Source organism: Musa acuminata, chromosome BXJ2-6, assembly GCF_036884655.1.
Source record: "Musa acuminata AAA Group cultivar baxijiao chromosome BXJ2-6, Cavendish_Baxijiao_AAA, whole genome shotgun sequence".
NCBI classification, from domain to species: Eukaryota; Viridiplantae; Streptophyta; class Magnoliopsida; order Zingiberales; family Musaceae; genus Musa; species Musa acuminata.
This window is the reverse complement of record NC_088343.1, coordinates 1,308,164-1,442,559: the sequence shown is the minus strand read 5'-3', so window position 1 is coordinate 1,442,559 and position 134,396 is coordinate 1,308,164. Positions and strand designations below refer to the sequence as shown.

The window sequence follows — 134,396 nt, the reverse complement described above, 5'->3', positions numbered from 1 at the left end:
ACCCGCCTTTGGTCCTTATGATTAAGAAAATATTTCGAATGACTATTAAATAGTCAAATAATATTTTTTTATATACTAATTTTGCTAGTATATTTGTTAATGACATGACTATCAAATGTTGAGCTTCTACAAATCAGGACAAATATTCACTATATCAATGATTATGTCATTCCAAATAACATTATCGTTAGCATTTTAAAGATCAAAATAAATCAAAAACTAATCATTTTTCATAACCAATAGAGACGAATATTCTCTATATCAATGATTGTGCTATTACAAATAACATTATCGTTACCATTTTAAAGATCCAAGCAAGTCAGAAACTAATCATTTTTCATGAGCAATAGAGACGAATATTCTCTATATCAATGATTGTGTCATTCCAAATGATATTATCGTTAGCATTTTAAAGATCAAAGTAAGTCAGAAACTAATCATTTTTCATGAGCAATAGGGACAAATATTCTCTATATCAATGATTGTGCCATTCCAAATAACATTATTGTTAGCATTTTAAGGATCAAAGTAAGTCAGAAACTAATCATTTTTCACGAGCAATATGAACAAATATTCTCTATATCAATGATTGTGTCATTCCAAATAACATTATCCTTAGCATTTTAAAGATCAAAGTAAGTCAGAAACTAATCATTTTTCATGAGCAATAGGAACGAATATTCTCTATATCAATGATTGTGTCATTCCAAATAACATTATCGTTAGCATTTTAAAGATCAAAGTAATTCAGAAACTAATCATTTTTCATGAGCAATAGGAACGAATTTTCTCTATATCAATGATTGTCCAATTCCAAATAACATTATCGTTACCATTTTAAAAATCAAAGTAAGTCAGAAACTAATCATTTTTCATGAGCAATAGAGACGAATATTCTCTATATCAATGATTGTGTCATTCCAAATAACATTATCGTTAGCATTTTAAAGATCAAAGTAAGTCAGAAACTAATCATTTTTCATGAGCAATAGGGACGAATATTCTCTATATCAATGATTGTGCCATTCCAAATAATATTATCATTAGCATTTTAAAGATCAAAGTAAGTCAGAAACTAATCATTTTTCATGAGCAATAGGGATGAATATTCTCTATATCAATGATTGTGTCATTCCAAATAACATTATCGTTAGCATTTTAAAGATCAAAATAATTTCGCTGTCCACTTAAAAAGCTGATTTCATCTTCTTTTTTTTTTTAAAGGCGAGTCAGAAATTAATCATTTTTCATGAGCAATAAGAAAAATATAAGGATTTTAAGACTGCACCAGCAAAAATATTTCACATATATATATATATATATATATATATATATATATATATATATATATATATATATATATATATATATATATATATATATATATATATTCAAATAGGGTCTTCTCTTGTGTTGGATGCCAAAGGATGAGTGACAACATTTGAACTCATGATTACAATATTATCTTCTTAATTTTTTGAGAAAAAATTAGGATAACACAATATTGCATTCCTTAGAAAAGAAAAGGTAAAGGATTGCATGTGCAACATCTTTGGCATAATACTAAACACTTGAATGCAGAGATTTGGCTTGCTTTACAAATCAATCATCTAAAAAAATTACTGTCAGCTGATGAGGATGGCATTCTTGTCCGGAGTTACTTCGACATAAGCTTTCCTCGTTGGAATGTTGCGTGTGTAAATGGATCACCCCATTGTCAAAAAAGCAGTATTATCTCTTCTTCGACTTGTCGTCTCTTATTTTGCTCTCCTTTTCGTTATTCTTTCTTTCGTTTTCGTCTCTTGATTCGACTCTTTCAATCTTCTCCTCTATTTATTTCATTTTAGTGTCTCTTTTTCACTTCCCTAAAGATTCTCCTCTTTCTAATTCTTTATTTCATTTTAATTGTCTCTTTTGGAACTTTGGATAAAGAAAGGTTGGATCTTTCTGAGCTTTTCTACCAGCGTCCATCATGACTTCCATCAATATTTTTTGGGTGAGCTTATCGAACAGTTTCAGAATGACTTTCTTTCTATTTAAATCATTGTTTAGCCTCGGTGAAGGTTGTCGTTTTTGTTGGCTGATCGCTTTGACCGAAGATTCTTTCTTTTTCTGAATTGCAATTGGTATTACAGATTTGATGATTTCAAGTTCGATTAGTAAATGATACGATAGCTGCCGGTGCTTTCTGATGTTATTAGTTAATGCCACCGAGTGAATAGTTTATCTATCCACTCTCGGAACTAAGGAAGGCAAAAGCAACGAAGAGAGGGCTCTCTCCTCTCTTATGATATCTCGGATATTATTGTTGGGGATAGAAGAGCAAAGAAACGATAAAAACTGAATATTATGATGCAATTAAAAAGAATTATTTTCATCAACAAAATTAATATAATATTTAAACAAAAGAAAAAAAAAATAAGTTATACTTGATACTATTTATAAAACCTAGTGGTAATTATCTCACTCCTCACGTATGATTGAATTAAGTATATGAACTATCCTATAACTTCTAGATCATGGGTCACTTCTTAAAATATGTCTATAACTATCTATAACATAGTAACTATCGATAATTACTATGAATCAATTCTCAACAATTATATTATTCGTATTTTCTCTTATAACATTATAAATCGGGAGGGAAGTCTCTCCGGACATCACATCCCAAACAAAATCCACCCCTTATGGCTACAAAAGTAATGTTCGACCTGCGAACATAAATATCAAAACTGTGTTGACCTCCGAAGCCATCCTTTTATCCTTTGGATTTCAAGTACCGAAGAGGCCACGAAATAACAAGGAATCCATTGACCATTTTCACTCGATCTTGGGAGTTGGAGTGCATGCACAAGTTGGTAGAATTCCTGCCTTTGCCATGGTCATGGTCGAGATCCCAAGGCCAACGATCCTTGCTGCCCATTCTTCAGCGCAAGAAACCGGAAACCTCATCATAAGATCTATCACATTCAAGTACGAAGCATCCCCGGCATTCCAAGTTGCCAACTGTTTGATCATTAGCAGCAGCCATCTTGCAGATCCATTAACTATGCTATGGAGTGCGTTGAAAAGGCTTACAACACAAGCACGAAGAGGCCCGGGCCCAATTGATGCATGTCCAAGTACCTTAATTTTGATCTCTTTCTTTCCTGTGATAATATAATATAGCCTAATTACTGTCAACAGTAGAGCATTTCGCTTCAAACATTGTTAACCTATGTATTAGCATCCCACAAAAACTATCTAGTAGATTGCGGCTAGCGTAAACGTCGATTCTCTCATCATCTTGTGATCCATCTGATGAAAGAGATGAAACTATGGCCGTAAACAGTGCAATTGCTTGTGCGCGTGAGTGCGGTTGAGTTCCAGACTACAGTTCTCCGTTGACTTACTTGCGAGGGTCAGAGATGCCACTATCGATCTCTCTCGAATGACGAGTCATGGGGGGTGCGGGGGGTCGTCGGAGACAGTCCTCTCCTCAAAAAGAGGGTCGGCTCAAGTCGTGGACAAAAGAGAACGAAGCCAAAGTGCAAAGATGACACACAGCTCAGCGAATGAGATCTTGTTGCATGAGCAGAACGATCTCATCTCCTTTCTCCACTCACCCCCAAGTCAAAATTGATCCGAAAGCACAATCTACGGCGCCAGCCCGTTTGGTCCACTCCTTTTCCTCCTCCTCCTCCTACCTCTGTCGATCTTAAAGCAAGCTCACACCACTGTCGATCTATGTACACAACTCTGCTGCGCCAAGTCTTGCATGCATGTGCTGTGCTGTGCTGGTCACATTAATGTCTTTGTCGGATGTGCTCCCGTCCGCAAAACCCGAAGAGGAGCTCTGCTTGGGGACAGCCAAACCCACCTTTGGATTGACTTGGTAACTCTTCCTTCGGTCTATCCTCCTGTACTGCTTTGACTACGGCATACCACGTATTAGCCATGGGATTGGGGTATAGGGTTGAAGAGAGAGGGAGGGGAGGGATGGATTCCGTGTAGCTCGTTGTCATCGCCTTCGAGTCTTGTCATCACTACTACTCCTACAGTCAATTGCGGATCAACCTTATCCGACTCCTTCACCCTGCACAATCGATGCTCCCGGTGTGGTGCAACTGGTAACTCCCCATGCGTTGAAGACGCCAAGATGGCTTCCAATGCCCACCTCGCCAAGTGTGGCGATTGATTCCTCGTGGGTACCAGCGTTTGAATTTTGTGGTGATGCTAATCTGACGATTGATGTGGACGGCTACAGAGTCAAAACATCTGCTTTTTCAACGGCGGAGGGGAGGACATGTTTTCATCTCTTCTGCTACTGCAGAAGAAACTATGCAACCTGATCGTACCATGAATTGTCCGGCCACATGTTTGAATGGACGGGCAAGAATCAAAAGGTAATAGATAACTGGGTATCATTGGATGGCAACAGTGAGTGGATTGGATGTGATATCATGATCACGATAATGCTCCTCGAGTCTCCGAGGGCCGAGTTTAAGTGACTCCTTGGGAAGATTTAGGTGTGTATCGTGATGATGGCAAGAGCTAGAAGCCATCGCAACTGTCACGTCTACCTACTATGAGCATTTTGCTTGCTCATCGAGCAAAACGAAGTGACAAACAAAAGAACAAACATGGAGTACGAAAGAAAAACACAGGTCAACGATATAACTAAGAGGCTGGGGGGGAGGGGCGGCGCACTCGTGCTTCCAGTTCTCCGTGCCAAGCGCCGTGTCATGTCTCACACGCCATGTGTTTCCATAAATCCAAACCTCGAGTGAATGGTAGTTTGGATGTCAACCGCAGTTGAAAGGATTCTGCTCTGTGCCACACCATTAGGACATTAATTGTGGGCTTTTCGATGCCAAAAGGCTCAGCCATTAAATCGTGTCATGTACGGCGCCCATCAGCACAGGTTCGTCCCTCTTGAGGATCCCGCGTTGCGTTGAGGACCCACTGTGCTCTGTTTCTATCTGCTCTTACGAATTACCGCAACTCAATGTTGTTTATGACTTTGCTCCTCTGCAATACCCACCCTTGTCGGAAGACGAAACAAGAAAGCTCGATACGTGAAAACAGTGCCAGGTTCTACACAGTGAGGAGACGACCGAGAGGTGCTAATTAGTAGTGGTGCTTATGTCAAACAATTTGCCCGACAGTAGTGTCGAAACAGTGAGTAGATAAAACACACCACCACCGCACCTTGGATCGCAATCGAGAGGAAAAGAAAAGAGAGAGGTGATGAAACCCTTTATGGAGCATTGGGATCAAATCGCTGGCCGACGGAAGAATAAGAATTAACAGAAGAAGGTGGAGAAGATCACAAAGGGCACGTTCAGAGGCCGTGATCGCAGATGCCTGCCTTTATGAAAGAAAGCTACAGAAAGGGACCTCCAGAATACTACAACAAATTGGCGTCGATCGAGTTACAACCATCACATCCATGTACATGCTGATGAGGAGGGAGGTGCTGCAGCCCTGACACACTTCGGAAAGATCGGATCTGTGTCTCAACTTTTAGGCCTGCCAAGTGAATGCCTGGGACGACAGAGACCGTCGAAGTGAGTGTGGAGCCTGCGATGGCTACGCTCGAGAAGCATGCAGAGTCATGCTGAAAGGAGCAAGACGAGTACAATCCCGACATGTCGTTACACGCACGCGTTTGCAGGTTTTGAGTCCACACGTTGCTGCTTGATACCCGAGTGCCCGGCCAAACTTACAACTGTTTTCGTGCGGATAGATGCCTGTGTGTTGCTGGAGAGGAATAGAACCGATCGTTTGGTCAACACCATATCCCACAGCTTGTTTCTTGGGGGAAATCGTGCACATTGCGAAGCCAGAGTTCATGGAACCTGCTGGCTAACAATAAAAGAAAGAGATGCCTTGGCCGAATCAGTGTGCTGAGCTTTGACCGGTGTTGGATCTCCGGTGACGAACTTACCACGAATTCCGCGAGGAAACGGAGGGTGATATGAGGAATTAGACGGCAGGAACAGCACACACTGGACAGCAACATATGGATCGTTCTTTATGCATCGCGAGGTCACCTCCACGAGTAGTACTCCCACATCGACAGGACGTACTTCCTATTGGAAGAATAGGGGACAGGATATTTCCCGAGTAATCAGTGCCAGCTGTGAGATCCCTGCTCCAAGGAACTCAATCAATGATCTCCACTCGACCGGACCTGTAAGCTTTCTTTCTTATACACGACGAAGGACAACATAGCAATGAAGATCTGGAGTCTCGTTCGCTGGTATTGAAGCTTCCAATCAAAACCCTAATCGTGTTATCTTAAGATTTCCGGCTTGCGTCTTCGATAGTCTTCGAATAATAATATATCAAATTAGTAATTTTATATTGGCTCCTTCCGATCCTAAGAGTTAAGATCCCATGTACAGGACTGCAGGAATAATGAGAGCTGCGTCTTCGTCGAGATGTGTGCAAACCCACATGAAAGGTGGAAAACGGCAGTCGGTAGTGGTCAAGGCTAAAGGGGAGGCGGTGTGGGGCTGACCGCCTAATGCTTCGTGTACAGCTACGAGAGATGGGATATGATGGGAGACAAGGGACAGGACCAGGGTTTTGAGGAGGCCTCCTCCTGGCGCACGGTTCCGCTTTCACCTCTCCTCCCCGTATCCAGTTGATAAAGCGAGTTCAACTCTCCACGCTCCACCTGATCAACGGTCAACCCCTTCTTGTCTGTGTGACTTGTTCTCCCATCATTCGCCCGCCGCACACTCTCCTACGCATTCCACGAAGGAGAGGGGGAGAGCCAGCGGGAAGCACTAAACCTACTTTTCCCTGCTTTAAAGCTAAGAACCGCAATTAATTACATCCTAAATCTAGATCCGTGTGACCCTTGGATCGGTGTATGCATTATTCTGCTGGGATAAGGAGGACAGGAACGAGGGCGAGCTAATCTTTCTTGTACGAACTCTACTCATTTACTTGCTAGATAATTGGCTGACGGTGGCCGCAATCAATGAGCGCTTAGCTTAGCACTCACACGAGCATCGGCCAAGGTGGAGCAGCGTGAGGAAAGCCATCACGTACGAGCAGAGGACAATCAAGCTGCTGCATTATCCAGCTGCGACTTTTGACATCACCAGCGATCGTGCATGCATGGCTTGCCCAACCACGAGAAAGACGAAGGAAGGTCATCGTAGGAAAGACGCATAGAGCAACCAGGAAGGAAATCTAGCTCAGGAATCATATCAACTGGGAGATGCTGACTCATGAGTGGGCTGATCCATATCAATCCTGCTTTCTTTTCGGATGCGTTTTTTTGCCGTGCATGGTGGTGTGGGCACTGGCACTGGCGAGCTTCGTCGTCACGTTGCTGCTACGTACATGTCCTATATCCGATTCCATTCATTGTTGGCAGTGGGCAAGCAGCTTTTGATTGATAGCTCCGTAGATCGACAACTCTAGCCAGTCGTCTCCTTTCCAAGCTCGGTGTGCATCAAAAGCTTCCACTTTCTCGGTCTGGGACATCACACGGAAAGCTTTCTTGGATGAGGATCATGTCTCCAGCAGAAACTTGGTGCTATTTTGTCTTTACAAGAGGGGAGGCGGGGGGAGGGAGAAAAAGTTTCTGCTACCGCATCGAGTGGTGGATGACATGCCCGTCATGTTGCCTACTCAAAAGTCCAAATGTGAAATGATCGGGTCCGACATCAACTTTTCCTCGGCATCCATCCATGCTCGGAGTTGCAGTCGATCGATCATGAATTCATCACGCACCACACCATCAGCACCGAAAGCTCACATCGGAAGCTCACCAAATAGGATTTAGTCTCGTAGTTGACGGGGACAAATTAAATCAGATGAGCATGAAGCGATCGATGGAAAGGGCAAAAGAGGGAATGGGTGGAGAGTGGACCGCTCGGCCACATCCATCATAAGGTACACAAAAGGGGCAGACACCCATTCCTATCAACCTTTTTGCCACACTAGTGGTAACAAATGAGGACTCCAATTGTTGTGAGCTCCAAAGACTGACTGACTCCCCTCGGATCCCATCGGCTTTAACCCCTTGTGCATGTAATAGTCTCGGTCAGGACTCAGGACCACCGTGTTAATTTGGCCCCCTCCCTTCCCCTCGTTAACTTGCTCCCGATTTCACACTCCAATCATTCACTACTCCTACCATCTCATCCCCATTGGCCACATATAATTGAAGCCACTGTGGATTTATTTTTGTTGCGATCAACGAACGAATCAATTCTTCTGTTAATATTATTTCGTTTCTAGTTTTGGTTCCTACAAGGAGATATAAAAAGACGCATCGATATCGACCTCACACACCCCCAACAAAATGCAAATGGGCAACCACACTGCTCTCCTCGTGGGTCAGCGGCACATGAAGTGCCTACACTAATATGGGTGCACACCGCTGCGTTGCTTTGACGGAACTGCTGTTGCTTTTTGTCGCCATGAAAAGCTTTGCTTTCTGGCGGAAGCTACAGACGCAATGAATTATTTCCTGCTTCTTTTGGTTTCTTCTTTACGATCACTGATCTAAGCTTTATCCCTCTTATAATCATCATGATTAATTTCAACGAGAGAGAGAGAGAGAGAGAGAGGGCATGTGAAGGGTTGCTTGTTGTGTAGAAGAAACGAATCTCGTATTTTGATGTTCAATACGCTGCCTGATTTGCATGGATCTGCGTGCACACAAAGTGCAGCTATGGCACGTCGTTGATGTTCTACCAAAACGAGTCAAGTAAAACGTGCATGCGCTTCCTGCCATGCTTGCGGCTGGCCATCCACGTCCATTCTCACCGAGTTGCCATCCTCTACCCATAATTCACCGGAGACATGGCATTCAACCATCGCGCCCGATTTCATCTGTTTTAACACCAAACGGACGGTTCTACCGAAAAGGTGAAGCGAATCGAAAGTAATCGACGTTCCATCTCTTGCACTGTTCGACGTTGACGAGCCTGTGGGTGTGGGTGTGTGTCATGCCCGAAGCTCCGAGTGTTTGCGTACTCGGGAACAGCACCACGAAACCCGTCACGGAGCCGTAGGCGGGTGGTATTTGTTGCGGGATTATTTCTTTTTACCGGGACTTGCCACAGTTGCCGGTTCTTTTTGCAGCACCTCCGCGCTACAAGCACGCATGTAACCGGCGTACCTCCCGCCTGGTTTACCGGTCGAAATATCGTGATTAATAGTATTAATACCAGTGGTTATCGAAGCAATCGTCTTATATCGGTGTCTTAAGCGGAGACGAAATTTGTGGGAGTCGGAAAATAATCGATCATTAAAGCAAAGCAAGTCCTGTAGCGAATGATAATTGTGGGTCACTCCGAACGTATGACGTGTGGCACAGACGTTGAGGATACATGAAGCTCACACACACACACACACACACATGGCGATGCCTGTGTGTGCGAGACGCACAGGGAGACCTCGGTATCGGTAATTTACGGCGATCAAGGACGAAAGACCACCACCTCATCTGATCACGCCAAGAAAAAGGCGTTCGTTCCCACTTTCAACTGTTTGGGTTTGAAACATGAGTGAGATGGATGCAACTATCCCCACTCCTTCCACCCCTCCCCATCATCTTCTCTCTATAAATACTTCTCACCCTCTCCCCATTCTTCACGCACACATCAAAACCCAATCCTTTTTCTCTCTCCCTCCATCCAAGCTTTCTTCTACTGTTTTCTCCTAAATACCGCCACCGCTGCCCTCCACCTTTCGACGGCCTAAAACGAAGCTCTTGCTTCAGCCCTGCCGCCACCATGCCAGAGGCACCAAAGCCCATACTCTCGCCGGCTTCCGTTCCAGATGAGCACCGCAAGGCCCTCGAATTCATCGAAGATGTGACCGCCAACGCGGACCAAGTACAGCGCCGCGTGCTTGCCGAGATCCTGGCGCAGAACGCCCCTGCCGAGTACTTGCACCGGCACGGCCTGCCCAGCCGCACCGCTCCCGATCCCGACGCCTTTAAGCGCCTCATCCCGGTCGTCACCTACGAAGACATCCGGCCCGATATCCTCCGCATCGCCCATGGAGACACCTCTCCCATCCTCTCCGGCCGCCCCATCTCCGAATTCCTCACGAGGTTCGCTGCTCGTTCTCATATGTATCCCTCGACAAATTATGCACGACTAAGTTTGCTACATGCCCTCTGCGTCTTTCCATCAGCTCGGGGACATCGGGTGGCGAGCGAAAACTCATGCCGATGATCGAGGACGAGCTGGACCGCCGCTCGGTGCTGTATAGCCTGCTAATGCCGGTGATGAGCCAATTCGTGCCGGGCCTCGACGAGGGCAAGGGAATGTACCTCCTGTTTGTGAAGTCCGAGGCGCGCACTCCTGGTGGCCTAATAGCCCGTCCTGTTCTCACCAGCTACTACAAGAGTCGCCACTTCCTCAGCCAGCCTTTTGACCCCTACAACGTTCTTACCAGCCCCAACGAAGCCATCCTCTGCCTGGACTCCTATCAAAGCATGTACGCTCAGCTACTCTGCGGCCTAATTCATCGGGCCGAGGTGGTCCGCGTCGGTGCCGTCTTCGCCTCGGGCTTTATCCGCGCCATCCGCTTCCTGGAGAAGTACTGGCCGCGACTGTGCCGCGACATCCGGTCCGGCGAGCTCGATGCCGAGATCACCGACCGGGCGGTGCGGGAGGCGGTGGTGCGCGTTCTGCGCCCGGATCCGGAACTCGCTCGCCTAATCGAGGCGGAATTCGGCAGGGGTTCATTGCAGGGCATCATACCCCGCCTGTGGCCCAACACAAAGTACGTCGACGTGATTGTCACCGGCGCCATGGCCCAGTACATCCCTACGCTTGACTTCTATAGCGGTGGCCTGCCATTGACCTGCACGATGTACGGGTCGTCGGAGTGCTACTTTGGCCTCAACCTCAATCCCATGTGCAAGCCAAGCGAAGTCTCCTACACATTTATCCCTACCTTTGCCTACTTCGAGTTCCTGCCCATTCACTGCAGCGGCAATGGCCGAACGGAGTTCGATCACCGGGAATTGGTGGACCTCGTGGACGTGAAGCTCGGCCAGGAGTACGAGCTCGTGGTCACAACCTACGCTGGCAAGTGATATGCACGCACATAAACATACATTCATATATCTTTATACTGTACACACAGCAGAAGTGGAGGTAATCAAAACGGGAGCTTCGTGTATGGCAGGGTTGTATCGATATAGAGTCGGTGACGTGTTGAGGGTGGCGGGATTCAAAAACAAGACACCGCAGTTCAACTTTATCCGGCGGAAAAGTGTGGTGTTGAGCATCGATTCTGACAAGACCGACGAGGTCGAGCTCCAAGCAGCGGTGAGCAACGCAGTCAACCATCTCAAGCCGTTCGGTGCGTCGCTGGTGGAGTACACGAGCTGCGCAGACACCGTCAGCATCCCAGGCCACTACGTGCTCTACTGGGAGTTGCGAGCTGGAGATACGACGGTGCCGGCGTCGGTGTTCGAGGACTGCTGCTTAGCAGTGGAGGAGTCACTGAACAGCGTGTACCGACAAGGACGGGTGTGCGACAAGTCGATCGGGCCGCTGGAGATCAGGGTGGTGGAGGAAGGGACGTTCGATAAGATGATGGACTACGCACTCAGCCAGGGGGCCTCCATCAACCAGTACAAGGCGCCACGGTGCGTGCGGCATGGGCCCGTCGTCGAGCTGCTCGACGGCCGGGTGCAGTCCACGTTCTTCAGCCCCAAGTGCCCCAAATGGGCGCCGGGCAACAAGCAATGGGACAAGGACGCCGGTGGCATCTGATGCGTCGTCATCTCGCTTTTATCGGAGAGCAAAAGTCGGAGACATGCATGTTAGCCTTTGATGAGAATGACCACCGCTTAATTTAGAGATCTACGCGTTCTACTTCTTCCCTTTTGATTCCTCCGCCATCATTTCCCATTCTGTTTCTTCTTCTGTGTTCGATGTCATGGATCAAGCTATCTCTGTGTTCATCCCAACTCTGGACAAACATCGCCTGTTAAGGAACGTCTTTTCTGTGGTTCGGTTCTGGTGCTATGATGTTCTCATCAGGTCTCAAACTTCCATTTCACGCCAGGAAAGCCGGCCATCAGGCCCTCATGGGATGTCATCGGAACAACGTTGTCAGTGGAGTTCCTGCTCCAAGCCTACTAATTTCTCGGCCGGCAAGAGAAAAAGTGAGGTTGCTCATGGCCTAAAATTATGCGTCAGACAAGAAAATGCACACATGGTTTTCGTGATCTCTAGTTGGTGGATGGATCACTTTCTTCACTTGTTTCATGTCCGCACTCTTCTTCCAGCTTGACATGAGTTCCGTGGTGGAACTGACGATGTGCCGGACTATGTCGAGTAGGAAATTAATTCTGGGCAGACGCATCTCATCCGGCGATAGCTTCCACCCAACTTTCTAACTCTTTGTCTTTGCCTGTCAAATGTTTCCAGACCTCACACATGCGCTACCGCTCTACTGCATCATCCGCTTCCCTGATGAATGCAGCAGCTCATTCAAGCGAATGCAACATAACCTGGAAAACAAGTCTCCTATAAATTCAACAAAGGAAGGCGCGATCTGTGAACGTCTTAGGCGTACCTAATCCGAATCCAACTTTATGAATGGACGGAAACAGATTCCTGACAGGAACTGCCCCAACTGGAGAGATGTCTGCAGTGAACGACATAGATGACAAAGCTGTGGGGGAGCATCAATTCCTCACATTCTCCTGCCAAGACGGTGGGTTTCAACCGAGTCCTGACACCCACCACCGGAAAGCTTATCCAGACCAACAAAACTAAAGATCATGTATGTACGTACGTATGTATGTATGCACATGTAGTATAGTGGCGTTGGCATTGGAAATATAACAACAGCGAACCCAAAACAAGCCCCTTGCATGTTCTTTGGGCCTCGCTCTCTCTTCCGCACAGGTATGCCCCCAGAAAGCAACCCACGGATCCTAAATGCCGATCGTCCATCTTTCGTTATTACGCCGATCTTCTTTGGATATTTTTCTTTGGGAAGTAATTAAAAAAGCAAATAATAATAAAGTAAACTATTGAGAAAGCAACCACGTCTTGTTTCTGCCAGTGACAAACATAAAGCAAAAGGAATAATATCCTTTGGAATAGCGACGGATAGCAGTGAGCCGATCGAGTCGAACCCACTTGTTTAAAGTCTTTTAGATGTCTTATAGATAGATAGGGGCTGCCTACTGCTGCTGCTGCTGCTGCTGCTGCTTTCTTTATTACTCCGACCGGATCTACGCTCGAAGACAAGGCTGGACCGTGCAGGAAGAGGAGATGGTAAAAGCTAGCGACACGGCGGGGACCCTCCATCCACACCCGAGGACTAGAGAAATGATAACAAGCTTCCGGCTTCTGTGGTGGCTTCGCCACCGGCGGGCCGGCCGACTTCCAACCGTTCACGTGGCGGCCAGCGCGGCGTTGTCGTGTTGACCGGCGCCACCTGCTGTGCTTTCTATGATCCACACGTGCGTCCCTGTGCTCATCCGGATGGCGGCCCCCAAGCGTGTGCGGCGGGGAAGGGATGCATGTCCGTTGCCGTGGGCCGAGGCTGTTGTTTAAACTCATGGCAGGCTGCCGTGTCGTGTTCGTACGATTACTGTGCTGCTGTGTGCAGGATCCATGATGACGACGGACTTCGATGTGGCGCTGTAGCGGCATTATGGGCTTTGAATGAAAGACGTTGACACGAACGGGTTCACGGGATTGGGTAGGACCCGTGCTGTCTTAGCCCAGGCCCCGCCGGACCCGTTTAAGGAATGAGGCGGCTCGAATCGGCCCAGGGCTTTCCCTCTCGTGACGTCACCTCTCCAACACGATGGCATCAGCATATTGGCTGTGGGGCCCACCGGCCCCGTGAGAGGCGGAGGAAGCGTTCCCTGTTTCGGTCCCGTGAGCGGTGCCTATGGGCCCACCAACACGACCAAAAGCGGGGGAGGGAAGCGGTGCCGTCCCGTCGTCCATTCACATGGTGGGTCCCGCACCGGCAATACGAGTGGGAAATTCTGGAGCCTGTCTCCGTGTCAGACAGGAAATCCGTCCCCCCATCCGCAGAGACGAGCTCGCTCCCCGCCCTCCGCACCCCCTGGCTCGGCCTCCGCCGATCCCCCACCGCCGCCTCCCCCTCCCCCTCCCCCTCCCCCTCCTCCCCCTTCGGGGGTCGATCCAAGGTACACCTCTCCACACCCTTCCATCTCAAAATCCCCATGAGTACCTCGGTTTCTTTCTTTCTTTCTTTCTCCCCTTTCTCCTGTTTCTTGCTGCTATGGTTTTTTTTCTCGTTGGAAATCCATTCGAAATTTTGGGTTGTCTTGGAGAAACCGATCTTTTGGTCGTTCTTGCTGTTGTCGATGCGAGTATATGTCCGAATACGTCTCAGTGCTCAGATCTGAGAATTTTCTCCTTGGGGTTTTGAGGGTTTTGTTCCCGAACGGTATGCTAGGGCTTGAGGAATCCGGAGATAAGCTTGTGGATACATGAAGATGAAGCTTGAGGTTTTTGATTCATCGACTGGGAAGGGGAATATAGAAGGAATTAAGTCAAAAAGAAAAAAAAGAACTATTAATGTTGCAGCGGATCAACTAAATTACGCAGCAAACTTGGGTAGCTAAGCTTGTTCGCATGTGGTGTCTATCCTAATAGAAGTCAATTGGCCATTCACTGTTTGAAGTATGTCCTCCAAGGTACTGGTCAAGTTTGATTGATGCGTTTTCATACGGCATAACTAATATCGCAAAAGGACATGTACTTTTTTTCATCTAGTATCCAAAAATAATTGCTTGATGTAGCTTAGTTCTCGTTGTGAACATTAGAAAATTAATATATCACATCACATCAATTTATCAGAAGAGAACATTAATAATCTTTTGTCACTCCTTTTATTTTTTGTTGGGCTATGTGGTACATGTATGGAGGTAATATTCCATCAAGAACAAGTTTAAAGAGTAAAGGATTGCTTCACTATGGTCTTTTTATGGTCACTACAACTATATTAGTTTATTGTTTAAACATGTTAGTTTTTTCTTTGTATTCTTTCTTCTTCTTACACTTTGTTGTTGTTGTTGTTGTTGTTGATTCTTTCTTCTTCTTCTTCTTCTTCTTCTTTTCCATAATATAGCACAAGTTACCTTTGAGTGTAGGGTCATGTCATCTTGGGTCTGGGTTGTTTTTATTATTCTTCTTTAATTTAATGCTATATGTAGTCAAATTATTATATGATGTTCTGGAATCCTAGTTTAATTAGGATCGATGTCTTTCACTAAAGGTTGCTTGTAATAGGGCTTGTAGTTGAAGATTGTTGAATGATGAATTTATCTATTGGCCAACAACAAGGTCCCTCTCTTTCTCTCTCTTGTTCCCCTTGTCTAATGTAATCTTCTTTTTCTTTTTGCTATTTATTCTTCAGTGATCCAACTAGATTTAGTTTGCCTTTTTATCTGTTGCTCTTTTAATATTTTGCAGTATAGGGACATCTTCTTGCTATCTTGTCCTATAATGACTCAAGTTATCTTCAGGCTGTCATTTCTCAAATGAAATTGGTAAATTAGTAGTTTCTATTAACCAGCCATCAAATTTCTCCGCCTTTGATCTGATTGGATCTAAAACCTTGATTCTTTTCTTGGATTTCCATCTACCCTTACTGAATCATTCCACCTATGAAATATTTGATGTCCTGTAACATTCTGGATTTGTTGAAACAGACAATTCAGATCATTCTTGGTCAGGATTGGCTGATCCAACAAACATCATCTCAAACTGGGATCAGTTGGATTTTTTGTATATGATGAGTTGATAGAGGCTTCACATCCAACTATATGAAGGCACGAGAGCCATTTTGAAGAGTAAATTCATCTTTTTTGACTCCGATAATTCTTGTTAATAAATTCCATTGTTTGATGGCTGATGAATAGATTAATACACAGGGGTATTTTAACTAGGGGCTACACCAATCAGACAAGGAGAGAAAAATGAAACAGAAAATATGAAAAGAGCAAAGAGATTAATTAAAACATGATATTACCCATCTTTTTCCATATTTAGCTCTTTGCAGCTGCAAGTAACGGCACACTTGATTCTTGAGCATGTTAGGTTCAAGGGAAACATTTCCTGATCTTTCTTCATAATGTACCCAAGAGATAAATAATCTGTGCATCATGTTATTCTTTAGCACCATAATATAAAAAGAGCCTTAAAGTAATGAGTAGATGCAAGTTACGATTGACAAGCTGAACTCCCTTTGAGGGTTGGATTTAGTTGGTTTTTCGTAGCACTATGAAAATGTCAATCTCTTTGAAGGATGCGTAATACCTTCGGTATGTTGTTAGAGAAAAGTAACCATAGTCATTTCAAATGTGGTCTAGATGGCTCAGGTTACTAAAATATTGTCTTTTGACATCTGTAGCTTGTTCGACTTCACATTATCATACATAAATTATTCTTAAAAATTCTTGATGATATTTACTGTGTAGTCAATAATGAGTGAGAACAAATGTGTGCAGAACTATTGGTCCGGTTGGAAGGATTCCTTGCAACAAAGTAAGACAGAGAAGATGTATGCATTTGGTGGTTGCAGTAGGAAGAGGAATAAGAAAACTTCTGTTGCCCCTGCTGTAGTTTTTACTCCTGTGCAACCTGTCACACATGTACCTGTACATGTTGGTGGCCATCCACCTACACTACAATCATTAGTTCAGATGTGGCCAAGCCCTCTTGTCATATTGTCTCCAACAGTACCATGGGCTGCACAACCATCTATTCCATCAACATCGGAACATTCATCTGTGCAAAATGATCCTGACAAGGTACTTGTTCTTCCTTTTTTTTTTTCTTATTTGACTATTTATGTTTCCCTACAGGACCATGGAAAGATGGTTTCACATATGCCAAATGATTCAGGTGCTTCTCTAAGTAAAATTTGAAATATATAAGGACAGTTGAGTGCACATCTGGTAACATGTTTGGGCAAATTCCTACCAATTTTGCAAGTCAAGGAGTTAAGGTACTGATGTTTGATCAGACTTGGGCATGGATTAGTGGATGAAGTCTTGACAATGACAGAAAAAGGAAGAAAAGCTGCTTAGATCAAGAGCTACCTCAGGATTCAAGGTTTTGGATAGTATTCTATTTGACAATTAAATCGAAGCTTATTTAAATATGTCTTATTGAAAATCCAGAACTTCAAAATCATGAAGCCATTTATCTTTGAACCTATAATAAGAGGAGGCAATTGGTACCTCTCATCAAATTGTTTTTTATTTGCATTTGTGTTGATTTTGAATTAAATAGACATAATCTCTAGTATGTTGGTGACCTTTAATATAAAGGAGGTACCAGACAAAAATGCAACCCAATACATAAGGCTTCTAGTGGTGCAGGTACCGAGCGGCATCAATGTATGTGATCTTACCCCCCACGAGCAGAGATGTTTGCATGATTTAAGGTCACCTAAGTAGCAAAGGAGCATCCCTACTGTGACTTTTTGCTCAACATTCTTAGATGGGTTCCATAATCTTGTGAGAGAATTTTTTAACTGTGCATGGCTATTTGTTGCAAGTAAAACGTAAATATTCCTGGCAATGCATCTTATGTCTGTTTAGTCAGAACATTTCTGTTACTGTACTTCTTGTTGTTACATCCAAATATTTCAGCTTGAATTTATGTGGATGGATAGGAAAGGATGGCGGACATGGCAAGTGCTGGCGTTACTACTATACTGGGGGATGCTAGTAATGCAAAATGGCTACCAAGGGTTGATATGTTGTTTGACAGTGAAACTGATGCATACGACTTCTATAATACATATGCTGAGAATGAAGGTTTCATTGTGCGAAGATCAAAGTCAACAGTATCAACAAAGAATATCATCACTAAGAGGACATTTGTGTGCTCGAGAGAAGGCTTTCGAGAGAAGAAAAAAGGAGAGAAAGAGGCCAAGTGTCCACGACCTGTAACAAGAATTGGTTGCCCAGCATGCATGACCATTAGGCTTACACCTAATGGCAAATATCGCGTGACAGAATTTGTACCAAACCACAACCATCAACTTGCAATGGTAGCTACCTATGATAAATTGAGGGCGAAGAAGCTGAGGCGCAATGCTCGAGTTGCAAGAGCAGATTTGGTGGATGATACAGTGAGGCTACCGGAGTTTGAAAGTGAAGATGAGGCCTATGAATTCTACAGTGCATATGCTGGAAGGATGGGATTCCGTGTTCGAAAAACAAGTGCAACAATTAGTGCCGAAAATGTAGTCACTAGAAGGATGTTTGTTTGCTCAAGAGAAGGATTCCGTGAGCAGAAAAAAGGAGAAAAGAGAGTAAAGAAACCACGAAAAGAATTTAGAACTGGTTGTCCTGCCTGTATGGTCATTAGAATATCATCAACTGGCAAATATCGCGTAACTGAATTTGTTACTTTTCATAACCATCAGCTAGAAGCTCCATCAGCCACTGAGATCTTGACGTCTGAGACTGCAGAAAATGGTGCAGATCATGTTTTGAACACAGTCAATGAATCTGCAGATGATGATGCCCAGAAGCACATCAATAGTCCACAATGTAGTACCTTGGTTCCTCCAGGTTATAAAAACTATCTAAGATCTAAGCGAATGAAGGCTATTCAAATGGGTGATGCTGGTGCTACATTGGAGTATCTGCAAAGGATGCAAGAAGATAGCTCATCATTCTACTATGCAATACAAGTTGATAAGGATGACAATTTAACCAATGTCTTTTGGGCAGATGCAAAGTCTGTAATGGACTTCTGTTACTTTGGTGATGTTGTATGCTTTGACACGACCTACAAGGTGCTTGATTATGATCGGCCGTTTGCATTATTTACCGGTATTAATCATCATAAACAGACCGTTATTTTTGGTGCTGCTTTGCTTTATGATGAAAGCGTGGAATCTTTGAAGTGGTTGTTGGAGAGTTTCAAGACAGCAATGAGTGGAAAACAGCCTAAGACAATCTTAACGGACCGTTGTGCTGTGTTAAGTGAGGCGATAGCTGCAGTTTTTCCAGCTACAAACCATCGCTACTGTGTTTGGCATATTTACCAAAATGCTATTGTACAACTAAGTCAAGTATTTCATGGATCGAGAACTTTAGGATATGACTTCAGGAGATGCCTCTTTGATTGTGAAGATGAGGAGGAGTTTTTGAAAGAATGGGAAGCAATGTGTGGTAAGTATGATCTTATAGACAATAAATGGATGGCTACTCTGTTTGAGGAAAGAGAGAAATGGGCGTTGGTATATGGACGAGAAACATTTTATGCGGATATGAAGAGTGCTCAACAGAAGGAGAGCATGAATACTGAGCTAAAGAAATATTTATGCAACAAAACTGAACTACTGGGCTTTTTTGAGCATTATGAAAGAATACTATCCGAGAAACGATGTGCTGAACTACAAGCTGATATTAATGCTAACCAGAGTAACCAAAAGCCACCACCTATGCGCATGCTGAGGCAAGCTGCAAATGTTTACACTCCAGCTGCATATAAAATGTTTGAAAGGGAATTTGAACTGTACATGGATTGTATTTTGTATGGTTGCAATGAAGTAGGGACAATATCTGAATACAAGGTTATGATCGAGGAGAAAGCTATGGATCATTTGGTGAAATCTGATTCTTTTGATGGTTCTGTGACTTGCAGTTGCAAGAAATTTGAGTTTCTTGGGATTCAATGCTGTCATGTATTAAAAGTGCTAGATACTCAAAATATCAAAGAACTTCCGCCGCAGTACATATTGAAGCGGTGGAGGAAGGATGCAAAGACCAGAGGTTTAAGTGAAGACTCTATATTCTCATTTGATTGCTTTCCTCAATCATCACTGGCAAAACGTTATAGCTCTCTATGCCGCATTTTCAGTATTGCAGCAGCACTTGCAGCTAAAACTATAGATTCATATGCATTCCTTGAAAGCCACTCAGAGGTGCTTAGCAATCAGTTAAACCAAGTTTTACAATCAAGATCCCTCGAGATGCCTGCTATGATTCCCGCCCCATGCGATCAACTACAAAATCCAGTTGAGAGCATGGTTGCTGAAAGTCTTCGGTAGGATAAAACCAATCAGGCAAATTTTGCGGATGGTGCATTTCATGGTATGGATAAGCAAGCACATTTTTTTTATCAGTATTTGGTTTCCTGCCTTTTGAGTTATCTAAACATTTAACTGCAATGCCAGCCCTTTGTTTAACTGTTTTGAATAGTTAGACAATAAATTAAAAATTAAGCAGGAACTTGAATCTATTCCATGTTATGGTCTTTACTGTTTGTATCAGCACCAAGGTGACTTCTTTTATTGTATAAATCATCTTGAGCTGCTGTTTATCGTAATAACTTTATCCACGTCTTGTGATTAGAAGAATATTTGTTTTCATTGAAATATATATATATTTTTTAAATGCAGATTGCTCGAATTGGTGGATTTACATTAACCATGTGTCAATGTCATTTCGGATACGGGTCACCAGAAGGATGGTGACCATGCAGTTGGATCTCGAAAGTTCATTGGAGCTCTGTGTAGGTTTTTTTTTTTTTTCACTAATGCAATTATGTTGAGTTATGTAGTGCAGGATATTGATTTAATTTGTCGTTTTATGGTCACTCTGTGTGTGGTCTTCTACTGAGACGTCATTCGGTGCAATTTTCATAAAGAAGGTAAATTTGGTTAACATAAGATTAGCATAATCATGAGAAGGCTAATTAGTGATATGGAGGTTTTCATACTCGATCAATTCTCTGTCAGAGCAGTAAGATTTAGGGTTCATGGGGTATCACAGTTTTCCGTTGCCTTCATTAAACGTGGTTTTAAATGCTTCTTGTTATTCAGTCTATGCAGTTTCATTTCTTTTCCTCGTTGCACTCAGTGCTGCTTATTATTGTTGATCGCAGTAACCTTGAGATTAACCGATTAGGGAACTCCGTGATATGTATGGCTTTTCCTTAACAATTGACTTACACGCTGTCTTTTAACATGATATTTACGTGCAGCTGAGGTGGCTGATGCGAAGCAAATGTAATCTGTGAATGGGTTGGTTTCCATGATGGCTCGAGATGGCAATGCATTTATTTAGTCCCAGGAAATGCTGTGATGTATGTGTTTGTCATCTTTTGATTTTGATGCCTTCTCTCTTTATGAAACAAGCATGAGTTGCTGCAAACCTTTGACCTATGGCCTGCATATATTCTACTGGGATGGCTTTTGCTGTAGCTATCAGAATTGATGTTTTTTGGATTTCTATTGTTCTGCAGTTAAGCAGTTTAAAGATTAGGGCAGAGAGTGCCGATGTTCTTTCAAGTGTAATTATTTTTAATTCTCTTTCTTATTAATATGGTTCATTTAAAATTTACTATAACATTGACGAAGGATAAGTGAAATTTAAATGATCTAACTAATGCTAAAATGACGTCGGGAAATTTATTAAATTACCTAATAATTATAAAAAATATGTAATGTATGAGTTATTAAGATTAAACATGACTTAAATGATGAATGATATAAAATCAGATTTATGATTAAGAGTTTTACTCATAAATAAAATATTAATCATAATGAGATATTTTATTTATTTTTTTGATAGATTTATTAAGAATCTTTTATGATATTAGTGACTCATTATAATTTTGGATTATAGATATAAAAATATTTTTTAAATAAAAATTTAGATAGAAAAAAATTTATATTGATTAATCTAAATGATTTATAGAGAAAAAAATTGACATAAGATATCATTGATGACCATAGACAAACTTCTAGATAATGATATATAAAATTTTATAATATCATTAATTTTTTATATTTTTAAAAAAATTTATACAGTAACCTTGTAGAGGTTTCTCTCATTTATAAGATATTTTATTGATTATCGTATTCAAAAATTATATACTTTCTATTTTACATATATGATATTTACTTGAAGTCGAAGTTATTTTCCTTGAATGCAAGAACAATGACATCTCCGAACTACTCTACCGTCAAAGAATTCAACGATGTCCGACACACATCGGAACAGTTTCGGTCGCATCGGAAACGCAAAAGAAAGAACACGTCGTCACAGAACGACAGTCATCAGCATTCCCACGGTGACTCCAATCGCAAGCTTTGGATGGCCAACTCCGTCGGCTGCAGATTGCGATGGAGGTGGCGAAACTGGAGCGAGAACCAGGTCTACAGCAGGTGGCTCCGACGATGATGAACCCGTGCTCGTGGCGCTGCCGAGCGGCGAACTCCCCGGTGAACGAGGTCCATGAGAAGCAGCAGGAGCTTCAGGGTTCGTTGGTGTCGGGACGGGCGGTGGCGTCGCCGCCGCCGCCGCCGCTGCGGAGACAACGTCGACTTCGAGCTTCATCCCTGCGGTGCAGTGCCCTGCGATCCCACAGATGAAGTGTCGCTTCCCGGGTGCCGATAACTTGATGACGGTGCTCCCGCCTGTGTAAGATTGGATCGGCCTGCTTGCGGTGCATGCATCGTATTCTGCTTTTGTTACCTCCACCACATCATGGGATGGAGCGTATGCGAAGCCTGCAAACAACATTTAACCGGAATGAGTGCTGCTACAGAGCTCCACGAGGTACCAACAAGGATAAACATTATATAGAAGAGATTCCTACGGCCAAACAGAAACTGAGTTGCGCTGATAACATCGCAAACTTACTCAGGCTGTCACCAGGCACAAACGTCTGAGCCGACGCCCACGTCTGCAGATCTGTGCTTAGATCCCACCCTCCCTCCGAGCCTCCAACAGTGTAAGTTGCAGCGGCCGCAACTTGAACCAGCACCGCCAAGGCCACGACGTTGATGAATCCTCCCCAAGTCGCCGCCATCTTTCAAGAGATGGTTTCTTTCCTTCGAAGTAGTCTTGCAGGCGGTGGGGTATAAGTAGGGAGGCGATGGGCTGCTAAGATAAATGCCGGATGACAGATACTTGGAAGTTGGTACAAGGCACGCAGCCATGGGAGTAGCTATGTAACAATCACTAGAAAGTCTTTGCATAGCTACTACGATCATGGGATTTTTCTTCTTGGAGTCGAGTTCATTTGGCATAAACTTGCAGAATTGTTTGGGTAGGCTGAAACAAGATCGAATCGTTGGATGCCATGTGAAGTAGATAAGAACGATTCTCCAACAGCTAGACCTGCATTAAACCCAAGTGGGTGCCTCATGTGATATAGTTCTGTGTTGCTGCTCTTTTGTACCAACCCAGCTTCTTAAATGGTATTAGCTGTTGGCGTGGAAGAACTGTAAGGCTTGGAAGGGGATTGGGTACGCAGCAATCGAGTACTGTTCTTCATCACAGTCTCTTCCTCGATCACGAGTACTCTTCTTCTTTTTCTTGATCACCTAATCCCATTCACCGACAGCTAGCAGCACTAAACACAAAAAAGTTCTTCGGACAGTCAATCACGAGTCAGCGTAAAAAATAATCACATAAAAATAATTGGGATGGTAGGAACAGATCAATATGAACATTAGGTGTTCAAAAACAATATTTCTCCTGTCATTGCCAGCAAGATGTGTTAGACTTTATGGTCTTAATTCATTGATTAAGATATATTGAGATTTTAATTGGACTCTGATTAATATTATCGATCAATAACTATTCTTGATCTCAATCCTAACATTAAATTTTATTTCTCACAAGATGATTTGAAGCCCATATACTTTCCACCGGTGTACTCTCTCCAAACATCAATCGCACCATAGCAAATTATGGTGGTCGTGCTTACGGCCATCACTGCGGTGACTGTGAACACAATAGGAGAAACTCTGCCCGACTTCAGTACGATTCCTTTCATGACCATCGATCCAATAGCCGAGGCTGCAAAGCACAGCACTGCATAGACCGAAGCTCGATCGACTTGTATCATTCCCAGGATTATGTACTTGACCGTGGTCATGGAAGCTGAGAACATCACCATGAAACTGCTTGTTGCTGCTGCAGTCTACAAATCAGGGGCAAGCAGAAGAGTTATCGGCGGACAAAGTCTACATTGCTGATGAACACAATCCATGAGTGTCCTCAAAATTCACCTGAGGAGGTATCCCGATCTGCAGAAGCACAGGGTTTAAGAGGAGTCCTCCACCAATCCCAAATAGGCCACTCAAAACCCCTGTCAAGAGTGCCGCCAGTGGAAATGCAAACACCGGCAACGCCTGGATCCTTATTTGCGCTTTGTCCTGCGTGAGTTTGCTGTGATCTCGTCAAATGATCTCCTGATGTGATCGATGGCTATCGAAGCAAAAGAATAAGAAAGCACGTTGACTGACCTGGGTGTCTACTTGCCGATGATGAGAATCCTTCTTCTCGTACAGCACGTATGCCGTGAAAGCAATAGCCAAAGGGACCTGAGACAATGTGATGAACCAATATGCAACTCCGCATGGTTTCAAGTTGATTGCACCCTGAAGAGCACTTGCAGTTCAGAAAGCAGCAATCAAACACCATTTCAGAGCTTATTTTCTCTATCAATGAAATGCCGATGTTGAGTTAAACAGCAGAACGATTAGCCAACAAAACGGAGCAGACCGCGCTTCATGCTGTCGATGTTTGACTGACTACGCCCCGTCGACGTGAGATTAGCTTTTACTTGTCGTGAAAGAGAGGGAAGAACTCACTCGGACCACAGGAGAGTGATCCAACTAGTGGCCAGTTCAGACAAAATGTTGGGAGTGTCAAGCAAGACATACGACATGCAAAGATGGAATACAGCCGGAGAATCTCACCTTCCCATGTTTGTCTCCTGCGAGGACATGCAGAAGGAAGAAACAGACCCATATCATCACCAAGACCACCACGTCCTTCCAAGGGAACCTTATCCTGCCACTCTGTGCACCACCGAGAAGAGCCTCTTCCGCGCCATTCACACTCCTCTCCCGTCCGTGTCCATCGGTCGTTTCCGTCTCCTCGGTCTCAGCGTGCCAGCATCGAACCCCAGCCTTGCATGTCCTGAAAGTAGAGCACGCAAGGAAGACGGCAAACAGGACGGTGATGAGCCACTCCGGGAACATGATGTTACAGATGACCCCCAGGCTGACCCCTAGCAGCATGCTTGGCTGCGAGAGCAGAGCGATCTCATAATTGATCGGTGGGTCGGTTGCTTCAGTGCCGACGCTGGTGAAGAAGAGGTTGCACAGAACGTTGGCTATCGAACCCCCCGTGACCATGAAGGCTGAGTACGTGGTGGCTGCCTTCAGGTCTAATCCAGCCACCAGGTTGAGGATGGGGAGGAACAAGGAGCCACCGCCGACCCCTCCTGCGCTTGAAACCGAGGCGGCAATGAAGCAGAGAAGACATGACACGAGAGTCCGGTAGCCCGGGGTTGTTGCCTCCCCTTGCATGGATTCCTTTTGGTGCTGCCTCCAGCTAGCTAATTGCTTCAGGAGGAGCTCTACGCCGTGATGCTGCGACGTGGAATTGGTGCCTCCTGCAAATGTCACGAGGATGATGGCCATTGGAAGAGGCAGCACCGACCGGAGAAGAAACATGGAGCACCACGTCTTCATGGCCTCAGAAGATTTTTATCATCATCCTGCCGTTGGCTCTGACTCGGGACTGAGGTGTGGCCTTTCTTTTCAGACATGCATCATCTCGTGAACTGTTTAGCTCCTCTTATCCGGCATTTAAGTCGTTCGTCAAAATGTCAGAACTAATAAATAATAGACCTCTCTCTTTACAGGAGCTTTCGGGCCCACCGTCCTGGAGGCTTCCGTTAACGGGTGGGAATCACATGTCACCACGAGACGGCGTCGACCTTCGTCATAAGAGAAAGCCAACACATAAAAGTGGAAATTTAGGGATGAGTCGCATCCGAGTGGACCCACCCGACCTTTTACCTGTTTCTGGTGAAGTAATCATATCCAAGTTGACGCAGATCGTGTGGCTCGGCGTAGCCACTTGATGCGGGTGGAATGCCTTCTTATCGGTGGTCGGATGCCACTGCTGACTCTTTTCCGAACATGAGAGATGATTAGTGGTAAGAGATGATGAGCTACGTGGGCGGATAAGGTCATCCTTTCGTGCTGTGTTACGCCGCGCCAAGAACACAGTGTGCTTTGGCTCTCTCTCTCACTCTCTATTTCCGCCGATCCAAACATGATTTTATTATAGTATTCCGTTTCCATTAATCGATGGGTTATATATTATATCAAATAATTTTGTTTGTTTAGTACATCTAAGACTCATGTCACGGGAAACGAGCGGATTCACTTGGTGACCATATTAATTTAATCAAATGATGTTTTATGATTGAATTCGACTATATTGTTATCGAAAATATTTTATGCATAAATTTCATGATGTATCCTTCGTTATTAGATTCAACGAGGTACTTGATGATCAAATTCAATGATGTTTCATAGCTATATTTATGACTTCTATATGTTAACATAAATTATAATTATAGTGTTATAACTATAATATTTATAAATTTGACACACATTTTCACCAAAGATTTCATATAAATGTCTCATAAATTAACTTGACACTTTAATTTTGACTATTAACTAAGTCCATTGTAAAATAAACCTAAGTTCAACCTCCGAAGATATATATATATATATATATTATTGAGTTCTTTGAATTCTTATTAATTTAAATATAAGATAAGTTTTATCAGATATGCCCCAACATAGTTTTTCTATGATTACTAGTCGAATCTCCTATTTTCCTAACATGGAACTCAGGATAAACTTGAAATAAATAAATTCTTAAAAAATCATTTTTACATCTTTTCGAGTATAATTTAATTTTTAAAAGATGATATTACTTCTAGTTTCTACCTTGTTTGTCTCTGTCTTTACCCCATCAACCCTCGCCATCGTTAGTTATCTCCATACCAATCAACATTGCCCTTGCACTCATTTGTTGGTTACATCCTTATCCTTACCTTCATCAATTATTATTAAAATATTATTAAAGCCTCGTCTTCATCCCGTCATCCCTAACATCAATCTTCTTAGAGGGGAAAGAGATGGTCCGATAGCATTAGGTATTATTTTGTACCTCCTTCTCAAACTATTATTCATACATTGAGTGTTTTTTTTTGACGAGGGGCGAGGGCCTCGAAATTCAGAATATTGAAAATGTCTATCTCGAAATTCGTATAGTGAGAGACGCTCAAGATAGAGGTACGGATTAAAATGATAATAACAATACAAATTGTGATAAAAATAAAGAACAAAGGTCTCATGAGACTCTAACCGTGTCTTAATAGATTGACGGAAGTATAATAATAAATAATGGACGAGATAAGAGTATGATGATACAAATAGGTAGGTGATGGACAGAGATGACAGGAGAAAGATTAAAGATAATTTTATTTATTTTTTAAATATTTTTTTTATAAGGAAAAAAAATAAATAGTAGTGTTTTTTTTTAAAAGGAATTTGCCGTCGAGTCTTTATTATCCACTCCAGTGAAATGTCAACGTATTAATTCACATGATGCTGACCACGGGCATTGCCTTTTTGGTCGTGGAGCCTAACCTACAGGCTTATCCGTTTCAGGCTCCAAGGAGCGGTGTATGGCGATTGCTTCTCTGCTACCGTAATTAATGGCCTCCAATCTCCTCAAGCTTCTTCCTTCCCAGACCTGCCTCGGAGTCTCACCTCCGCTCCATCATCATCCTAATGTCCACCTCCAACACGCGTCCCCCCCCTTCCCCAAAAGACTGCACCTCTCTGCCTCACTCGTCAGCTCTTCACTAGGACGCATCACCGCTTCCTCCACTCGGGACCTCTCCTCCCCTACTCCCTACAAACCGCCCTCCTCTAGAGAAGAAGCCATCTCCCAGGCCAAGCTCTGCCTCTCCACCACCCTGCAGAAACCCCTCAACAACTCGCCTCCCCTCCCCACCAGGAAGCTCAAGAAGCTGAGACATCCCCGGTACCGCGTCGAGATACCGGTCGTCGACGACTCACCGGGCTCCCTCACCCAGCTCGCCCTCGACGTCTTCTCTGACCTGTCCATCCGGAAAAAGGGCGGGAAACCGAGGCTGTTGATCTTGTGGCCTTCTCCCGCGGTGGCAGATTCGGCGCGGCAGGCGTTCGACTCGGTCGACTCGATCGTCAACTCGGACTGTGCCTCGGTGACGTCCGAGTCGCTGAGTTCCACGGACTTGGCAGTCTTTTTGGCACCCGAGGTGTCCCAGTTGGAGGAAATGAAAGCGGTCACCGACTGCCTTTACCCCAAGCCGGTGGTCCTCTTCAACCCCCAGTGGGGGTTCGAGGAGGAGAAGGACTTGGGCAGGGCCGCCGAGAGCTTTGTGAGCTCCTTCGAGGTGGTCTACTCCTTCATGGGGTTGGAGGTCCGAGGCGTCCTCAGCAAGAGGAGCGGTGTGGTGTTGAAATGCGTGAGGGATGGAGTGGTGAGTGGGGAAGGGTGGGTGGTCATGGTGGAGGAAGAAGGTAACAAGGAGGAGCTGAAGATGGTCACCACGTTCAAGAGGAGGCCGTCCATCGCGGAGGTCGAGAACGTCTTGTACAATCTGATGGCCGCGAATTCGCCGGTCACCAAGTCCGTGAAGTTTATCAGTGATCTGGTCTCCAATGTGACTGGAAGGAAGGCGAACAAGTAAGTGTTGCTTCGTCTCAAGTCCGTGAAAGTTGAGTGTACTCCTCCTGCAATATTTGGCCCGTAAGTTGTTTGATTATTTGCCTCAACAACAGGGACATCTGCATATTTTTGAGTTTCTGTAAGTTTACCGCTCTCATTCAGCACTCCTATAAAACTTGTGTCCGATTTGAGATTCTTGTTCATGAAAATTCTGATGTATTACATAATTATTTCTAGAAAAATGAATGTTATGAATGTACTACGAAATAATTGAATATGGTGTTACATTAGTTCTTAGATGTTCTTCCTCTGTATCGATAGATGTCCATTTCCGTAGGCTTTTAGCCTTTGTATCAATGGAATTCATAATACTTGTGCTACTGGTTTGGACAGTGAGATACGATTGGATAATATTCGGATAGTTTTCACTTCTTTTTTCTCTCTCCTAAGAAAATAAGAATAATTTGAGAAATTTTTTTTGTATCGGGATGTCACAGACTTAATTGGTTTTGTCTAAATCGTACGGCACCTTTGTATGTCCGTCTGTAAAGATCAACCTTTTCGAAACCTCATATGGTCTCTTAGGATCCATAAAAGAGAAAATTGGTTAGAGAAAGCACGATACATATATAATCATTTCAGGAAAAACTTCATAATCAATACAAATAACCAATACAAATTACAAAAACACTTCATAAGCTCTGAACGATCGCACAACAAAGGATCCAAAATGGGGTTTACTACATATCGAAATCTTTCACAAGTGTTCATATCAAAATCTTTTAAACCCAAATAAATTGGGATTGTTAAGTCTTCAACCGTCCCTCTACATGTTGTGTAAAGTATTAACAAACCAAAAGACACTGATAACATTATATTAAACATCATATTTATAATTTTATCCAAGATAAAATTTATTTTTGATACATATAATTATAATTGGTATCGTAAGAATGTGGCATTTCATTCCATTTGGTAAATTGTTGTTGTACACGAACTCATAAAAATTGCATCATTTATTTATGATCCAAAATGCAACAACAAATCAACAAAATCTTTCCTAGACAAAGGTAAAAAGGAACCAAGACAATTATAGCTCTTGAGCTTCTGACATCAGATCAACCCATGAAAGCATAAGAGCACATCAACCATCACGGTCGATTCTTTGCAGTGATCATTTCCCCATGTCCATCCTGTTAAGCTCTTATGTTACAAGCTCTGATGAACTTGTCTGAGAAATCCAGGTACTTGGTCCATAGAGGCCTTATCTCCGGAAACGCTATGTCCAACCATGGCTTAGCCCTGCCATTGAAATGGATCACCGCTGCTTTCTCTGCATCTGCTACGGTAGTGTTTTCTTGGTAGCCAAGACCCAGCATGTGCCAGTATGGATCAATGACGTGAACGTGACCATGGAAGGCTATTAATCCTGGAGGCAGTGTGCCCAGTTGCCATAGACTCAAGTCTGATTCTAAGTTCTAAGAACAGTGAATGGCAAAGAAAAAAGGACAATCAAAGCTGTGAGCAGGACAGAAGTTGAAGGAGTAACATTTATAAAAGCTTCAGATGTACCTTTTGTAGCCAGTGATAGTAAGTAACACTGATGTTGGTCTTCCTCCACGCATCGAGATCAAAAACATTCATGCCATACGCCCAAGCACACTCACGAGGGTCGAAGTTCTCAGATATAAATGGGTGGGAGAAGTTCAAATAGTTCTTGAGTCTCTTTGACATCACAAACTTATCCGCGCCTCTGCATGTCTCGACTGCACCATTTACGTTCCCTTGCAGATCGATGTCCCACAGAGGTGAAAGATCAGCTTGGACGACGACGTCGTCGTCGAGAAATACAATCTTGCTAAGGCTAGGAAACAACTGCAGCGCAAGGAACTAAAGACCTCTTAGACATGTATGTCAAAGTGTTCTGACGTGATGAATCGGATAGATATGCTGACCTCGGGCAAATGGATCCTGATATGGTTCATGACAGAGTGATACTTGGGGCTCAAAGCCTGCAGCTTGGCCGCCACGACGATTGGTTTCTCGCTAACATTTGCGACGATCGCCGACGACCCTCCCCGGAACTGCGACCGCGCAGCCCGGTCCCTCTCCATGGCCTCCATCACCGGGACCCTGCCTCTGGTGAACCAGTCGAAGTGGTGCAGCGCCTTAACCTCGACGACCGCCGGGGCCAGCGGGTGCAGCGAAAACCAGGCCTGCATGGGCGCGTACGTCTTGCGGTCCGTGATCACGTGCAGCACCACCGCGGCCGGCCGGAAGGCGTTGGCCACGAGGGAGGCGGCCACCACCGCGGCGGCCAGCACGTTGTCCGAGGCGAGCACGAAGTGGTACAGCCCGGGGTCCACCAGGGCCGGGACCCGCTCCGGAGCCGGCAGCTGGAGGCGGGCCCCTGCGTTGGTGGAGTGCTCCTGCGCCAGCCGCAGCGCCAGGCAGTGCAGCGGCTTGGGGATGCTGCTGGATGCCACGTGGCGGTACAGGTACTCTTGTATCTTCGCCACCCTCGTCTTCTGCTCCATCAGCGAGACCTGAAAGTCAACAGTCAACGCTCCCAGTTTCCCGTCCTCAACAACCAGTGCTTTGCTCGTACTCACCATCGCCTTGAGCCGCAGGGCAAATGTTTTGGCATCCGATCTGTTACTCTTCATTTCTGCGACGAACGCCTCTAGTGTCTGAGGGACATCCGCCCGAGGCATCGCCTCCTGGATCTCGGCTTCTTCTAACACTTGATATATCTCCTCCGGAACCCTCTGCAAGAGAACATAGTTGGAATCATCTTATTCTACTTTTATGATTATGAGTATGAGTATGATATTTCCCCTCTGCTTCAGATGCTTGAAGATGAGACCAAGTGCAGAGCGATTGAAACGTACCACCGAGTCCAGCCTCCTCCACATCCTTGGATCTAATCTCTTACCTATGCACCCTGAGATATGGCCAACAAGCAGAGTACATTGAGAAGGTATTCTAATTAGGATAACATGACCGAAGTAAAAGGTAAAACATGTTGTATCAACAGATAGAATTGGGCAAGTAATCAAGCAAACTCATCCATTTTAGGACATCTACCACTGCAGATTGCAATAGCTTCCGAGGAGAGTGAAGTGGAATTTTCAGCTGTCACAATCTCCTCACCCCACCATGCCCAACAAGAGAAATGATGATAGACACTTCTTTTTCTTCGAGCGTCAACTTTTAAGAATTAGAACTTTTTCTTTTTCTTTGTTTTTGGTTGAAGGTCTTTTAGATTGGATGTCACCAGATTCAGCTTGTGACAGGCCAGCAACCTGCTACAGTAAATCATGTTCTTCGATCAGTCGGTAGTGTGTATCACCAGTCCCTATCTGCAGCCTGCCAACTATTCTGAGAGTTGCTTTTGCTTAGGAGTTGGACATGAAGATGTTATATCTTTTGCTGCCTGAACTTAGCATACCCTTCTATCTCTTCGGAAATATATGTTGAATATTATAACTTCAAACATACTCATCGTGTTCTTAGTAACAACTTGTTAGTGTATCCAAGCCTCTTTCCTCATTCAACTAAATCTAACTTGATTAATGTGTAGCCGATGCATGCCCAATGTCATGGGTTCAGCTATGATATGCTTGATCGATCAAATCGAAGTACTTTGGATTTTGGTTTTGTATCGAGTCTGATGAACTAAAAGTCAGAGAGAATGCATAAACGGTCGCTCGTATAGCATGATGATGGCAGGATCGGAAAGAGAAGTTCGATCCTCTCGATCTCATTCTGAAACTTGATGATATATGCAAGGCGAAGAAGAAAAAGAAAAAAGGTGGAGGGGTAAGAATGGCGATACCTAAAGAAGAGCATCGCGTCTCTCCCTCGATCGTATCCATTGCCGTCAACACAAATATGAATCTGAGCAAGAATGTCAGGAAGAGAAGGGAGTAGATGACCATCTTACAAGAAAGCCTTCTCGACGTAACCTTCACTTTGATGAATTCCCTCACCCCCTTCCCCGGGAACACCGTGACCTGCCTCATGCTCGGCGATATGTAGAGTTGCATGGTGACTTCAAAGACCTCACGACAAAACGAAATCTACTAGCGATAGCCAAATAATGCTCCGTTTGTTCCTTTCGGGAGAACCAGGAGTTGTATCGACACGGGAAGGCCACGAGGTGGAAGAGAGAGGAGAGGTTCTTGGTGACTAATAGGCGACCAGTTCTGGTTGTCGAGGTTGCTATCCACCACCAACCATTGCTTAGCATTTGGACTAATGTTTCCTCCTTTGAAGGGTGCAAACGAAGAACGGGCGGAGAGAAGTCGTTCGAGAAAGGGACGGTGGCTCAGTAGCCTCAAAGACCAGTTTGGTGGGGGCAATTTCATATTTGAAACTGGGTATTTTTCTGATGAACCAAACACTCATTTGTTCTCACTCCTTTCCCTCGGATCTCATGTCTTGGTTTTGAAGCATGCAAGTGTATATATGATGATATATTAAGAATAGATGAGAAGCTGCTGTCTGTGTATTGATAATGTGTCATTCTTGGGTTCCTTTGCCTTCAAATGAAGGAGGAGGGAAGTCAAGGAACCTTGGATAAGATCCTTTAGAGAAGACAGCGACTGCCCAACGAGGAGGCTGCAGTGTTTTGATTTTTGATCTTCGACTACTGCATTCAGGTTGAACGAAGATGAACGATGAACTGAAGGTTTAAAGGCATAAGATCCTGCAGCTTCACCTTGTCAACATTTATATCAAAGAGTCCTTTGGATGCCTCCTTTTTCCTGGTCGGCGCAATCAGACCATTACTGATAGATAGATAGTTCACATGATCGAGGCATGATCGTGTTTATTTGCAGAGACACTTCTCGTGTGATTCATAATCCATAGTTTGTGTCTTACGATAGAAATGGGAGATACTCCTCAGTAGTATTATTATTCTCTATTAATCAAGTAGGATTCTCCTCCTCCAAATTCATATTCTTTTTTCTTCCCTTTAGTATGTTTAAATTTCTGTTGTTGCTTTGAAACACAAAAGACATATGTGCTTAGGATTCTCTTTCCATATTATTGTTGTGTAATCTAATAGAAATTTATGCAATACATTCGAGAGCTTAGGATGTCTTTGCTTTTATTTTATCATCCAAGAAATATTTATCTAAATTTATTTTTGTTATATTCCTTCAAAATTAATTTTTTTTTATCTATTCATAACTCTTTTTTGTTATTTACAACCCATTTTTATATTTTTTTAATACTTCTAAAATATCCTATTTGTACATAAATACTCATCATCTTTTCAATTTTTGCTTGTTTTTATATTTTACATCTTTTGGATTTGGATTAGGAGAGAAATAGTAAAGACATTTCTTCTTCGGCTTATAATTGACCCAAGAGTAGACGAGGACAATAATAAAAGGAAAGAAATTGTTTGGGAATATAGAGACGATGATGGAATATTGTCTTTACCTTAAATCGGGACTATGACATCGAGAGAGTATCGAAATGTTAAATAATTTTAGAAAATAATAAAATAAAATTTATAATCTAGAAATTATAATTAATAAAGTTAAAATTATTATTTTTTTTAAAAAAATTACTAATAGTAAGGGGTTACCAATAACATAAAAAGGGTTTTTGATAAGAGAGTCCACCTTATACTTTTACTAAAATAGATGCTCCAACCAATGGAAACTGAATAGAGGTGGCCACTTGTGGTGAGGTTGACCATCAACATCCTATTTTGATTTGGGAAACCAATCAAAATTAAAATGATTTGAATGGTTCAGACGACATACTAAGACGAGGAGGAATCGCACCACTACATGAAGGGGCTGATTAATTAAGGAGATATCTTTTGTATACTTAATATCTTAATATTTTTTGGATCATTAATGAAGATATGAATCACCATTTATTGTATTTAAAATTAGTAAAACCTTGGTAGGTGATTAGGTACATCAACCGAGACACAGTACATGGACCCCTCGCTCCGATTGCCTGTCGAGCTTCGATTCGTCTTCGCCGCGTGGAGGGGAAAACGGGCGAAACAAAGACGTGTCTCTCATGGAAACTCCGTTGCTTTAATTCATCGAATTTAGATATATTTGTTTTCCTATATTAAATTAAACCTGTCGAAAGGTTAATATTTATAGTAGTATATAATAATTAATAATTCCTCGAAATAGATAATAATAATAATAATAATAATAATAATAATAATAAAAGAAGGAGAGAGAGAAAGAGAGAGGAGACGAGATAGACGTAAACGGGACTCTTTATCTGATCACCCGCATTTCTTCTCCGTGTCATCGTTCCCCCGAAAAGGGGATAAATAGATAAGCTCGCGGAAAAGCTCCAAATTGATCCCGAAAGCCCTAATTTCTCCGAGCAGTTGAATTAGATTTCCATCAAGAAGGCGTAGAATCGAGCAGGTACGAGGTTTTCTTCATCGAAGGATCGGTTTTGGGAAGAAAGATTGGATCTTGCGTTGAGCTCTCTCTAGTTTATTGTTTTTCCCTCTGGGGGAGATGGAGAGGCTACGCAGCTAGAAGAAGGGTTTGGGCTGTTTCTTGTTGCCCAAGAAAAGTCCAAAGAAACAGCCCTCGGGTCATGATACGCAAGATATAACTTTTCTTTGACGAGCCCGAGTCGTGATTCCGTTTCTTTGTTGTTTCGCTCCGTCGGGGTTCGTTTCCGGTGGAATTTGGGGGTTGGGGGATGAAGAACGATGCGCAGAAGCATCAGGATGACGGTGCGCCGAGGAACGGCCGGAGCGGCGGCAACGGCTTCTTCTCGGTCCGGTCGCTGTCGAATTACATGAGGATCGTGTCGTCGGGTGCGTCCAACGTCGCATCTAACGTGCGTTCCGCGGGGGCGTCCATAGTGTCTTCGATCTCCAATCGCCATGATGATGCAGGCCGCGATCAGGTACCGCTTGCAGCCTTCTGGTCCGGTCCTACTTTGGGATTTTATATGAACTTCTATTTTGCTTTAGTTCAGCTCAAAAATTAGTTGATCCTTGGATTTTACTTTATGCCAGGAAAAAGGAGTAATTTGATCGCACAATTACCTTTCTATGTTTCTTTTCAGAAGGAATTAATATGGCATTATTGAAAGAGAAGTTCATGCTTGTTTTACTTGAGTGGTATAAAAGGTTTCTTCTTTTGTAATCAAATACCCTTTTTCATTTACTGGTATTTTAGCTGGATTTTGCCAGGAGTTAGGTTTTCTCTTGTCACCGTCTCTATGCGCCCTTTACATTGAAGCATAGAGAGAATTTTCTTGGTTGATGTCATGAATTTCTGGTTTCTTTTAGAGATTGCTTTATTAATCAACCCAAAAAGAGATGATGACATGCGGAACCAAGTCGTGTAGTATTTTTATTATCTGGGTTGTCAAGCTTGTAGATACTGAATGAATAGTTGTTGACGTGTTACTTCGTGAATAGTGATTAGCTTTTGACCAACGACAGTATCTATTTAGAATCACAACATAAATTCCACATACTATCCATTTTTACCTTTCTGATTTGGATTCTTGTAGTGCTTGAATTGATTCGTGCTGTGTGGTTGTCATTATGTATAATCATGATGATGCTAATTGGCTTTAGTTTTATGGAAAAGTATATCTTCATGCAGCATGGGTATACAGTGTAAAAGTCCATCTGAATGCAATAGCTATTAATAGATTATGCATGCAACATGATCTGAGAAAGTTTTTTCAAATCTAAAAATACAAATTTGTTTTAACTAAGAAAAACTTTACTTGCTATTGGAGATAGCCAGAAATATGTTAAGAACAATATATTCCTTGATTGCTTTGGCAGGATTTAAATCAATCATGCACACTTGGTAATGCCAGTCGACCTAGTTAATGCAACCATATATATCTCAAATTGAAGTATATTACTTGTGTTTTTTAGTCTTTATAAAGGTGGTAACAACTTATTAATGCTATTTGGCGCTAGATGAATTATTCTGATTTTTCTTGGTGTTCCTCTATATTGAAAAACCTGGATGTAGGATGAATTTGGCTCATGCAGAAGTAGACTTTTTTCTTTTCGAAACTTAATTTCTTTTGAAGTAGATGGAACTGATAACTACTGTTTTGTGATCCACAATTAGTACTAAAAGATATCATTTATTTACATACTTCCCAGCCATAATCCCACACAAGAATTAGAAGAAACAATCTGTTGATTGTAAATCAAGAAAATATTGAGTTAATAAAGATATGATCTACTAATAGTACTAAAAATAACTATTTTGTAGTTTAAGGTAAATTTTACTTTGAATCGTCTGCTATGGCCTTCTCCTTTTCTTTAGTTTTATGAAATATTAAAATTCACAAGTATTGTGAAGACCGACATAGTTGTCCCTCAGTTATGGAAAACTTGACGTTACTTTTTAAGTATTATGCTCTACGTTGCATGACCAAAGCACCAGTAATTAGTTGGCGATGCAACTGTTGACAATGCTAGCACAGATGATTCATAACACATTTAAACATGTTCATGAAACCAAAGTTTGCAGTCTTGTGCTGACTGGTGGTGCTGGTCTAGGCTTTAGATTGGTACATACCGGTTCGTACCAACATACCGTATGTTGATATGCCGGTACGTACCAATAGAACCAAAAAATGGTCGAAAATTCTCAGAAATTACCTGAAAAATAAAAAACTAAATTATAGCATTTTAATTATAACTTAAATGCAAATTTAGTTCAATTTCAATAAGAAAATGTTCAAATAAGGAAGGGATAGCAGATTTATCTTTTTTTGGACTTTGAAGAGTAGCTTTATGACATGTTTCAAATGGTTCTTCCATTGATATTGAATCATCTACAAAGATACGAGTTGAAATGTTAGATTATGTGTTAAAAAGATTTGAATAGATCAAGTAGACAGCTACAACAAATTGAATATACCTGCTTTTACCATCGAAATGAACGGTGGGCCTCTACAGCCAGTGGATTGAGGTCCTCGATCCTATGAATTTATATATCGATATGGTATATATGTCGGATTCAATCTTGAAATTGCTCCAATGACATAGTGTGCTGATAAACTATATGTCATTGGTGCATCAACGTGGTGACGGTTATCTCTTGATTATCCTAAACAATACTTATCCGAGGAGCCTCCTGAGGTAAGTATGGTTGTGACATGTATGTGTGGGGAGGTTGGAGAATACCAAAACTTATGTTATCGCCACTGACCTGCTGCTCCATATCATAAGAACGTTCAACCTTGAAAAAGAATGATCAACGATCAACCTCAGAGAGTGAGAATGCGTGAGAAGGAGAGTTTAGAAGTTGTGAGAGTGAAAGAGGGGAGGGAGAGGGTTTAAATTAGGTTTCAAAGTGGTCTAAGAGTCAAATTGATCATTGGATCAAGATGAATCATAGCCATTGATCAATATTGATTGAAATTCAATCATTGCTGATCGGTTTAACTTGGTAACAGTTAAATTTCGATCGTTTCGCCCAGTACAAAGCTTGTATTGCCCAATACAAACCTCCCTTTTGAATACCGCCCGATACGGGGCGGCGGTCCGTGTCTCGGCAGTTTGTTGGATTAGTATGTACCGTCCGTATCATACTATATTAGGCGGTACAACAGCCCTTGCATGAAACTACCATGGACATCTAATACATTGAGACATTAATGTGCTACCATAAGACTATATCATCTAATTCATCGATTTATCAGAAGTCTTGCTTAGTTCCATTTAACAAAAAAAGGTGAACAGATACTTGATGCTCTTTTAAGGCTTTCTTAGTTAGGACTGGCATTGCTTCCTATTGAATTTGAGCAATTTGAGAATTAGGAAGTGGTAAGAGTGACGTACATTCTACTAATTTTCATATTGTAAAAACTGATATCTAAAAAGAAAGGTTGCATCCAATGTATGTTTATTTTCAGAAGTTGAAGTTATCATCCCCTATTTTGGGTAATATGTGGTGACATTGCCTAACATCAATATGGAGTTAAAATGTGCATACACTTAAGCACTAATTATTCATGTTTGTGCTCCTTTGCTTTGTTTGTGTAACATGTTAAATGCATATTCGGTACTGGTTAATAATTGATGTTGGTGAAAAGGTGTACTGGGCTGGATTTGATAAATTGGAATGTGAAGGTGGTCATCTTCGGCAAGTTCTTTTGTTGGGTTACAGATCTGGCTTCCAGGTTTGGGATGTTGAGCTGGCAGATGATGTTAGACAGCTGGTATCAAGACATGATGGACCTGTTTCCTTTCTTCAAATGCAAAAGAAATTAATTCCATCAAAATACCGTGAAGATAAGTTTGCAGATGTTCGCCCATTGTTGATTGTTGTTGAAGATAGTTCAGTTACTTTGGATGGCAATGACCCTGATGGGTGTGGTTCTCCTTGTAATAAGTCCAATGGTCATCATGATCTGGGTAGTGACAATCTATTATCTACTTATCTTCGGTTTTATTCTCTAAGGACCCATGATTATGTACATGTCTTGAAGTTCAGGGCAGCTGTTTTCTCTGTCAGATGCAGTTCTCGAGTTATTGTGGTTTGTCAAGCTACCCAGGTAGGTATTACTTTTTTTTTAATGCTCAACAAGTTTTAGCTGCACAGATATAGCCTTAATACGACTCATGATGCAGATACATTGTTTAGATGCTGCAACTTTGGAGAGAGAATATACGGTTCTTACTTACCCCATACTTCCGGCTTGCCCTGGTTCTGGTGGCATAGGTTATGGACCACTGGCAATTGGTACAAGGTGGCTGGCATATAGTGGTAACCCAGTAGCATTTTCAAGCACTGGCCGTGTGAGCCCCCAACACATGTATCCTGCTACAGGTGTGTCCGTGCCACATTCGAATGGTAGTTTGGTAGCAAACTTTGCAAAGGAATCAAGTAAGCAGCTTGCCGCTGGCCTAGTGACACTTGGAGACATGGGATATAAGAAGCTCTCCAAGTATTACTCAGATTTTCTTGTGGACAATAATGGTTCTGGAAAGCAAGGGAATTCCAGCTTGAAACTCAATGGTACTATGAATGGACAACAATCTGATACAGAAAATGCTGGCATGGTATGATGCTGTACTCTGGGTTCAGAATTATGTACTTTTGCAAATATTATAATTCGTCTTTGCTCTTTGGTCTACCTTTTTAAGCTTGGTAAAAGATTAATATGGGATATGTTTTCCTCTTAATAGGTAGCTATTAGTTTAAAAATTATCTATCCAAAAGTTGAATTGTTTCTCTTTGAATTGATAGGTCATAATTCGAGACATTATTTCTAAATCAGTCATAGCCCAGTTCAGGGCACATTCAAGTCCTATTTCTGCATTGTGCTTCGACCCTAGTGGAATGTTATTAGTGACAGCTTCTATTCATGGTCACAACATCAACATTTTTGGTATTGTACCCTCTCCGCGTGGAGGCTCCACAGAGTCTGATATAAAAGGAACATGCATTCATCTTTACAGGTTGCAGCGTGGCATAACGAATGCGGTAATCATTCTTGCAAATTCTTATGTTTCTCTTAATCTTGATCTGTTGACATATAATTTGATAATTTCCTTTGTGCCCTCGATCAGATTATACAGGACATCAGTTTTAGTGATGACAGCAAACGGATAATGATCAGCTCTTCAAGAGGAACCAGTCATTTATTTGCACTCCCTGCATTTGGAGCAACTATGAAACCTCATTTAAATGAGGGTAAATTTGCAAACAGTTGCTATGAATCAGGACATCTACCTTATAGTTCATCATCTTCGAAGCATAGCCACCAGAGCCTTTTTGCATCTGGTACTCCACTCACGTTATCAGCCGTAAGCAGAATATGGAATGGGAGTAATGGTTTAAAAGGTGCCGTCAGTGGTGCTGCAGCAGCTGCGACAGGCAAGGTCAGTCCTCTTTATGGTGCTATTGCTTCGGCATTCCATAACTGCAAGGGTTCTAGTCTTCAGATTGATATCAGCTCAGTCAGGACACAATATTATTTGCTTGTATTTGCACCTTCTGGCTGTATTATACAATATGTGTTGCGGCAATGGATAGGTGAAAATTATGGCATCAGTGTATCTGGCTCAAGTAATGCTTCTTATCAGTCAATACAAGAAGCTGATGGAAGGTTAGATGTTGAGGCGCTTCAGAAATGGGATGTCTGTCATAAGAGAAATAGAAGAGACAGGAGTGACAATGTGGACATATACGGTGATCATGGAAATGACCAGAGTGCTAAAATTTTCCAGAAAGGGCTTAGAAAGGGGACTAGCATCTATCCTGCTGGTAGTGTTGTGGACATGAAAGGGAAGCTTAATGGTGAAGAAACTCATCATGCATACTTATCGGAGGTAGAGTTGCATGTTCATGAAGCTTGTACCCCACTATGGGCAAAGTCTGAGGTATTTCATGTCTTATGTTGGAGTTTGATTGTTTGCCTGATGGGTTATTTTTCTTCTATTTGATCATGCGTTTTTGTGCCTGCATGAATTTTAACTTGCAGGTTTGCTTTCAAGTGATGATTGATGAGAATATTAAAGAACATAACAGTAGTAATATCCATGGGGAAATTGAGATAGAAAAGATCACAAGCTGTACAATCGAGACTAGATCGAAAGATCTGATTCCAGTTTTTGACTATCTCCAAACTCCCATGTTCCAGCAACCAAGGTCTGGTCTGATTCTGATAACTTTGCCAAAATCATCCATGTTGCAGTTTGAAATGCTCGAGTATTTTTGCTTTGCCCTTATAAGTAACCAGTCCTAATTAAATTTTCTTCTATATATATATATATATATTCTCTTTCTTGTTTCAGGACAACCGCAACTGTTGTCAACAAATTGGGGTCAATACCGCGCCAGAAATCAGGACTGCTAGAAAGTGGAAGGCTTTCACATAGAAGCAGCAGCAGCTCTCTGGACTGCATATCTGATAATGCCACAATGGCTGAGCTTCCAAATGACATCAGTGGTAATGATTGGAGCCGATCCTTTGCAAATGCCAACAAGGGCTTTGTACATAACACTTCAAATAGCCAAAATACAAGAGGTCAGCTCAAGTTTGTAAATGGTAGCGATGACTTGAAGTTGGAAGGCCAACTTGAGCCGGTAGATAATATGAAGAACCTGAAGATCCAGGACCCACTCTCTGGATATGACAATGGGATCTGTTGAGGTGAATCTTAGCTATCATTTTTGCATGATTTGAGCCGAATGATGCCCACATGAAGTCTGGCTTAGCTATATTTGTCAATTTATCATCTCTTATTTGAGTGTTGTAGTATTTTCTTTCAATGTCCGACATTTTTTACCCTTCATGTAAAACAAAAGAGTGGGTGTCAAGATATTAGGTGTCTATCTGATACTGATTTCGGTAATCTAACGGACTGGTACAATGTGTGCCTGCCAGGCAGTATAACTCATGCAGTCCAGTTTCAAATACTGACCGGTATGGTGTGATACTATTCCGTTATTGGACTGGTATATACCAGTTGGTATGCTCTGTACTGACTAGTATTTGAAACCTTGGTCAGTGGCATATCATTGTACGGTCCTGCATAAATTGAAACATCATTTATTTTCAGTTTGTCTATTTAGTATTTTAACATGTTGTGTCTTAGAATTGCTGTCAGTATGGTAATCGTCTTACTATTCATTCGTGAACTGTATTACATACCTTGTTCTGATAATGGCTAATCATTATCCTCTTTACTGTTTGATATTACTAGAGTCCATAGTGAATGAGCTTTCATTATCTGGTTGGCTTTAGGAACTATATGTGAACCACTAATAGTCTAAAAGTATAGTTAGTTCCTTTCACTTATATGTTTTCATTTTTAAATTCTAGCATTGGGAGATAATTATTCACATTTTCTTTGTTGCATTATGGTTAGGACTCTACGAATTTCCTTGCCACCAAGCTGTTGATTTGTAAACCTTTCACGCCTTATTATTTTGGTTATTGTAGTGTGCTTTTTATATATATATATTTCATGTATGTTGCCCTTTGGATGTTTCATTTTCTTCCATGATATATCATGGCGCTAATTGTAAGATTATACTCTCTCAAGGAGCCATTTGTTTGCTTGCGATTTGGACACTGTCTCTAACTCCCGGTTTTGACATGTCTTTTACAGTTGAGTTGGGGAAACTTTTAAGAACCGGTGCGATCTCAGGTGTGTAGCAACTATTTTTTAATTGTCGGTGGAGATATAATCTTGTGTTTGTAGACATGTATACCTCTTGTGGAAATGCAAAGCAGAAAGGAATTCAACTCTGAAATGAAAGGTTATGATGTAAGGAAGTTGGGAATTTCATTCTTGGGAATATTTGTACATAACGAATCTTCACATTATATTGCCAATAAGCATCACTAACTTGTAAGTACGTCTATCTATCGTTTAGTGTCGGGTATATAAGAATGCAGATATTGATGTGCGTTATGTTGGATTGATCGTGTGATGATTTCCTTGCCTTTTGTTTTGATTTGAAGATGATTGTTTTGCTATGATCTCGATTGGATGTCTGAGTGAATTGCATGGATACAATCCTTGTTTCATGTGTGCTGTGTTGTGTTGGATTGGCCAATCCGAGCAGGTAATAAGGGATAGATAGATATGATAGATTTCGTAAACAGGTTCATGCATGGAGGAGCCACCTCTTCAAGATTCGAATCTGGATTCAGTTGTGTGAGACACGGCATTCGGACGAAGCTCTATGGGCTTTCATTGGCTTTTCCCATTTCTCGGAAGCAGCGGAGTCGAGTCTCCGAAAGCTAAACGAGTTCAGAAAGGTCAAAGCGCCTCTTATTACGGAGCTTAAGAGCCGTGTCGACAAGAAATCTATCCACGGTTGCTTACGATCTATTCCACGCGACTTTGACCTACTCGGAAACCCAAGCAAAGAGAAGTAGTGAGATCTAATAAACTGGAGATGAGAGGTTAAAGTATTTACATCTACAGCTATTTTTAACCAAACAGGACATAATTTGATCTGGAAACGAGGAATCAGTCGATTAAAATTTGGTGCTGCATTGATTAATTAATTAGATGTTGACTTCATGTGACATCCCAAGATCTCGTTGAACACACAAACAAGAATCGCACGGCTCTCGTAAATTTGTAGCGTTGGTGGTGATGGCACGCAGCTCCCATAAGTTGCCCTCATCTGCTACGACGCTGCTGTGAGAGCACAGGCTCTTCTCTGCGATGGCAGCACTCTCTTCGTCCCTCCTCCTCTTGTTCGCAGCTCATTTTCTCACCACATCCTTCTCTCTAGAACTGAACTTCTACAGGGACTCATGCCCCAGGGCGGAGCTCATCGTGAAAGAGGTGGTGCAAAAGCATTGCCAGAAGGACCCATCAGTCCCTGCCGGCCTTATCCGCCTGCATTTCCATGATTGTTTCATCAAAGTATGTTCTACATTTCTTACCCATCCAGTAGTTTATTCTCTTCGAGGAGTTGTGAGATCTGCTTTGCTACAGGGATGTGATGCTTCGGTGCTCGTCGACAGCACCGATTACAATATAGCGGAGAAGGAGGCTCCTCCCAACCTGACACTGAGGGCGTTCGACGTGATCGACGACATCAAGGCTGAAGTGGAGAAGGAATGCAGCGGGGTCGTGTCCTGTGCTGATATATTAGCGCTGGCCGCAAGAGATGGGGTCGCACTGTCAGGGGGAGAGGCGTACCCTCTTCCGACCGGGCGAAGAGACGGGACTGTTTCTTTGATGGAAGATGCTCATTTTCCTGGCCCGTCCTTCTCCGTCCAGGCTGCCCTATCTGCCTTCCAAACGATCAACCTTGATTTGGTAGATCTCACAACACTACTAGGTAAGTTTTACCCTCATTTCGTGCGACACTTTTTAGCTCACCTGAGAGAGATTTGTTTTCATGGCTATCTTACTTCGACTGTCTAAGCTGTTCCACTAAGATTTAGAGTAGAAGTCCAACAAAGAATATAGTACGTCTAGATACTCTCGGTAGGCGCTTGAGTGCATCATCACATGTCATGTGCATGGCATTAATGGCGTACGAGTCTGCGCCCTCATCGGAGAACGGAAACAATGCACCGTCGAAGTCTCACATGGAAGGATGAAAGAAGGGTGCTCATGTTCGGATTAACCCGAGTCGATTTAGGAAGTCCCCAGTAGCTAAACGAGGGCTCGGCCATCAGGCTAGACTGAGATTGGGTGAGTTCTAATCAATTATTATGACCTGGTAGATGTTATCCATTTATCTGTTGACCTTTGAAGAGTTCGTGGACGATGGAAAAGTCATGTTAGAACAAATCATTTGATCAGAAGATCTCAAGTCAAAAGTAGATGAGATGTTAATTTTGAGATGATACATGGAATGCATCACAACGTGGAAATAATTTGGAGTCTCTCACAATAAGGTTGCTCGATCGTTGTAGGGGCTCATAGCATTGGATTGTGCCACTGTGGATTCTTCATCGACAGGCTTTACAACTTCCGTGGAAGCGGTTTAGCTGACCCACACATAGATCCTGGCCTGCTCGATACGCTCCGACACAAATGCCCCTTCGAGGTGGTGGAGATCAAGAACGTGAGCAAAGATCCCAAAGTCTTCATGAACCAAGCAGCAGCTGCCTCCTCCTCGCCTTTCACTTTGAACACCTCTTTCTACCGAGGCTTGCTCGATTACCGGGCGGTGCTGCGCCTCGACCAGAACTTGGCTTTCACCGACTTCACTAGTAGATTGGCTGCATCCTATGTTGATGATCCAAAGCTCTTTCTCGCTCAGTTCTCCAAGTCGATGATCAAACTGGGAAGCGTTGGCGTTTTAACAGGACGAGACGGGGAGATCAGATCAAATTGTCGAAGCATAAACGATGGAACATGAGACGAGTCCAAGTTTTCTGTATCGATGCCATATGTAACAACAAGCCTTATTGATTCTCGAGTCACTTGGGCTGATGCTGTACCTCCTTGGATCTTATGGGTGCTAAAAGCTCTTTGCTACTTGGTCGCTTTAGATCCTAAATTCCATCAAATGCCCGTTCATTTTTTGTGTTTATCGTCTATTATTATGATTGTTCGTTACGTAAGGGATTTGGACGCAATCGGAGTCAGTCGTAAGCTACGGATGAGGCTGGAATGATTCAACGAAGTTTTTGTTGGGGGCATGTCCGACAAAGTTCCTCTAATCCGTAAGTTACTCGTTTGAAATGCAATCCAGAATGCACGCATGCTGGTCTTCTTACATGATAGATAGAACATGGAGGACATTCGACCCCGGAACCAACCCACTCGCCGTCCCCCGTCGCCGCTCGACGCCTCCGACGGCCGCACCAAGGATGATTGCGGCTTCTCTCCCTATGCCGGAGTCCGGTTCTTCCGGCAGCTCTTCATCTTACAGAGAACCAAGGACGGCCTTGCGCCCAAGTACGTCGAGATAAGCGGCATCCAGCGCGCCTCCCCTGCACACACTCTCTGTGGCCGTGACATCCTCGGCGCCGCCAAGACCGGCTTCGGAAAAATGCAGGAGATCGAGCTCCTGGACTCGTGGATCGAGGCCGGGACATTCGACCCCGGAACCAACCCAGTCGCCGTCCCCCGTCGCCGCTCGACGCCCCCGACGGCCGCACCAAGGATGATGGCGGCTTCTCTCCCTATGCCGGAGTCCGGTTCTTCCGGCAGCTCTCCATCTCACAGAGAACCAAGGACGGCCTTGCGCCCAAGTACGTCGAGATAAGCGACATCCAGCGCGCATCCCCTGCACACACACTCTGGCCGTGACACCCTCGGCGCCGCCGAGACCGGTCACCCCTTCGGAAAAATAATTAGTAAGCTTTTTCTTATTAATATTTTTAGATAAATATTATGTTAATATATTATTTAAATTCTGTTCTGGTCACATTTGATGATGGTGATGATGATGATTTTTTTTTTGTTAGAATAATTTTTATTTTAAAATAAAAAACTAAATATATAAAACGTCTCATACATTTATTTAAACTTAAATACAAACACAGACACAGATATTAGATAAAATAAAACATAACACATAAGATAAAAAAGACTAGACAAAAAAAAAAAAATAATAAACTAAACACAGAAACTAGACAAACTAAAGTACAGCACAAGGTAATGCAAACTGAGGAAGTCCCTGATAGGTTGGTTACCTGGACCATCCGTATGTTACCCAACCCAGGCATCCGATCTAACCTCCCATGCAGTGCCAAGGTAATGCACGATGATCATCACAGTCACTGTATGGTGAACCGTCAAAGGGTGTGAGAGTAGTAATGCAGAAACAGGGCTTGAGGTTGGGAGAGAAGGGAGATTATGGTACTCAGACCAACCAGAGAGAAGAGTTAGGGTTTGAACTTCCACCCAAATAACCCGCTAACACTGAATCTGGCGGATACTCCCCCATCGCTTAGACCTCCTCCCCATGCCTCTTGAGATTCCACTTGTCTTTACGTGGAGGAGGCCATACAGACGATTGATGTCAACAACCTTAAACCGTGGCCTCGGAACCAACACGATTGGGTTCGGATCCGAATGATTGGGGATCTTCCTGAGCGACCCTTGAGACTATTGGGGTGACCGACTGCCGTTTCCTCTCGAAGGGAACTCCTCGCCTGGGCATGCGGTGAGAGGCGCTCCATCTTCGTCCCTGCACACAGGTAGGGTCGGGAGGCTCGACCCGACCCCTCCGACAATCAAGTCAGTGGATAGTCTTATGGGATTCTCTTTTTTCTCCTCTGCTCCTCCTCGAGCCGAACGCGAGGGTTTTTATAGGGAAGTTTATTGTTTCCTGATGTGTCTGCTTGCAGGGGGGCAGACCTGTACTTTCGATAGCGTCCGACACCAATGTGGGCGTTACGTGAAGAACCGGGCTTGCGTAGGATATGGCGTGCCTCGATCGTCGTCTTGGTCAAGCGCGTCAAGTCAAATCGAGACACGGATCATTATCTTGGAGGAGCTGATGTCAACGCACGTCCCATCCTTATTACCACTATCAATTGCACTTCCTTCCTTCCCCCACAAACCTTTCTGATGGAGGGAGACCCATTCATTATCTGCAAGGGGTTTCAACGAAGCTAAGGAAACACAAATATTTTAAATACACAACTCTCTCTCTCTCTCTCTCTCTCTCTCTCTCTCTCATTGTTCTGTAGAAACCACATATCCTTCCGGTGCTACTTCTGGCACACGGGGCCACAAAAAAAAAAAACCACTGCACGACATCGCACCACATTAGTAATTTCCAAGGAAAGAAATAGTACCCGCATCAAACAATATCCTCCCCCTCTTCTTCCTCATCATGAAGAATTCATGATTTTTTACACTTTTTTTGTTTTTCACTGACAGATTTAATTCCATAATTAGCTCGGTCACACCTACGCCTTCAAAACTAATAAAAGTAAGTATGTATGTTTGGCCAACAACATCAATGATTTTTTACACTTTATTATTATTATTATTATTATTATTTGGTTATCACTGGCAGATTTAATTCCATAATTAGCTCGGTCACACCTACACCTTCAAAACTAATAAAAATAAGTATATTTGGCAACAACATCAAAATCGTTTCTGTTAATGGTCGGAGAATGATTTCTTTCCACTATATAGCTGCTCAATAATACTCCTTATTCTCTTACAGGATGCCTAACCAAATGGCGGATGAAGAAGGTGATGTGCCGTGACATTTTTCGTTTTACCCACTGCCCGATGCACCATGTAATTTGTTCTTCTTCCTTCCTCCCTCCCTCCCTCTCTCTCGTCTTTCAGGTTCGATTCTGGACGATTCTCCGATCGAGCAAGTTCGGTTGACGGTGCCACCAACCGATGATAATACATTGCAGGCCTTGACGTTTCGAACATGGTTTATCGGAATCCCCATCTGCATCCTTGGGTCCATAATTTCGGCACTATCTGGTTTCCGACAGCAACTCCTTTTCTTGTCACCTACTTGCATCAACATGATCGTGCTCATAGTCGGAAAACTAATGGCTAACACGCTCCCAAACAAAGTGGTAAGGATGCCATGCACAAAGTGGAGTTTCTCGTTGAATCCGGGCCCCTTCAACTTGAAAGAACATGTGGTGACCAACGTGTTGGCCGCTTCAGCTAGTTATCCTTTCGGCTTCGATATATTGTCCATATCCAAAGTCTTCTACCACAAGGATATCCCGTTACTGCCGGCCATGCTGCTCGTGCTATCGATTCAGGTGATTGCTTCTGCTTCTCGTGAAATGTAGTAATTTGTATATTTAAAGAAAAATAATAATAATATAATTATTTATCCTTTAAAAAAAAAAAAGCATAATAATATGGTGATGAGGTCTTCGATGTTTTAGTTAGTTAATTGGTGAAGAACCAAGTATATGATGTATTAACGACTGACTGTCGTAAATGCCTTATGGTGTGTAGTTTCTCGGATTTGGGTTTGCTGGCATATTCATGAAGTTGCTAGTGGACTCACCTTATATGTGGTGGCCTTCAACTCTAGTAGACGTCTCCTTCTACAGGTTAGGTGGCGTGCCTCTCCTCGTAAACAATGCAAAAGATAAGAGACTTTTTATTTATTTAACATGTCTTCGTTGTTTGCACTCGCAGAGCATTACACGAGCCGGAGAAAAGAGTCAAGGGAAAATTGTCACGATATCAGTTTTTCATCATAGTCATCGTTGCAAGTTTTGCCTACAGCATTGTTCCTGTTTACTTTTTTCCTTCTATCACGGTTCTGTCATTCGTTTGTTGGATATGGAAAGACTCGATAACTGCGCAGCAAATTGGTTCCGGATTCCATGGATTAGGCATCGGGTCCTTTGCGCTAGATTGGATGACCATATCAGGCTACCTAGGCAGTCCTCTGGCAACTCCTACGTATGTGATGGTCAACACGATGGCTGGACTCATTCTTATTCTTTATGTTCTCGTACCATTCACTTATTGGAACAATGGCTACGATGCCAAACGCTTTCCTATTTTTTCATCGGATATTTTTGATGTCGATGGGCAATTATACAATGTGTCTCGGATTTTAGATGAGAAGTCATTCACATTCGACGAAGAAGCATACAATAATTACTCCAAATTATACTTCAGTACCTACCTTATATATTGTTATGGTTTTACCTTGGCTACTTTTTCGTCAAGTATCTCTCATGTTGCTCTCTTCTATGGGAGGTAAGAATCATTAATTTTTTTGATCTCATAAATGTTTTTAGTTTAATATTTTCGATGTTTAGTGTGCTTTTCTGCAATTGAAATGATCGGTTAAGCATAAAATATGTGATATGCTATATGTAATACGAAAAAAACTTTTATGCTATAATTGAAATCAATAACACTAGATTGGTGTCCTTTAAAAAGGGAACTTCGTTCGTATGATATGGGCATCGTCTTTAGATTCAAAAATCATTATCAATATATAAGGAGAATTAGACTAATTCTCCTTATTCTCTCTTTCTATCTTTTCACGGATCACTTAGATTAATTGATTAAGGAGGTTGAGAGAGAAACTTTAGTCTTTAAAGGTCTTGTCTAATTTATAGACGAGAATAGAGGGTTTATGATAAATTATTAAGAGAGTTCCTACCATTAAGAACATTCCAAAAAGAATCCTACTGTAATATAAATTTCTCAATAATCATATTCAGAATTCAATCATATTCATAATATATCTTATCTAACATGTTAAAAAGTGATTTCTCACTCTCTTGGCGTAAGCAGATCAGTATGGCAACAGTTTGCCAAGTCATATCAGAGTCAAAGGCAAGATGTCCACACAAGGTTGATGAAGCAAAATTACGAGTCTATTCCCTCGTGGTGGTTCTACTCTATACTGTTCTCGATGATGGGTTTCGCGATCCTCGTATGTGAAATATTTAGTGAGCAACTTCAACTTCGTTACTGGGGAGTTCTATTAGCTTGTGCCTTGGTGTTTATATTTTTGTTTCCGGAAGGTGTACTTGCAGCCACTGCTAGTTCGGTAAGATGAAACATATGAATATTAAGTCATCCATCGCATGAATGCTAATATCCTAAACATTTTCCCTTTTAACTCATCTTTTTAATATGCTAATTATTGTGTTGTAGGGGTTTTCAGTAAAGCTTTTCTTAGAGATCGTAATTGGGTACTTGCATCCTGGTAGACCTATTGCAAATATAGCATTCACAACATATGGTTTTTTTGCACTTTTTATGGCATTGAACTTTACTAGTATGCTGAAGACATCGCATTATATGAAGATTCCTCCAAAAATAATATTCTTGGTGCAGGTATTTATGGAACATTATGCTATATTCATTCTCATCTAGTGTTACAATAGATTTGAGAATTGCAATATATACTTACATACATATCTCGAAATTTGAATTTAATTATATTACTAAATTACCTTCACCATGTTTCTTTTGCATGTAGATTTTAGGTACCTTACTGTCGTGTGTGATTGGCTTTACTGTTGCATGGTGGTTCTTGTATTAAGTAGAAAATATATGTCATCCGGAATTATTACCAAAAGGAAATCCCTGGACATGCCCTACTGAAAGAAGGTTTTTTTTCTGTAGGAATCACATGGGGTGTTATAGGTCCAGCTAAAATGTTTTATCCTCATGGCACATATTCTATTATTTTCGTCTTTTTTATTATCGGACTCCTTGCGCCGGTGCCGGTGTGGATATTATCACGTATATATCCTGAAAAAAAATGGATAAGACTAATTAACTGGCCAGTTATCTTCAGTGTTGGTCACGCCATGCCCCCAGCTACTCCGGTTAACTTTTGGTCATGGTTCGTAGTTGGTATAATATTTAATTATTTTATCTTTCGAAAATTTAAACAGTGGTGGGCTCGCTATAATTATGTGTTATCAGCTGGACTAGATACTGGAGCAGCTTTTTTGACAATTATCACTACTCTTTTCCTTGAAATTCGAGATGTATATGGACCAAACTGATGGGGATTGGAGATGGGCGACCATTGCCCTTTAGCTCATTGTCCAACGGCACCCGGAGTTATCGTCGAAGGTTGTCCTGTGATCAAATAGAAAAAATAAAATCATTAAATTTGTTGGAAGAATATATATTACTTATGGGAAACATGCAATGCTAATTTGCCTTGTTTTAGTTACAATAGTCTCTCTACTTAATTCAAATTATACCATACCCAGCATTTGCTATGGTACTACTATTGCTTGTCTCGAATGGGAGATAACCTGTTTACATTTATTTCACGATACATTCTGTCTCAATGTTGAGCCAAGCATGATAGGCCTACGCTTCAAGATGAAAATTGTATACGAAGAATGATACCATATTATAATTGCATGCACTCTCTATTGTGCAATTTTATATCTTTATGGATTACTTTTTCTCTCAAAGAAATATAAATGTTAGAAATGAAACTCGTTGGAATCAAATTGAAACTTGGGGTGAACACCTTTCGTAAAAGGTTTTGTAGTGCGTAAATACTGATTTTAGTAGCACTTATAATCTTTAAAAATTCTCGTAAAATGTTCCTTCTTATGTGAAAAAATTATTTTACCTCTATCTATCTTTTATTGGACTTGTCGCATATGTACTACATCGCATTACTTCCCTTCATCGCTCCTATCTCCAAACCTTGTTAGCTCTTGTCGAACCTATCTTTGTCTTCGTGGACCCCATTGCCCAAGACTTGTCTTTGCATGTCTTGCTCGCGTCGTTCTTACTCGTCTTTGCATGTCTTGCTCTCATTGTTCTTGCTTGTAGCATGACGATTGCTAGCCGTATTGCCTTAACTTCTCCTCCCCTCTACTTGTTGTGCTCGCCCTTGTTTCCACCGGCTCCGCTAGCCCTCATTGGATTCTCCTGCAAGTGTGGACAGAGTGACAAAAGATAATGACATACCTGAAAAGCGAATCACCAAATGAGTCCAGTGACAAATGACGCCGATGTAGAACAGAAGGGTGCAGTGACACTCCATTGACACGTCGAGAGCCTTGCCTCATAACAAAGCCTAGAGCGTTGGGTTATAACGATCCTGTGCCTCCTGCTGAAGAAATGAAGCCCAACCAGTCTTTGTTTGCCCGAGGTTGACGTCCGAGTCCTATGGCCAACCCCGTTTTGGAGGTATCATTGTTTCCCTGTCATGCTTGTCCTGCATCTTTCCCTCATTGTATGTTATTGTACCGATGAAAAGCCTTATGTCTCATAAGAAAAATAGATTGTATCATTAGATATGTTTGGTGGACTACATATACTTCTCTAGATGACGCTACAAGGGGAAGTTTTTGCTTTAGATCCGTGCAGCTTTGCTTGGGATTGAGTTTTGGAGTAATCTATTCTATGGTCTGTAGTAGTTTCTCAGTAGTGATGGCCTATCAACCTTTCAACTTATAATTGTGTGTTATCAATCTTTCCTTGTAATTAGTAAATCATCTGTGGCACTCAGGAAAATTAACCATCAACTTCGCTCACGTACAAGCCTGCCTGTAGAAATACTGATCATAGTGGTGCAATTATCAGGTAGGAGAAGCGGAAGAAGCTCACGTACGGTTTGCGCTTGGTTGAAGGGAAGCAAGGCCGAGCTCAAGCAGGTGAATGCCAATGAGATTGGGTTGTTCGCCATATTTGACTGTCGTTCCGGTGGCGAAGTAGCGAGCTACCTTCGCAATAAATCACTTGTTCGGCAACATCATCAACCAAGTATAGGATCAATCACGTCCTGATTGCTCTTTGATCTTTTGTTCCCATGCAAAATGAAAATAAATAAATATGGATGTCTTCTGTGAAGCTTTCATTTGGTGGTGTGGAATGGAATGGAGTTTGCGAGCACGATTGCTTGCTCGGCCATGAGCCCAATGCTGCATGCATGCAAACATTATCTTCTTTGTGAAAACAAGAATTCGATTTTTTTTAAAAAAATTAAGTGATTAATAATTTTTAAAAATCAGATAGTCAAAGTGAACTAACATATTTCATCAGATAATCACTGATGAAATCTGCCAGCCAAAAGAGTCGTTGGCAACGACAACCATTGGTGTAAACATACAGAGATCACTTACTAGTAAATTGATCCGATTAATTTTTTGTCGAAAGTGTAGGTTCCTCTTTATGACTCTTCTTGGTTGACGTGAAGAGCAAGCGTTACGAGCAAGACGAACGAAGCTTTAGGAAAAGGTCGTGCGCTAGGAGCAACTCAATCTTCGAGCGATGAAGCTTAGTTTGGGAGTTGGGTAATCTCTTCTGCTGGGTAGCTTTCTAGTTGCGCCTCCGAGTTGCGTTGATGGTCCTATACAACGAGCCTATACTGGGGGTATTCCGGCTCGATCTCTCCGATGCTTAAGTCAAGAAAACAGAGAAGGAAAAATATGATTATACTAACAATGAATTAAAGGAGTAAAGAGTCTCTTTTGCTTGCTTACCCTGACTTAGTTTGGGGCATGACTTTTATACCGAGGCGTTGGGTAGAACGGACAAACCTCTTTCAAGACTTCCCTTACTCAGCATGGCGAAAACATTTTATGTAGGTAGCTTGACGGCATGTGTTCCTAGGGGCAACGTCCAAGGACTATCAGAATAACGCCTCCGGTCAGACTTCCTTGCTTCTTCAGGTCAGGGCATGGTCCCTCTATCGTTTGTCGAGAAGGGAAGGCGGGTGAAGACAGACCATGCTGTCTATTATTAGTGCAAAGATATGACTTCTATTGATGTATAAGTCGGGGTTGGTTACGTGGGCCATTTTCAAAACCTAGAGCAGGCAGTGTGACTCTTGGTTCTCGTGCCTTTGGATTTAGATGTTGTCTTTTAGCCTACATGGCGGAGGGAGATAATAGTGCTTGGTATTATCCCTATCAACCAGAATGTTGGGAGTATAAAATTATATTTTCTTTCAGAAGATTAGATAATAAATCTTTGGCTACTATGAGAACCAAATTGCAAATTTGCTTCCACTAGTTGGATACTCAGTCACCACACAAACAGTTCTGAAGACCGATTCTTAGTTTAGATTTGATTCACAGAGTAGTTAGAAAAAAAAAAATCTATAAGCTGTGACCACTTGATAGATCTATGACTTCTGCTCAGTTGCTTGATTTTGATGTGGAACTGGATGCAGTTGTCGACTCAAAAGAATAATGGATCCATCTACGTTACTTCCAATCTTGATTGATACCTCTCATCTCGGTGGATACAGATGAAACAATTGTTCATCCAGGTTAATCAACTGTTTTGAGTTTGAATATAATGAATGTCTCAAGAATGAAAGCTCGCATGGAGATCTACAATTGCATAAATCTAAAGAGATGTATTTGACCACTTGATTGCTCCTCAAGCCAGGAGTTGACCTTCTTAATGCTTTGATGGCCATTCCTCAAGTTATATACTCGGATCTCCACTCAATACAATATCCTTTGGGGATTTTTTTTTGCCTTTTCCGCGAAACAATTAATCGGAGAGAGATCGAAGTCATTGATGGAAGAGGATTCCACACTAGCAATTAGTATGGGCCGATCGATGGATTAAATCCCTTCGCTATGAATGAGGAGTCGGAATCGACTTAATGGGGCGAGGATTCCGATCGAGACGGACGAAAAGAATGAGTTGGTCAACCAAAAGAAGCTACGCATCGATCGACGGGGGATATCAAAGTTGACTTCCATTGATCTTCCACATGGCCGGCTAGTTTAAGACTAGTCTACCACTCTCTAATCTAATCACCTCTCGAGAAATCTAGCAGTCAAGATGAACCTCCTCAAAGGCCGCGTTAATGCCCGAAAAATGATCGCACATATATAATTTATCCGCTCGAAAAGTGTTTTCTAGGCTGAGATCGGACGTCATGATCTGCGCCGTTCTTGTTTCCCCTCTCGCATGGATCCCTCGTCCTCCTCTACACCTTCAACCCGCTTGGTTTGGCTTTGACTTTTCCTTCTTTTCCTTCTGCTGTTCACAAAGCAACAAACGAAAGAAAAATAAATCATACGGATGGGAATACATCACATGTTCTACGGACCGCCGATTCCCTTTCTCATTATCCACAAACAACCCATCGAGGAGAATCTTCTGCCACAGGTTGTCATCCAGCAAGTCAACGCACGTAGGCTTCACTGTACAACTGGTAAACCCCATTGATTAAGAGAAGAACATTGTGTTGTAGTCGCACTTTATTAAGAGCCATGCGAAAAATGCACTTGGGATTAATTCTCCACTCCATAATAAATTTAGTGAAGCAAAGTCATCGGTAGAGTCGCTCGATTAAGAATCTCACCATCATGTTGAGTCGACCATTGTGGATAAGAGCGTGTTAGGATCAACGATGAACAGAGCTCAAGCTGCAAGAAAGAGCGTGAAGAAACGGTCAGTCTCGCTCTCTCCAACTCATCATCATCACCTTCCCGTTTTGCCCTCCTTCCCTACCTCTATATTTTGATGACTGATGCAGGCCCCGTTTCTTTTACTCCTCCTCCTCCTCCTCCTCCTCCTCCTTCTTCTTCTTCTTCTTCTTCTTCTTCTTCTTCTTCTTCTTCTTCTTCTTCTCAGACAAGGCAAAAGAGCTCCTCGTTCTTTTCTGTCTTGTCCTCTTCTCAAAATTCTGTGCTGCCAAAGAAGCCTTAATTCCATTCCTTCCATTAAAATACGAGTTCATGGAGAGCGCAAGCACGCAGAAACCGGTGAGTGAGTCCTCTGATTAACAATCGATTAGTTTCATCCGGATCTGCTACCAATTATTTTACATGTTCCTTCTTCGTGCGGTTTCAGGATTTTGATCCATCACGAGCAGTTCCTAGAGATTCCCCATCGAAAGAGGAGCAGAAGGTGCAAGTTCCGGCGATGGCCGATGACGATGATGACAACAAGAGGAAGATCGTAGTGAAGTCCGATGACAGCTTCGTGGCTCTCGACATCGCAGAACTCGTCGCTGCAACCGATCAGTGGGATCCTACTGCGAGTCCACGAGTCCCGGTAACCCTCTTTCCTCGTTCTCGATCTTTCACGGTGCTGATTCAAACTATCGAAAGTTGGCTTCCTATGATAAACCAGAAGCTTGTGATGAAGAGCCTCTCAAGAAACGGATCGCAGCGAAGCGGTGGCGGCGGCGGAGGTGCAGCCGTCTCCGCCATAGGTGAGTCGCCATACTCCTTCTCATCGACCCTAAACTTGCCACTAAACAATAATAACGATACGCGCACGCAGGTGGGCCCAGCGGAAGGGATAAGCCGCCTGCGTCGGCACACGTGGCCGTCGAAGGGGAAGCCGCCAGAGGCAGGTGCAGGCGAGCGGCCGGCTGCCGGCGTCCGTCGCTCTGGCGCGACCCCAGAAGAGTCCTATTCGTCTTCGCCTCCTTGTAAGCGTATTTTAATTTTCTTTTTCTATTAATTTATTTTCTCGTGTTATTTTGGGATATCGTTATTACGGTTACGAGATGGCCAACGATGTTTTGTTTTGTGTGCCGTTATAATTCATTTTATCGGGAAACGTTATATACGTATATTTAAATTAACTATGATTAGTGGTAGCGGTAGGTGCCCTGAAATAGTGGGACGGGCGGGTCCCACGGGACCATCAGGTGGGTCCACCCCGATCACGCGATGGCGGACGGTGACCACTATGGTGGGCCAGGCACATGGCGATCGATTGGAGCCGTTCGATTCGCTCAACACGCAACAGCGTCTTTCGAATGAAACGCCGCCACATCTTTTCATGTTCATCTTTTTGACTTGGACCGATTTGACATCTTTCAGCATGCGTTTTAGTATGCGACGAGATTACCTCCTCCTGTGGTAATTGTTGTTGTTGATGGTGGTGACGTTGATAGCATGGAGAATTCTCTCGTGTTCTTCGTGTTTCCGGTCCTGCTTGTGGAAGAAACGGATATCTGGAAGAAACGAGAGGGGAGGGGGTTTTATTTGATTTTGGATCGAGTGTTACACCTCAATGATGGTTTCTTTTTTCTTTCCCTGATTTTATTTGATGATTGGTAGTGTAGAAACAGGGAGATGAAATTGATGACTCAGAAGCTGGTTTTAAACGTGCAGGTCGTGCATGGGAACACTGATACTGCTCTATTTCACGCTCTCCATGGGCAGCATGACGACCACCGGCGATGCCGATTCCAGATGATGTATCATTTTGGTGCACACTTCAAACCCCACGGATTGTTAGAAGAGAGACAAATGTTTGATTCCAGTCATGATCGAATCCTTCTGTATTCCAATATGTTGAATGATGGAACGAATAAGAAAAAGAGCACACAAAGAGAAGAATACTTGGATGGTAAGACAATGATGCACCGAGACAGCTATATACTAATCTTAGCCTGTAGTAGTGCACAGAAACGAACTTTATCTCTGTCGATGGGTTTGATGCATATAAAATAACTTGATGCTTCCCTTCCACTAAATCAATTTCCGAGCTTTGCCTTTAGATCACAAGGCACAGTGTCGTAGGCATCTCGAAGATTCAAAACATCACATTAGTTTAACATACGCACACACACTAGCATTGTATACAATTGCCAATCACAAACAGTAGACTGCAAAGATGAATTCTCCTGTAAATTTCCTATATACTTTCGAATGCTTGCAAAGCTTCAAGCAAATTTGTTACCAGACCAGAATATAAATTTGTTCCCTAAGGTTAGCATCCTCACAGTGGAGGTGCATTGGGAAGAAGAACACTACTCGAGCAAAAGAAGCAAAATGTCCTCAGACAGACTAACAGATGGATGGAAGATTCCTGTCCTCTATATAATTTCAGCTGGTACAAAACATACAAACTGGTACAAGGATGCCAAATAAAATAAAAAAAAGTACAAGATGGAGGAGAACAAGGGATGAATTAATCAAAGACTTTCCATCTGAATGCAATGAAAAAAAAAAGGACACTAAAAAAAGAAAAAAAAATCCTAGAAAAATCGGTGTTACAATCACGGATTCAACCTCGTCATATGAATTATCTATTCATGTCCAAATTCGAATGGTCCACTTCATCTCATGTTTCCCGAGAACACAACAAACCTGCATATTGACTAGTTATCAATACAAAAATGTTATAAATACTCCCAATGCCTATATGTAATCCGATCATTATAAAACCTTCAAAAGGAAAATGTAGTAACTCAAGTAATGGTGGCAAGTAACAGATCTCCATTTCAGCACTAGAATCAACGGAGATCAACAAAGCATAAATGATTTTCAAGTATAGTATAGTATAGTGTGTGTGTATATATATATATATACAAAAACCATGGATTACTTTTTGCTATTTGTCGGAATATATACAGATAATTACAAACTCATTCTAGTACCGTTTGGAAATGCGTGGCATCAAACATTTTTGTCTTCTGTCATGGTACATTCTGACTACAACAGCTGCAGTTTCTTCGATTGCTTTCCCAGTGACCTCTGTAACAAAAAGGCAAAGCAATGTAATCATCAAGATCAACAATGTGACCTAGTCAGTGACGGTGAATAATAAGCGCTTACCGATCACCGGCCAAGTCGGGTTCTGTGTGAAGATTTTATTGGCATACTCCAACTCCGCCCTCACATGGTCCATCTCCGAATAATTGCTTCTCGTTTCACTGCCAAAACCAAGACTTTTGGCCCTTGCCTTTCTAATGGTCTGCAGAATAACTGGATTGATTGTTAATCCAAAGATCTTCTCTTGATTTATTTCAAAGAGGGTCTTCGGCAAGTCCACACCCATAACTATCGGCACATTTGCCACCTTATATCCCTTTTGAGCTAGATATATGGACAAGGGTGTCTTCCCAGTGCGCGAAACACCGACAAGGACAATATGGGCACGATCAAGGTTTTGCGGCTTAGCTCCATCATCTTGTTTGATAGTGAAATCTATAGCCTCAATACGTTTGAAGTATTCTGCACTAAGCGGAGCACTTCTGCCTGCAGCACCTCGAGGTAACCCAGAAGGAGCAACATCAAGATGGGTAGCAATGGCCTCAGTTATGGGTCGAAGTATATCGGCCGATGGGACACCCCAGACTTTGCAGGCATCCTTTGCATATTCTGCCATGTCAGGATCAGCAAGGGTATAAAGGACCAAAGCACCTTCTTTGGCAGCTTGCTTTATAATCTCCATCAGTCTATCCATATCTTCAACCTGAAGAAGATTAGTGGCAATGAGGACATTTAGCAAACTGTCTATGATCTAGCATACATATCAAATGGGTAATAATTCGTTATGCTAAGAAAGAAGCTCAGACTTATATCTAGGATACTAGCTCCTGCCGATGCTTGGTTTTTTAAAGCTTCATTTTAGGTTAAAAACCAGTCAAACTTATGGTGCAAACCATTATTTCCTTGTCCCAATGGACATGAAAAAATACCTAGAAAGATCTGTAGTAGGTTGCAAATCCATCATTAAAACTAGTACAGCACCATCTGCATCATATCTACTATGAAGTCTCCAAATTCTTCATATGATTCAACTTTCCATCAAATCTGATATACAATCAGTAAAAACTGGAACATTCAAATAGTGAAATCAAATGTATACGTCACCGTTCCAAGTTCATTATTATCCTTTTGTACTCTAAATGTAAATAATTAAAACTGGTAAATTAACCTCTAAGCAATTTTACATGTCAGGCAGCCTACACCATGTTTCTGTTGACTTAAAACTTCTCTCTACCAATTGCAGATGGAAACATACTGTCAACATATTCTACGGAAACTAAAAAATATAGGACAACAAAAGAATACAGCATAAACACTAAAGAAACTGCCTTAACCAAACTACATGAACATCATGATTACAATGAAGCGGACTCATAACGATGCAGAACTTTCACAGTCTCGAGATGCTGAAGGCATATCACAACTTTAACAATACAGAAACTAATCTACAAAAACATGTTGCTTCCTGCAGCTACAATCAAGTGTATGTGCTGCTGCCTTACACCGAAATCAGCGACGGAAGAGCATCGATGTTGCTGACCCCAAATAGTTGGGATGACATGTTGTTGTGTAACAAAAAATATGGGGTCTTGATAGTGAGAATTCTTGGACATGAATTATTCATTTAATTTTCTGATTAGAGAATCTAGATTATAAAAGAGTAAGATTCTCAAGAAGAGAGGATCCATGGTGGACCCCAGACCACCTTGATCCCATAAGGGAATAGAGAGATAGATCCACATTGAAACTCACCTGAATCATCCCATATATCCTCCTAAGAAGTTTGGTTCCAAATGGAAATTTGAGTAAGAGCAAGTAAAAGAAGGTATCCAGCGATAACTGAACACAGTTATCCTTTGTATATGTAGTAACCCCACGTAGGATACGGCATGGGTTCCAAATACGCCATGTTCCAATACCACATACCAGCCCAGCCAATAAAGCCACAGGGCTGTAGATGAAGTCTGTACTCCATGACACTTGAAGCAGGTAACATTGTTAAGTCCAAGTTCACAAAGCTCCCCAACCAGTCATTGATTTCTACATTGTGATAAACTCAATTTAGCTTCAGAGCATCATATAATCTTTTTAACCCCTCTCCAACATTTGTAAAAGAACAAACAAGGTTATAGACCTAAACTCGACACTAACAAGGTTTTAAACTCTAGCTCATGCAGCATCCAATCATCCTCCCTAACCCAAAGTCTAGGCCATCTATGGTTCTCAATGACCAGGCAAGACAACATCTCAAACATCCATTCCAAATATTCCAGTGAATTCCCAACGAGCTTCTCTCAGGAAATTGTAAGCATGAATCCAACCAGTCCACATGCCAATTGTCTATACAAGGAAAACCAATTGAGCAAACACCATCAATAACAAATGACTCATGCCTTGTGGAAAGTTTGAAATGTCCATCACAAAGATCAAAACTTGCGCTCAGTCTTCCATTGTTAGCACCGCCATCTCATGAAAACTCCTCCTCGCCATACTAAGAGACCATCTTATCACAAAGAGAACAGTCAGCCCGATAAACTTACACCAACACATCCTGGCCTCTCAAACTCAGGTCTCAGCTTTGCAAATTTCAGAAAGCAGCCTCTTTCAAATCAATGCAATGCAACATCGAAGGGTAAAATTCTCGTTGCCCTAAAGAATTCATACTATAATATATGAAACTCGAATAACATATCCTCTCGTCTAAGTTAATATGAATGCATAGGGAGGACGAAAAGACGAGCATACCCCAGAAAAGAGGTGCGTATTGACGGGGCAGACGCGGTCGACCAGGCAGTGCTCGAATTGGCCCAGGGCCGCGTTGACGGAATGCTCCGCCGTCCACCCCGTGCCATCCGACACCATGTAGATAGCCTTCCCCTCCATCAGTTCGCTCTCGTCGTCCTCGCCATCGCCCTCTGTTCCCTCCCCCGCCACGGCTGGCCGGACGCCCGCCTCGGAGGGAGGAGACGAGGGCGGCGGCGCCGGCGAGGGTGGGGGCGCGGTCTTCTTCCGCAAGGCCGGCCAGTCGATCCGCCGGCCCGAGCGGATGGACCGGGCCCGCGACCACCGATTTAGCTGGGTGCTCACTCGCCGAGGCGCTGGCTCCCTCTCTGGTTCAACTGCCCGGTCCGGCTCCTCTTGAACGAGACAGGAACGGGGGGATCTCCTCTTGGAGTTATGCCGGGGACTCCATGTGGCGGGGGAGGAGGAGGAGGAGGAGTGACGCGGCAGGAACAAGGGAGCGGGAGGAAGACTCGACTGCAACATATTTCGCCGTGGGTTTTCCTCTTCTCGGTGACGACGATGGCGCTCTTTTGAAGGCTCCGGGCCTCGGTCGGTAGGGGATGATCGGTGGGCCCCGCAAGGGTTGATTTGTATGGACGTGGATTAGGTGCGCCTGAGATGATTCGCCTCACAAGGCGACACGTGCACCCTGTCGCATGCTGGTGGCAGTCCGCTGTTGAGCGGTGGATCGAGGTCGGAGCTGCCGTTCGTCGACGACCGCACAGAATACACATTCCTATCTCCGTCCTTGTGATTGGCCATTTAACATTGCATTAGCCTCCGGAGAGCGAGTCGAAGTGTGGAGAACAGCTGTCTGAAGTCCAATACTGTGTGTGCTGATACAGCGGCTGAGGAGGCGGAAATCGGAATCAATGGGTTCGTTGGCGACGAGGTTTTCGTCACGGGATTCCAACTTCATCGACTGCCGACGAGGTTTCGAGTCTCACAATATGGAGTGGGTTGTCGCGTCTCTTCGGTCATGCCTCACTCCTATGGATCATCCGTAGTTGTCCCATTTACTTCTATCGTGACTCGCGCTAGTTTCATGCACGATATAAAATTAAGCAACTAGAGAATAATTCGATGGTACTAAGGATTTGATTGCTCAATACTGTTTCAAACTTTGATGGGTCCATGGGCCGGTCTTGGCTCGTGAATGTCTACGTTCGGCCTCAACTGGCCCACTTATGGGTCTACCAATTGACCACGGCGGGCGCCACCCGAACCAAGCCGGATCGACCGTTCCCGCGATAAAGCGAACCGAACCGAACCGGCATAAGCTCGATTGGTTCGATTGAGGAAACCGTGGATGGGTTCAAAGTAAAGGTCGGGAGAAGGAAGACCTGCGATTCCGTCGACGCGGAGCCCTAAGTCAGACGGAATGGCGGCTTCCCAGATGCCGATGGCCACCTCCCTCCTCATCCTCCTGCTGGTGATGCTGGGCGGCGCCGCCTCTTCCCCGTCGGGCGAGGATCTGGTTGCGGAGTTGGAGACCCTCCGATCGCAATCGCCCTCCGGCGTGATCCACCTCGACGACCGCTTGGTTTCGCGCTTCCTAACCTCCGCCGCCGCCCCCCGCCCTTACTCCCTTCTCATCTTCTTCGACGCCGCCCAGCTCCGCTCTAAGCCCGAACTCCACCTCCCCCACCTCCACTCCGAGTTCGCCCTCCTCTCCGCCTCCTTCGCCGCCCATCACCGCAAAGATGACGCCTCTTCCTCCTCCTCTAGTACCCACCGCCTCTTCTTCTGCGACGTCGAGTTTGGGGAGTCGCAGCACTCCTTCGCCCTCTTCGGAGTCTCCAGCCTCCCCCACGCCCGCCTCGTCCCCGCCTCTGCCCGCTCCCTCCGCGATGATTCCATCCCCATGGACCAGTCCGACTTCTCCCGCGGCGCAGAGTCCATGGCCGACTTCGTCGAGGCGAAAGCCAAGATCCCCCTCGGCGGACCCATCCTCCGTCCGCCCCCCATCTCCCCCCGCCAGGCTCTCTTCCTCCTCGCCGCCCTCCTCATATCTGCTCCCTTCCTTATCCGCCGCGTCCTCGCTGGCGACACCCTCATCCACGACCGCCGCCTGTGGATGGCCCTTGCCCTCTTCGTCTACTTCTTCGGCGTCTCCGGCACGATGCACAACATCATTCGCAACATGCCCATGTTCTTGCCGGACCGCAGCAACCCCGACCGGCTCATCTTCTTCTTCCAGGGATCTGGGATGCAGCTTGGCGCCGAAGGCTTTGCGGTCGGGTTCTTATACATGGTTGTAGGGCTGGTGCTAGCTTTTGCGACACACGCGCTGGCCGGATGGAAGAGCGTATCCGCACAGAGGGGGTTCATGCTCGTTGGCATGCTGGTGGCGTACTGGGCTGTGAGCAAGGTGATCTATTTGGATAACTGGAAGACTGGCTACAGCATCCACGCCTTTTGGCCAAATAGTTGGAGGTGATCGGAGATCAAGTGAGTGGTCCACTTTCATCTTTCTTGAGACAATTTACTCTGTTTTGTCCTGGGAGGTATCTTATTTTCGTTCTAATTGTTGTTATTTACGTCTCTGTTTCCGTTTCTCTGCTGGATTTTTTAATCTTGAATATGGTTCTTAGGTTATTCTGCAAAATTATTTCTCATGCCTTCTACTCTTCATATAATATTTATGGTTTAATCTTTTTGTTCCATCTTTGGCTGATTGATCAGCTCAAAGCAACTCGAAGATCAGTTTGTGCCTGGAAGTATTTGGCTACTGTTTCATGACTTTTATGTTAGGCAAATGTAGTACAACTGAAGGAACTTTAAGTTGAGGCAAATGCAATACAATTGAAGAAAATTCCCTAGCATTGTCCGCCTTTTAAGGTTTAAACAGCTGTCACAAGAAAGGTTAGAAAGAGTTGATATAGTTGGGCACATAAATAAGGTCATAAATTATTTTGGTATCTTGACTTATTAGTTTGCTTCATGATTTTTAGTAAATCTTTGCACCCTTTCTATGAGGGTGAGCCTTGTTTTCGTGGTTATATTGTCTACTGTAACCAGGTGCCAAGGTTCAAGTCATCTAAAAATCTTACCATCTGACCCTCCTATACCTTGCATTTGACAGAACATTGTGCTTTTTTTTGTATGATTCTTATCGCATCAACTTTATCCAGAAATGTTAGAGTGCGCCAGATGGATATATTATGGTAAATAAGGAAAAAGAAGCTTGATCGTGATAAAATTGTTTTTGAGTTATTATTGTTTATGGGTAACATATATGATCTGATGTTGTACCTAACAAAGAAAAAGTTACATTTAGGAAAATAAGGCAAAAGAAGCTTGATCTTGATAAAAGTGTATTCGAGTTATTATTGTTTATGGGTAACTTATATGATCTGATGTTGTACCTAATGAAGAAAAAGTTACCATACTAGGGATCTCAACCATCACAACATCATTACATTAAGAATGCTAAGTAGTATTTTGACAGCCTAGATTCTGAAAGAAAGATTTAATTATCAAAATATGGTACATATAACCCGTGCTGTAGTAGGCTAGGATATGAAGGGAAGTCATAAATAAGTTATTTGAATTGTGGACCAAAAATATTAAAGAATGCATAGAATGTAAACATTTAAGAACCAAATGGTTTCAGGGTGCATGTAATAGTTATTTTCACAATGACATATTTGTCATCATATACACTAGAAACATTTAGAATTAAGGAAGTGTTATCCAGAGGTTTGTGAGGGTTGACAAAACTTTAACAAACAGAAACACATGTGAGAGATGTGATGCTTGGATCTAATAAGATAATTGGTAGCATCTTTTTTTTTCATTTTTGTTAATTGTATATGGTCGATACACTAAACTGAACTGACAGGATTGGGATCTTGAGCCTATATGATCTGGTTCCAATACAAATCTGGTGTGGACAAGATATTTTATTTAAGAATTTTATATGTCTCCATATGTATATATGTATGTATGTATATATGTACATGAACTAACCCAGTAACTTGATTGATAATATTGTTTGATATTGAACATTGATTTAGACCATTGCAAACTAATATATCTGCATAATTGTGTCATTCAGAAAAGTATGTGAATATAATATCCAATTTTTCTAATCTGATAACATGAATTATAAACTAGAAAATAGAACCTAAGTCAAACCCCTAAAGTCTCCAGGCACATTCAACAGTTTTGTCTTCTTCCTTCTCTTCTTTTTAGCATTCACCATTTCTACTTATCAATCCTCCAACTCCTCCCTCTAGTCTAGTCATTTCATCTTTATCAATTCTAAGATGACTGGATTCATTTGATTGTGATGCAGTGATAAACGGGCACCATTTTACTAACAAATGATGCTTGGTCATGTTTGTGGTGTTGCTTGCATATCCAGTCAGTAGGCCTTATTACGTAGGCAATATGTAGTCTAAATTTGGTTTACCACAGTCATATTGAGAGCCATTCATGCAGTTATACAGATTGGGTGTTCTAGGTTATTTTAAGAGGTGGACCATTTAGACTGAGATTGTATTAGATTTCTGTATTGATGATAGTTTAAATTCCGCATATCACCTCTTTTTCTCCAGTCCGCTTATTGTTCTGTAATATCTAATCCACCTTGTCCATCTTTTCTCCTCACTCCTTAGCCAACATTCCCTTTCCCCTGCCCCCACCCCTCACCTCTTTCATTTATCCTCTTTTACTTATCATACGGTGACCATAACATGAGATGTCTTTCATTGGGTTATCTATATTTGTGATGGCCCAAGAAACCAATCTAAAAGTCTTCCCTCAAGTTTTCTTTTTAGATTTTATTCAAACCTTTCCTGATTTAATTCATTTCCAATTCAATAGTCTCCATATCTTGAAAAATCTGGATTTTTTTTTAAGGGTTCAGTGCAAGGATTGTATATGCACACACATCATGCACTATACTGTCACGGACTTAGTTGATTTTGCCTAAATCGTGCGGCACCCTTGCATGTCCGTCCGCAAAAGTCAGCCTCCTTAAAGCCTCCCATGTTCCTTAGGACCCACAAAAGAGAGAACAGGTTAGAGAAACGCCTCATTCGGGATCTATGAGCAAACATTTCCGAAAACACTTCAAAGACAATGCAAATTACAAACAGACTTTACAAACTCTGAACAGTTGCACAACAAAGGATAAAATGGTCCATTATAGACCGAAAATCTCTCACACGTGTCTGTATGACACAACCTTTATTTACAAGCCTAAAGCGGCCACCAACCTAACTAAAATGAGACTATTAAGCCTTCGGTCGTCCCTCTACATGCTGTACAAAGCATGAACATACCAAAAGATACGGACATACATAAGCATTACATCAAACATCCTGTTTAGAAGTTTGTTCGTGACAATACGGAATCTTGATCTTGCACATACTACTTCCAACCGCTATGGTGTATTAAATTACCATCTGTCTGCCATATTTAAGGTCAAAGACCATCATCTATTGTATTGATCACATCACAAGGCATCCCATTCCTTTTTTTTTTTTATGCCTTTTATCATTGCACACTTCCTCATTTTTATCGACTTTCTCTTGCTTTAACTGGAAGCAGATTTTTGGCAGCCTCTCTTGTTGTCATACATTTAGGTGATGGTGATGGTGATGCATAAAGTGAAGGTATATCTGATGTTGCTACATAAAGTGAAGATAACACATTAATTTGTACAAACCTAACAAGACCCTGGCCTTCAAAAATTACTTTAGTTGTCTGAACCATACACCAGTTTTGACCACTCTTTAACTCTAGCTTGATTGCATCAACTTCGTTCTTTCACAATCATACTTTGTTTCTGTTAAACACATATAAGCCTCTGACATTTGTTTCTGATGTTTTGCAGGAAATTAGTGGACAGAAATATGGCTCCTCACAATCCGACAGTGCCCACATTGTAATAAGAGGAACTTGATCGCCTATTGTTGAGGTCATTATCATAGAATCAGTGTTGAAATGTGACAGAGTACGTTATTTGTTTACAACATCGAACTTGTTTTGACTGTCATCATACTTTTGCTGACGAACCGAACAAATGTTGGATTTAAGATCTATAATATTTTCATTCAATCCATGGCAGGTAATCGTCACTCTTATCAGTTTATATTAATTCTTAAACAGTTTTTAGCTAAAATGTCAGTTGAAATTGCCCCTCGTTCTTGTATCATATGTTCGGTGCGTTACATTAAATAACACGGACTTGCACCCTCCGTGAATGAAATCACAGGAGAAGATATCTCAGCTCAAACTTGAAGACACTACTACTGCAACTTGACACCGGCCATGGCATAGTCTCTGAAGCCCATAGCGAACAAATGAATACATTCCCACAGCAAGAAATCTCAGGCTCAGATCAACATTCCAACCCGCAGCTCATGTCTCGGAATCCACTGTCCCTGAGACCAAACCCTACCCCAACCACCTGCCTCGAATCAAGAAAGATCAGACGCCAATGCCACCGCCACGAGCCGTCCTCCTTGTCGTCTCCCTGGCCATCTCCGTAGCCGTGCTCGCGCAGGACTGCGATGACGAAGAGACCGACCTCATGAACGCCATCGACACCGCGGGGGGCTTGTCGCAGATCCGCATGGAGATCAAGATGACGGGCACGCAGTTTGGCGTGAAGCCACCGGGGACCCCCATGCCCAGGACGATAAAGCTACAGAACGATGGGTTCAAATGCCCTGCACCCACTCGAAAAGGTAAGAATACTACGTCGATCTGCGATGAGCAACGTCGAAATCTGTCGTAGCTTCTCGTGCTATCCATCCATAACTCTCTTTGTTCAGGGAGTCAAATGTACGTCTGCTGCGTAAAGAACCCCAAGTTCAAGGCCAAAAAGACGGCCAAGAACCTATTCCTACTGCATCAGGAACGGCACCCTTCTCCCCTCCACCATGAACTCCAGCCAATCCAAGGCCATCTTCCAGCTCCAAGTGTACAAGCTCCCGCCGTACCTCAGCCGCACCGTCTTCTACCCTCCCCAGAGTTGGAAGATCAATGGCATGCTCAACCCGCATTACATCTGCGGTCCTCCCATCAGAGTCAGCCCCATGGAGTTCCCAGATTCCAGCGGTCTCATGTCGGAGACGGAAGCGGTCGCTAGTTGGCAAGCGGCCCGAGAGCAAGGCTTCGCGATGCTGCGTCACCTACTCCTCCTTCTACAACGCCTCCGTCGTCCCCTGCAACACCTGCGCGTGCGGCTGCGACGACGGCGTCGCATGCGATCCCGACGCGCCCGCGCTGCTTCTCCCCCCGGAGGCGCTTCTCATCCCCTTCGACAACCGAACGGCGAAGGCCAAAGCTTGGGCCAAGCTGGAGCACCACCACGTCCCGAACCCACTGCCTTGCGGCGACAACTGCGGCGTCAGCATCAACGGGCACATCGTCTCCAACTACAGGAACGTATGGACGGCGAGGATCACTCTGTTCAACCGGAAGGGCTACACCTTCAAGGATTGGTTCGTGACGGTGGAAATGGACAAAGCTTATCTCGGCTTCCAGAAGGCGTACTCCTTCAACGGCACAAAGCTGGAAGGTCCAGGGAGGCTCAACAAGACGGTCTTCCGTCGGGGACTGGAGGGTCTGAATTATCTGACAGCAGGGACGGACGGCAAGAACCCTACCGTGGATCCAAGAGTGCCGGGCAAGCAGCAGTCGGTGATCTCCTTCACGAAGAAGGGAACGGCAGGGATCAACATCGTGAAGGGGGAGGGTTTCCCCACGAGGCTATACTTCGACGGAGAAGAATGCGCGCTCCCCGACGAGATCCCGTAGCGTTAGCCATGTAGCGGCTGCTTTCCTAGTGCTCGTGGCCATTCTGTCAACAGTGTGATGGATCGATTGCCTTCGAAGGGGCGCAATTAGTTGACGAGTGATAGCTTTCAGTTTTCTGTAAACTAATGTTAGCTTTGATTCAGTCGGAGGATGGCCGGCCTCCTGACAAAAACATAGTTACACAAAGATACTGCAACATCTCAAGGAGAGAAGTCAAAGAAATAAATGGATCGTGCAAATGTTAAACAGCAGCATCCATCCTTCCTCAGATGACAGAAATCCAACAGCATTCAGAGCTACTCTCGCTGCTCGTTTCTAGAACATTACAAGTTTCTAAGGTGAAATGCAGCAGATCAGAAGAGGGACGTACCCTTGCCCTTTTTGTCTCCACCAATCTCAAAATGTTTGCATCTCTGAAAAGAAAACATTCAAATGGTTTCTTAAGAAATCAGATGCAGACATTGAAACTGATGAAACTTGGAACATCAAATCGAACCTTTATGGGATGCTGTGAGTAATGCTTGCAACTCTGGCATTGCAGCTTCAACACAATTTTCTTTGTCGTTTTTGCCTGCAATTCAAAGATTAACAAATTATTATCTTACAAGTGAATAACAACTTAAAGTTCACAACACAACCAATCCATCAAGAATGTTTCATTTGTGCCTGCTGAACCATGTATCCCAAATGCAAGAACCATCTATTAGGAAAGAACCCTTGGCAACAAGAGCTGCTACACTATGCCCAGATGTTTCGAGCAAGAACCAGCACACACAACATATGGGGATACCTTCTTGTGGAAAACAGGTTTCGTCTGTCCACCATAACCTGACTGTTTCCTGTCGTAACGACGCTTCCCTTGAACGGAAAGACTATCTTTCCCCTTCTTGTATTGTGTAACCTTATGAAGAGTATGCTTCCTGCATGCCTTGTTCTTACAATAGGTCTTCTTTGTCTTTGGAACATTCACCTGAATTAAACATAAAAAAACAACAGCGAAAACTAATAATTAACATACCAAAGAAAATTTAGGAGTACAAATAAATGCTAGGAACAAAATATTTTCCTGTCAATATCTTTTTTCCTAATTCATGATAATAATATGCAGGCCAATTTTTTTACAATGTTCAATGGGGTTAAGAAGAGTGGCTACTATGTATTGATCCAAAAGATGTTTAAACACTTTCAACTATTGATGTCAACACAAATCTCAAATTACTGCACCTCCACAGAGTGTCACCCTCTACAGGTATTTAAAGCTTAAGCAATAGTCACTATACGACAAACTTATCAATCTGACATACATAATATTTTGGTCTGATGATATGATATGCAAGATCAGAAAAGCCTAACTGAAAAAATACTTGTGTTCAGGATCACATTCCTAATGATCTAGTGACACTTTCAACCCAATTTTTATGTAAAGTAGGACTCTAATTAGTCATACAAGCGAGAGTAAGACCATCCAAGTAAGAAAATAATCCAAGATCACTTGAAAAAAGAAATAGTTCATAATATGGCTCACTTTGAGCCAAATCCTTGAATAAAATTCTTAAATATACAGAAAACAAATATTGGAAGCATCAACCTTTTCCTATAATCAAAGTAAAAACTAATCAATCTTTTAGAATACTTTTTGTTAATTTTTTATATCTAGGGACATATAAAGAGATAAACATACTGAATGCTACATTTATGAATATAGTTATGAACACCACGTATATATGAATGTATACAAGCATGACAAAAATTTTAGGCTAGGGGCATGAATCAATGCAATATTACCCATCAGAACCTCAGGAGGCCCCAAGGGCATCCATGGACTGAGACCGTCAAATAGGTCCCCTATTACTCAATACTTAGATCAACCATGCTCAAAACATGATAAGCTTCAGTCAAATTTTTACTTGCTGTAAATAAATAAATTTGACATCTCAGCTGAACCATGACATCGTCATTCATTTATGCCTTTCAAAATTTTAAAATCATAAACAACAACATTCATTTATGCCTTTCTTCCACTATTTCAATCCAACTAGGGATCTTAAAGTAGGAAACATTTACAGAAGACATCACTTGACAAATTCCCTAAACAGCAATAAACATATCAATATTCTGCGTACATCTACCATTGCAAATCACTTTAGACAGTCTGGTCATTCAAAAAAAAAATCATACAAAACCTAAAGAACAAGTGCAAAATCATGCAAAGTTTAAACCAAAATGCATAGTTCGCCATTTAACTTCATTTCAGTTAAATTGCTCCCAATTCACGAACTTTCCACGAATTCTTGACAGCAGATAAAAATCTTCCTAAATCCAAAAAGGAATTACAAGGAACCGTACAAATATTAATACAATTATCACTGACCTTCAAGCAAGAAAAATATAGAAATCGCTAAAATTTACAACTAAAATTGTCCACCAACGATTCAAAAGAATTGCTCAGACACACTTCCTTTTTCTCCCACATAATCCAAACCCTAAGAAAGACAAAAAATCACAAGAACCATATCCTTACTCCCAGCAGCAAAGTGCGACTTTCGATCCAACAAAAAACCAGAATAGATCGATCTTCTTTTTTTTTTTCCAATTGGAGCAGGATAACAACATCAGCAGGACAGAAAAAAAATGGATCTAAAAAGTTTCTTGCATGCGGTAGATACTAGCCTAGGTTATAGATCGAGAGGGCATACTACCATGGTTGCAGTTTACGTCTAGGGTTTCCGCTCCTCCGCCGGCCAATAGCGATGTGTGTCCAGCGGCCGCTGCGGAGGTGCCTCCTTATATTCGAGGACAGAAAGTTTTAGAATTAGGGTTTCTTGAAATATAATATTCCGGTAATACCCTCAAGAATTATCGTTCACTTAAAACAAATTAAAGGGCTAATTAAAGATTATCTCTAAATATTAACTATCTTATCCTTACACTTTCAAAAATTATATTAGAATCTCTATACTTACTAAAATAAAATATTTAATCTCTTTTTTTTCTCACGTCATTGATTCTATTGGTAAAAATATCATAGTCACATATCGAAATTAAAATTAAAATAAGATTAAAAAATAATTTTATAATATTATTATTATCGATATTAATTTCTCTTTCTATAACTTCTTGAAAGCGTTTTTTTTCTCCGACTTTATTCTCTCTTCTAACTTCAATAGATAAGGAGGTGATAAAATCACAAGAGAGATTCCTTTTATGGAGTATTCCATTTCATTTCTCATCAAAACCTGTAAGACATAGAAAAAGTAAAAAAAATTGAATAGTACGATCTCACTTTGTTTATCAACAAAACCCTTCTCTCTCTTCCTTGACTTTTAATCTTATAAAATTATCTTTTTAATTATTTTTTAATATTATTTTTTTACACGTGATAGCACATGCGATATATAAACAGAGACGATAACGTAAGAAAAAATAAGATTAAATATAAAGATCCTTATATAACTTTTGAAAATATTAAAATCAAGATGCTAAAGATAACTAATAAATTAAAGTGTATTCAGTTTTACAAATTTAGTCCTAGCTTGTCATGCACTTCTTTTATTCAATTCTTTTTTTAAGGCTAAAATAGTGTTTATTTATATTAGCCCCAAAAGAGTCTGGCAGCAAGATCCTTCTATTTTATATAAATATATTGCTTTATTTTACAAAAATATATAGTTTTTCAACTTGCAATAAAAAAGTCAAGTCCTAGTTTTCTGAGATCAAAATGAGACTTGTAAATCCTCAATTTTTATAATTTCTATAAATCATAATTAAAGTTTGTCAACTTCTAGATGTCTGTAAATGTATACATACATAGCAGTGCTTTCACTTCTAGCATAATTCACCTTGACTGCTCATGAAGAAAAAAGAGGACCAAGTGTTGATCTAAAAATGTTCAGCAGTTCTTATATACAATCTGGCACTTGCAATACAAAAAAGTCAAAACAAAATGAGAAGGCTAAAAGTCAATAATAGGCTCTCCAATAGTCAGATTTCTTTCCAGCGACCATGGCAAATTGAAGAGCTTGGCTGCCACAAACTTGAAAATCTTGTTCACATTTATGTTGTGAGTAGCACTTGAAAAAAATAGCGTTGCTTTCATCGCTCTTGCATATGCTCTCGCCTGCATAATTAACAAGACAAAACAGGTTTACTCCATCCATTTCAACACCAAATAATACAAAATGAGCATCTCATGGAGAAATAGTTAATGCTAAAGTCCCTGTTTCTGGTTATGCCATCAGCTAACCACAAGGGTCAGATTTTAAATTGAAATGAATTATAAATTTATTGCCCGTTTTCTAAGTCTTCTTTTGTGTTTGTCCATCCCATCTGGAAATGGATGCCATTTAGGACATGATCCTCATCTGCTATTTCAAGGTTATATTCGATCATGTCATCAATCAAAAGCAGCTATCACCTCAGAATTCAGGGCAAGCATAATGGAAATGGTGCTCTATGAATCAAAAGTTGATTCATGTGAACCCGACGCAAAGGAGTATCACAATTATCCCCATGGATGGATGACTCAATATAAAGAATATCGCTACAGCTCTATTTTACTGCTTTAGAAGCCTCAAAATGCAGAGATAAATAATTGAACAGGGTTTGAGATCGCTTTAGACAAGTGCTGGTTCTTATGGTTCATGTTCTGACTCTAGTCATGATCTCCAATCTAGATTCCAAGACAACCAAACGAGGGCATTGTCCCCGATCTCTTTAATTTTGAATCGAGTATTCTGCGTGAAAAAGGTACCACCCACCATAAAAACACCCTTAGAATGACAATTGCACACACTAAATCTTGAAACTCACTGAGACCCTACTCTAGTGTTTGGATCAGCTGATAGTACACAATGAAAGCGGACACATGAAAGAAAGGTGTCACATGGACTCCACAAAAAGCTATCCCACTCCTTTATCTCATGACAAGTTTGAAAGACAGCTGGTCTAAGTTGGCCATCTTTAGATCTAGGAGTGTAAAGAACTAAATGATCTACAGATTACAGATCACACATGCAAGGCGCTCGATCCAGGGCAAGCTTTTGCTCGGGTATACATGGTCTCTAAGTTTCAATTACACTCGGTTGCATTATAAAATCTATCTTTGGAGCATTATTTGGTTGTGTTTTTAGGTGATCCATCAAAAGCTCTCTGAAGTAACATGTCTATATGCTTGCAAACTATAAAACCAAATCAGCTTCATCTTTCCTAGTGTTCTATTTCATGCCTCATCCCTTCAAACTACAAAAGGATCAATTATTATTCCATGTTGAATGAGCAACCTATACCATAATGGGTGGATGAAGTGAGACAAGTCTAAATCCTAAAGTTGTTAAACAGCAAGACACATGGACACATCAGAAGTACCAGTGTGTAGAGATTCAATGTATCGAGTTATAATGCATATAGAAGCTAGCTAAACCTAAATGACTCAGCTAGGCAATTCCTTTTAGAAAACTTTATATAAACAGCAATACAATGAAAAAACATAAAGGTCGATTACCTGATTCACGATCGTCCATTGCATTTCAACAGGAAGCTGGGCAAAGTCATCAAATTTGGTACCTATTAAGATAGGAATCGCCGTCTGAATGAAGCAGAAGCACACAATAAATTTAATATGGTCAGATTAAAAAGACAATGAAAGTTCACCAAAAATCAATAATTGCATCATCATGCTTAGTGAGAAACAAGAACAGGAAACAGATCTGCACCTTATTCCATTTTCTTGCCCTTTGGTACCAGCCAATGGCACTGCAAAAGAGGGCACAGAGAAATAGAGCCATCAGTTGGAGCTCAAAAGCTTAAGAGTCAGTATTCATTAATATTCTTCTTATGAGTTCATGTGACAATTCACAAAGTTTTGACCTTTGAAGCAGTTCATCGCATGGTGTTTCACCCACAAATAAAACAATTAAAGGGAAATCGAAGACCCCAAAATAAGAGAGATGGAAAAATGTTGCAGTAATAGAAAAGAAAATTACTGACTTGTTTAGGGTAGAACGATTGGTGAGATCAAACAATACAAGAATTGCCACAGCATCTTGACAAGCTGCAGGAACGCGGTCGAGAAATTGGTCATCACCTGCAATTATCCAGATGGAGAAATCTCTCAAGACACGGAACATGGGCTGGAATCCCAATCTAACAAAGGCTGTAAGAGCGCGGAGAACAAAGCTCGAATTTAGGTCTCGGTTACCTCCAACATCCCAAATGCTGAACGCAATCCTCGCTCCCCAAACAAATAGAACCTTGTCCATCGTATTCAATCCTGCCGTGTGCAGCTCCCTCTGTTCCTCCAGATCCCCCACATACTTGATCTGCCACCACCGAACGCAACGAGATCTCATCAATAGGAAGCACACGATTCAATTGGATGCACCTATCGTACCAGGAAGCTAGTTTTCCCCGTGTGGCGGTCACCAAGGAGGCCGATCTTCAAGGTCACCAGGTCAGAATCCCCCTCATCGTCCGCGCACAGCGCCGCACGCCCCACGGCGGCGGTCGGCTTCCCGTCCTTCTCCGCCACGAGATGAGATGGCGGGACGCACGCCTTGAGCCGGCGGTACCGGCCGCGGCCGCCGAGCGAGGAGCAGTACAGAAGGTGGTCCCAGACGGCGCGGAGGAAGCGGCGGAGGAAGGCGATCCCGAGGAAGCGAGCCCAGCCGAGGCGGGTCATGGTTCGGCGGCTACGGACGGCTGGAGGCCTCGTTCGGCCATCAACAGAGGCGAGGAGCCAAAGACGCGTGGGGTGGTGTTATTTCTAGCGATGCTAATTAGCTTCATTATATACCCATGCAACGATAATATATCTCTATTCGTCGCGCGTCCAATTCGGCCGTCGCCTCACAATAATAACGCGCGGGTACCTTCCCGACGGTAAGAACAACGGTCGGAAGTAACGCTGCACCGTTGTGTTATGCTGTCGTTATGGTGGGAGAGCGTTGACTCCTCCGCGGTCTTCATCCTTGTTTGTGACGATGAGATGGACGAGATGTGCATTCATCGACCAATAAATAATCATTCTGAGGTCTTCTTGTAGTTAAGAAGTCCCTTTTTCTTTCCTCAACATGCTTTTCTTTATCCATAGCATCTTTCCTTTCAGAATGCATCAATTTATGAGTGATATAGGTTAAGTCAACAGCATATATGTTAAGTCAACAGCATTTTTCAAAGGATGCCTACAAATATAGGTTAAGTCAACAGCATTTTTCAAGTAATATAGTGAAATTGAATAGAAAATAGTGAGAAAATTATGTTACACATGCAGATATATTCCTGACAATCGAGTAATTATTTCACTTATATCTCAAATTTGTTTGCTGGTGTGTACAAAATCAAGTGAGTTCATGCATTTGATCATTTACATGAAGAAACATATTCATTAGCGCGAAAAAAAAATGCATCACATCGAACATATGTTCCCCTTCTCCTTGGTGAAGAAACAAGTAGTCCACATCACAATATTTTGCTGCAAATCCTGTTCTTGACAGAAGGTGATCTATGTGCAATTGTTGAGTTAACTCGAATCTCAAATGTAAGTTGGCATCTGTGGAGGTTACATGGATTGTCCATCAGAATCTTGCTGATTTTGTTGTTGTTTCTCACTCGATTTACTCTTCATAATTTTCTTGACGTCTTCTTCCTTTGTATCGACAAAAGAAAACAACTCCTTAATATAACTTGTACATTCGACGCTCGTCTCGGATTCAGAACACCCAACTTTAGCTTGAGTACTAAATTTGCGATACTGATAGAGTGTCTTCAGGAAGAAGATCATGACAGCCATCAAACAAGCAAGACCGCAGATGAGAAAAAGGCCCCAGAAGCTGGCAAAGCTTAGCTGGTTTGAATCAGTGTCACTGTCCTGAGAAGTGCATCCGTTCTGTGTCAACCATTTGTCGTGGATCCTTTGCAGATCGCCATTCTCTGACAGTGTTAGAATGGCGGTCGACAAGTCCAGCGCAAGAGGAGAGTCTCTTGGGAATGCCTGAAAGAGAAAAGCAATCACTTTCAATACTGCAATAGTCTTTTAAGATTTGAAGCAGAGTAATGCAGCATTGCTGAACATTGACACATACAAATCCCCATCCACTTTTAGTGAACTCCGGACCAACTGTGATGTATTTGCAATTATCAGACAAGAAAACTTCAATGTATGGAAGCTCGTCGACGATTGCTGCTACGCCCCCACCTCGTGGCCCAAGGTCAAGTGCCCTTGCATATTCGTCAGGATCATTAAGTGGCACCAATCTGGACTCATCTATGTTGAGCTCTTCGATCATATAGTTTTTTGAAAACGAACCAACTTGGTATCCAATTGGGTCGGAACCTGACATTAAAGTATCAATGCCTGCAATCCTCGACGAGAGCTGCTGAACAGTAAGAATTGATGTCAGGTTTGCGGTGTAGCTCGAATTGATAATCAAGACCACGAACATCCATACAATCAGCACGAACCGTCCAAGGGTGCTCACAGTGGTTTCTCCTGAAACAACCATAGCTTTAGAACAGAACTTTCAGATTCCTATATTTTACTGATACTGTTGTGTGAATGAGGTTTACTTACTGTGAGCAAAGAACATCGTCGATAAACTAAACCTGCAAAAGTATGGAATTTTAAAAAGTCTTGGAGTATCTGGGAAAGAAAAGTACAAAAAGCCTAACAAAAAATTAACGAAAACAGGATCCACAGCATATGATTATAACATGGCTCATCTGCTAAGACACTCCATTGAAGACGACGTATATCTATTTACATTAATCGTTAGATGGAAAATGATTAAAAAAATCAAAACTTAACCCAACTAGCATCATATCCATCTTGAATATAATGAGACTTTGATGATAAAGTTTAAAGTAAAACCAGGAACTTAAAAGAGGATCCTTGGAATAGTCATCAAACTTTAGATTCACCCAATGGGTTAGAGTTTTTTTGTTGGGCTAATTGATACTCCTGTTGCAGAATCAAAATTATCTCCAGCATATCTAAATCATGAAAACCAAACACCTGTGAGCCCAATATAACCCAAAAATTACTTCCTAAAACGATTGGGACGACATTATGTTGTCCATTCTTACAGGACTTGATATAGTGAAGTGAAAATTATGTGAAATACATACGCTAAAAGTGCTGAAGAAGACATACCCGGCCAAAAGTTTATTCTATATGTTGAATTTCAGATGCAGAAAATATAAATGAGAGTTGCTTCACTGTTGCGTTAAATATTAAGCCAGGAGATGGTGATGTGACAGTACTATAACTGAGATACATGGCGACGCCCATATATATACACATAGAATCAACCCAGTCCCCATCTATGCAGAGATAAAACCTCAGGCATCAAGATGCTGATAACAAAATGGATGCTGGATGCACAGGAAATAACCATTAATGCAACAATGTTAATTGCAAGAACAATTAATCGAATGTTCTGAGAACATATCAGTACAAGCACATGCGTTATTTATCCTTTGTTTTCACATTGGTCTGCATGTAGACATTTGGATTTTAAAGGAAACATGCCTCTTATCCATCTGAAAAGCATGAGAACCACACTGCCAAGGGACAAATGGAATGGCTTATTTTGCCAAAAGCAATAAGACCCAAGCATATAACCAGTGTACAATTCATGGAGTCCAAGAAGTGTCTGATGAGAGTGTCAGGCCCTCTATTCCTATAGAACAACTACGATCGTCAATCACCATGCAAGAAGGTCCCTGTTACAGAAAAAAGCCCACACTTCCAAGACTACCTGCTATGGTATTAAATATCATAATAATAAGATAGAAAATATTACATGTGTGTTCACGAGAATGTCAGGCAACAAATGAATGAACATAGTTCAGATGAAAAAATAGAGAAAAGGATTTATGCCTTCAAGATTTGACTTGTTGCCAGTAATATGACCTGTCACGTAATATCCACATTTTAACAGGTACTGGAAACTTCTCTAGTGTATCAGTCTATTACATCAGTTAAAATAACTCTCAGCAGTAGAGGATACTGACCAAAAAATTGTTGCAATTTGTTGCTTTGGAGACCCACGAAAATCTTGATTCAGACGATGCTCAAGAATCCAAACAACTAAACCCACAAAAAGGAAGAAAGCTCCTGTGGCGCACCACATTGTAGTGTCGAAAGGTTTTAGGAAAGCCCAAGCATTTGAGTGTTGCTCTTTGGCAGGTGCAACAATGACAAGCCCTGACTGTGTGTATGGCTGCGTAAAATCAACGATCCTCGTTCGATTTGTCACGATAGATATGTCCCCCACAGCTGCATCAAAGTACTAAACATGCAAGTAAATAAGTTAAGATTTTTCTGAGAATCATTATAAGAACGGCGATTTATCAAATATGCAAATGACAACAGATGAAGGCATTTTCTAATTTACAAAGCAGTAAAGGAGTTTGAATAGAATACTAAAGCACAATTTCGATACAAGGGCAATACACACATTTTCATGAACTTTCTCCACCAATTCATCGTAGCTTGGATTCTTAGAACCATTTCCAAACAGAATGAATGACAATGGAACTGGATAAGGCAACAAGTTGACTGCAGCTTTAAACACATCAATACAGTATCCCTTCACACTGTCAGGGCCGTTATCTTTAGATACAAATTCTGTAAAGCTTGTTCTGTAAGGAACTCCAATTCTTAGAGACTTTCCACTGTTGGGAAACACCCAACCACGAGGCGTTGTCATAGTTTCTCCAGGCCAAATGACACTATAAAGCTGCTGACTACCGTCGGAAGTGTTTGGTCGTTTACTGTACAAACTTTCTGGAGCAATAACTGAAAGACCCGAATAATTGGACCAAAATCCTATTCTCCTGAAACCTGTCCCTCCAATATTAAGGATATCATAGGCTGGATGGATTAAGTTGCCATCTGAATCGAACTGAACTTGACCAGTCAGGCCTGTAAACTTTGTCAGCAGCAGCTCATGAAGCAAATTGTCCCCGGTGTTGAAGTTCTTAATTGCAGTCAAATGCAGTGAACTTCCATTTGCATCTTGCAACTTAGGATCATCAGAGAAATTAAATGTCTGTCCTCCTTTGAGGAGCTGGTCGATAGCATGGGCAACTAACCAAACTGAATCATAAGCATACAATGCATATGTGTTCAAGCTTGAAGTGGTATTACCTCTCCGACGCATATCACTCCATCTTGATATAAATGATTGCTTGACATCAGAATCTGGGACATGCTGACGAAGAGCAATGACCCCTTGGATAAGGTCCATGGTATCAGGTTTGGGGGAACCAAATGAATCTAAAACAGAAGTAAGCCAATCTGATGTGATCCATACGTAACCAGTAGCCATCATACCACGATATTTTGCAATGGAGAAAACTTTAAAACCAGAATCAGGGTTCACATGAACGACATAAATTCGAGACTCCATGAAGTTTACTCTCACCAACAAATCATCAATAGCACTTTCGTCGGCATTAGGAGGGATGGCAGCTTTGTAGGAGATCTTAGTGTGTCTCTTCGCAAGTGCGTCACCCAAAGCATCTATTCCACCTCTCCCGAAGTCATCATCTGTGAAGATCGCAGTGACCTCTCTCCAACCATAGTTTCCAACCAAATCAGCTACGGCATTCATCTGGAAATAGTCACTTTGAGTCATGCGTATAAAATAAGAATGCTCGAGAGAAGAAAGGGCTGGGTCCGTAGCTGCAAATGAGAGAAGTGGCACATGGAGTTCGTTTGCAACATGAGAGACGACATGGGCAATCCCAGAGGACTGTGGACCAATGATGGCCACCACATTTTTCTCTATCAGCTGCAAGCCTGCAAAAACCAAGATTTTTCCTCATCAGACTCTTGCAATGTTCCAATCACCAAAAGACAACAAATTTCTTAGGAACTTTAATGGTACCGAACCAGATTTGCTTATCTGAATGGTGGAACAAGGACATGATTCCCTTGATATTGTAAGGGCGCATTACATGTTCTACAATGAATCTAAACAAATTCCATCTCAAACTAAATCCTGTCAAAGTATTTCTTGTCAAAAGTCACCAGGACTATCTAAAAATTTCTAGAATAAACGCCGAGACTGAAGATATTAGTGACAAACAGCAACAAAACAGAAAGAAAAGGAAGAAAGTTTCAATCAGAAGACACAAGAACAACTCAACACGAAAAAATTATGTCAGCGAGAATATATGGATTGTCAAAAACTTCACTGGAAAAACATGAGCTAAAGGCTTCAAATAACAAGAGGCACAATCAATCTATAAAATAGGGAAATGATTCTGCTTATAAGTTATATGTCACTTCACATACTTTCTATAATCCCAAAAAACCCACTGCAGTAGGTGTCCTGCGCATACAAGTTGAGCCTCGTCCCAGCGAGAACGCTCGGGCTGCTGTTGACATCCTCGACGGCCAGCTCGATGGCCAGCTTCGCCGCCCTCCCTATCGTCGAATCGAAGGTGAAAAGAGCCCCTACGTTGACAGCACTCGGCCAAGAGGCGATGTTGCCGCTGCCAGCCACGGTCCCAACCAGGCTAACGGAGAAACACAGAGCCAACAGAGGAACCGAGACCATTTTCCACAGGTTGGTTTGCTTGCGGCTTGTGGTCAGAATGGCATTGCTGCCGATGCTGAGGGTCCGCACGTCAACCTACCTGTGAGAAAAATCCAAGGTCATGGAGAGAGGGAGAGAGAGAGACAGAGCTAAAGAACCAACTCACCAAGACTCCCAAGTATTCAAATCCCATCAATGAGTATCTCATGAGAAGAGGTTTTGAGCCCCTTTTGAGGTCCAAAAGATTGACATTGATGTGCATGGAGAATGAGCAACACACCATGGAGATCTGTTTATAGACATTGTGGTGGTGTAAAGGAATCACTTGCCTTGCCACCTGATATTCCTAGGGTCTACTTGGGTCAAGGAAAAGGAATCCGGACTCTCTTTGCTACAGTGGAGAGATTAAAGCAAAGAACTATTCCTAATGCTCATCAAGAGGAGAAGAAATATGCCAATCAGCCACGGTTTAGCTTCTTTCTCCCGACTGCTCTACCTTTTAGCCCGAGAAATGAACACCGCAGTAACTCCTCGGTGCCTGCTGCTTTATGTAACCAAAACAAATTACTTCTTTAAGAAACTTGCGCGAATGCTGCCCTCTCTCTCTATCTGTGGTAGATCACGATAATAATGTGAAGACAAAATGTGCAAGTAAGATTCGCGTGACGCACAGACAAAGCTCATCTACGTCAGCAGATTCTGACGTAGATCTGATTCGGTCCCTGTCGTTGAAAGACATGGGTGGTGGGTACGTAGCCGCCATTCGAGTCTTTGGTGGAGCGTGATTCCGACGCTCATTCTTCATGCCAAAAGGATCAGAGCATTTCCTCTATAAAGAAAAATTATTTATTAGATTTCACACGCCTCTGTCGGGCCATTTGGTTGGCCCAGCGATATGAACCTTGCTCTGGGTTAAACAACGAAAATTGCTGAGTTGACTTCGAGTTCTTTCTCTTGCACTTGTTTACAACCCAGTAGCTCATATACTAATTGAGGCTCATCTGTTAAGAAGTCAAGACCTCATGACATGATGGCAATTATGTTACAACAAGAGAAAAGAAAGAATGCAGCAAAATGATCAAACGAGTGATTGATAAGTGCACAAGTAGCTCAAGTTGATTCATATTGTTCATAGCAGACTGCTAGACAAGCTCAAACGTTTCAGCAACCTCATCTGTATGTACAGTTCTATCACTCCAACAGCCAAAATGATCGGACGCTCTTGTCCGTGGTGTATGGGTTAACCAATCTTGCTATCTGATAAACAAAACAGGAATCGAGTAACAGATTCACGGTGCAGGTCATCTGGGTCCTGAGAGCTCTATCGCCTCGATGATGAAAGAAGATGCTTCATTAGCACCATCAAAACTTCTTGAGAAACTGCAAGACCTCCCGTAAATTGTTTCGCCGTTCGATTCTTCAGTTTGTTCAGCTGGCCTGGCAATGGATTCAAGTGCCTTAACAACTTCAGACATCTTCGGCCGGAGGCTGGGATTAGACTGAGTGCAGAGAAGAACAACATCAACAGCATTTTCCAGTTGAGCTGCACTAAAGGAACCATTAAGATCCCTATCAACCATTTCATGGACTCTCTCCTCCTCATGTAAGGTCTTGACCTGCACAGCCATTAGTTCACCAATCAATAGCCAGTCATAAGGCAGCTCTTTAACTCCATACCAAGTTCCATTATGATTGAAAGGGAATACAACACAAACTACCAAATCATTGGATCAAAGGAATTCAGCCTGTGCTGGTTATGTACACGTCAGAAGTGCCTTATAATTTGGTCTGCAGCATACATCACCTAACTAAGAAATTTTAGAGTGGTGGAGTTTGCAGAATGTCCAATTTTGTAATATTTTTTTCTCATTTTTTCTTATAGTTTGTGCATACTGGGAATTTTTGGGGATACACAAATGGCTGTTGTCTTGTACTTACTTTTACCTTTGGCATACTGAAAGCTCATCTTCAGCTTTGCCTGTGGATATAGGTTTAAATGACCAACCACATAATCTTCATGTCTTTATTTTCTTCTCTGATCACACACCGTATGTTATAGCAAACCATTGTTCATTATCTAATTTGAGTGCTTTGGGTGCCAGAAAGTCACTTATTATTGGCTCCTAACCATGCTTCCTTAAAAGTCGGCTTCATTGTTGCAGACCTACTTACTAACATCGTAGCAGTTCAATATCAGTTAGAAATTAGAGCAGGCTAAAACCTAATTTAACTTGATAATCCAAGCTGATGCCATGTCCGACAGTCCATATGCACATATGGGATTGGTTCATCATACCTTTTTTCAGCCATGGCAAGATTTATAATGACACTCGAACATCAAATCTAGGAGATTGAAATATGCAGTTCCAACAAAAGCCTTGTCTTAATGTAGTTTCTTCTTTACTTGGCTAATCCTTTGATGATTATAATTAACTTTTGATGGTCAGTAAAAAATCACTGTAGCATCACATGACAGAGAAGTTCAAATGCAGTAGTGTGCTGCATAGGAGTTCAAAATCAAAAGAAAACATATGTCACTACATACATGATGTATGCTTGATAGTTGAAATAGCAAATCAGAACATAACAAACAAGATAAATCCAAATAGTTCATGTCAAATTGGACTTTCGATAGGCAATGGACCTGACTTTGATCTGTTATGTAGGTGATTGAGATGTAAGTTTAATTAAACAGCCAACTAGGAATACACCAACATGCTGAAACTAAGCCTGATATCTAATCTAAATAGCAACCTAACTCGATGAATGTTGAAAATAACTATTCGAACTTATCAGCTATATCACCAGTTATAGCAGATTCCTTCCCTAGTAAACAGAGAAGTATAAAATTATGTGTACCTATATGATATATGCTCAAAAAGGAAATAAATAAATAATGCAGCAGCAATTATACAAGTATTAGTTATATATTGTTAATGAATGGAACAATGACATAAGAATTATTATAGAAAAGACATTTCTCATTTTGTCAAGTACTTGTTAAACTCCAGTGGTTAAGCAAAAGGATAAAGGCAAACATACAAGGAAAAATTGCAGATATTCCTTCAACAAAAATCTTACCCAGTCGAGGATCATTCCTTTCTGGACATTACCATTTCCAGAGCTCATGGTCTTTTGTCCTGTTATCAACTCCAATAACAAGATGCCAAATCCATACACATCGGTCTTCTCTGAGGACTGTCCGGTAGAAAGATACTCTGGAGCAATGTGTCCTACGGTGCCACGGACAGCAGTTGTGACATGAGATTCCCTTCTATCAAGCAGTTTTGCCAATCCAAAGTCCCCAACAACTGCTTCAAAGCTTTCATCAAGTAAAATATTTGCAGCTTTAACATCCCTGTGAATGATTTTTGGATTGCACTGTTCGTGCAAATATAAAAGACCCCTAGCAGCTCCAATTGCAATTCGCATGCGCTTGTTCCAGTCCAAGGATGGTTTACTTTGACAACGATCTGCAAATAATAACTATACCTACTTAAAGAAGGAACTCAAGTAAACAAAAGCCAATTGTCTTTGACCACACCAATTTTGGAAGGCAAATGAGTGCAAATTTCAACTCAAGCCACAATAAGTTGCATTTCGGCTTATCTGAGCGATGCTCAATTGTAAAATCCACCAAGAGAAACAAATTTGAACTGGAAAACAAATCATAAAAAACTTCAAGAATAATCCTTTAACAGCTTCATGTCAAACCTGTTCCTCATCATGTATAAGGTGATGAAGTTCCTAAGGCTGTTTTTTCATAAAAAAGAAAGGGTTTCTTACATAAGATTTTTTAAAAAATTATGCAACCAAAAACCAAAACATAAGTAGATTTAGCCATGATGAGTTAGTTCCAGAGCTTGAACATAATAAGAATCGCCAAGTTAATGAGATTCATCAAGTTATATAGTTACTAAGTTCATGTATCCATATCATGTTGCTAGACAACCAAATAGATGCAACTACCTCTTAAACGATCAGCGACACTCCCATTTGGCATAAAAGGATAAACAAGCAGTCTCTCATTTGAGGTCATGCAAAAACCATATAGACGTAGTAAGTTCCTGTGCAAAGCTAGGCCAATCATCTCAACTTCTGTTTGGAACTGGACTTCTCCAGTAAAGTTGGGATCTTTCAATCTTTTCACTGCCACCATGGTTCCATTTCTAAGATGGCCTTTATAAACAACTCCAAATCCACCCTGTCCTAATATATTTTTAGCATTAAAATTTTCTGTTGCAGCTTGAAGTTCACGATATGAAAATCTCCTCAAGTGGCCCATTTCAAACTCATAGTCCAGATCTGCAGAGAAATCAGTAATTGGTGAGCATGCATTGTGTTCTTCATGATTATCAAATAGGGTGCTTGAAGGATACCGTCAGCTGCAAAGTGCATACTCCATTTGCAGCAACATAACCAGAAAACAAGTAGCAGCAACGACAGTACTAAGGTACAACCAACACTTAGAGGAATCGCAACTGCTAACTGATGGTTGTTTGTTTGTCCTGAAGTTTTAGTTTCTGCAAGTCAAACAAACACAGATCAGTGCCTCTGATGATATGCTATGGTAAGTAACAACATCCTATTTAGCAAGTGAAATACCATTGAATTGTACGGGTACATCTGCACAACCATGTAAGAGAGATGTGTTGCAAAGAAAAATATTACCTGCAACACTATACGTACAAAGTTACAGTTACTAAAGTTTCAATAGAAGAATGTCATAGAATGTTAATCAGAGAAATCAGAGAAACACAATAAGAAAAAGAATTCCAAAACTGAAGTGATTCGACGAAAAATGATCACTCAGAACCAAAAACCTAAAAAGGTTGGCTAGTCCAAAAGGTCTCTGCTCCATACCAGGTTAATTATGTTGATTTCCAGTAATGTTTACCTCGGATTCCTTCACGAGTTTGACCATATGCATTTTTGATTTGACATAATTGCAGATGGTAATTTGCCATCTCAATAGAATATTTATATAGAAAACATAAATTGCATCATAAAGGTTGTGTTACTATAAGCCAGCATGTCTGCTGAAAGTTGACAACCGAAGGTTGGAACTCAAAATTCCTTAGGTAATTATAAGAATGATATATCATGTCTAATTGCATGAACCAATATCAAGATAAAGACATGATATGGCAAGTCATCTTTTTTTAAAATTTGATATAGAACCATATTTAAACAAGAGAAGACAAAATAATGAAAAAACAAATAATCAAGATTATACTAAATCAAGATAGTTAATCTTAATTCAAGCCATCATAATGTCAATCAGTTTCAAAAGCCAGTGAAAAACAAAAACATAAAACAGAAGAAAAAAAATGAATTATATCTCATCTGGGGTCATCCTTCTCACCTGTAATCTTTTGCAAGGATCTTTGGAGTTGGTCCAGTGAGATTATTATATGAGACATCTCTGAAATAGTTTACAATTATAAGTTTTACTTAGCAAATAAAAGGAGAAATGTAAAATAGTTCGACAGGGTACATACAAGAACAAAAGACCTGAAAGATTAGCAACAGCCTCAGGAATCTGACCAGACAAATTGTTCCTGTTGAGACGCCTAAAGCAGGACAGAGTAGCATAACAACATCAAAAACATCAATTTCTCTAAACAAAGCCCTACTGAGTTCAAAATTTTCACTTACAAGTAAACTAATTGAGTCAGAAGCCCAAGCGACTTTGGAATTTCCCCAGTAAACTGGTTACTGGAAATATCAAGAGTCTTCAGCTGTGACAACTTCCCTATTTCTGGAGGAACAGTACCTAAAATTTTGTTATTTTGCAATAGCCTGAAATCAAAGATATCTTCAGTACTCGAGTTACATATTTGTAAATGCTATGCAAATAATGGGAACACTAGATACTCATGTCTTGACCAACAGATCTCTTACAATCTTTTGTCTACTTTCTTTTTTTAGGTACCTGTTCAATCACATTCGATTCACCCATGAACATTGATGACTTAGGTTGTATCCTTGACCTCTCGAGACTTTTAACAAAGAATCTAACCAAAGATTTACGCTTGCTACTCATCTGTCAAGTGGCTTAAGGCAATACCCAGACCTTCGGACAAAACATTAATTTACTAGTAGCCCAAACTTGTACACCACTTTTAACTCATCTAAAAATGCGATGGAGATTGGCAGGAGACCGAAAAATAAGGCAGAAATCTTTGGACTACTCACAGGGTTTGCAAGTGACTTAGGTTGCCAATGCTTGGAGACAGAGTCCCAGACAAACTATTGCTCGCCATTTCCCTGTTCACCCAACGCCAGTAAATAAAGAACCCCAAGTTAAGGGGAAAAAGAAAGAGGCAGCAGCAGCGGGAGAGTAATGCGCACAGGGAGATGACGAATCCGTCGGAGGAGCAGCCGACCATGAACCATGTGCAAGGGTCCACCGAATTGATATCCCACCCGTCCATCACCCCGGCCTCATCCCTCATCCGACTCTTCACGGACATCAGAGCCGCCACTGCTTCCGTAGTTACATTCCCACAAGTCATTTTGTTGCATAAATCCAAAGAAAAAGACAAAAGGAAAAGAACCCGTCTGCCATTCCATGGAGAGAGTAAAGCAATGAGAGTGTGCGGCCATGTACCTTCGTAGTTGACGCCTTTGGGAGAAAGAAGAGGGTCCGAGGAACGCACCATATGGACCCAAAACAAGAAGGAGAAGAAAAGCAGCAGTAGCAGAGAATAGTGCTCCATTAATCGCTGCAACAAAGCTGATCATCACAAGTAGAAGGAAAGAGGAAGCTCGGGAAGTAGCTGATGACCATGGTTCGAAGCGATGCTCTGCCTACCTCCCCGAGGCGAGGACTCCGTTCCTGGACTCGCACCCGTTTCGAGGTCTCGTTCGCCGCGCGCACCGAGAGAGGAAGAATTAAAAACGAGGCAACAAAGGAGCAGTTCATTAACAACAATAGTATTAAACACAAGCGTCCTCGTTGAACGGAGCCAAGGCCGCGAACAGCTGGATTCACGGACGGCAGCTGTAGGAAGACGGTGATATGGCCTCGAGATGGGAGCACCATGTCGACGGTACCACCAACTGATGCGTTGCCCTCCTCAGCGCCCGCTGCACCGCACGCACACTACCACCAGCGGAGATTTGACTTCGTTGTCGAAAGCTGATGATTCGGTCTGGCCATAGCTGAAAGACATGGACAGCGCCGGGTGCAGAGTCGCGCCTCAGGCTGTTTCACGTACTTGTGTCGCGACAAATCTGTTCACATAAACCGAGAGAGCGTTGTAGATTTGTTCTTCTTCTCGCTTCTTCGTGTTCTGAGATCGTGCAAGAAGTGCGTCTTCCATCGCTACTTACGTAACGATCGAGGGACGTGGCGCGCATCCACGAAGTCATCGAGTCGGGACATGAGTCGTTGCGTAAAGCGAAACATTTTGTGTTGGGCTTTCTGTTAAGCCCAGGAGCAATACAGGGCCCAGTTTTAGGGCATTCTTTGGATCTTGAGCGACAGAGATCGGGCCGTCGTCTTCGTTCGGCTCCTCTTCCACATTTCCGCCGCTGCTACGACGCCGATTAGTGAGTCTGCCTCTTCTCCTCTCCTTCTGCTGCCGCTTTGCTATTTTTCTCTCACTTCTATCTCTTAAGGGGTCATAATAAGCCCTGGATCTCGTCATCGTATTCATGGATCTGGAGGAATATTTCGCACCTTTGGTCCGCCTACACCGAGCCCAGTCATAGGTGTTCCAAGGTTCGCGTCATAAATGAAAACAATGTCCCGATCAATCTTGCCTCTCTTTACAAGATTTGCACTTTCTGCCTTCCTATTAGAATTAATCCCAAACAGATTAGGAAACATTAGCTTAAGAGGTGAGGACTAATCCATCAATCACACAGAAAGGTGAATCCTGGAGCTACTTCCAAGCTTGTACATAATGGGATAGGAAGAGATACCTTGTCTTATAAATTCATGAAATCTGAAAGTTTCATTACAGTTGGTTCCTCTACATGAAGTCTGGAAGCTATAATAAAAGATGTCATAGTGCTTTAGAGTTTTGTCATGCTTCAAAATTTATGGTAGAATAGAGTAGCCCTTGAAATGATACGAGAAAATTTATATTTCATTAACATTGGACTGGTGACGGGCTATGTTTCTACTCGTTCTGTCGCTTTCCGTTGAGATTCTCAGGATGGAGAGAGGTTAAAGGCAAGCGGATCCTTGTCCCCTTACCTGTTTATAGTTTTTGTTGAAGGACTATCTGCATCATGTCTTAGGCAAAATCCACAAAGTGCAGATTGCAAGATGTGCCGTGACACAGAACGGAAGCAATAAAACATGGCTGCTCTGGCAAGCCTTCAAAGGTAGAACTAAGATTCATTAAAGGAAGAAGGAAGAAAATGAAGATTTTGGAATACTAAAGTCTTGTTCAAATAAGATCAGAAAGAAAATAAATAGATATGATATAGGCAATACTTGTACGTTAGTTTTTAGTGTATCGGCGAAGTTCTACTGTAAGTCCTTATCTACCATCAGGAGTAGACCAACTTGCAACGATTAGGAGTAGCATTAGATTTAATGAAAGGAGTCCTATTCCTCTCTGACCCACTTCATCACACCCTTTCCATTCTTCTATCTCTTTTATATCCGTCTAAAGATCTTTAGGTTGTTCAACTTTTAAACCATAATTAGTCATATCTGTACTAACATCAATTTAATGCCTTTCTTTACAGAGATGTTATCATTCATTAGGGACATCCTATGGCATCTTAGAGACCAGAAACTTATGGTATTTGGTCTTATCTTCATCGTTTCATCACTTATCAAGGTCAGGATTACAGAAGATTTCTTTGTTTAGTTCTATTGTTATGTCTCATGGTTGTTTTGCCGATGGTTATTGCTATCATTCAGTATTTTATTAGCATTTGCTTTCCTAAGGGTATCGGCGAAGTTCTACTAATCTAATGGAAAGGGCAGTGATCTATCCAAAATTGAGAACTTTGCATCTTTGATTCTGATAAAATTATTATTCTATTCACAAGATTGAACACTTCATATTATGAAGAGAACTAAAGAATCTCAATATGATGGATAATATAGCAATGCCAAAAAAATGGTCCTTGCTCAAGGAAAGCTAGCAAATCTCCTTATGATACAGAATATTAACAATTCAAAATGAATAGCCTCCTATTGCTTTTCTAAAGTTAAACACACATGATATCCAGTAGGATTATGATATCTAGTAGGATTTTGTCAAGTTAATTGCAGAGTTAAGGGGCAAAAGATGTCTAATACTTAACTGCCACTGAGTGTGCTCAAAACTATAAGAACTTTAATACATACCTTAATTGAATGCAAAATATCCCCAGTGCACAATAAAAGTGAGTCTGTAACTGTTAGTATCGACAACTATACTACAGAAACCATGATGCTACCTGTGTTTACAAAATCTTTGTTCTGGTATGTTATATTACTGTAGCATTAGCACAGATCATTCACAAAAGCTCACATGTGAAGGTTAGCTTGTTTACAATTTTGTGCTGAAGTATCTGGCATTGACTGCAGGAAGTCTCATCCAGCTTCACTTGCTTTTTCACATAATTTGGAGTTTTAAGTTTTTTGTTTACATTTTATTTAGAATGATCATTTTTGTTATTTTTTTAATTTGGTCACATAATATTTGTGTCTATCATTATTTTGGCAGTTACTTTCATCCACAGACTATCTTGAGCTCTGTATTGTCGTATTTGTGCCAGGTGGACAGTTATAATAAGATTTCTGACCATGTTGGAAAAAGCAGTCAGAGACTTGTTGGCTGTTGGCCAGTCTCTGAAGCATATCTTACTAGTTCATACTTTGCACAACAGAAAAGCCTGTTTGATTCAGATTGTCATGATTATCTATCTGGAGAGTTTAGTTCCGGTGACTTCTGTAAAGGGATGGCTAGTGAAATTAGCTTGCTTCAACTATCAGATCTCCAGCGACGACTTCATGGTGAAGGATCTCATCGTCACTTAATATCCACCTTGAAATTCATGAACAGATCATACATTAGGTCTTTTCACAACTGCAAAGCAGTAATAATCGAGAGACTTCCAATCGGTGTTTTTGCTGATTTATTTGAGCTACAGCATCTTGTCCACCGCAAAGGTCAACAACAAAAAGTGCACTACAAACCATTTCCAATTATTTTATTCTTTGTCTAACCTTTACATCCTCATCAATTCTTGCAGTTTTTTTGGACGCTGCTGTTTTCGGAGACACAAATTTGGAATTGCCCTCTGCACTCTCCAACAGATCAATTGTTGAGGTTCACATGAATATTGGCCATGAGAATCCTTTGAGGGGCTATGAAACTGTACTGGAACTTCCTCTGCATGCTAGATACCCGGTGAGCTCAAAACAGAAGCACTTCTGAGAAGTAACAGATATTTTAGTTTGATTAATTTCTACACTAACTGAAGACAAACAAAAATTTTGCAGAAAAAGGTCCTGCAAATATGGCATTTATAAAAATTAAACTGAAAGACACTAAGTAACCTGATTATGTATCTTAGTTCACCAAGTTTTTTCAATTCAAACTAAATGCTCCACGGACTCCTGACTTACTAAGAGAATCATATTTTAGGTTGGCTATTTCTATGGCAGACTTTAGTGATGATTCTGAGAATAATCTGAGATGACTTAACTGTTATTGGATTCCTTGACCTTCCTTTGCAAGTTTGTATTTTGCTTCATTATTGTGCAGTTTGCAAGTTGCAACCCAGTGCTATAATTTTATAGTAATGAAGGAAAATAGATGCACAAGAAACCAGTTGCTTCTGATAACAAGTTCCCTGTGTTTTACTTCTGTCACTGATCGCTAAATTTAGTTCAATAATTATGTAGTGAATGAATGGATGACTTTAGATCCAACATTTTTTGAGTTTAATCATATTATTCCATAGGCATCAATTTGGACATTGCTGGTATTGGCAATTATCTCTCAGTTTTCTCTAATTGTATCTACATTATTATGGGCATTATCATCTTGTGATCCCATAACATTAGTTATCTACTAGGATAGAAAATTCTTTCTGTATATTTAATGCATGCAACTGGAAGATTTTTCACATTTCTATCTCATATTCTCATTCACCTATTCTTTTAAACTGTAAATTTGGAAAACATGTTCCTAGGACATGGGAGTTTACAATCATCAGTCAACAAGCTAAAATTTGCATTATAAATCTTTAAGCTATGCCAACTATTTTCCAGATTTACACAAATCGTGTGCCCCCTAAAATGCCTTTGGAGCTTTAAACAGAAATTAGGAATTTTAGAGTAAAATATCAGCATTTGTTCCTTGTGCTAAGGCATCTTGAGTCAGTCTTTAACTAAAGTGAACCTTTGGGAAAAGCTTAGTTGATTTTTGTTCTTATACACTTCTTGCACTCCATTGTCTTGTTGTTAGAGGCATTCTGCGTCTTCGCATGTTTGTGATCTCATGTGCTTGTGCCTAGGAGAGGAGTCTTGTTAAATAAGATGACTATAGCAACCTTGAGTTTCATTTCTATGTGAATCACGCAGAGGATGATCATCAAGCTGGAAGGAGTGTCATCAGAAGCTGCTATTGTTTCAACAGTCTATGAGATTGTTGATTATTGTGCCAGCTAAATTATCATTTCATTTTTCTTTTCAGATGAAATAGTTCCAGTATATGTCTCCTGTATCTGCTTTAAGCATCTCGGCAGCTGTAGATTTGAATGCCTGACTACTAATGAAATGGTTGCAATAGATTTACTAGCAAACACCAGGAAAAATTAGGAGCTGACTAAGCAAGCTTTTTACTTTCTCTGGACTGGCTGAAAAAAGCTACCTTAGCAGAAACTTAGAAGTAAATTTTGACATGTCAAGCATGTATGTCATTTAAGGTACCTCTTCCATATTCTACTTCCACATCTTTCATTGAAGACTTATATCAACTCTTGAACTTCCACCAGCTTCCCAGTATCATGTTCTCATGCTTCCTGAATACTTTTGGATGATCTGTTACAATGTTTCTCCTTTCCGTGAAGTCAGGTCTATCAGCATTCTACAATAACACAATACCTTTGCACAGAAGTGATAAATATCCTAAAAGAAGCATGAACTTACTGTAATCTGGGCTTGGAATGAAGCTTATTTCCTTTTGTAAATGCCTTTTATGTTGCATTTGTTTGCTTTTCAAACTCTCTTCCAATTACCAAACTCAATTAGGATTCCTGAAACATGTCATTTCTCTTGCAGCCCCTTGATGATAGTGGCTATGCAGAAGTCCAATTGGGACATCCGGATTTGTTTCTGCATTGCAGGTCAAAGGAAGCTCAGTCAGAACCGTGTTTGTGGAGACTCACTGAAGTGAATGCTGGGCCTGCAAAGGCAGTCATGTGGCGTGTTCCTTCGGGGAATGATGCACACAGAGGCATTGTATCCAGTGTTACTTTTGTTTCAGCATTGGTTTGTGCTCTTTCTATTGTTGTTTCTGCTATTACTTCTAGAAACAAAGATGTCAGACGGTCAAGATGACCATCTAAGAATGATTCTGCTTGCATTTCATGTCAGCGGCTCTCTTATTCTAAATCTCATAAATTCTTTGCAGAGGTTTTCTCACCATCATTGCCATGAAAAATAGCTTGTTTAGCATTTATTATCACGAAAGCTAGATCCCTCTTGTTGCTTTAACATTTATACTTGTACAGAGGTCTTTTCTCTTGAAACTTTTTGTTAGATGGCTCGTTTCTGCCCGGTTAGTGCCAATAGATCTAATGATCCTGAGTTCTCGAGCTCGGTAAAGGCTGAGACTGAAGCTCTTAGATGAATTCAAGCTATAGGGATTGATGTTGGTTTTTGCTGAAGTTTAATAGATCTTGGTTATGATCCTCGGCGTTCACTGTACAGAAACACAAACAGAGTATGCAACATTGCAAACACCAAATCAAGCAACGAACGCTAAGAACCATCCCAAATGGAGGATGGGAAATTGAGATAAAACTGCCAGCCAAGCAATCAACCCAACACACAGCACAAATTGTTTGCTAGCAGAAAGAAATTAAGACACCTCATAGATCTGACGGAGAATCCCACTCTTCATAAGTTTAATCGGATAGATACCAACATGACCAAAGATTCAAGATAAACACCCTGTAGTGTACATACAAAGCAACAGGTGCAAAATTTTCTACCAATCATCATCCACATGCAACAACCAAAAGGTTAGCGACGATGAAAAACACTGTCAAATGTCATATAAGGAAACTCAGAAACAATAATGTTACAATAACGATAATATATTCTAACAGTATATCTGAGACTATTGCACGGAACATGGTCAGCTCAGAGTTTCTTTGACAATATGCATCAGGATGGATTCTAACAGTACATCTGAGACTATTGCACGGAACATGGTGAGCTCAGAGTTTCTTTGACAATATGCAACAGGATGCTGAAAGTGGGATAGGCCTCACAGTACTCTATCCGCCGAAATGCTGTTTTCACCCTCTCCTTTGAACCGTCGTTCCTTTACAAGATGAATCAGGATGCTGAAAGTGGGATAGGCCTCACAGCACTCTGGATCCGCCGGAATGCTGTTTTCACCCTCTCCTTTAAACCCTCGTTATCACACTCTACTTCACCATTCTTTCCATCCAGCCGTGCGACGTCCCCATCAACAGTGACAATCAACTTTCCTTCCTCTCCAACCTTGACGTCCCCAAAAAGGGAAACGAGTAAACTGTAGATGACTTTATGGGCCATTTTCTCCATCTCTTCTTGTGTCTTCTCAGCTTCTGCAACAGCTGTTACCTTTGGACCTTCTCGGCTGATGTTCAAGATCATAGCAACCACAGAGTCAGATACCATATCGCTAATTGGGTCAGATGGCCACTGCATTGTCACATATTTCTCCGTTTCCTGCCGTATTGTCACTCTGTCATGCACAATCAATGTAGGTACATCAGGCTCTTCTATAGGAGCCTCAACGCTTTCATATATTTGCTTCAGCCTATGCTTTATAACTGAAAAAGCACCAGAATAAGGGATGGAGATCCTCTGGGTAATGTTTGCAGTAGAAAGCTGAGAGAAGACATGAAGATCATCCGGTGCCATTATCTGATATGTAAAACCCTTCTTGACAAGTAAGCCACTAACTGTTTCTCCTACTTCTGGTGTCTTCTCAGCTAGCCTTCCAATAGTTTTAGCCATTTTCTCAGAAGTGAAGTACAACTCTACTGATTGGCAATTCTTAGGTGTCATGATTTTTGTATTTTTATCCGCAAATTGGCCTATAAGCTTCTGCTTAAGCCTTCCCATCTCATTGGCTTCTCCATGTACAAGAATTATGTTTGGTGGCATAAGCTCATTTAAAAAAGCACTTGTCTGTGCAAAGTCTGCATGAGCTGAAAAAGAGTTGTAGTATACTTGCATGTTAAGAGGAGCAGTGAGACCATTCATGAGGGTGACTTCTTTGGGCTCATTGAGGATAGTTTTGGCGAGAGTACCCTCCACTACATACCCAGGAAGCACACAAGCATTTTTCTTATCTGAGCACCATTTATCAAATAGTTGCCTCGAGAGACCACTTTGTAAGCTACCTGGACTTGCCATCACAACTGAGGGACCAACATCATCAAAATTCTCTATGCTCTTCAATGGAGAAATGTGCTTGAAGTCAAAGGGGTTCGAATTTGCAAATTGGTTCCTGATCCTCTCATTCATTGCATTTATGTAGGTCTGATAGACAGCCATGCACCTTTTGGCAAGGGGAGAGGCATAATATATCGGAATGTTATGGAACTCAGGGTGGTTCGACCAATACTCATCAAGGATAAGGAGCAACTCTTGGGCTCTGCCAAGAGCAAAAGCAGGGATGAGCACACGACCGCCTTGAGAGATTGTCGAGTGGATGACATCCGTAAATCGTTTCTCCCGTATAAGGCGGGGCTGGTGGAGCTGCACGCCATATGTGGACTCAATGATACAGATGTCCGGTGAGAACTGGGGGATTTCAGCAGCACGGAGATGGCGATCTTCCTCACGGGAGTAGTCTCCAGTGTAGAGCACCCGGACACCAGCAATGTCAACCATGAACATGGCAGCGCCTAGGACATGACCAGCAGTGTAGCACCAAAAGCGAATCCCATTTACTTCCACAGTCTGATGAAAATCAATAACCTGAAATGGAAATAGTGGTTTAAGTTGCCCATCGTGTTTACTGTAATCATCCAAATGAGACAAAAGACAAACAGATGCTTCTGGAGAAATCATCCAATCAATTTCAAGCAAAAATTAACTAATGAAAAAGACAGTGAAAAGACAACATTAGTAGTGTTAAACAATATTCTAAAGATGTAATACCTCAATTTTATCCATCGTGCGAAGTATGTCTTGCTCATCATAGAGCATATCCTCAACTGAAACTTTGCTCACTTTGACATAGTCCGACAAAAGAAGCTTGTAAATAGCCTTTGTAGCATGAGTCATGAAAACCCGACCTTTAAACGTAGTCTGGAATACATTTTAAACATGTGAGCATGAAAAAGTATGGTTATGAAATCTCTCAAGAAAAAAAATGGTGCACACCTTTTCCAAGAAGTATGGAAGCGATGCAGCATGATCAAGATGAAAACTGAAAATTAAGCCAACATTCGACCAAGTTAGATCATTTCGCTCAAAAGTTTAAATGTGACATCCATAAGTGGTGAATGCAATGAACGGAATTAACAAGAAAAATAATTGGTGAATGCAATGACCTAAAGTGGACTAACAAACACTAGGTTTCCTAGATCCAGCATGTTATATGATCATAACAAACACTAGGTTTCTTAGATCCAGCATGTTATATGATCAATCAACCACAATCTAACTAGGACCTGATGAATAGCACTTGGAACCATAATTCACTGCCAAGACTAAATTGGATTGCGAGTTAGAAATGCTTGATTCAAGCAGCATCATCTGACAAAATGCAAAGTCTTCCTGGGATTCTTAATTCCAAGCGACAACTTCCAATGAGACGCAAAGTCTTCTTTTTGAAAATTTTATCATGTGCATATCATATGTCCTGAGGGATCAACTTGTACTGCTGATCCCCTTTGTGGTTACAATATGATGAGAAGAGGTAGCAAGAAGTGCAACCTGACAGGTTATTGCAAGGGAGACAATCAACATGTGACAAAAAAGAATTAACCAAGAAGAGGTTGTGCTCTGTCCTGCAACAAGCAAAATACAAAATTCTAGCTTCCCGTGTCTCAGTTAGAAAGATTCATCCGGAATAGGATAACAACAGTCCACTCTTTGCGCTTGCTTCTTCGGTTCACTTTCCACTGACATCTATTACTATTTGTTTGAGCAATAGGTCAAGAAGCTAACAAGTTAAAAGTTGCAATATACCCAATATACAATAGAAAAAAGGAAGGAAAAGGAAAATGGAATGACCACATACTGTGTGACGAGAAGCACATCAATAGTCGAGGGATCAATCTCGTCGAAATAAGGCAGTGCAGCCATCCCAGAGTAGGCCGGATGAATCCCACAATCAAACTGCCATCCGAAACCAAGCGAGAAGCTTAATGCAGCATCTATACAATCTCATACATGGCAAACTCATCCCTCACCGAGTATCTAAGCAATAGAAGATAAAAGATATAGAACGAACGCAGAAAAGGTGACGGCTTTTTACCAAGACGATCTTTCCTCTGTAGGACATGTAGACGCAGGACCTGCCCACCTCACTGCCCGCCCCCAACGGGGTGACGATAAGCTGATCCCCCTCCCTCGGCCCCGCCGTCGCGGCCGTTGTATCCCGCCGCTTGAGAGACGAAGTCTGGCCGGTCATGGCGGATGCCATCCCTCCCGGCCGCTCGATCACAGCGAGAACGACGCAAGAACACCAACTCTTCCTGTTGCTAGGGTTTGATGAAGAAAGATTTGTCCGACTCCATGTGGATTCTTAAACTTAGACCTGATTAAGTTATCGGATCGGATGCCCGATGATCTATAGGGATCCGATTGCCGAAGACGATATCGGATTGTTCTGGGTAGGATCCATATGTGGATACGGGTATTTGGATTCAGATCAACTCGGCCGAATTGTACCACTCAGACGAATGGTTACATTTTTTGGATTCGGATCCATTTTATTAACCTGTTCGGACCCGACCTGGTTACATACTGTGCGACGGCGTCTACCGGGTTTGAAGTGGGAAGATAAACACCACATGCGGAAGCCGCCCGAAACCTAAACCTCCCAAGATTCACTCGCCATGGCCGCCGTCGCCGCTGCTCGCAATCATCTCCTTAACCACCTGCGATACCGCTCCTTCTCCTCCGCGTCGGCCATCCTCAACCCGTCCGATCCTTCTGCCGTGCTTACCAGCAAGCAGAAGTCCCGCGCCGCCCTCGCCCTGCTCAAGTCCGAGACCGACCCCTCACGCATCATCGATATCTGCCGCGCCGCCGCTCTTTCCCCCTCCTCATCCCACCTCGACCGTGTCGCTCTCTCCAACGCCGTCTCCGCCCTCGCCGACTCCCGTTCCTTCTCCCATGTCCGTTCCCTCCTCGACTCCCTTCCGCGCTCCGACCTGCCCCACTCCATTGTCCTCTTTGGCCAGGCTGGCATGCTCGAGGACGCCATCCGCACCTTCCGCGGATCGAACTCCTCTTCCGTCCGCACCCTCAACGCTCTTCTCTTCGCCTGCATCCTCGCCGGCCGCCACGACGAGGTGGGCCGGATCTTCCGTGAGTTCCCCGGAACCCACGGTATTGCCTCCAATGTAGAGACCTACAATACCGTCGTCAAGGCCTTTTGCGAGTCTGGCACCTCCCGATCCTTCTATTCCGTCCTCGATGAGATGTGCCGCGCCGGGATCAAGCCTAACATGACCACCTTCTGCACCGCCCTCGCTGGGTTCTACAAGGAGGAGCGGTTCGACGACGTTGACAAGGTCTTGGAGCTTATGAAAAAACACGACTGCCACCCGGGGCTCAGCGCCTACAACGTGAGGATCCAAAGCCTCTGCAAGCTCAAGCGCCCGGGAGATGCGAAGGCACTTTTCAAGGAGATGATGACCAAGGGAATGAAGCCAAATTGGGTCACGTTTAACCACTTGATATTTGGGTTCTGCAAACAAGGCGACTTGGAGGAGGCCAAGAAGTTCTACAGGCAGATGAGGGGTCGAGGGTGCGTTCCAGATAGCAGCTGTTACTTCACTTTTATGTACTACCTCTGCGAAGGCGGGGACTTTGAGGCGGCGCTGTCGGTGTGCAAGGAGACCATGGCGAAGAACTGGGTCCCGTGCTTCTCAACTATGAAGATGCTTGTGAAAGGGCTTCTGAGCAATTCAAAGGTCGAGGAGGCACGGGAGATCATGGAGAGGGTGAAGGAGAAGTTCTCGGGCAACTCAGATATGTGGAAGGAAGTGGAAGAAGCATTGCCTCAGTAGTCTCAAGGAAGAAATGATAAGTGGTATTTCTTCTTGGCTTTTGTTTTATATGTTGTATGATAGGTGATAGTGGTTTGAGTTTTGCTTAATAAAGGTGTGGTTAACTATATATGAGTAACCTTAATGTTTAAGTTCTTTATCAAACTTATGTAGCCATGCTTTTGTGAAACGCTAGTTTCTGAATCGTGGAACTCACAATTATCTGCAATAGGGGAAAGAAAAATAGAGGTATCATCAGTGGCTGACTTGTGCTGTTCCAAGTCTTTGACCTAGTTCCTATCTTACTTGGAAACCAAGACCTGTAGCTTATGACATCCGCTTTTTAGGCTTAGTTTCATGTAATGGATATTGGTCATGTTTTTTGGTTTCTTACTTTTTGGCAGCCCATGGATTTCTCCATGTTTGAAAATCTTTTTTTATCCATTCTTGTGATTTTCTCTCTTTGTCTCTTACCTTGTCCAAAATTTTGTCATTTACTGCTTCATCCAATAGTATTCACCGCTGAACAGTAGTATTCATACTATGCTTTGTTTATGATTGTGTTTTATTAGTTGCCTTATCATGATTGTTGGAAGACTTAATTCCATCTAATGTTACCTAGAGTCTTGATGCTGCTATCCTATTTGCCAAGATGCCTTTCCAGCGCATTGTTGTCAAAGTCTTAACTCGAAAGTTCACTGTTGCTTCTCTCTATTGTAACAGTGAAAGTCTATGATACTCTAATGATCATAATCAACTGTGATTACACAAAACCTTGCCATCAAATGGGACATTAACCTATGGTTTTTATAAATCTGTTTCTCACCCTGCAGTTAGTGTTGTTCCACTAGGCCTAAGACTAGCCTACCTTTGGATTCAACAATTCATCACTTTGTCTCCCTTTAGAATTACTTAGTTTTCATAAATTTCTTTGTTTCCTTGTTCATATATTCATGCTTGAATCTTAATAAAAATGATGTAATGTGTTATTGAGGAATGTATTTTTTATGCACGCTTACAAAGAAAAAGGGATGAAATGTTTTTCCTTGTTCTTCAAAATGATGCCATGTGAACATGTAATAGAGCTCAAATGCTAGAAGGTATAGAAAAGAATTATCTTGTATTACGACTAGTATAGATTGATATTTGTATATATGTTAACTATGCCTATCACACTCAATAATCTTAACTATGGCAGGCTTCAATGGATTCTTTATAAATTTTCATAGTGATAACAAATAGTTTGAAATTGGATGGAGAAATATTTACAATCTGTATTGTTAACTAGTAATTCAAGGTTTTCTATCCTGTGTTCCCACTGGTCTACTTTTATTTGAGAGTTTTGTTCTGCTTGACCTTTATACATTAAAAATACTTAATTACTATCTATGGTTCAAGTCAGAGGCATTACCTAATTAAAGTTGATTATACTATTTAAGTTCTCCTGGTTCTGGCCTTGTCGATTGAGAATCTCTTTACCTTGTCAGAATTCCCTCTCAGAGAGATCTCACACAGTCATGGAAGTTCTCATTTATCTCTATTTTCTTCAATGTGCAACTCAACTATTGGAGTCTTTGCTTCTATCACTTTTTCAGTTCACAAAGTATCTTCAGTGTGCACCAAAAATGTATATGACTTGTTCAGCAGCCAACCGTTGGCATAAGTTTGAAGTCCTTTCGACTATACTTCTGTTTTTCATCTTTTTGTAGTCCTGTTACATGTAGATTCAAGTGAAAATGATAACGTAAGGATATTCATCAGGGAAGAATCCCTCCATACCCAGCCCGGTGTACAATCATCACAATGTGGCATTTCACAGCCTTCAATTATAAATACATGGATTTGTCGGAAGCAGCATTTATCCGAATTATCAATTTCCTTCTTCATACAATTGCAGATCAGCACTTTCTGAGGCATGCTAGTGGCATTGAGCTTGCAACATCCCCTTGCCTTAATGGTGTAAAATGCTTGATTTAGCTCCCTGCAGTGGCCATAAAGTTATATCATGTTATAGCAGAACCTCTCACTCTAGGGCTCAGGGTAAGACTTCTAAAGTGTTCAAAGATGAAGAGGATGGTGCTTATTGATGTTGACTTTCACTCCTAGAGTGTGATTACAATACAAAGGACACAAACTTGGTCATTAGAAGATGAGACCATGATCTCTTTAGCTGAACACGCATGTAGTAATCTGACTTCTTAAGGAGCTGCCTGCTTCAGAAGATATAGCATCGTTAAGCGGAAAGAACCATTGGCATTTGGACGTTTGGCACTCACGACATATGATCTGGAATAGATGAATATTGTGGCTGGTCAGACAAGTGTTAAGTGTCACCATTATGATATCTAGGTTTATTTTGAATTTTTCTCTTGTAAAATCAAGGCATGCCTAACTGAATTCTTTTGAGGCAACATGCTTTACCTATTGAGTAAGTTTATTTGTGTTATCTGCTTAGTTAGTCTCTTTTTGGACTTGCATGTGTCACTATCTGCATGAACAACTTGGATGAGCTATTAAGCATGATGCTTAGTAAGTCCCTTTCAGCATGTACAAGGGCAGCTAACTTCCACAAGAAGGTGATAGGTTCCTTTTTGAGATAACTTATGCTATACGAACTTTAGCAATGGTAAGGTTACTCCTTTGTGACTTGAGAGACCAAGATTCGAGTCATGATAATACTTTTAAATATTTAAAGGTAAGACTATGTATATTGATCCTCCCTATACTCCGCACTGGCGAGAGCCTCATGCACTGGGTATGCCCTATGCTATGTGAACCTTACCAACAATTGCACTTTCTTTTTGGTCAGGTGCTTTATTCGAAATTTGTTGAACAAAGACTAACCAATTGCCTTCTGTAAATAAAGTGGTCCACGAGAGTGATTCACTTTTAAGTTGGCTTAGTAACTGGCTGACTGGATTAGCTGCTTCCTATCTTACATATTTGAGAGCACTCTATGGCCTGAAATGTGTCAAATTTAGATGGGAGACCCTGCAAGAAATGCGTCGAGGCTACAATTTTTGGATTAATATGCACAATTTTGTGGTCAGAATTGCTGGCACTACTTTTATAGGAAAAGGGGATCAAGATATGTGCTATCAGGCCTCAGTTCCTATTGCCAGATAAGCTATGAAGTTAGGTTACAAATGATTCCTTGCTCTCAGCAGGAGTACCCCTCATTTATACTCTTCAATTTGTTTAGGATCGCAGTCAAAATGACCTCTTTACTTTTGTGATTATGCTTTTATCTAGCTTTTATCTATATCTACTAAGTGTTCTAACATGAGGGATTTGTGGTTGCAGGAGTTCCCATGGGTTGCACAAGTCAAGCTTCTTTCAATAATTTGACAGTATTCATTTCCAAGTATTTACTTGTCAGCATATAAGCTCTACGGGTTCATAAGGTTTTCAGTTGCATCTACTTTGTATGCTTTGTGCCTAGATCTGTCTTCAGGACCAAGTCCAGTGATTGAGATGTTCTGTTTTTTTATCGAAATTTTAGGCTGTCACTGGGACCTATGACGCATGGCTAGGTTGTATCACTGGAATGTTGGACTAGACAATATATATATATATATATATATATATATATATATATATATATATATATATATATATATATATATATATATATGTTTGTTTTTACAGTAATTTTAGACAAAGTTTACTTTTTCTGTTTATAAACTTTTCTTCTCTTTCTTCGTAAGAGAGTTGTAGATTGAACTTAGAAAAGTGTTTGCCTATTCATTCTTTTGTGTTTTGTTTCCCCCACAATGGACACTAATGGACCTATTACAAATGGTAGTATATATTGTGTTGGACCTATTACAAATGGTAGTATATATTGTGTTTGCTTATGTGATATTTCCAAGTTCCTTGAGGATAAGATTCAGTTATGTATACACAGATCTAGAGAGAAAAAAATCTGTCAAGCCTGGATTAAATGGAATGTGGAAGACTGTCCGTCGATGAAGAATGGGTTCATCACCCTAAGAAACAAAAAAAAACTTAATGGGGTAAGACGGAGTTGTAAAAGCGGTGGTGACCTTTCCATATTGTAATTACAATGTCGTCTTAAAGATGAAGCTAATCCCTGTTATTGTAAAGCTTAGTTTTGTAGGGTATGCTTCAAGAACCTGCTCACAGGATTGAGGGTGTGTATGTTGCAGCTTCAAGAATGGGTTCACCCTAAGTAGTAGTTCTTTTTTACATTCTTGAATGCATTTTGTTCGCATTCAAGTCTTCTCTTGCTACTCGCTCGCCTCACAGGAAATGGAAAATGGAATTGCTTTCCGGCTCTTATCTACGCCAATCACTGGACTTAATTCCCGGGAAGCATTGTAGCCTCCCTCTCCATCAACGCCACTGCTGCTGTGGCTATCGCCTACTTCATTCAACAAAGATCGTTCACAGGGATCTAAAAGCCAGTAACATCTTGCTAGATGAGAACATGAACCCTAAGATAGCAGATTGTGGCAACGATCAGACCCATCAACACACTACTAAGGTTGCTGAGACATTGTAAGCTCGACATGCTCCGTTCCTGCCGCTATTAACCTACAATTCAATTAGCATCTTCTCAGCTTCCTTTGTGACATGCAGTGGTTACATGGCACCGGAGTATGTTCTGCATCGAACCTTCTCAACTATGAAAGGTTCTGGAGATCGTCACTGGCGTCGGGCGATTCTGGGAACCTTGTTACCTATGAAAGTGCTTCACTTAGACAAGCATTACACTTGATCTATTCACTATAATATCAGAGACACTAGAATGTTTGTCTAGTGGGCGTCTTGCCCATGTGTATCCTATTAACAAACGTAAGGAGGAAAAACAAAAAAGACACCAAATTGTCAAACTGTAACTTGGTTTCACAAACATATACAGTTCAACAACCAAACCAATTCAAGCTTGTAAATAGATTGAACACAGTTTACATGAAACTTCCTGATTTAATCACACAATCAAGATCCTCATACTAAACTTCCTACTCTATGGCTTATAACAAGATGCACTAATCCAACAAGAAATCGGAAACAAATGACATGCTATCAAGTAATTTGGAGTAGTGACAGAAATAATGATTACGTATCAAGTAATCAGAGTGCAATCTTCATCAACCAAAGGGGTGCCTACTAACCCATTAAGTTTCTTAACGCTTGTTAAGAAATGTCTGTGATTCATGTATTCACACCAAAGACAAAACCATTGCTGAATGAAGGTAAATTACTTGAAGGTGCCTGATTCCGCAGTGGTGAACGAAATGGGTTTGGTGTCACCGGATGGCTGATGTGCAGGCCAGCTCCACGTAGCACCTGCTTAGCATTTGCACATGATATTTCAGACATTTCGGTGAAGAAAGTCGGGACATTCATCGACTTAATTAGGTCGATGGCACTTTCCCAGCTCCCATAGTTCTCCAGTCCACAGTTCAGAGCAACCACAACATGCGGAGAAGATAGGTAAGGGGCTTGTTCCTGATACATTCCTCTCACCATGTTGACTCTCAGCCTACCACTAATTCCTGAGAAAGTCCCTGATAGGTTACTTGGAACTTCAGGACCAATCATAACCATCTGTATGTTACCCAACCCATTCAGCAAATGCCCAATCTCAGCAAATGCAGGCATCCAATCTAGCTCTCCCGCAGGGCCAAGGTAATGCACAATCACCTCTTTCCCTTTAATTAATCGATTCTTAGAACTTATAGCTAGGGCAGTCACTATATGGTGAACTGTCAAAGGGTGTGAGAGTATTGCAGAAACAGGGCTTGACAATGGGAGAGATCGGAGATTATAGTACTCAGACCAACCGGAGAGAAGAGTGGGATTCGAACTTCCATTCAAATAACCCGCTAATGCTGAATCTGGTGGATACTCCCCATCGCCTAGACCTCCCCATGCCTCTGAGTTTCCACTTGTCTTTACAGGGAGGAGGCCGTATGGACAATGAGAATAGCAATTGCATTTCCTTCTCCACATTCCTTTCTGATGGACACCCTTTGTTTCAAGCCATTTGCATGGGTTTTCAACAAAGCAAGGAAAGATAAATATCTTGATAGACAACTCTTCCTCTCTCTCCATCATTGCTCTGTAGAGACCGCATACACCCTTGTGCGCATCCTTCCAGTGCTGCTTCTGGCACACAGGGCCACAATAAACCACTGCACGACATCGTCCACAACACAAAGACTGATCCCCATAAATCTCTTTGTCACACATCGCGCACTGCCTCAAAGTAGTCCAATTGGTCATCGCTTCAGCAGGAGGAAGCTCTTCCTTGGGTGGTTCCAGACACTTTGCTGCGGCCGAAACAAGCTTCTTCTCCTCATATACCTGACTCGTTGGATGTGAAATGGTGACAGCAACAAGGTCCCCTCCCTTGCTGACTTCAGGAGGCCACTGCACATCGACTGTCTCAATAAACGGTTCAAAATTCATAACCCTTCCTCTTCTGGGAGTGCTATCATCAGCCCATTGAAGCAACGGGTGCACAAGAGCTATAGCTTTCATGAAAGCATAGACATATCGGAGCTCCTCAAGCGTAGGATTTCTAAACCGCAGCCCACCTGTTGAAGTGCATCGAGCGACATCAATGGCTGGAAACCTATCAGGGCCAGAGGATTCCAAAGCCAGTGACCTTATCATTCTCTTATTGGAAGGGGACAACAGTGGTTCTTGATCAAATAGGACTCTCAGCACTTCCACATTTGGAACTCGATTCGTCTCCCTAACTCCAGTCATTCTCATGGCATCCTGCTCAGATTTGAACAAGTGGAAGCCAAGGTCCCCTCCATCTCCACCAATGAACTGAGCACAAGGAAACAATTGCTTCTTGTTGGACCAGTCTGTGTCCTTCCCAATTCGGATGCCGAACAGATGCCGTGGCCTCAGCCTTTTCCACGGTTCAGTACGGAAGAGGGCGGCTGCAGCCCGGAAGAGGGATTTGATGAATGCCGGAGGAGCTCCTTCAACTTTCAGAAGGCAAGTTCCACAGCTAGGTCCAAGGCCCGGCCCAGAGCCAAATTGCTCTTGGAATCTGGCAAACAGGTCCTTGAGATGCACCTCCATGGTGTAAATGCTTCTGTTGAAGAAGGAAAACTACAGATCGCCTTTCCACGAGAGATCCCTCGATCCAAAAGAGTTGTCAATTAGCGACCTCTAATTTCTTGCACCAGCACTGCAGAATCGGCACATATATCTCAATAAAAGATCAAAAACTAAAGATCTGAACTGACTCGGATAAACCCAAAACCAAGAACAAGGAAAACAATGCTCGATTTTGCTTCAAAATTCCACAGAAGCCGCAGTAAACCCACCGCAGAAGCCCACAAGAAAACCAAACTCATCGAGATATAAACTTTCACAAGTTTATGAGTTCCGGATGCCCACAAAAGACTGAAAGATTAAAGCTTTTTAATTCTGTTCAAGAATCAACAAGCTCGTACAATAATGCCGCATCAACAAAAACAAAAAAAATCGCATTGCATCAAGGAATAGGGAGGCAGATTTGCCAGAAATATTCAAGAAGGAAACCTAAACGAGAGAGCGGAGAGAGAGAGAAAGGGGAGAAGGGACTCACTAATGCTCCCTGCAGACAGGGATCCAAAGAACGGAAGGTCTCTTCGTCTTCATCTTCTTCAATCCACGGTAGATTTAGTCGGCAGCAGAGGACGCACATGATCAATAGCCTCAATATGCAATCGTCTACCCTCTGAAGAGGGCATCCAGAGAGGCAGTGCATGCGAACGCATGCTCGAACGACGTTGTGATCCGACGGTTCCCGTGGATAGCATCGGACGAGACGATTCGAGAGATTGGAGGTGCTCGCATATGTCGCCGACCAAAATTTGCTTTTCTGACCGCCCAAGAATAAAAGACGGACCAAAGTTACCGACCCACACTATCACCCGCATTAAGCTATAGTGGGTCCCACTGTGGTAACCTCAATCCCCACGGCGAGTAGCTAAGCTTCGGGTAGGAACGGATGCGTAGAAAAGGTGGCTTCTCATAAAACTGTTCGCAAACGAGTCCCCTCGCCCAGGAGTTGCCCGCAAGTAACAAAACCCTCCTCTCTGTTGAAACCCTAGCGAGTGTACTCCCGTCAACTCGACAATGCGCCGCCCCAAGCCCAAGTGTTCCGGCGCCCGCAAGCAGCGCCGGCTCTCGGAGGCGCAGGAGATCCAGCTCCTCGACTCATGGATCGAGGCCGGGATCCCTGACCCGGGAACTAACCCCCTCGCCATCTCCTCGCCGCCGCCCGACGCCCCCAGCGGCCGCACCAAGGACGGCAGTTTTTCTCCCTATGCCGGAGTCCGGTTCTTCCGGCAACTTCCTATCTCACAGAGAACCAAGGACGGCCTTGCGCCCAAGTACGTCGAGATGAGCGACATCCAGCGCGCCTCCCTGCCCCACTCTCTCTGCGGCCGTGACATCCTTGGCGCTGCCAAGACCGGCTCCGGAAAAACCCTTGCTTTCGTCATCCCCGTGCGTAAGCTTGATCTTGTTAAATTCCTTTTTGTAGATGAATATTATATTGATATGTTGCTAAAATTCTGCCTTGTCACGGTGTTCTGGTATGCTAACATGTTAAAATCAAATGCAGAATTTTATAGTACCGTGACTGGAATTCATATATTCTGGGTTTTTTTTCTTCTGCTGAATGCCATCATTGTTAGGTTTCTTCGCCTTTTCTAAGATGAGCATTATATTGAGGCTAAAATGGGCTGTCATTAGAATTCAAATAAATATCCTGTGGTGGCTCTTAATTTTGATTTACGTGATTTTATTGGGAATATCCAAATATTTTGACAGAGATTTGGTTTTCTATTTTACTGTATGTATCATTAGTTATACTATGATATGCATGAAGATAGCAACAGACGATTTTCGACATCCTTTCTCGATCAGTTAAGGTGATTTTTTTTTCAAGTACTGACTTGAGCAGTTTTTATTTTCTAGGTCATAGAGAAGTTGTACAGAGCAAGATGGGGTCCTGAAGATGGTGTTGGTAGCATTATAATCTCCCCTACGAAGGAATTGGCAGGACAACTTTTTGAGGAATTGAAAACAGTAGGTAAACACCACAGTCTGAGTGCAGGCCTTCTGATTGGAGGACGTAAAGATGTTGACGCAGAGAAGGAACGTGTCAGTAGTCTGAACATTTTGGTGTGCACACCAGGTCGACTCCTCCAGCACATGGATGAGACCACAAACTTTGAATGTTCACAGCTCCAGGTGTGTAATAAATTAGCTTTTTAATTGTTATAAGGTTTTGAATGTAATGGTTGAAGGTAATGTCATATTTTCCTCGTGGATACAGATTCTGGTGCTTGATGAAGCTGATCGGATTCTTGATGCTGGTTTTAAGACGGAATTGGATGCAATTATATCTCAGCTTCCCAAGCGAAGACAAACCTTGCTTTTCTCTGCAACCCAAACAAAGTCAGTTAAAGACCTGGCTAGGCTCAGCTTGAAGGACCCAGAGTATATAAGTGTGCATGCTGAATCAGTAACAGCCACTCCTGAGCAACTGACTCAACTTGCCATCATTGTTCCCCTTGACCAGAAGTTGAATTTGTTATGGAGCTTCATCAAAGCAAATCTTAAGTCAAAAATTCTTGTCTTTCTTTCTAGTTGCAAGCAGGTATTTTTCCGACGTTCACCACTTTCTGGTATTCATCCATCCATGATTATTGTTATGATAATTATTCTTCGGAGCAAAGGTTAACTTGTTATTTAAATGAAATAAATGTGTGCATGCAGTGTATTAACCTATTAATTATACTGATAAAAATTTCTGTATGCAGTGTTTTCTGTAAATACTATCACATTCATGTCTTAGAGATATCAGCATGTTGGATCATTGATCTAAATCAAGTTTAAGGTTAACATGGTTAACTATATTATTAATTTGGTTGAGTAAATCATTTGAGTCAATTTTGTAAATTCAGACATGGGCACTGGTTGATCAGATCATCTTGTAAGTTTGTTTTGACCCATAATCATCTGGGCACAGATCAAATTGCAAATTTCATACCAGATTCTTTTATATGTAAGTGGCCATTAGAAACTAGAGTTCCTGAAATTAAACGTCGACCTGATATGTAGCATTGAGAGATGATACGTGGATGGATCCTTCCTAGGAATGGTTCAATATCATTTACATCTGTTGTCATATGTAAGATATTACTACATTATTGATATGTAGTGGTATCTGCGAGCTATGTGAATGAGTTTGTGTTAAAGAGAAGGCTAGAAGCCTAGATGGTTATTGCATGCAGACTCTTTAAAGATGATGTGTACTAGAGTGTTCTTTTGGTTGTGATGACTGTGATGATGCACAAACAGCAATATAAGCATGCCTCCTATAAACATCAGCCTTGCATTTAGGGTTCTGATTTCATCTGTGCACTACTGAATGGAGATGTGCTGTCAATGGACTACCTAATTTTGTGACTTTCTAGTTTTTCTTGAAGATGCATGTTTTTATATTATTTGTTTCCTGACACTGCACCTGATGCGAGCAGGTTAAATATGTATATGAGGTATTCAAGAAGCTTAGACCAGGAATTCCTTTGAAATGTTTGCATGGTCGCATGAAGCAAAATGTAAGAATGGCTACATACCTTCAATTCTGTGAGGAAACTTCAGTTCTCTTTTCCACAGATGTGGCATCTCGGGGTCTTGATTTTTCAGCAGTGGATTGGGTGGTCCAGGTGAATAGCAGTCTGGGTGACTAATTTTGCTGCAAAGGATCTTGTGCTAATTGGTTTTTCTATTCAGGTTGATTGCCCAGAAGATATTCCAGCTTACATTCATCGAGTTGGCCGCACTGCCCGTTTCAGAAATGCAGGGAAGTCATTACTGTTTCTTATGCCTTCTGAGAAAGAGATGTTCACAAAATTACGAGCTGTTGAACCAAAAATTCCAATCAAGTTGAAGAAGGTGAATGACTAACCATTATTCATCTACTGGTTGATTATCTTGGGGCATTTATAACATTGGATGATTGACTAAAATAACTGTTCAAGATCCTAATTGGCACCTTTTATATCCATGTAATCTTGCTGTACCTATTGTTAACTTTCAAGAATTTGTATCTGTTATCATATTATCTAGAGTCCTAGAGTTGGGGTTGATGAGAACAATGTTCATATTCTCAACAAGCACTTTCTATGTGACAATTTGCTGTCTCAACAAGCTAATAACATCTGGTTGACTATCCACATTCAGTATAGCTGCAATCTTATTTGAACCATTAACATGTTCATTTTTAGTTTCCAATTTTTTTATGTTAATCTGAATGTAGTTTATCCTCTGCCACTAACTTCCGTTATGGTGAATGCTTTGTCAGGCAAAAGAACCAGTATCAGTTTCTGCGTTGTTGTCGTCTCTGCTGGTTAAATTTCCTTCTATGCAACAGTTAGCGCAAAGGGCATTTGTCACATATCTGAAGTCCATATTTCTGCAGAAAGACAAAGATGTATTTGATGTATCTAAGCTTCCCATAGAAGATTTTGCAGTATCTTTGGGTCTCTCAGTGACCCCGAAGTTGCGATTCTTAAAGCGAAAATCGAATGTGCACATGTCATCTACCGAAACTACTGAGGAAGTCGAAGCATCTGATGACAAATCTAAAGTTCATAATATTAATTCACAAGCAACTGTTTGGTCAGATGATGTAGAAGATGATGTTCTTTTACCCAAGGAATCGCCCTCTTTTGAACCCGAAGGCGATAAAGCAGAGTATGTCATGATATTTATTTGCGTACGCTGTCGGTTTTTAGTTCCTCAAAACCTGTTTTGATTTAACTAGTTGGCTTATTCAGATTATCTACCAGGATTTTGAAGAAGAAGAAGCTGAAGATCAATATGCATAGGCCTCTCGGAACAAGGGTAAAATATGATGATGATGGGAATGTAATCCCTCCACTAGCTGCCTTGGCTGATAAAGAGACTGGTGATGGTTCTATTCACCTTGGTACAGGTTTGTGCCTTTCAAATATTGTATTCAATTTTGTCGAACAAGTAATTTTTTATTTTCTAATAGCAACTGGGACTTTTTTCTTCCAATTTACTTCTGCAAGTCTGGGCTCAGTTCTCTCCTGCATCTATTAAAACTGCTTTTATATCTTTTTCATCACTTTAGCTATATTGAAAATGTATTTGCAGTTAAAGAACGATATGAGAAACTAAGGGAAGCGATGAAGGTGCGGGACAAAGAGGACAAGCTTCTGCACCGTCAGCGCTTGCGTGACAAACGAACAAAGGAGAAACTAAAGTTGAAGAAGTGGAAGGAAGAAGCGGAAGAGGGGAACACGGGGGATGACCATTCAGACTCAGATGAAAATGAACAGAGAAACCCCAAAAGAACGAAGATATATTTTGATGACGATGACAATGATGAAGTTGATGATGCTAAGGCAGCTAAAAAGAGTGACTCAGTCACTTTGGCCGAGCAAGAAGCCCTGGCCCTTGAGCTATTGAGATCTATGCATTCGTGACCGAGTCAATTTGTGATTTTTTGCTGTCCTATAACAACAGCGTTGATGTTGTCTGGGTTCAGATTTTAGGAAATTTTGTTTGGGTAGAATTTTTGGCATCTTTATATGTTTCAAAGTTCAAACACAGTCCAACATGCATCAATTTTGATCCGAAAACATTGCTCCGGAATGATCTACCAGGAGCGTTGAAAGCGACATCATATATGTAACAGAAACACAAAATTACTCTGAATACAGTATCTTGTATGTTTATATTCACTTCATAATAGCCTTCTGTATTGGATGAGTAATTTCTAAGCGTTGGGACGATATGCTAATCCTTTCCCTGGGCAGTGACACACTAACCAGTTTTAAATTATGTTTGTAAGAGAACTCCTGGTGAACAAAATATTACTCGAAGAATCACGATATCATCTGTTAGGATGCTTGTGCTCGACAAAGTCGCAGGGTTTCTTTAGTACACACCATTCCAACAATGGCGTGGTAGAACAAGTATGAAAGGCCAATAGAACAAGTATGAAAGGCCAATATAGAACAGAAGGAAACAAAAGTTAAGGAACTACAGATCTGAGGACATCAAAAAAGGTCTACCAAATGTAACACTGTTGCTTGCTTCAAGAATACACGTCTCTCAGATTGGGCAACTGCAGATGACAAAATATCTACAATGTTTGGAAAACATGCTTTATTATCTTTAGATTCTTAAGATTCCCAATCTCAACAGCAGAATGTAAAACAGAGTGACCCAAATTCTCGATCAGCCGCAAATAGTGACTTTCCATGGAATATTTATACATCATGTTTTAGATATGAATTCTCATTCAACTGCAATCTAAGTTGTGGTAGTGACTTTCCATGGAATACGTACACATACTCTGGTACTCGTGTTTTAGATATGATACAAGTACTACTATAAAGACAAAATTCAACCAGCTTGATTGAGAGTACAATCTCCATTGGGAGATCAATGTTCATCCTAAGAATTATGTTTCATAACGTTGCACAACTGAATCTTCCGGTTCTCCATTCTTGCCTCGAGAAGCTTAGCCTTCAAACTGTGATTCTTTGCCTCCCTTGCTCATTCGATGCAACCTTCTGTTCCTCTACTGATACGAGAGTTTATCGAATTAGAGGAACACTGTTGCCCCACACTCGGTGAGCTTGGGCAAACTTCACCTGAATTCATGTCAGGAGATAGAGTGGCATTCAACATCCGACCTCTCAATAGGTTCTCGTTTGATAAACCTACTGAAAATTTCTTCTTGTTGCCATTGCTTGTACAAGTTGACCTCCAAAATCTACCTATAGAAGACACCTTCCTGGATTGCCTGGTGGTTCTTGAACAAACTTCACTAATTTCACTGTTTAAGCTGTCATTATCTCTTTTCATATCACAATCAGTTCCACTAACTGATGCAACGCTTTCTTCATGGGCCTCTGGAGAATTACAAGAACCCTGCCCCTCAGCATAGCTCATGGACTCCAAGTCGCTGTGATCCTCATCTCTCATCTTCATTGGATTTTCCAGAAAGATATCAGTTTCAGGGCTCACCGTGTGGATTTTGGAGGCATGACTTGCAGGGCTGTAACCACAGCATGGGTCAATCTCTCTTTCAATAGTTTCTTCTCTTGGCTGGAGTTCTTCAAAAACAGAGAAGATATCCCCTGAAGATGGAGGAGGCTGGTAATGGAACTTAATGTCCTGGAACTTCAGTAAGCTGGCCGCCTCTCTAAACGCCTCAGCTTCTTTCAGCAATGACATATTTCCATTAGAATCAGAATGTGCTCTGAGAAATGCATCCAGATCTGCTTGAAGCTCGCTCAACTCTGCATACTTTTCCTCGAGCATGAGTTTTGCATCTACCAGTTTCATCTGTACCCTTTCTTCACGCCAAACCTCTGCCATCTGCAGCATCCTTCTCTCTTCATCCAATTCTTCCTGGATTTTTGTAGATTCTCTCTTCAAAGATTCTGCTTCAGCTTTGTCATGCCCGATCTCCTTTGCAAACTGATTGCATACCTCCTCAATGAGCTCACGTTCCTTCTTCTCCTTCTCATAGTCTTGCAAGGACTGCTTTGCTAATAACTTGGCCTCAGCAAGCTCATGTACAAGCTTGGAATTCATGATCTCCACTCTCTTCCGAACTTTCCTCTCTCTACTGAGGTCATCCTTGATGACTTCAATAATGTTCAGAACTTTCTCATGCTCTCTACTCTCTCTATTCTGCCATGAAGCCTTCTCAACCGCAAGCTTCCTCAAGAAGTGATTCAGCTTTTCCTTGGCAGATCGTCTCTCATTTTCAAGCTCATTAATGCGGTGACGAGCCTGCTTGAGCTCTGCCTGAAGAATAGAAATGATGGAAGTAGTCGTCAGCCAATCCTTGGGAAGCTTTAGGTGACCATCATCGTGATAAACCTTATCCGAAAACCTTAAGCACCCAGCCTCCCATTTTGTTGCTTTCTCCATTGCCAAATCGAGATATGAAACAGATGCTTCGAGCTGCTTTCGGACAAAACAAATGAAGACGATGCCATATCAAATCAAACTGAATGGCCAATGCTCCTTTAGCCTATCAACCACAAAGACAAGGTTACCTTCCGTGAAGTAGCTTTCGGGTCGGATGAGATAGAACTAACAAGCTCATTACTGATGCTACCGAGGAGGCCAGTTCTATCATGATGACAGACATTTGGAAGGCAAAGATTCCTTGGATTAGGCTACAAAGTTGAACAAGTACGGTAAGATAATTAGTATACAATCAGCATAAACACAGAAACCACCTAAGAGCTACTGGTAGGAGCACAAAAGAAGGCTGACAACAATTATAATAGGTATGAAATTTAGATGAGAAATGTTTTCATTACCAAAATTAGGAAGTGATCAAAGCAAGTGAACCAAAATCATTCCTTTCTCCATTTGATTCATTATAAGATTAATATCACAAGATTGAAGGTTCAAGGGATCTCCCATGAAGGCAAAAGATCCCACTTACTAATAATTTTGGGAAATTATTCTTCATTGGTTATTGGAGAACCAACAACATTGCCATTTCTCCACATGGAAACTGTAGGTATAAAACAATTTTAGGATGAAAATGCAAGCAAAATCCTAACTTTCCAACAGATTTGACCGAAACTCCCCCACAAAACATAGAAGGAAGAACCGCGAAGAAAGCTAAGATCCTCAGAAACAAATTCCAATATCCAATGACAAATTTAAGGTATTCTTCTTCCCAGGCTAGAAGGTTGTGCAGGTGAAAACCCTTCCCACTTTCAGATTCCACCATTCGAGAATCACGGTGAAGGGTGAGGATCGTAGGTCAGAGAGATCAATCAAAACTCAAACTTTACCAGCATACATTCGACCAGAAAGCATATAATGCGGTCCTACCTCCAACCCTAGCCGAGCTCTCCGGCGTTCCCGCCCGCCACCACTAACCTCTGCCGCCTGAAAATGCCACAACGCCGCCGCGAGCTTCCTCGCCGATAATCCAGTCAACAGCCTTCCTGCGGCACTCTTGTCATCCCGTCGACCTTCTCCGCTCGGACCGACCTGCTCAGGCTTCCGCATCAACCGTTCCGCATCGTCCAGCTTCCAACTCAAGTGGGGAGTGACGGGGAAGCTCCGCCTCCCACCTGAGAAAGGAGGCTTCTTGATTTGACGGCGGAGGTAGCGAGCTCGTCCGGGCAGGGAATCGGAGGAGGGACGCAGCGTTATGGTCTTGGGAGAGCGGCTCGCCGGAGCGGCAACGTCCGGGAATTGTGTCTGCGCGGTGGATCGTCCCATCAGGCATAGCTTATTTGGCGCCATCGCACTGCCATCGTGGGGAATATGTAATGGCTTCAGAGGTCGGATAATAGAAATTAAAGGGGGGAAAATAACAAACACGTTTGCTACCATCGAAAAAGATGGCATTTTGCCCCCATTGTGTTCATCCTAAATATAATTGCTTCTGTTCCTGTAATTAAATAGAGATATCATGTGAATAAAGCACATCCATCCACTGTATGCATTCACCAACAAGGTGGATTAAAAATGCAACAGCTCGATCACAAGCTCGATGCACAACCATCTGTGGCATGTGAGCATCAACTTGGCTTTTATGCTTTTGATGGTCCTTGTTGCTCGTAAACAACACTTTGGTGCTGCAATCTCAAAATAAAAGAGATACATACACACACACACCTCAAAATCATGAACCGGAGGAGCAGCTACATTATGGTCTTTGTAAGACTACCTTCAGTGTCGATGACTCCATCATTTCCTCTGTGGCACTGGCAAAAGGAGAAAAAGTTTGACATGCATGCATGAAACAGTCTTGTTCATCAAGGAATCGAACAATTGGCATCTTTTTCTTGAGATGTAAACAATGAGTATATGATCTCTTCCCCACGAGACAAAGCTATCCAATAATAATGATTGCTGGTGAAGGTCAATTAAGAAGCTCGTCGTGGGGATGGCCCGCCCATGTTCTGAAAAAGCTAGCAGAACAGGAGCTGTCATACTGACAAGACAAGCTGAGGACGGTCACAACAGACGAAGAGCCCATGGGACTCACAGCATCATCCAATTATCTGCCTGCAAGAGAACAAAATGTCTATGATGAGCGCCGCATGTTGTGACTTTTGTTGAGGATGATCACATACCTTGCAATACGTAACTTCTAGTTTTTCAGCTTCAGATTACTCCGTGAATGAATTGAGAATGTAACTTTGAGTCCGTGATCAGTGCACTACGACTCAAATCCCTCATGTCACATCTGAAGAAAACTTGTTAATATCCAGAAGAATAAAGAGAACTTTTGAAGCAGATGCCCAATCCACAAGGAAACTTAGCTAATGCATTTGGGCCTATTCAAGCAAAAAGATAACTAGCTGATTTTTTTTATCTGGAGCATAATCTTGCAATATGCTTCTCTCTCTCTCTCTATCTCTCTTTTGGATCAGAAAGGTCATCTCACCTGGTACTGAGCTCAAGAAGAAAAAAGAAACCGGAGTGACAAATTGGATAACATTGCCATTCATACATGGACCAGTCCGGGTCAGCATGTGAATGACGGTAAATGGGAAGATCATAAGAAAACCTAAAGAGATTCTTGTGCGAGTATTAGGTTTATTTTTAATGTCTGGATGTTTACATGAAACTGGCCATGTTGAGTGTTGAATGAAGGGACGTTGTCCTCATCCAATGTATGAGTACATTTGGCATGGTGCTTTGTCTAAGAACAGGGACCATGAACCTGAAACAGACGGCAGTGTGGGTTACATGTTAGTGACAGATTGAATTATGAACTACTCTTTGGAGTGACATCTCAGGTGAATTTGAGGCTGTGAACTAACAGGGTTTCCTTCTGAAGAACTCTATGGATCGTGTGATTTATGGAGGCCTTTAAAACTCGATAAATGTTGGTGACAGACTGACTTGTGAACTACTTTTTGAGGCTGTGAACAGCTTTCCTTGTGCACAACTCAATAGATTGTGTGATATATGGAGGCTTTAAAACTTGTAGTATATGGAGCATGAGTTTGTCACCCACATGCTATTCCGGAATACCGAAATGGAAACCATGTGCCACAGGAGACGGAAGGGTGCATAAACTCAAATTCAAACTCCTATAGAAAATTGGAGATACTTTGCACTAAGAACGATAAAAAAAAATGAAGAGGCAAGAAGAGAAAAAAAGAGCATGTTTGAATCTTTAAATCTAGCTATACTGCAGCTAAAATCAGTATTTACACACTGCAAAACCTTTTAAAGAAGGTGTTGACTCAGATTTCAATTTGATTCCATATGAACCAAGTTAAGGTTCATATGGAATCAAATTTTGTTAAGGTAAAACCTATGGTAATTCATAAAGATATAAAATTACAAAAAAAGTGCATGCAAGTATAATCTCATCTTGAATTGAGGTTCGTCGAGCTTCATATATAATTTTCAGCTTGAATCATAGGCTTGTGTAAGGCTTGGTTCAAGATTAAAACAGATTCTTTCTTGAAATAATTGTAAACTAGCCAAATCTCCCATAAGCGAGAAGCAATAGTACCATAGCAAATGTTGCTATGATGATAGCACAGTAAGTTAGCCTCTATTTTGTCATAGCATAGTTCTTTAAACAATATGTCATTTCCTTTTATCAATATTTTATAACTTGAAGAATGCTTAATTTTTGTTGATTGCTAATGTTATAAATCATATCATGATTTATCACTAATATGTATCTCCATATGGAACCTTAGTGACCTCAAAACTTGGAATTCAGACGGAGAAGGGCATGTACAGAAACAGAGGCTTAAAATGACTCTTTACAAGTTCAGGTAGATAGTACCTTCCTTGCTACTGTAAGCCAATTATGTTGACTAAAGGATTCTTATCTAAATTATTTGTGGTCAATGTGTTTGAGGCCAAGCATTTTCCCCCTAACCCCAATCAAGTGCTGCACAACTTGCTCTGGAAAAGGCTGTTTGGAAGATGGCAGTTCTAATGTAAAGATAGGAGAATGACATTGAATTTAGGACAAGACTTTTGTTCTTGTGTCGAAAATCCAAGCCAAATAAATGTCAGTCTCAACTATTTTGTTTGATAAAAATCACTCAGTACAAGTTGGCTAATCAATCAAGAAGCAGCATCCTTTCACTTTCAATAGGAAGACCTACTTCTGCTGATGAAAATGGTACAAGAGGAAATCATCACTTGCAGTATAAGAGTATAGAAAAACCAATTTGTATATTCAGGGTCAACTACTAGACTAAGATCTACTTGGAATTTTGGATCATAGAATCATCTCATCTCCAACATTCTTATGTGAGTTTTTAGCTGTAAGTTATATGCTAGATCTATTTGGCTCGTTTCTTTTGTTAGAAAAGCTGTACAAAGCACAAAGCAATTGCTGCATAGATCATTGTTATCAGACTAAAGATCATAATAGGTGCAGAAATTTTATTATAGTTTCTTGAAGATCCGACAGAAAAATTTTAGCAGCCACTGTTTTTGAGTTGCTTTACAACCAGTAAAGCCTTTGAACAATATCGGAAGCCCTATTGACTAGCAGTTGATATGGTTCAATGAATGGTTCATACCGCCCACAGTTTGGAATCTCTCTACTGATAGCTATATTTTATAAGTATCGATGATTGTTTATCCTTCTTCACTTTGGCAAACAACAATGCAACTCAAATAATGATACAGAAGCAGACAGAATGGTTGACAAGCAATTCCAAATAAGAATGAAACTCCCAATTTCAAACGTGGAGTTGGAAAGTAACTAAAGACTGGGACAGCACCTAACTTACCGAGATAAAATTTCAACAAGTCTTGCACATAGTTATAAGTTTTAATATTAGGAAAACTGTGCTACATAGCTGTGACATTAACATCTACGTAAAACTAGAGAAAATTATATTATATTAAATAACTTACTGTGTTCTTGTTGGTCATGCCGAGATTCCCACAGATGCCCTTTTCACACTTCTTTTTGGCCTCTCTTTTTAGTCTGCCTTATGAGTTTATCCTATCCTGACTTCAATGAAGTCTTCAATTACAAGACTGATTTTTCTTAGACCTAAACTTTTAAGTTTAATACTGATATTTAAAGATTTATCTCTTATTTTCTTGTAGAGAATTGTACAACCTACTTGTTTCATTATTCGATTCATCAATTACTTAAGAAATCAGATTTGCATTTTTGTCCTCGATGATAAAACAAAGAACAAGTTACTATCATTTCCCTTTCCTGTCATAAGTCTTTTCTCTGTTAAGTCATGCACAACACCTATTTCCGAAGATGATAAACTTTTTTTTCTCTTTTTGAGGACACAACATGATGACCTTGCTGTCTCACACTTAGTTAGATCATTAAAAGAGTCATGTTTTGCTCCCTTAACTTACGTTACTGCTACTTCAGGAGCAGGAATAGTTTCTGTCAAATTGAATCTCTCATGCGATCATACATCTCATCTAGTAACCTAAATATTGCCAACCATCTGTATAATAACTTTTGGTTTAGAACAAAACAAGTACACTAATTCTTGGCTTAGACTTCTCTGACATCTACATGATGGTTGCTGTGATCTACCATAATCTGCTAATGATAACCATCTTAAGGTAGAAAAAAACCATTCTTAATGATCTTCAACCGTACTGATAAATGGACTGATGTAATCTGATAGTTTTTTGAAAAATTAGCTATAAGAACTCATCAAGAATTTATAGTTTACATTCTAAAATATCCATCCTAAACGATGGGCAGACTAGATACAGAGGTTGATACCTCACCTAATATCTTTTCTTAAGAAAAAGAAATAAAGAAATACAGAATGGCTTGAGATTGTCCAGTCAGCAGTACCCATAGATCAATTTTTTGCACTCAATGTGCAGCCTTGTAATTGACACATGAGTTAGGAATAGCAGTCAATTGAAGGTGGGGCATGAATATTATAAGTCCAATCCATGTCTAGCATTGACCTAACTTCTATAATCCTGGAAGTTGGATATGATCCTAGAATTAGCAAGCCACAATATATCCAATCCAGTGGGCAGCAAAAGAAAGCTGGAAAGGATCAAACACTTAAAAGTGAAAGAATCATGCCATAAGGACACCTTTCCAAACTGAACTCAGTGAAAGATACCCTAGAGAGAGAGAGAGAGAGAGGGAATTTAATGGAAGATACCATAGGAATGGTGTGTTCACACTTCCAGGTAAGAGGATAGGATCACTTCTGCAAAGAATTTAGTCGAAGATATCATAGGAATGGTGCGTTCACGCCTTCTTGGTGAGAGATTCCCTTATGCTGAACCTTTCACACTGACCTAACCAGTTCCATGGCTCCTTTTCAACACTCTTCCTCAACCACTAACATCAAACAGTTTGGTACCCACAACACATCATACAATGATCTTAATTCAAGAAAGCAAGTAAAATTCTTCGCCTGCCCTGCCGGAATCTTGTTGTTTTCCATCATTCTCGTACTTCAAATGCCAAATCATGATATGTAGAGTCTGTGCATTTTGATGAAGATTCAGATTAATAGGTGTAAAAAATATCAAGCAAACTACATCTATCAATCTATTGCTGAAAAATCTTCATTTTGGTGAAGATTCAGATTCTATGTGCTTAAACTACATCTTCAGCACTTCAGGATATCAAGCAATCTTTTAGTCAAGGATATATTACTTAACCTATTACCTATTAGACCGTCCAAATTCCTGTGTTGACCACCGTAGGAGGTCAACCAGTTTTGCTTCCCTTAATTCCAACTGCAAATATATATATATATAAGATTGTGCCCCAACAAATGCATCAATGCCTTCTAATATTTTTCTACATCAACAAAAATTCAGCTTCCATTATTATATGATCAAGCATTAAACTCTAATGCTCAAAAGCAACCCTATCTTTTGAATTTGAATCCTTCTCTATTGCGGTTGATTACCCATTTATTTGCCCTATTAAGTGAAGAGGTTCCTATTACAAATAAATGCAGTAATATTTCACAATCCATACAAGTGTTCTACGATAAGTAAGTTGACTTCGAGGTAACTATCAGATCTTCTTACCTACGTTGGGATGCAACAGACAAAAACCCTCTTCCGCCGAAGAGGTGCATTACAGTGCAGAATCCTCGTCCCCCGGGATTACAATCCCCTTGAGATGCGCACATGATCTTCATGTACGCTGTTGAGATTGGCGCACCTGCCGGCCGGAAGGGTGGCTCGTTGACCACGGAGAGCGTTAATTCCCGCGTGTGGTGGCACTCGACTTGCGGTCGACTCTTGACGCCAACACAAAGCAAACCGACTCCTCCGAGGAACCGCGTAAGCAACCTAGGCCGGCGGTGAAACAACGTGCACGGCACGTGATGAACAGAGATGCCTCGTTGCCCGTGTTCACACCTTTGGGTATGCGTGGGTCCCGCCGATGTGGGGGTCACAAGATGCGAATTCCCTGGATTGCGACCCACTACCTGACCCTGACGGGAACTCTCTTGCGGTTGGGTTTCGCCGCGTGGGTCCCATCGGGGCGACGGGTGCATCTCAGCGGTGGAGAGCGGGACAGATTATGATGACATGGAATCCGACGGTGGATCATCGGTTCTTTTGAATCCGGAGTTGCTTCAACTGCAGCACCAAATGAATAGCTTGAGCTGCGCTGACCATTCCAACATGGCAATTCCGTGGGTTGTGTTACATATTTGTCTCTTTCTGGTCTTCCCCACCTCCTTTTGTTGTCCGACAGAATGCATACGGTAAGACATCACCCTACCTCTGCCCCCCTCTCCATCTATAAATATGGAACTCATCTCCTCTTCCTACCTCTCCGCATCTTATTCTCTTTCTCCATTCAACATTTGAGAAGCTTTGACACCACAGAGAGAGAGAAGAGGAGGCAGGAAGACCCAGCTTCTCCATCTCCTCGGGAAAGAAGAAAGAGAGATCGAGATGGGAAATTGCATCGATGTACAGAAGCCGATCTTGTGGGTGGACGACGACGACTGGGAGACGCCGGAGCCGGAGAGTCCTGTACATTGTCGAGAACAGGAGAAGGCTGAGAGAGCAGCTACCGGCCGATCCGCAGAACCACCACCGGCGAAGGAGAAACGAGCGGTGGTGGGGTCGTCCGAGATCAAGATCAAGATCAGCAAGAAGCAGATGGAAGAGCTGCTACGTCAAGTGGACGAGAAAGGATTGTCGATCGAGAAGGTTCTTGCGGACCTCGTGGTGATAGGTGAGGTTTGTCTTGAGAGCAGGGATGGCCATTGGAGACCCAACCTGCAAAGCATACCCGAGGTATCGGAATAACCACAACCTTAGCGCCAGGCACAACAACAACAATGATGATGATGGTGAAGACTTTGTTTGCATGTGTTACTCTTACAAGTAGATGTAATCCTTTTATTCCCATTCCTCCCTCAGAGACGTTATACTGTAGAGAAGTTGATGGCAAGCCAGGAGAAATGGGCCTACAAGGATTTTTTTTCCGCTTTTATTTCTTTTTTCCCCATATACTTGATTATTCCTTTTTTATGTATGTATATATATATATATATATATATATATATATATATATATATATATATATATATATAGATGAGATGTGATGTGTGTTCTCTCTCTGATCTGCCCAAGAGAAGCAGTGGAAGAAGAGATGGCTGTGCCGTAAGTATGCAATGGAGGAGAGAAGAAACTAGATTCAGACAGCCATGAGCATCGATAACGGTGGGCAGTAGCTCAGACAACAAGGTTCAGAATCACTGATCACATCTGCCAGCAAATAGAGTGGATGACAACCACCAGACTGTTGGAAGAGAGAAATTATATTTTCTTTCTGAAGATTAGATGATAAATCTTTGGCTGCTGGTGAGAACCAAACGACAAATTTGCTTCCACCCGTTGGATTTGTTTGGTGCCCGTCTTAGTTTAGATTTGTGTCACTGAGTAGTGCAAACAAAAAAGGAAAATAATTCTATCAGATTTGACCATTTGTAGATCTGTGACTTTTGTACAGTTGCATGATGTTGATGCTGTTTGATTTTGACATGGAACAGGATGCAGTGGTTGACCCATCTTCCTTAAAAGATAATAATGGATCCATCTACAATATTTTTTCTAATAATAATAATAATAATATAATGATTGATAAGCTCACCTCATAGGAAATAATACAAATAACAGTAATAATAAAATCAAAATTTTAAATTATTTCAGATATATTAGATGAAATAATTTTCTAGTGAATTTGAATCAATGAATTGCTGGAGAGTAAAAGCTTTCATGGAGATCTACAATTTCATTAATCTCAAGTAACGTGTTTGACCATTTGGCTGCTCCCCAGGTGATGAGTTGATCATCTTAGTGCCTTTGATGGTCATATTTCTAAAGTTTTCTACTTAAATCTCCATGCAATACAATATCCTTGTTCTTCAAGGGAAGCCTACATAATTTATCCTATAAAGGGCACATGACACCTCGATTTGTTGTTGGTTGGAAATTGGCAAGAAGTTTCCTAATCTATATTTTTTATTGGATGAGGTAGTCTCCCTTTCGTTTCATCAGCAATGACATCCAAGAACACAAGGGGATGAGGAGACTAGAAGAGAGGTGAAAGTAGGTTATAATTCATTTATGTAACACCCACAAACATGGGAGATCATAATTAAGTATATTTCTGGTGTGGTGTTGAGTATTTATATGGCATGAAGATCGAAGGGGAAGAAAATAAAATCTGCCCAAAATCAAAATTTCACATCTCAGGAGATGTTTTATGTTGTAGGATTGAAAGGTCATCAGGTTTAGTATGATAAGGCACTCTCTCCTCTTCATGTCAACCACCCTTGAGAGCAGCAAAAAACATAAACAAGTTGCTCTAACTTGGCACCCTTTCTTTTTCTCTTTCTATCATGATTTAGTACACCAACAATGTATAAAGGTTTACAAGCTTTCCACCCATCACGTACTTAAGTAAAGAGAGGCAATGTAGATGAAATGTCACTTATTTTCTATTAGACATAAAATATTATATAGAAAGAACAGTTGGGATTGGAGAAAGGTTCCAATAGACGAAGCCAATGAAGATGATGATGGAACACCAACAACGAAGCTGACATACACGACTTTTGGCGTTCAGATGGGGCCAAAACTAGCACACCAACATGGAAGGACACATAACTAAAGCCTGTAAAATGATATGATATAAATTTGGCACCACTCCAATAAATAGGAGACCGATTAATTTTGTTTGCTACGCAAGTCTTTAATTAACATATGCAAATGACTCAACAACAAGAACAGAAGCCGATTGCTATTGAGAGACACCACTTACATGAACGGGTAAGCTGAGCTTGGTGATTAGCACAAGATATGTCTAAAACCTGGGAATTTATGTATACACATGCATAAACTCTTTGCATGTTGCCCTCCTCAAAGTTCAAAGTATAAAGTTCATGATGTGTGCTTAATAGGATCTACTAGCATCTGTATCCACTGAGGTGACCAGGGAAGGAAAAAACTTGCATGATTCATGGTTGGGCTTCATGAGTTGTTGCCACGGCAACCAAGGAGAAGAAAACCATTGAAGTCCAGCACTCTAAAAATTCCATTTGCTGCAAGAGAGCGAGGATCCACAAACAAATCATTGTCTTGTTGTTGTTCCATGTACCTACGGAAGAATGCAAAAGATGCTAATATGCATACCATTCAGAAAAGTTCTGTGCTCCCAGACAAACATATGTGTAGCACGGTCAACAGGAGCACATCACTGCATGATCTGCAAATCATATGTGATCGTAATAGCTCCCCCCACTCAACACCTTCCCCGGAGATGACTTGCCTTCAGCTCTGACAGTTCATTTAGAAGATCAATGAAGGCGTCTAACTTTGAGGTTATGATTTCTGAATCTTTGACAATTCACATTATATGATCCAACAAGACAATGAGCTCATGTCATGGCGGCAGAAGACAAGAAGGCCCATAAAAAATACTTCACTGTTGAGGAAGAAAGGATGAAAGATTCATTTAAATTGGGCATACAAGACGGGCTCGAACCGAGACAATCTACTCGACAGTGAGGGTTGTTTGAACTCGACTCAACCCACATATATAGAGCTCGAGAAAAATTGAACTCTAATTTGACTTGTTGATTGAGAAGTAAAAACATCAAGGAAATATAAGCTTTGGCGCTTTCCAAATCTAAATCATCCATCTCCTAAGACTTATGACTGAGATTTGATCATAAATATAATAATTCCTTGTTCACTATTCTTATCTTTAGAGTCGTGTATTAATCGCATTTTTCTCATTCTTTTCTCTCTCTCCTCCTCGTGATACAGCAATTAGTGTCAATATAGTTAGGTTGCAACCTAGGGTTTCTCACATCTATATGTCTAAGGTAAGGAGAACTTGAGATTCATTCTGCTAAGATAGATTCTGATTGTATGATATGTTAGAGATTCGGAGTCAGTTTAGAACCAACATTAGAGTCAATTTAGACTATGTTAGAGACTTTGAAGGGTTCGAAAGATTGAACAGAATATTAGCTAAAGAGGCATCTTAATTAGTTTCTCAGCATGATGAGGAGAAAGTGAATTCACGTTTAATTTGTACGACAGTGATACAGGAGATGTCACAATCATACATCGAATCAACTTAGTGAATAGTTTTAGTCGACTCGAAGTGATACTGACAATGATATGATATCTGATCATCCACATGTTAGATCCGTTCTCGAAGTTTTTGTATGCCCATCGAAAAATTCGGCTCTTATATTGTCTCATTCCATCGAAAAGTGTGGGCCAACCCACAGTAATGGATGTCACCTTCTTGAGCCAGACGAAAGGAAAATAGCAGATGCCCCGAGCCCTTCTTGATGTACTGCTCAGACCTTCGATCACTCCATGATTGATCACTTTCCTTCACGTATGCATTCAATGACCTACATGATCGATCACTTTCCTTCACGTATGCATTCAATGACCTCCATGATTGATCACTTTTTCTTGCGACGGAAAGATGGCAGATGGCGGGCTCGTGTCCGACCGTAGATGATCATGAATTGTTTCGAGGTCGAGGATGGGATAATGGATCCTATCGATCCGGAATGATTTCTCCTTGTCCTGTCGAGAGAGGATGAGGTTTAACCGCACGTAAATCAACCTCCATCTCACTATGTTAGCTTCGTTAACACATGGCCATGCAAGGTAGGGGTGTGATTTAGCTCTTTCTCATCGATCTTGACGTGTAGTCATTTAAGACATTACCAAGAGGGCAGAAGAAGTGATCCACCTGTGGTTTAAGTCACTACGAGCTCGAGGGTTTCACCGATGGCAGTCAAATCTTGTACTGCAAAGTCAAACTCGAGCAACCCTCACGTCATTTGTCCTTCCTAATCTGAATATTCAATGTCTCAAACACAGCCATAAATTATTTATCACATTCAATAATATATTAAATGAAAAATGGGTCTGATACATTATCATTCAAATATATATATATATATATATATAACCTGAAATTTCGAATGGTATATGTAGAAACGTGCAAGTGTTATTGGCCACAAACTTGGCCAAAGGACACCTCTCAACTATTTTTCTGTAGCCCTGCAAACGTAGGCAGTGACTTCAATCACACAACAAAACATGGAACGCCGCTGACAGTGAAAGAGAAACAATAAAGAAGGCCTGGTCTTATTCGAGGATTCCACCATTAATCTTGGTGGACAGGCAGAGGAAGACCACATCCTCATCGGATGATGAATATGTAGCTTGGGCGGCTCTGCTGCTTCCCTGGAAAAGCTCTCCTCCCTTCTCTACCGACTTCCATGGCTGCCGAAAGCGGGGCCAGCCAGAAGCTGGAGAGCATCCTGAGCGATAACTCCATCCCCTGGGCTCGCCGCATATGGATGGCCTCCCTGGTCGAGATGAAGCTGCTCGTCTACCTCGCAGCCCCCGCCGTGATGGTTTACATGCTCAACTACGTCATGTCCATGTCCACCCAGATCTTCTCCGGACATCTCGGCAACCTCGAGCTCGCCGCCGCCTCCCTCGGCAACACCGGCATCCAAATCTTCGCCTATGGCCTGATGGTAATTCATTGACCTCTCCCTCCTTGATCTAAATCGTTCGACCATCCTCCTACTATTTCTTCTGTCTCTTCTGCAATTATTTGCTGTGATATTTATGATCATCGTCGTGGACTGACTGGAACATGTGCGACTTGCTTGGACTGGGTGCAGCTAGGGATGGGGAGTGCCGTGGAGACACTATGCGGACAGGCGTACGGCGCCCACAAGTACGAGATGCTCGGGGTATACCTGCAGCGGTCGACGGTGCTCCTCATGGCCACCGGCGTGCCGCTGGCCGCGATCTACGCCCTATCGAGGCCGATCCTGGTGCTGCTGGGTGAGTCGCCGGAGATCGCCAAGGCGGCGTCCATCTTCGTCTACGGGCTGATCCCGCAGATCTTCGCGTACGCCGCCAACTTCCCCATCCAGAAGTTCCTGCAGGCGCAGAGCATCGTGGCGCCGAGCGCCTACATCTCGGCGGCGACGCTGGTGGTGCACCTGCTCCTCAGCTGGGTGGTGGTGTACAAGATCGGCCTAGGACTGTTGGGGGCCTCGCTGGCCCTAAGCCTGTCGTGGTGGATCATCGTGGGTGCTCAGTTCGTGTACATCTCCTCCAGCAGCCGATGCCACTTTACGTGGACCGGGTTCACCTGGCAAGCCTTCTCCGGCCTTCCGGAGTTCTTCCGGCTGTCCATAGCCTCCGCGGTGATGCTGTGTTTGGAGGCCTGGTACTTCCAGATCCTGGTTCTCATCGCTGGACTTTTGGATAACCCTGAACTCGCCCTTGATTCCCTATCCGTGTGGTAAGCACTTGACCCTTCTTCTTTCCCTTTCACTGATGCAATATACCATCTGCTTAATTAATCCCTGATATATTAATTAATTTACATGCATATAACCTATATATATATATAGGAACTATTCCCAAAGGTTGGTTCCTTTAATGTATATATAAACTACTGTCTTATGAAATATGTTTCTGAACCCAACACGAGATCATCTTTAGTTTAAATGACACGAGTGAAGTGCTGCTTTCATATTTTTCACCAGCTTAAATTAAAATAGTCCAATCAACTTGGATCAGCTCCTCATGCTTTCAAAAAATATTTCAAGATTAGATCCAGTCAAACTTGAAACTTGCAGTGGACTGCCAGAGGTCCAAGCACATGGAAGTTGCTCTGCGCCTAGAACAACCTCACCATAGCCAAACCTTCTCTAGTCCATCACTCGTTCATACAGTACCTCATGGTGGAACGACTTGTCAACGTCAGTACCTTGCGAGTCTCCACCGTCCAGTGATATGAAGGATGACACTATTCTTCGGACAAGGCATCATATAATGAATGAGCGCTGGATTATATTGGCGACCGGATGGCAATATATGGGGTCGTCAATGTCGGATTATGATGACCAGAATAAAGCTATCTCGGAAGCACAGTTCTATGGTTTTTGGTCCCACAGTCTGTGTCGGTTCCGTCAGAAATTTACGCCTGAAGCCAATCATGCGCGCTGTTGAGCAGTGTAATCTGTAACCAAGATTTGCAGAGTCGATGCCTCGTGCTAGCATACTTTAAGATTTCGTTTTACGATCTTGTCGTAAAGATTGTCTTACTTGTTATCTCGTTGTTGGTGCAGTATGACGCTTTCTGGTTGGATTTTTATGATATCTGTTGGATTCAATGCCGCCGCGAGGTCAGTCGTCGCTTTCTCTCTTTCCCTCTGCACCAAAACTTACTCACAATCTCTTTGTCTCCATTGGATTCGTAGCTCATATACTACAGTTCTGTTGATTCTTGAAATCAATAATGTGTTCAAAATGATGAATGGTTAGGTTCCAATATGTTTATTTCTTGTAATTAGACATTAGTTTAGCACGTAAACCGGCTTTTGCTTTAGGGTTAGGAATAAATATGCAGGTGGTGGGAAAGAAGCAGATTTCACTTCCTCAAATGATTACGTATTTCTAATCCATACAGTGTGCGGGTAAGCAATGAGCTCGGTGCTGGTAATCCGAAGTCGGCGGCATTCTCGGTGGTCGTTGTGACGGTGATGTCCTTCATAGTATCTGTTATCGCCGCCATCATCATCCTTTGCCTTCGAGACTACATCAGCTATGCCTTCACCGAGGGCGAGGTCGTCGCCCGCGCCGTCTCCGATCTCTGTCCCTTGCTCGCCACCACCCTCATTCTCAATGGCATCCAACCTGTTCTATCCGGTAAAGAACTTGCTCCTGCAACAAGAGTCTCGACGTATCAAACACAGAGACATGGAAGCTTCCACTTATTTCTGCTGCTAGAGAAAGTCTAATCGGTGTGATCATCTGCGCATAATTGAAGGTGTGGCTGTCGGCTGCGGATGGCAAGCTTTTGTGGCATACGTCAACGTCGGCTGCTATTATATAATTGGCGTGCCGTTTGGGTCTCTTCTCGGCTTCAAGTTTGGGTTGGGGGCAAAGGTAAAAGCTTGCGTAGATTAAAGATACAGCTCCTTCAAGTAAAATATCATGGATAATGGCTCCGATGCAGGGAATTTGGGGAGGAATGATCGGAGGGACCTTCATGCAGACTCTCATTCTTCTGTGGGTCACTTTCCGAACTGATTGGAACAAAGAGGTAATCTCAAAGGTTACTGCAACCAAATCAAGAATCGAGATAACCTCGAATTCATGCATGTTATTTACGCTGGAATTGAGAGGCAGTTTTGTGTTGCATGCAGGTGGAAGAGGCCAAGAAGAGATTGAACAAGTGGGAGGACAAGAAGGAACCCCTTCTCTCCTAAAGGTGAAAGCAATGCTTGGACACCTGCTGATCTCTGCTGATTCGGTTCGCAGTCTTGCATTGGATAGAAATGGAAGAGGTTTGCATAAGAGATGAAAAGGTCCTTGAAATCTACCCATAAAGAGGGAGAGAGAGAGAGAGAGAGAGATGCAAGATTATTTTGTAGTCATTATTATATATTTGTTGTCTCTCAAGTCTTATTGCAAGCAAGGATATCCGGCTATCATGGCCTGTCATTTGTTCTTTCTATAAAATTGAAGTGTTTCACGTATTCATCTTTCTGAGTGTGGAAATAGTATATCGTCCCCTCCTAAACCCTAAACCCTTTATGGATGGACGTAACAGTACTCCTATCTTTTCTTCTAATGCTGCATTATTATGTTTCCAAGTTTACCTTTTATTTTCCTTTTGATTAATTGCTCGTTGCACCAACTCATATGCGATCCCTGCAATACTTCAATCCCACCTCAAACTTGTACCTCCTCCTCCCCATTCATGGCAAAGGAATACAAACAAAAATGAAAAAGAACCCGATGAGAGATCCCAAAATCCGATTAAAAGGCCTCAGTCCGAGTGATCTTCCGAGGAGTTGAGCTTTGAGCAGCCATAAATTTATTCTAGAATAGCCAAAATTAGGACTTTGCATGAGCGCAAAAAAGGCAGACACCTCTCTTCTTCCCTCTGCAGCTTCATGCTGCTCCCCACCATGATGTGCCTGGGTGGGGCTTCCGGTGGTACCGTAGACAACGTGACCCACATAAGTTAGCCTCAATTTATGTCAACAAGACGCACTCTAGGGGACCAGCTGCTACTAACTAAGAGTTCGCTGGCGGAGGCCTGCCATCTTCGAGTCATCATCATCGATCACGTTCCCTTCGTTCTGCTCCCCCCTCCGTCCACCAATCACCGTTGGCCTCTCCGAGCTCTCCACCCGTCGACCTTCGGGGAGATCGCCCATCGCGAGCGGTGGCGAGCGGGGGATGTGGAGAGGGCGATACCGAGGCCAGAGAGCTGGTGGCGTAATCTCCGCCGCCAGCGAGAAGGGGCGGGGTGGCGGTGGCACCGGAAGGCAAAGGGTGGAGCCGGTGGTCGCGGAGGAGGTAGCGACGGTGACGAGGAGGGGCGGGGCGGAAGCCGTGGTGAAGGCGGATGGAGCAACGCCGCTCGTGGTGACGGGGTGTCACCACCACTCGCGATGGGTGGCTGACGGAGGATATTTTCGTCAAATTACACCCTACGTAAAAACCGGTGCGTCATTGGATATCTGCTTTTTTAGGTATAATTTTCTTAACCACCACTTAGAAATACTGATCATAAATGAGTTCAAATTAGAGTAATTTCTCATAAATTCATTCGTTTCCAAAGTTAGCTTTGATTACACATATAGATAGCCTCATATCTAAATTGTATCTCTAAAAATTTAGTCAGCATAGCTCGAAAAGGAATCTGCTATCTGAACTTAAGAGTGACCGAACATAACTTATCGACAAAGGGGAATGTGACGGCGATATGCATATCAAACAAGAGAGTGAATATAGCTACATCACAAATGAGCAAACCAAACGACACGGCATGCGTCACACTTCATAATGGTGACCGCATATGTACGATTCTTCCCTCTGTTGTCGTACGGAATCGACGTGCCCTCCAAAAATTAGTCATAACATATGGTGATTCGGTTTACGGCTTCGCCGGTGACGTGGTGGTGGACGTCGTGAAATCTCAAAAGCATGCAGGTGGATGATGAAACGGATCCGGCACGGGCAAACGCAGGCGTGGGCCACCACTTTGGGGGATGAACCCGACAGGAGACATCAGTGGGAGGGCCCGCTTTGGGGAGATGAATGGGGCGCGGCCCTCGAGCTCGTTCACAGTGAATCCCGCCCCGAATGAGGCGAAAGGGTTGGCCTACAAATAGCGGAGCACCTTCTCCTGCCACCGTGTGATTCTCCGCTAGGATTTTTTGACGTGTGTTGTCGGCCCGGAAAGAAGTACACGACTGGCGAGACGATCATGAGCAAGGGCTTTGCCCCGGAGACCTCCCACTCCGGCAGCGGAAGCGGCGGCGCGGACCTCGATGATCTCTCGGAGGCCGACGTATGGTCCGCCTGCCACGGTGACAACGGTGAAGGCCGCAACCAGGACCGGCGGACGAGCGGCGATAGCTCCAGCCGCTCGGTCGACCAGGACGCCGGCGTGCTCTCCCTCGTCCTCAGGGATGCGCACGTAGTCACGGCGACAGCCCAGACGTTGCCGAGCGAGCCGGAACGGGAACGGGAGGCGACGTCGCCCCCAGTGGCCGTGCCGGCTTCGAGCCTGTCAACGTCGAAGCGGGAGGAGGATGAGCCGGCCGGGGAGTGGCTGCCGCCGCATGTGTACCTGGAGCGCCTGCATGCGAATGCTGCGTCGCCTTCGGTGTTGGAGGGGCGGGGAAGGACGCTCAAGGGAAGAGACCTGACTATGCTCCGTGACTCCGTCTGGAGACGGACCGGCTTCTTAGATTACATTGACGCGGATGAAAATAAATAAATAATTTTTTTTTTTTTTTTTTTGTGAAGCTTTCATTTGATGGTGTGGAATGAAACTTAGGAGGCACTGTTCCTTGCTAATGAGGTCACTCGCACCGCATAGTATAGTACTGATGTCCTTGATCCGACATATTTGAAAATTATAGATATATAATCTTACGTAATGACTATCGATAACTTAATAAAAAATTAATAAAAATTTTTAAAAATTAAAATTGAGAATCGATCATAAAAAAACCTCTCAGACTATTACTAAGGAAGATTTATTGGGAAGATGAAAGGCCATACAGCAAATGGACGCATGAGAATGGATACAAAGCATTTAAGATGTAATAGAACCAACCACAAGCCATGCTTGCTTCACAGCTTAAAGCTATCACATCTTAAATGCTTTGTCCTTCCTTCCCAAGAGTTCATTTTGATCCTCCCTAGCGATTATTTCATTTTCTAGTGTTGAAATATTAACTTCAATTTTATGATTAGAGAGAGATAGAAGATTAGTTTAAGAGGTATTGATGAGGAATTTTATGAGTTACTTTTGATATAGTTATTAACTAAATTTAATAGAATAGATTCTTGGGGATAAGAGAATTATGATGAAACCTTTC

At 42.0% G+C, this 134,396-nt stretch overlaps 24 protein-coding genes and 1 pseudogene across 31 annotated transcripts; 14 read left to right on the top strand and 11 right to left on the bottom strand.

Annotated features, from left to right (window-relative positions):
- Nucleotides 1-9,610: 9,610 nt before the first annotated feature.
- LOC135614145 (probable indole-3-acetic acid-amido synthetase GH3.1) lies at nt 9,611-11,838 on the top strand. Its single transcript, XM_065111184.1, has 3 exons — nt 9,611-10,069; nt 10,153-11,054; nt 11,155-11,838. The coding sequence occupies exons 1-3, from the start codon at nt 9,747-9,749 to the stop codon at nt 11,745-11,747; spliced, it is 1,818 nt and encodes a 605-aa protein (XP_064967256.1). The 5' UTR covers nt 9,611-9,746; the 3' UTR covers nt 11,748-11,838.
- A 1,906-nt stretch (nt 11,839-13,744) lies between these two features.
- Nucleotides 13,745-21,291, top strand: LOC135613374 (protein FAR1-RELATED SEQUENCE 5-like). Its single transcript, XM_065110398.1, has 5 exons — nt 13,745-14,155; nt 16,484-16,786; nt 17,656-20,092; nt 20,401-20,513; nt 20,985-21,291. Exons 1-3 carry the CDS (start codon nt 13,745-13,747, stop codon nt 20,047-20,049), a joined length of 3,108 nt encoding a protein of 1,035 aa, XP_064966470.1. The 3' UTR covers nt 20,050-20,092; nt 20,401-20,513; nt 20,985-21,291.
- A 611-nt stretch (nt 21,292-21,902) lies between these two features.
- Nucleotides 21,903-22,817, bottom strand: LOC135614144 (mavicyanin-like). The gene is made up of 2 exons (XM_065111183.1): nt 22,649-22,817; nt 21,903-22,515 (listed from the first exon to the last, which is right to left on the bottom strand). The coding sequence occupies exons 1-2, from the start codon at nt 22,815-22,817 to the stop codon at nt 22,046-22,048; spliced, it is 639 nt and encodes a 212-aa protein (XP_064967255.1). The 3' UTR covers nt 21,903-22,045.
- A 405-nt stretch (nt 22,818-23,222) lies between these two features.
- LOC135614143 (sulfite exporter TauE/SafE family protein 5-like) lies at nt 23,223-25,602 on the bottom strand. 4 transcript variants are annotated; one of them, XM_065111181.1, is made up of 5 exons: nt 24,718-25,602; nt 24,262-24,396; nt 24,025-24,184; nt 23,721-23,936; nt 23,223-23,363 (listed from the first exon to the last, which is right to left on the bottom strand). In XM_065111181.1, exons 1-5 carry the CDS (start codon nt 25,495-25,497, stop codon nt 23,335-23,337), a joined length of 1,320 nt encoding a protein of 439 aa, XP_064967253.1. In that variant the 5' UTR covers nt 25,498-25,602; the 3' UTR covers nt 23,223-23,334. The 4 variants fall into 4 exon arrangements, with proteins under 4 accessions (XP_064967253.1, XP_064967254.1, XP_064967251.1 ...); XM_065111182.1 differs by having other exon boundaries at nt 24,025-24,171; nt 24,718-25,601; XM_065111179.1 differs by lacking the exon at nt 23,223-23,363 and having other exon boundaries at nt 23,488-23,936; nt 24,025-24,171.
- Nucleotides 25,603-27,455: 1,853 nt separating this feature from the next.
- On the top strand, nt 27,456-28,845 carry LOC103986579 (uncharacterized). The gene has a single exon (XM_009404598.3). It carries the CDS (start codon nt 27,546-27,548, stop codon nt 28,566-28,568), a length of 1,023 nt encoding a protein of 340 aa, XP_009402873.2. The 5' UTR covers nt 27,456-27,545; the 3' UTR covers nt 28,569-28,845.
- Nucleotides 28,846-29,485: 640 nt separating this feature from the next.
- LOC135613391 (probable galacturonosyltransferase 12) lies at nt 29,486-32,738 on the bottom strand. Its single transcript, XM_065110418.1, has 6 exons — nt 32,385-32,738; nt 31,438-31,490; nt 31,159-31,314; nt 30,502-31,092; nt 30,119-30,421; nt 29,486-30,024 (listed from the first exon to the last, which is right to left on the bottom strand). The coding sequence occupies exons 1-6, from the start codon at nt 32,593-32,595 to the stop codon at nt 29,743-29,745; spliced, it is 1,596 nt and encodes a 531-aa protein (XP_064966490.1). The 5' UTR covers nt 32,596-32,738; the 3' UTR covers nt 29,486-29,742.
- Nucleotides 32,739-34,791: 2,053 nt separating this feature from the next.
- LOC135614141 (autophagy-related protein 18f-like) lies at nt 34,792-42,968 on the top strand. Its single transcript, XM_065111178.1, has 8 exons — nt 34,792-35,461; nt 38,636-39,097; nt 39,174-39,605; nt 39,793-40,029; nt 40,116-40,928; nt 41,030-41,196; nt 41,343-41,701; nt 42,663-42,968. Exons 1-7 carry the CDS (start codon nt 35,252-35,254, stop codon nt 41,698-41,700), a joined length of 2,679 nt encoding a protein of 892 aa, XP_064967250.1. The 5' UTR covers nt 34,792-35,251; the 3' UTR covers nt 41,701; nt 42,663-42,968.
- A 700-nt stretch (nt 42,969-43,668) lies between these two features.
- Nucleotides 43,669-45,606, top strand: LOC135613390 (peroxidase 57-like). The gene is made up of 3 exons (XM_065110417.1): nt 43,669-43,937; nt 44,010-44,358; nt 44,942-45,606. Exons 1-3 carry the CDS (start codon nt 43,734-43,736, stop codon nt 45,388-45,390), a joined length of 1,002 nt encoding a protein of 333 aa, XP_064966489.1. The 5' UTR covers nt 43,669-43,733; the 3' UTR covers nt 45,391-45,606.
- A 10,189-nt stretch (nt 45,607-55,795) lies between these two features.
- On the top strand, nt 55,796-57,891 carry LOC135586127 (uncharacterized). The gene is made up of 5 exons (XM_065111176.1): nt 55,796-56,161; nt 56,250-56,453; nt 56,532-56,613; nt 56,685-56,835; nt 57,527-57,891. Exons 1-5 carry the CDS (start codon nt 56,135-56,137, stop codon nt 57,609-57,611), a joined length of 549 nt encoding a protein of 182 aa, XP_064967248.1. The 5' UTR covers nt 55,796-56,134; the 3' UTR covers nt 57,612-57,891.
- Nucleotides 57,892-58,212: 321 nt separating this feature from the next.
- On the bottom strand, nt 58,213-62,431 carry LOC103986573 (probable pyruvate, phosphate dikinase regulatory protein, chloroplastic). 2 transcript variants are annotated; one of them, XM_009404591.3, is made up of 4 exons: nt 61,658-62,431; nt 58,976-59,615; nt 58,798-58,894; nt 58,213-58,507 (listed from the first exon to the last, which is right to left on the bottom strand). In XM_009404591.3, exons 1-4 carry the CDS (start codon nt 62,177-62,179, stop codon nt 58,477-58,479), a joined length of 1,290 nt encoding a protein of 429 aa, XP_009402866.2. In that variant the 5' UTR covers nt 62,180-62,431; the 3' UTR covers nt 58,213-58,476. The 2 variants fall into 2 exon arrangements, with proteins under 2 accessions (XP_009402866.2, XP_009402867.2); XM_009404592.3 differs by lacking the exon at nt 58,213-58,507 and having other exon boundaries at nt 58,660-58,894.
- Nucleotides 62,432-62,991: 560 nt separating this feature from the next.
- Nucleotides 62,992-67,769, top strand: LOC135614139 (probable dolichyl-diphosphooligosaccharide--protein glycosyltransferase subunit 3). Its single transcript, XM_065111175.1, has 2 exons — nt 62,992-64,147; nt 67,542-67,769. The coding sequence occupies exon 1, from the start codon at nt 63,078-63,080 to the stop codon at nt 64,134-64,136; it is 1,059 nt and encodes a 352-aa protein (XP_064967247.1). The 5' UTR covers nt 62,992-63,077; the 3' UTR covers nt 64,137-64,147; nt 67,542-67,769.
- A 378-nt stretch (nt 67,770-68,147) lies between these two features.
- LOC135613370 (COBRA-like protein 10) lies at nt 68,148-69,677 on the top strand (annotated as a pseudogene).
- LOC135614140 (large ribosomal subunit protein eL42) lies at nt 69,661-72,267 on the bottom strand. Its single transcript, XM_065111177.1, has 4 exons — nt 72,172-72,267; nt 70,263-70,442; nt 69,969-70,043; nt 69,661-69,885 (listed from the first exon to the last, which is right to left on the bottom strand). The coding sequence occupies exons 1-4, from the start codon at nt 72,172-72,174 to the stop codon at nt 69,826-69,828; spliced, it is 318 nt and encodes a 105-aa protein (XP_064967249.1). The 5' UTR covers nt 72,175-72,267; the 3' UTR covers nt 69,661-69,825.
- Nucleotides 72,268-73,323: 1,056 nt separating this feature from the next.
- LOC135614138 (septum-promoting GTP-binding protein 1-like) lies at nt 73,324-76,408 on the bottom strand. Its single transcript, XM_065111174.1, has 6 exons — nt 75,861-76,408; nt 75,669-75,789; nt 75,458-75,554; nt 75,184-75,223; nt 74,973-75,056; nt 73,324-73,589 (listed from the first exon to the last, which is right to left on the bottom strand). The coding sequence occupies exons 1-6, from the start codon at nt 76,146-76,148 to the stop codon at nt 73,425-73,427; spliced, it is 795 nt and encodes a 264-aa protein (XP_064967246.1). The 5' UTR covers nt 76,149-76,408; the 3' UTR covers nt 73,324-73,424.
- A 350-nt stretch (nt 76,409-76,758) lies between these two features.
- Nucleotides 76,759-82,488, bottom strand: LOC103986739 (glutamate receptor 3.5-like). The gene is made up of 7 exons (XM_009404832.3): nt 82,181-82,488; nt 81,771-82,114; nt 79,927-81,272; nt 79,481-79,758; nt 78,039-78,070; nt 77,551-77,957; nt 76,759-77,459 (listed from the first exon to the last, which is right to left on the bottom strand). Exons 2-7 carry the CDS (start codon nt 82,033-82,035, stop codon nt 77,028-77,030), a joined length of 2,760 nt encoding a protein of 919 aa, XP_009403107.2. The 5' UTR covers nt 82,036-82,114; nt 82,181-82,488; the 3' UTR covers nt 76,759-77,027.
- A 601-nt stretch (nt 82,489-83,089) lies between these two features.
- On the bottom strand, nt 83,090-89,179 carry LOC103986569 (probable LRR receptor-like serine/threonine-protein kinase At5g45780). 2 transcript variants are annotated; one of them, XM_065111171.1, is made up of 11 exons: nt 88,628-89,177; nt 88,369-88,501; nt 88,213-88,284; nt 87,673-87,816; nt 87,516-87,587; nt 87,380-87,439; nt 86,620-86,693; nt 86,394-86,537; nt 85,984-86,319; nt 85,096-85,487; nt 83,090-83,630 (listed from the first exon to the last, which is right to left on the bottom strand). In XM_065111171.1, the coding sequence occupies exons 1-11, from the start codon at nt 88,734-88,736 to the stop codon at nt 83,316-83,318; spliced, it is 1,851 nt and encodes a 616-aa protein (XP_064967243.1). In that variant the 5' UTR covers nt 88,737-89,177; the 3' UTR covers nt 83,090-83,315. The 2 variants fall into 2 exon arrangements, with proteins under 2 accessions (XP_064967243.1, XP_064967242.1); XM_065111170.1 differs by having other exon boundaries at nt 88,213-88,501; nt 88,628-89,179.
- Nucleotides 89,180-89,427: 248 nt separating this feature from the next.
- Nucleotides 89,428-94,621, top strand: LOC135614136 (uncharacterized). 2 transcript variants are annotated; one of them, XM_065111172.1, is made up of 5 exons: nt 89,428-89,571; nt 90,724-90,818; nt 91,747-92,140; nt 92,224-92,381; nt 94,259-94,621. In XM_065111172.1, exons 2-5 carry the CDS (start codon nt 90,726-90,728, stop codon nt 94,535-94,537), a joined length of 924 nt encoding a protein of 307 aa, XP_064967244.1. In that variant the 5' UTR covers nt 89,428-89,571; nt 90,724-90,725; the 3' UTR covers nt 94,538-94,621. The 2 variants fall into 2 exon arrangements, with proteins under 2 accessions (XP_064967244.1, XP_064967245.1); XM_065111173.1 differs by lacking the exon at nt 89,428-89,571 and adding an exon at nt 89,604-89,743.
- A 613-nt stretch (nt 94,622-95,234) lies between these two features.
- On the bottom strand, nt 95,235-98,934 carry LOC135614132 (cleavage and polyadenylation specificity factor subunit 3-I-like). The gene is made up of 5 exons (XM_065111167.1): nt 98,688-98,934; nt 98,451-98,548; nt 97,589-97,634; nt 97,364-97,513; nt 95,235-97,180 (listed from the first exon to the last, which is right to left on the bottom strand). The coding sequence occupies exons 1-5, from the start codon at nt 98,853-98,855 to the stop codon at nt 95,543-95,545; spliced, it is 2,100 nt and encodes a 699-aa protein (XP_064967239.1). The 5' UTR covers nt 98,856-98,934; the 3' UTR covers nt 95,235-95,542.
- A 271-nt stretch (nt 98,935-99,205) lies between these two features.
- LOC135614135 (small ribosomal subunit protein mS86 (rPPR1)-like) lies at nt 99,206-104,175 on the top strand. Its single transcript, XM_065111169.1, has 2 exons — nt 99,206-100,472; nt 103,732-104,175. The coding sequence occupies exon 1, from the start codon at nt 99,271-99,273 to the stop codon at nt 100,447-100,449; it is 1,179 nt and encodes a 392-aa protein (XP_064967241.1). The 5' UTR covers nt 99,206-99,270; the 3' UTR covers nt 100,450-100,472; nt 103,732-104,175.
- A 1,133-nt stretch (nt 104,176-105,308) lies between these two features.
- On the bottom strand, nt 105,309-108,207 carry LOC135614134 (uncharacterized). The gene is made up of 2 exons (XM_065111168.1): nt 108,008-108,207; nt 105,309-107,605 (listed from the first exon to the last, which is right to left on the bottom strand). Exon 2 carries the CDS (start codon nt 107,494-107,496, stop codon nt 105,607-105,609), a length of 1,890 nt encoding a protein of 629 aa, XP_064967240.1. The 5' UTR covers nt 107,497-107,605; nt 108,008-108,207; the 3' UTR covers nt 105,309-105,606.
- A 248-nt stretch (nt 108,208-108,455) lies between these two features.
- Nucleotides 108,456-113,189, top strand: LOC135614131 (DEAD-box ATP-dependent RNA helicase 32-like). Of its 2 annotated transcripts, none has more exons than XM_065111166.1 (8): nt 108,456-108,912; nt 109,387-109,662; nt 109,748-110,071; nt 110,955-111,143; nt 111,211-111,372; nt 111,782-112,173; nt 112,269-112,414; nt 112,600-113,189. In XM_065111166.1, exons 1-8 carry the CDS (start codon nt 108,541-108,543, stop codon nt 112,929-112,931), a joined length of 2,193 nt encoding a protein of 730 aa, XP_064967238.1. In that variant the 5' UTR covers nt 108,456-108,540; the 3' UTR covers nt 112,932-113,189. The 2 variants fall into 2 exon arrangements, with proteins under 2 accessions (XP_064967238.1, XP_064967237.1); XM_065111165.1 differs by having other exon boundaries at nt 112,257-112,414.
- Nucleotides 113,190-113,582: 393 nt separating this feature from the next.
- LOC135614130 (uncharacterized) lies at nt 113,583-122,733 on the bottom strand. Its single transcript, XM_065111164.1, has 6 exons — nt 122,485-122,733; nt 117,118-121,926; nt 116,830-116,890; nt 116,323-116,746; nt 115,527-115,649; nt 113,583-115,431 (listed from the first exon to the last, which is right to left on the bottom strand). Exons 3-6 carry the CDS (start codon nt 116,865-116,867, stop codon nt 114,010-114,012), a joined length of 2,007 nt encoding a protein of 668 aa, XP_064967236.1. The 5' UTR covers nt 116,868-116,890; nt 117,118-121,926; nt 122,485-122,733; the 3' UTR covers nt 113,583-114,009.
- Nucleotides 122,734-123,366: 633 nt separating this feature from the next.
- On the top strand, nt 123,367-123,726 carry LOC135613369 (uncharacterized). Its single transcript, XM_065110391.1, has one exon. It carries the CDS (start codon nt 123,367-123,369, stop codon nt 123,724-123,726), a length of 360 nt encoding a protein of 119 aa, XP_064966463.1.
- Nucleotides 123,727-128,065: 4,339 nt separating this feature from the next.
- Nucleotides 128,066-131,535, top strand: LOC135614129 (protein DETOXIFICATION 40-like). Its single transcript, XM_065111163.1, has 7 exons — nt 128,066-128,504; nt 128,655-129,286; nt 130,119-130,175; nt 130,460-130,698; nt 130,820-130,938; nt 131,009-131,095; nt 131,199-131,535. Exons 1-7 carry the CDS (start codon nt 128,241-128,243, stop codon nt 131,259-131,261), a joined length of 1,461 nt encoding a protein of 486 aa, XP_064967235.1. The 5' UTR covers nt 128,066-128,240; the 3' UTR covers nt 131,262-131,535.
- Nucleotides 131,536-133,273: 1,738 nt separating this feature from the next.
- LOC103986738 (protein S40-5-like) lies at nt 133,274-133,789 on the top strand. Its single transcript, XM_009404831.2, has one exon. It carries the CDS (start codon nt 133,274-133,276, stop codon nt 133,787-133,789), a length of 516 nt encoding a protein of 171 aa, XP_009403106.2.
- The last annotated feature ends 607 nt before the right edge of the window (nt 133,790-134,396 follow it).

What these genes read in the sequence shown, in the direction of transcription:
- LOC135613369 (XM_065110391.1), top strand. Translation starts at nt 123,367, where the DNA reads ATGGGAAATTGCATCGATGTACAGAAGCCGATCTTGTGGGTGGACGAC.
- LOC135613390 (XM_065110417.1), top strand. Translation starts at nt 43,734, where the DNA reads ATGGCAGCACTCTCTTCGTCCCTCCTCCTCTTGTTCGCAGCTCATTTT. An exon ending in TCCATGATTGTTTCATCAAA is followed by an intron (nt 43,938 to 44,009) that starts GTATGTTCTACA and finishes GCTTTGCTACAG; the next exon opens with GGATGTGATGCTTCGGTGCT. An exon ending in AGATCTCACAACACTACTAG is followed by an intron (nt 44,359 to 44,941) that starts GTAAGTTTTACC and finishes CGATCGTTGTAG; the next exon opens with GGGCTCATAGCATTGGATTG.
- LOC135614130 (XM_065111164.1), bottom strand. Translation starts at nt 116,867, where the DNA reads ATGAACACAATGGGGGCAAAATGCCATCTTTTTCGATG. An exon ending in AAATGCCATCTTTTTCGATG is followed by an intron (nt 116,747 to 116,829) that starts GTAGCAAACGTG and finishes CCACGATGGCAG; the next exon opens with TGCGATGGCGCCAAATAAGC. An exon ending in CGAAAGCTACTTCACGGAAG is followed by an intron (nt 115,432 to 115,526) that starts GTAACCTTGTCT and finishes GTCCGAAAGCAG; the next exon opens with CTCGAAGCATCTGTTTCATA.
- LOC103986569 (XM_065111170.1), bottom strand. Translation starts at nt 88,736, where the DNA reads ATGGAGCACTATTCTCTGCTACTGCTGCTTTTCTTCTCCTTCTTGTTT. An exon ending in TATGCACTTTGCAGCTGACG is followed by an intron (nt 86,320 to 86,393) that starts GTATCCTTCAAG and finishes ATTTCTCTGCAG; the next exon opens with ATCTGGACTATGAGTTTGAA. An exon ending in AAGGAATGATCCTCGACTGG is followed by an intron (nt 83,631 to 85,095) that starts GTAAGATTTTTG and finishes ATGGCTGTGCAG; the next exon opens with GTCAAGACCTTACATGAGGA.
- LOC135614134 (XM_065111168.1), bottom strand. Translation starts at nt 107,496, where the DNA reads ATGGAGGTGCATCTCAAGGACCTGTTTGCCAGATTCCAAGAGCAATTT.
- LOC135614132 (XM_065111167.1), bottom strand. Translation starts at nt 98,855, where the DNA reads ATGGCATCCGCCATGACCGGCCAGACTTCGTCTCTCAAGCGGCGGGAT. An exon ending in ACAGAGGAAAGATCGTCTTG is followed by an intron (nt 98,549 to 98,687) that starts GTAAAAAGCCGT and finishes TTCGGATGGCAG; the next exon opens with TTTGATTGTGGGATTCATCC. An exon ending in TTCCATACTTCTTGGAAAAG is followed by an intron (nt 97,514 to 97,588) that starts GTGTGCACCATT and finishes AATGTATTCCAG; the next exon opens with ACTACGTTTAAAGGTCGGGT.
- LOC135614139 (XM_065111175.1), top strand. Translation starts at nt 63,078, where the DNA reads ATGGCGGCTTCCCAGATGCCGATGGCCACCTCCCTCCTCATCCTCCTG.
- LOC135586127 (XM_065111176.1), top strand. Translation starts at nt 56,135, where the DNA reads ATGGAGAGCGCAAGCACGCAGAAACCG. An exon ending in CTGCGAGTCCACGAGTCCCG is followed by an intron (nt 56,454 to 56,531) that starts GTAACCCTCTTT and finishes ATGATAAACCAG; the next exon opens with AAGCTTGTGATGAAGAGCCT. An exon ending in CTATTCGTCTTCGCCTCCTT is followed by an intron (nt 56,836 to 57,526) that starts GTAAGCGTATTT and finishes TTAAACGTGCAG; the next exon opens with GTCGTGCATGGGAACACTGA.
- LOC135614141 (XM_065111178.1), top strand. Translation starts at nt 35,252, where the DNA reads ATGAAGAACGATGCGCAGAAGCATCAGGATGACGGTGCGCCGAGGAAC. An exon ending in TGGTTTGTCAAGCTACCCAG is followed by an intron (nt 39,098 to 39,173) that starts GTAGGTATTACT and finishes CTCATGATGCAG; the next exon opens with ATACATTGTTTAGATGCTGC. An exon ending in AGCGTGGCATAACGAATGCG is followed by an intron (nt 40,030 to 40,115) that starts GTAATCATTCTT and finishes GCCCTCGATCAG; the next exon opens with ATTATACAGGACATCAGTTT.
- LOC135614135 (XM_065111169.1), top strand. Translation starts at nt 99,271, where the DNA reads ATGGCCGCCGTCGCCGCTGCTCGCAATCATCTCCTTAACCACCTGCGA.
- LOC103986579 (XM_009404598.3), top strand. Translation starts at nt 27,546, where the DNA reads ATGGCCTCCAATCTCCTCAAGCTTCTTCCTTCCCAGACCTGCCTCGGA.
- LOC103986739 (XM_009404832.3), bottom strand. Translation starts at nt 82,035, where the DNA reads ATGGTCTCGGTTCCTCTGTTGGCTCTGTGTTTCTCCGTTAGCCTGGTT. An exon ending in GTTTTTTGGGATTATAGAAA is followed by an intron (nt 81,273 to 81,770) that starts GTATGTGAAGTG and finishes TGGTTTTTGCAG; the next exon opens with GCTTGCAGCTGATAGAGAAA. An exon ending in CTAAAAGTGGATGGGGATTT is followed by an intron (nt 77,460 to 77,550) that starts GTATGTGTCAAT and finishes TTTCTCTTTCAG; the next exon opens with GCATTCCCAAGAGACTCTCC.
- LOC103986738 (XM_009404831.2), top strand. Translation starts at nt 133,274, where the DNA reads ATGAGCAAGGGCTTTGCCCCGGAGACCTCCCACTCCGGCAGCGGAAGC.
- LOC135614140 (XM_065111177.1), bottom strand. An exon ending in AACCTGTTTTCCACAAGAAG is followed by an intron (nt 70,044 to 70,262) that starts GTATCCCCATAT and finishes TTTGAATTGCAG; the next exon opens with GCAAAAACGACAAAGAAAAT. An exon ending in ACTCACAGCATCCCATAAAG is followed by an intron (nt 69,886 to 69,968) that starts GTTCGATTTGAT and finishes TTTTCTTTTCAG; the next exon opens with AGATGCAAACATTTTGAGAT.
- LOC135614138 (XM_065111174.1), bottom strand. Translation starts at nt 76,148, where the DNA reads ATGACCCGCCTCGGCTGGGCTCGCTTCCTCGGGATCGCCTTCCTCCGC. An exon ending in CAGCATTTGGGATGTTGGAG is followed by an intron (nt 75,555 to 75,668) that starts GTAACCGAGACC and finishes GGATAATTGCAG; the next exon opens with GTGATGACCAATTTCTCGAC. An exon ending in AATCGTTCTACCCTAAACAA is followed by an intron (nt 75,224 to 75,457) that starts GTCAGTAATTTT and finishes CCTCTTTTGCAG; the next exon opens with TGCCATTGGCTGGTACCAAA.
- LOC135613391 (XM_065110418.1), bottom strand. Translation starts at nt 32,595, where the DNA reads ATGCAACTCTACATATCGCCGAGCATGAGGCAGGTCACGGTGTTCCCG. An exon ending in GGAGGAGGCTGGACTCGGTG is followed by an intron (nt 31,315 to 31,437) that starts GTACGTTTCAAT and finishes GTTCTCTTGCAG; the next exon opens with AGGGTTCCGGAGGAGATATA. An exon ending in CCCTGCGGCTCAAGGCGATG is followed by an intron (nt 31,093 to 31,158) that starts GTGAGTACGAGC and finishes GTTGACTTTCAG; the next exon opens with GTCTCGCTGATGGAGCAGAA.
- LOC135614144 (XM_065111183.1), bottom strand. Translation starts at nt 22,817, where the DNA reads ATGGCGGCGACTTGGGGAGGATTCATCAACGTCGTGGCCTTGGCGGTG. An exon ending in TGTGCCTGGTGACAGCCTGA is followed by an intron (nt 22,516 to 22,648) that starts GTAAGTTTGCGA and finishes TGTTGTTTGCAG; the next exon opens with GCTTCGCATACGCTCCATCC.
- LOC135614143 (XM_065111179.1), bottom strand. Translation starts at nt 25,497, where the DNA reads ATGAAGACGTGGTGCTCCATGTTTCTTCTCCGGTCGGTGCTGCCTCTT. An exon ending in CAGGAGACAAACATGGGAAG is followed by an intron (nt 24,397 to 24,717) that starts GTGAGATTCTCC and finishes AGTGCTCTTCAG; the next exon opens with GGTGCAATCAACTTGAAACC. An exon ending in AGATCGGGATACCTCCTCAG is followed by an intron (nt 23,937 to 24,024) that starts GTGAATTTTGAG and finishes CCTGATTTGTAG; the next exon opens with ACTGCAGCAGCAACAAGCAG.
- LOC135614136 (XM_065111172.1), top strand. Translation starts at nt 90,726, where the DNA reads ATGTTATCATTCATTAGGGACATCCTATGGCATCTTAGAGACCAGAAA. An exon ending in TCGTTTCATCACTTATCAAG is followed by an intron (nt 90,819 to 91,746) that starts GTCAGGATTACA and finishes TATTTGTGCCAG; the next exon opens with GTGGACAGTTATAATAAGAT. An exon ending in CTCTGCATGCTAGATACCCG is followed by an intron (nt 92,382 to 94,258) that starts GTGAGCTCAAAA and finishes TTTCTCTTGCAG; the next exon opens with CCCCTTGATGATAGTGGCTA.
- LOC135614145 (XM_065111184.1), top strand. Translation starts at nt 9,747, where the DNA reads ATGCCAGAGGCACCAAAGCCCATACTCTCGCCGGCTTCCGTTCCAGAT. An exon ending in ATCTCCGAATTCCTCACGAG is followed by an intron (nt 10,070 to 10,152) that starts GTTCGCTGCTCG and finishes TCTTTCCATCAG; the next exon opens with CTCGGGGACATCGGGTGGCG. An exon ending in CGTGGTCACAACCTACGCTG is followed by an intron (nt 11,055 to 11,154) that starts GCAAGTGATATG and finishes CGTGTATGGCAG; the next exon opens with GGTTGTATCGATATAGAGTC.
- LOC135613374 (XM_065110398.1), top strand. Translation starts at nt 13,745, where the DNA reads ATGAGGCGGCTCGAATCGGCCCAGGGCTTTCCCTCTCGTGACGTCACC. An exon ending in CCTTCGGGGGTCGATCCAAG is followed by an intron (nt 14,156 to 16,483) that starts GTACACCTCTCC and finishes AAATGTGTGCAG; the next exon opens with AACTATTGGTCCGGTTGGAA. An exon ending in TGCAAAATGATCCTGACAAG is followed by an intron (nt 16,787 to 17,655) that starts GTACTTGTTCTT and finishes GTGGATGGATAG; the next exon opens with GAAAGGATGGCGGACATGGC.
- LOC135614129 (XM_065111163.1), top strand. Translation starts at nt 128,241, where the DNA reads ATGGCTGCCGAAAGCGGGGCCAGCCAGAAGCTGGAGAGCATCCTGAGC. An exon ending in TCTTCGCCTATGGCCTGATG is followed by an intron (nt 128,505 to 128,654) that starts GTAATTCATTGA and finishes GACTGGGTGCAG; the next exon opens with CTAGGGATGGGGAGTGCCGT. An exon ending in CTTGATTCCCTATCCGTGTG is followed by an intron (nt 129,287 to 130,118) that starts GTAAGCACTTGA and finishes TTGTTGGTGCAG; the next exon opens with TATGACGCTTTCTGGTTGGA.
- LOC135614131 (XM_065111165.1), top strand. Translation starts at nt 108,541, where the DNA reads ATGCGCCGCCCCAAGCCCAAGTGTTCCGGCGCCCGCAAGCAGCGCCGG. An exon ending in TTCCAATCAAGTTGAAGAAG is followed by an intron (nt 111,373 to 111,781) that starts GTGAATGACTAA and finishes ATGCTTTGTCAG; the next exon opens with GCAAAAGAACCAGTATCAGT. An exon ending in CCCGAAGGCGATAAAGCAGA is followed by an intron (nt 112,174 to 112,256) that starts GTATGTCATGAT and finishes TGGCTTATTCAG; the next exon opens with ATTATCTACCAGGATTTTGA.
- LOC103986573 (XM_009404591.3), bottom strand. Translation starts at nt 62,179, where the DNA reads ATGTTGCAGTCGAGTCTTCCTCCCGCTCCCTTGTTCCTGCCGCGTCAC. An exon ending in ATACGCACCTCTTTTCTGGG is followed by an intron (nt 59,616 to 61,657) that starts GTATGCTCGTCT and finishes AATCTTCTTCAG; the next exon opens with GTTGAAGATATGGATAGACT. An exon ending in ATGCCACGCATTTCCAAACG is followed by an intron (nt 58,508 to 58,797) that starts GTACTAGAATGA and finishes GTCAATATGCAG; the next exon opens with GTTTGTTGTGTTCTCGGGAA.